This window comes from Tyto alba, unplaced genomic scaffold, assembly GCF_018691265.1.
Source record: "Tyto alba isolate M040663 unplaced genomic scaffold, T.alba_DEE_v4.0 Super-Scaffold_17, whole genome shotgun sequence".
Taxonomy (NCBI): Eukaryota; Metazoa; Chordata; class Aves; order Strigiformes; family Tytonidae; genus Tyto; species Tyto alba.
Genome location: NW_024881279.1, coordinates 4,685,056 through 4,819,278, shown reverse-complemented (window position 1 = coordinate 4,819,278; position 134,223 = coordinate 4,685,056). Strand labels below are relative to the sequence as shown.

Sequence of the window (134,223 nt, the reverse complement as noted above, 5' to 3'; positions counted from 1 at the left end):
CTCTAGTCCTGCCATCTGCTATTACTGCTTCTGTAATATCCTTTTGTTTCCCAATCTGTAATTTGAATTGCCTCCTAAATTTGAAAAACAATATGCCTTTTTTTTCCCCCCAGGCTGTTTTGGGGAGAGCTTCTCTTCAACAGTTTGATGTTCAAAAGCCTGGGGAAGATACTTGTAAGGGGACCCTGTATCAAAGAAGAAATTCTGCTTGTATTTTCAGAGCCATTGTCAGACAGAAAGCAAGAGAGAATCAGTAAAAGATTTACATGTGTTGTTTGCTGTTGCTATGTTGGGAGAAACAAGGAAAAATGAAAAAGTTACAGTCATCATGGTTAACTGAAGTCCACAGAGCTTCTGCAAGTCTGACTGCATCAAAGAATGTGTAACAGATCCTCACACATGTGACTGTGGGATGGAGTCTATTTATGTCTCCGTAAACATGAAATTATGAAATACATGCCACGGAGATGGCGCTGGTGAAGTCCTTGTCTGACCTGGTCAGCAATCATGTGGACTTGCACCTCTCCAGGAGTACAAAGTGAATTTGAACTTATTGCAGAACATCATGGTGCTGGAAGATGTTTATTGAAAGGGAATTTGGTCAAACAGTAAAGCAAGAAACCACCGCTCTATGGTACCAGGTAAGAGGGAAGGCACTGTGAGTCTCTAATAATCTCACATACCTTGTGGACATAAGAGCACTTCACACAGTGTCTAGAAAAAAAAAAAATCACACAAAAAAGTTTTCTTTTATACAGTCCAGATTTGAAATAAGTTCTCGTTAAAAAAGATGCACAGCTGAGACTTGGATCCTTTCTGCAAAATGAAAAAAAAAAAAAGTGTCTCAAGATCGCAAAAGGGAAAAAATATGTGGGAGAAATGGTCCGTTCATGCTTTGCTTTGACACTTGCTAGGTGGTATGTGCATGGTACGAGGCTGCTGTGGGGAAGGAGCTGGAACCTGCCGTTCCCTGCACGCTGCGGCTGCGGCTCCTCTCCTGGAGCCGTGTCCCACCTGGGGCCATCCCTGCCCCTCCTCTGCATCCGCTCCACCGGCATCCCAGGTGCGAAGCTCAGTGATGTCCCACCCCCCTCCAGGTGCTTAAATCCTCCCCCCAGTACTCAAGGGTTGTTCTAGGTCTGCTCTCGCATAGCATCTCCTCATCCAGCACCCACATTCGGGGTGGCTCGCTGTGGTGGGGAGGCTCAGGTAGCCTCCTTGGGAACCAGAGCCCATCGCCGGAGGGGGATGAGCAGGCGGGTACTGGGCTGGGTGCTGGATTGCACTGGGCAGGAGCTCGTCGGGACAAGCAGAAGCCTGCCTGTGCAGGCAGATGAGTGCTGGTAAGTGGGAGGAAAACCAGAGCCTGTCCTGGGGACTGGGTGCAAAAGTCATGAGAGGAGAGAGAACAAAAACACAGAGAAAAAAAAAAAAAGATAAAAATAGTTGGGTTCTGGATTTGCTTAATCCTGGTCCTCTTATGAAGAGGCAATCAAACTCCTGCCTCAGTGCAGCAAGTGTCTGAGCAGGCAGTCCTTTCAAAAACAGAGGGTAGCCCTCCACTCACACGCAACATCCCCAAACCTCCCGGAGCAGCGTCCGCCTCCGTCTCTGCTGTGTAATGTAGCCCATAAGGCATAAATTGCAACCCTGTGCCTGCTCCCTTTAGCCTATATTCCTGTATCTTCCTAGGGATTAATCTGCTCTCAGTGCCAGTCTTTGGGAAGTTTGTGGGGTTTTGTACTAAAACTAAAAAATTAGTTGTAGCGGAAGGAACAGCATCCCCCCAGAAAGCCTTCTGTCGTACAGGAGAGGTTGGTGGTGAAAAGCTGTGCCAGATGAGGAGGTTTCAATCAGGAGCCCCAGGCTGGCATGTCGCTGCTGCTCAAGATCCAAACTCCAAGCCCCAAATTCAGCTCATTTCCCCCGTGAAAATACGTTTATACCCTGTACTGTGTGGGCAGCTCTGCCAGCAGTGAAGTGTTGGTGACTGCTGCGGAAATTTTGGCTAGAGATTACTTTCAAATGGCTTTCCTATTAGCCTTCTAAAAGTGAAAAATGGAGAGCATAGAAGAGTAGGAAGGCAAGAAAAACTAAACTGTGTCAAAATTTTGCGTCAGTAGGCTACTTGCTGTTAGAAAAAAACCAGGAATTTATGCCCCAGGTTAAGCTCATCATGGTGTGCAACCCGCTTTTGGGGTACTTAACAGAAATCATCATAGTTGCAGGTATGGACATTCTTTTTATTCTTCCCACTGGTTTTCGAACGGTGTTCTTGCATTTTACCTTGCCTCAGACATGATTGTTAGCATTAAGGCTGCTCTGTGCCTTGTGCAATCCTCCTGCCCTTGAGATGAATCTCAACCCAACTGAACCACGGGCAAGAGTTCGCTGGAGCCGCGCGCTGCCTGAGCTTGCAGCTGGCTCTCCGCAAGCACAGCCCCCTCTGACTCCAGTCAGCACTACGGCTGCAGGAGACTGGAGCTGTGATTTATGTCCCACAAGAAAGTGCAGCATCATATATTTAGAGTAAGGTGCTGAGTATCATTCAGTTTCAACAGCTGTGGGATTTAGAAGAAATAATGCATCCAAACTCCTTATTTTCTTTTATTTTATTGATACTCATTCAGTACAAGTACACGAGGACAATTACTGAGGTCTAGGTGCATAAGAAAAGCAGGATCTTCCATTTTGTACCTTTAAAGGCTCATGCAGAATTCACTCATCCCTCACATGCTACTGCTGGCGCCGCATTTGCCGGGCAGGGAATCTGGCTCCAAAAGAGCTCCTTTTGATGTAGATTTCAAAAAGATACAGTTATGATCTGTGTAAGAGCTTCAATGAAGTGGATAATTTGGATGGTGACCTTCTTTCCCTCATGAATTCTAGTATATAAGGTACATCTCAGTAACGAACAGTTGTGTTTTCTGCCTCGTAGCAGCCTGGTTTCTGGAAACTTGGTATTTCCAGGTATTTCAGCACTAGCATTTAGCAACTCATCTCTCTCTACAAGTTTTTGTATTTGTATTTAAACAGCAGGCAGACTGTCAGTAAGATGTGGTTCGTGGGAACGCTCTCCGTAAAAGACGATTTACAAAAGCAGATGGAATGATCACTCCAGGTTCACAGTTGGGAAGTAGGAATAAAATGAGGCTTAAAGAGCAATGAGTCAACGCAGCGATGAAGTGCCTATTTATTGGTAAATAAAGGCTGGCTGCCATTGCCTGCTTCGAAGCCCGCGTGCCCCCGAGGGGTTTGGAAAGTGGTGATGCAAACTGATGAGTCACAGTTTAGAACAATAGATTCTTCATGTGAAATGACTCAGGATAAAAGAAAAACAGGTTTTTCAAGAAGCTGAAGCCCATGAAATTGCAAAAAGGGAATAAAATGATAGGACATCTTTAACCCTGTGTTGAAAGTATTAGATTTTTTTCTATAGAGTAAGACAGTGGTTTTGGTGGTTGCCTGAGACCATGCCTGCTTTCAGTTAGCTTTCCACTTTCAGAGCTTGCATGCAGATAACCAGAGCAAAAAAAGATGAATACCATGTGTAGAGCATTAAATATATAAGAGTCTCATATAGCACTGAATTATGGTTATTTGTCTGCATCACGCTCCCTGCCCTCTCCTCTTTGTCCAGTTTAAGGTGAAGCCTGGTCCCACTGAGGGAGGTCTGGCTCGCAGGCAGGATGCTCTCAGGGTGGGACGTGTCCAAGGAGCCTCTCCCATGAACTAGAAGCTCAGCTACATATGATGCTATACAAACAACATGTCATCTTTATTATAGATAACCCTGTTTCCTCCAGTAAGGGTGGAATATGCCACTCCATGGTTTCTCTGGCCCCGCAAATGTCCATTTTAGGTATTCCGTAGAGTTTTATTGCAGAAATTATCACCTTAGCAATCCGAATGCAAATATGTACAATTTTTAAAAGGATTTAATTACATCAGAACAATTAGGTAAAAGGGAGGGCGAGCTATGGTCTGTCAATAAAAACGTTGTAATCAGATTAATCCATCAAGCCAAAAAAAAATAGTTTATTTCCTTTCTTGTACTACATGTATCCACATGATGAGTAGCGAATTTCCCAATACCCTCCCTCAGCCCTCTGTGCCCACCACCTTGCTGAGTTTGTCCAAAGAAGGAGAAAGCTCAGGTCTTGCCCAGGGCTGCAGGCATGTCCCCACTACCAATGGCTTTTATTCAGAGTTCAAATCTTCCTTTCAGCCAGCCGTGCCCCCCCCGGTGGCTTCCTGCTATCACAGTTTTCCATCCATAGGTGGCAGCAGGCTTTAAAATCTTTAACCTCTCAACACTGATGTTTTTTCAGGAGCTCAGGGAGTTGTGCAATGATGTCCAGAACTTTGGTGAACGGAGCTGGCATAAGAGGAATGTGTTCTTTTCAAGGAACACAACATCCTTTACGGCTGTTCACTGAATTGTTATATGAAGACAAAGAGCAGAAATTCAAACTCGGAGGTAAGAAAGGGCAGATGAGCGCCTATTTTGGGCCAACACACCCTAGCAAAGAGCAGCAATTTTGTCTGATAAGTTGCCCAGGAAAATTAATGTGGGTAACAGCTTTCCCCCATAGAAGGACATGGATGGAAAAAGTTGCATTTGTGATGCTGATTTAAGCCATGTTGCTCAAATTTGCTTTTGCATTTTCTACATATCTCTGCCTGCATTAGGGGCTCTCTCTTCTCTCCCCCGTGGCGATGCTGGGCTGCTGTCTGGGTCAGCCTCAGGTGGCATCACTGAGCAAGCAGGCTCAGCACAGTGGGGACATGGGGACAAACCCGTTGGCTGCTCATGTTCCAGCAGCACGAGGGATATGATCTAGATCTGCTCCGTGGTGATGACCACCCCACCTGAGAGGGATGCTCAGGATCTCTGGTACTCTGTATCTCCATCCCAGTGCCTCCACCTCCAGCAGCATCACACCACGGCTGCCCTGGGCCTGGAAGTGCCATGAGCCAGCTCTCCTCCAGCTTCCCCATCCCAAATCCCCTTCTGAGGACGAAGCAGATAAAGGATGAAGGTCAGCATCGAGCTGTCTCTACTCACAGGACATTTAAGTTGCCTCCTCTGCTTGTGGGTCCCCACTAGCAATGCTTGGCACATCCATATTCTGAGCCTGCCGTGGTGACTTTCTCTCCAGTTAGCCTTTTATTCTCGTGCGTGCTGTCCTGAGCTCAGCCAAACAGATCAGACCATGTTGACAAGGACCAGCCAAAAGCTGAGAGGTCATCAGGCTCCTTGTGAGGCAGGGTGAGGAAGGCACTTGTCTGGAGGAGGCAATGCGTCACAGCCGCCTCCCCGGGGTGATTAATCAGGAATTTGTTAAAGCATGGCTGTGCCATGGATGAGAAAGAAAAGCTCGGATGGCGGGTGCATGCTGCTGTGCAGGAGCAGCACGGGCCAAGAGTGAGGGAAACCCTCTGTATAAGTCATTATACTTCTGCAAAAATTAATCATGGCTTTAACTGAATGAGATATTCTTCTCCACCTGCCCGTTAGCCTATGGGGTGTTGCTGGAGCAATGGAAATAACTCGCTCGAAAACCACAAAGGTGGCAGGAATTTTGACAGACAGCAGAGCAATCCTAAATGAAACCTTGCAAGCTATACAAGGTGCTTGTGAAAATTAAATAATAGTGATGTGGGTATGCATGGAGAGCTCTGTGACTTGGCTTGGAGGTGGGGCAGCCAAAGGGGAAGGAGAAAGCCTGGGTTTCTGTGTAGATGTCCTGATGCTGTTGGCAATCCTGAGAGAGGGGGACAATAGAGCGTGTTTGGTTCAGCCGCAGAAGATGCAGCGTGGGGAGCAGGATCAGGCCTGGTGAGCAGAGGAGCTGGGATGGGACGTGGTCTCACTCTCCACACGTGCCCGAGTGGGTGCAGTGCTCGGCTGCACCTCAAGGTATTTTATATTCTGGGTGAACACTAAATGAAGCCACGTTTCCATCCTCCGCCTTCATTTTCTGGTCCTGTAGGGAAAAGTACTTGCCAATTTGTATTAACTTTTCCTAATAACATGCTTAAATACATATGTTTTACACAGCTTGCTCACACAAGGCAAGGAGGTGATTTCACTTGACGGGGGTGCGATGCCGGGGCCACCGCTGGGATGTGGGGACCCCATGCTGGGAACTGGGGCTGCCACGCTCCCTGCGCTGCCGTGGGGCATTATCCCACGCTTCTGGTGAGTGGGACCTCTCCATCCCCACGGCCCCTGCTCCGAAGTGAAGCACGATCGCTTGTTTACAGCCGTTAGCTGGCATTGCAGGCAAAATTACCCCTATTTTGACACCTCTCAGAAGCTAGCAGCAATGAGTGACGGCTCTTGCAGAGGAGCAGCAGCTCTGCTCAGACTGCCGTTGACAGTTGCAGATGACAGGAATATGAGGGCTTAATTATTATACAATTAAGTTGAAGTGATCATCTTATATCTGTTTAGTGTCTAACATAAAATGAGCTAGTGATTCCAGCCTAGTTTGCAGTGGCCTTTGGTTAGAAACCACTAGTGTGCGGCATGTGAGTGGGTGCTGGCATCCCAGGGAGAAAAGGGGCTCGGGGTCCTGCCTGGGTGGTGGAGGCTGCGTGGGAGACTGGGTTTCTGCCATGTTCTGCCTGGATTTGAGTGGCTTCTTCCCTCCCCCACTCCAAGAAACTCCCAAGGAATAATGGCAGAAGGCTGCAAAAACAGTGGTTCCTCATGCGTTGTAGCATGAAATGCAGATCTGTGCAGGACACAGGGGTGTTGCTGTGCAGGCAGTGGTGGTCCTTGGAGCTGGGCTTGCTGCGGTCCTGCGGGGCCCCAGGTGAGGAAACTCTCAGCCTCCATCACCCTCACTGGTCCCAAGTACCTGGCAGGAAGGCTCCCAGGTCCCAGGAATACCAGTAAAAAGCAAAAATATTTGCAAAAAGCCACTATTCAAACCACCGATGTATACCCCAGGTTCCTTATAGCCCTCCAAAATCCTATTTCCTTGGAAGTAGAGTTCAGAGGGTGGCCCCTGTCCAGGAAGAGCCTGTTACAGGGGTGCAGGGACCCCGCCACGCTGTGAGCACCCCAAGGCTGAGCCTTGGCAATGGCTGATGCCACGTGTTGTGACTGTAAAGGACACGAGTCAAGGCCTCTCTCTTTTCCCATGTGGAATTGGACTTTTCAAACTTAAATTCTATGAATATAGTTTTTCCTATAAGATATACAATATATGGCTAAAAGCCTTTTAATTTTGGGTAAATGAGGATGCTGGCACTGGTGGGATGCTCAGCCATAATGCCTGAAAAGCTTCTGTGCCCACAGGTGGGAGCTGCATAAGGAGATGCTCTTTAATCTGGCAGCTTCACCACAGTTTTGCTTTTTGGTGGTTGTTGCTGCCATCCGGCCTTGTTTTACTGTTTTTCTCTCAGCAAGAGCAGCGTAGGAAACGTTAGAACAGGTGTAAGGCCATGTTTGTGTTTTAAAGGCATTTCCCATTGCGGTTCACATCTGTGCTGGGAAAACCAAAGAGAGAGGTATTGCAGGTTATTGTGGGAAATTTACAGTTTAAGCATCGCACTTAATAGAAACCCCTTCTGCTCAGGCTTGGGCTATTACTGTATTATTCCCAGCCTCCATCTGTGCCTGCTGCTCCAATGCGCTGTGTGCCTGCAATTACTTCCAGAAGAAGTTCAGACTCTGTTTGAAAGCACCCATTTCCCCCTGGTTCGAGCTGTCCACGGCTTTCATCCAAAAAAGATTTCAAAAGTGCTTTTTGAGCTGCATGTCTCTGAGCAGGGGGATGTGGCACCTCCCAGCTGCCGGGCAGCTGAAATGTGTTTTTTTCTCCCATCAGGCAGGTTATGCTCAGTCCCTACAGCAAGTGCTTCTTTATTTGAGAGATTTCTTTGGGTAAGGAACTGCCATACAGCTAAACAGCACTTGTGCCTAACGAGTCTGCAAATTTCAGCCGCTCCCCACCCTTCCCCTGCGGTTTGCTGAAATAATGGTTAATGTGGTGCTCAATAAAAATGCCAAAGCTGGGGGCTGCCCCTCCACGTGCACCGCAGCGGCGGGGGGATGGTTCTTTCCTCTGCTCCTCGGCTATCCCAGGGGAATGAAGCTGCTCTGCAGGCGCTCGGTGTGATCCCCACGGCAGCTTCAAACCAGCCCAGTGGCACTGCACTTCCCAAAAATGCTTTCCCTGGCGCTGAGATGTCTGCCTGGAGGTGGCAGTGCCCAATTTGGAGCCTGCACAAGTGGAAACTTTTGCCAGTGACCTTGCTGGGGCCCTGTATTCCTGCAGAAAAGAGCAATTCCCATATGCTGCTACCACGAAAGCTGCTTTTTTTGCCCAGCCCTGCATCTCTCTGGGTCACTCCAGCTCCCATCCATCCCAGGAGTGGCTGGGCTGGGCGAGCTGGAGTGGACTGGGGCAAAATCTACCTGCAGCAGGCTGAGGGTTGCTTTTTCTGGGAGTTTTATTTATCTATTAATTTATTTTGCCAGGTCCAGCCTAGGTCCCACCCACCAGCTTGCCGGGTGGTGAGCCACCAGGATGGACGCATGGGGACAACCCAGTGTCATCTGGAGGAGCAATGATGGCACCGGCCTGCTCTGCAGCACGATTGCCTGCCTGCAGGGCTGGAGTGCTCCTTTGCCATCAAATTAGACTTGAGAAATTGTAAAATTATTGTGGTATCATCTTCACACTGTTTCCATCATTAAGCAAAGAGCGCTGCACGCGCAGAGCATGAGGAAGCTGATGGTCCTCAGGCTGCAGTGATGCTGAGCATCCTGGTGTGCCTCAGGGGTCCTTGTCCCCATCCCTGCCCTTGTCCCCATCCCAGTCCCTGCTGCTGGGGTGGGAAGGTGCTCAGCGGGTCTGTGCTGCCAGCGCAGAGCATGTGTGCAGCGGCAAGGGGAAGCTCTCTTGGAGCAAAGCCCCTCTCCACCACATCAGACCCGACACAAAATGCTTGGAGAGAGGTGTGTAACTCAGGGAGGGGGGAGATAAACCCTGGTTTTTCTTTCTGAAGCCAGCTGGCCTATATTGACCACAAAAAAAAAAAAAAAAACAAACAAAAACAACCAAACAAAAAAAACCCAAAACAGCCTTCTGAAAAACAGCATCCTTTCAAGCAGAGCTGGTGGCTGTTCAAAGTGGTGGCGGGGGAAGGAAGGAAGGAGGGGGCCGGGCGCTGCCGGGAAGCCAAACACGCTCATTTTGGCTGGCTCCCTTCAGCAGCGTGTGGGCAGAGCGCTGGGATCCTGCGTCTCGGGCTGACACCGGCTGCGCCTTGCGGAGATGACTCATGCATTTCGTGGGGAAGATGATGCTCTCGGTGCCGCCAAGCAATGGCTTCCCCTTCCTCTCCTTCCCCAGGTGAAGGTGTCAAAACTGAGCCAAGGGGAGACAACGGCGCTGGGAGAGAGCAAAGCAGGGGCTGAGCCCTGACTGCGACAGGCATCACCGCAGGCTCCTCATCTCGGTAAAGGAGATGTTATGTTCCCTGCCTTGATAATTTGGGGTCATAATTGCACATGTTAGAGAGGGAGCTGGGCATTCCCCTGTGCTGCTGAGCTGCACTGAGCTGTGGCAGGGCTCAGCTGTGCAGAGCAAAGCCAGCGAGCGGGCTGGGGGAATTTGCATCAGTCATTAGAGGAGCAGAGCCGGGGCTGGGTTGGCCACAGCCATTATTTCAGTCTGGGCTTTTCCTTTAGGTTTACATCTGATGGTGTCACAGGATGAAAAACAAATTTCTCCATGGAGGAGCTGAGCCTGTCAGTCCTCTCGCTCAGATCAGGTCCAAGAGCACCCTAAAAAGGGGCTGCAGCACCCACGGGAGGCCAGGCTTGGGAGCAGAGGGACTGACTGTCGGGTGTCACCGGTGAGCCGGTGTCAGCCCTCCGCAGCCTCCCCACTGCCTCCTGCTCCCGGGCGCTGTGGGCGCAAGCCACCACCGGGTTTTGTTGTTTCAGGTCCCTTCCCCCCGCCCCCCTCCCCCCATGAGTTTCATTCTGACTTTCAGGTTGGGATGAGTCAAAATCTCAGAACAAAATGTAGACGAAACTACTGCCTGCGGCAGGGTTTCCATTTGTACCAGCTCAAGGGAGCATCCTCGGGGGGGGGGACAGCCCTGCACCCAGTGCCATGTCCCACAGCAGGACATGGCCCTGGCCCCACACACTTTCCTGGGAAAGGCAAAGAGGCACAAAGTGAGGTGAAGGGGCTGGAGATATTTTGTCAGTGAGACATCTCCTACCTCCAGTGAGCTGCAGAAGCTCAGTCAAGCTGAGTTTAGTCAATGGAGGAGTCTGGGAGATGTTTCAGCTGCTGCTGGGAACTGAGTCCTGGTTCATTCAGTAATGAGCTAATTCCTTGCTTATTTACCCCAGCAGTACAGCCCTTCAGATCCGTGCACGCCCCAGTCAGCAAACCTTTCCCCGTGCCATTGATACATACAGAAACCAAAAACCCAAAATGAGTTTGTAAATGCATGATGATTTCACTGCTGCCAGCCCCTGGCATCCCATCTCTTTTTCAACAGCCATCAAACATTACCTTCAGACTGGGAAATTAGTCAAAATGGGATTTTTCCGAGGGTCCAAGCGCGTTTCCTTCTGGCTAGCAGGCAGCGCTGCCCTGGGGCTCGCTCGGCCACACGTTCGTTAGTGTAAGGTAATTCTGTTTGCTCAAGCAGGTGGTGTTATTGTCTTAATTGTAAAGAGATGGAAATCCTTAGCTGTGCCAAAGATTTCATGAAAGTGTAAAAAAACCTCAGTCAGCAGCCTCATAAACTGGTAAATGGCATCCTGTGTCTCCCCCATTAGAAAGCAGAAAGTTACACCAAGGTTAATATTTCATTCAGGAAATAAATCTACTCTTAGTCTTTGCAGTCCATAAAAACAGCCAGGGCCAAGGTACTCCTTGCAGATGAGCAGTCCCCAGGTGCCAGGAGTTTGGAAAAAAACAGAGTGCCCACTGCACCCCTCGCGTGTGCACGGTCCCGGAGGAGCCGGGCTCGGCTGAGGGTGCGGATGGGGCTGTTGGTTGGTGATGAGTTACCCCGAAAGTGACATGTTCTCCCGTTGGGTGCGTTGGCCCCTTCCTTCCCCACCCAGCAGGGAAAGCAGAGCTGCTGGCAGAAACCGGCCTCATCGGTGCTGGAAAAAAAATCAGAGAGGAAAGAAAGGGAAAAAAAATATTATTGATTCATCCAGGCCATTTCCGCTGAAATGAAGGAACAAACATTTTTCAGCATCTTGTCCAGACTCCGGGTTAGTTTTGCTGACTATCAGGGCATGAGACGTTTCTGCCAGGAGCTGCAAATGCACCCACCCTGAGTTTCCCTACCGCTGCACACCCTGTTCCAGTCCAAAACAATCCTCTGGGTGAAGTTTACAGCCTTCAGAAGTACATTTAATTTTGCTCTTAAGGCACCTTAGCCAAAATTTGCCTTCTCTTTGAAGAAGTTCAGAGAAAACCACCATGAAAGCTGAGCAGCTTACCATTACTCTCCTGTTATTTACCACGAAACCCAAATGCAACCTTGCAAGCAGAGCTGCCAAAGGGACATTTCGACACAGACTTTGCTGGGTTTCCTGGTGGTTTGGTCTATTGTATCCTGCATTTAACAGGCTCTTCCCCAGCTTTCCTGCTGGGACACTGCTGAGACCCAGAGGGGGGGTGGGCAGAGAGGGTTAGAGCAATAAAAACACCTGGAGCCAACCTTTTTTTTCTCCTTGCAACTGCTGTACTCGTAACATGGGAAACAATCCATTATCTTTTCTCTCCATGTAGAACAACCCTGAATACTCAGTGCGTATTTGCCTTGTCCCATATGCATGTTGACGTTTTTCATCCTTCTGTTATTACAGATGCTGCAAAGGCAATAACCCTGAAATATCACAGCTGCAGATTTGTATCACACAGATAAGATGGTGTGGTTAAATAAGGAATCACTTGACATCTAAATATTAGGTGAAAGACAACAAGATCTGCAAGAACAAGAACACAGTGCACGGTACCTGCGGGGTTCACATCCCCACTCAACCTGGGAAACTGAATGACGTGAGCTAGATAAACTAATTTAACTGTTTTTGAAAGCACTGGGAAGTATGTAGAGCTCAGCTCGCCCAGGCTTGGAGAGGCAAGCACCCCTCCGAGGTTTAGAGCTGATCTCTGCTCCTTGCTTTGCTCCCAGCAGTGTTTGACAAGCTGTTTAGCAGAGGAGGTTTGTAAGGGACAGGCTGAACAAATGACTTTATGGGAAAGTTATTTGTCAGCCGTTTGCCATCCCTGTTGAGGTCAGGTTAGCAGAGTAGCTGGGCTTTGCAGGGGATGCTGGGCACCGTGCCGGGCAGTCGGTGCCACGCAGCACCCAGGCAGCTCTGCTGCGCCTGACCCAGCCTGGTTACTGCCGCCTGTGCTGCTCGGGGGCTCTTCCCCAACACCCTCCTGAAGCATCTCCCTCCTCTTCCTCCGGAGAAGGTGACAGCCCGAGCAGCCACCTCCCACTCGGCTTTTGCTACGCACCACAAAAACACTTCATGCTCCAAAGAGATTTTTGGTTTACCTGCAGCCACTCACCAATGCTGAGAATAACCTGTGTCAGCACTGCAGTTAAGTCTTTTCCCAGCTTGAGGGTGTCTTCAAGTGATAATTATATTTAGTTACTGCTGGAACACGTGCTGGTGGCTGATTGCTCCCAAACCAGCTGCGCCCCTGCTCCCTGCCATCCACTTTTGCCTTTGCGGGATGGAAGGGAGCTGGATGGAAATACCTTTGCAGTGTATTTTCCACCACAGCTGCTCCTCCTTGTAGGACTGGGAGGACCAAAACTGCCAAGTTTCAAAGTTCAGGTCATGTTTTCCAGATGTAGAAAAGAGCTGTGAGCCGGAGGTGGCAGTGACATCTCCTTCGGTGTCAGGTGGGGCAGTTACTTCATCATCACCAACTGTTCTCTAATGGCTTGGGATGGAAAATACTGCACACGCCTGGCAGGTGGGCTGGTGGGATGTTGAGAGGTGGCTGTGGTTGCTGTTGGCGCGGGGGAGGCACGGCTGCTCTCGGCTCCGGTCGTGCCGGTGTTTCACCGTGCCCACGCCACTCCCAGCCCGTGCTCCCAGAGCTCGGTTATTTATAGTGCTTCTTCCTCCTGGTGTATTTATATGAGCCAGTTTTATAGCTGTTGTCTAGCACACGCCGAGGACTGGGGAGATGCTTGCTGGCTTCAGATCAGAGGAGTGACCGAAGTCCTCGTGGCTCGCCAAACATCTGACTCTTGCCATGCTGATAAACGGCCGCACTGACTGTGCCTCAGCAGCCTCAAAAGAAAAAAAAAAAAAAAAAAAAGGCTCAAAAACCAGCCGTGGGTGCCTTTTGCTGCTAGAGAAGAGCTGGTGCCACGGAGGTGATGCTTGGGGCACAGGGGATGCATGTCCCTGACCTGCCTCTGGCCACGCAGCGACGCTGCTTGGCTCTGTGCTGCTCCGGAGGGTGATCTCTGTATAGTGGATTTAAAAAGCTCATTGGAACCAGCTCAATCCCCACGGGTCTCCAGAAGCAGCCCTTCAGGGGGGCTGGCCCACCCCAGCTCTGCGTGCTGGTGTCTGGGTGTCAGGGACCCCTGTGTCCCCCAGGATGGCCCCTGGCTCAAGCTGTCTTTGGGAATGTGTAGCACAAGGGCTGGCATCCTTGATGCTATGCTTTATCCCCCAAACTTAGTTATTTTAAAGCTGGAACTGTGAAAATTGCTAATTTCCCCCTTTTAGAAATGTTTTATTGATCCTGCTTGCTTATTAAGGGCAGGAATTTATTCTCCGCTTGCTGGTCCCTCCACGCAACATGAATGTGATTTGTGGTATCCCATACAACAAACACCTATTTTTAGCTGAGCCTTCTTGGAAGGGGTTGCGGTACCTTGTTTTCTGCAGGTTTTCTCTTGCTTGCAGGGTACCTGGAGCTGCTCATAGCACTCCAGCCTGTGCAGGGGGATGCTTGGATGATGGCAGAGTACGTGGCAGGTCCAGACCTGCGTGGATGGCTGCTGTCCCGCTCTGATGTCAGCAACATCCTAAACAAACACAGCATTTCCCTCCTGAGAATAATTTTCCCGGGAGTTATGGCTGCAGATGTGTTATTTTGCTCTTTGACCTGCCTTCCTCTCAGGAAAAACTCCATTTCATTGATCAAACCATTTCAAGCTCATTGTAGGGCTGCTAATGACCAAGCCATAACAGCAATATTTTAACCTCTGCATTTTCTCCTAGTGTTCAGTGTCAGCATTATAAAGTACCACTTAAAATACAAGCACGGGCAGTCAATTATTTTAATCTTTATTACATCTGAATGTACAGCAGCTACTACTGAACAAAAACACTGCATCTGATACTCAGCGGAGTGGGTTTGTCTGGGAAATGCCATCCCACCTCTTCAGGAAATGCCATCCCACCGCTTTGGGAAACTCCGTCCCACCACTGCCCACATCAGCAGAGCCCACGGACACCCCAGGGCTCATTTCTCAGGGCAGCCACAGCATGAACAACTCCTGACTTTGGAAGGGGGTTACAGCCTATATAAAAGAAGGAGGTTATGTATTCTACCTCCTTCTAATTGCCCTATAAATTGGTTGCCATGATTTACACCCCTGTGCAGGCAAGGTCCATGATCAGCACCAGCAGCAGCCTCTCATGGCTGAGGAAAAGGTGTGGGCAGAGCCATGGGCTCACCCTATGCCCCCCAAAACCTCTTGGCTGGGGGCTGAGCACCCCACCACGACTCCATGGATGTTCCCCGGCGTACGGGGCCACCACAGGAGCAGAAAGAGCTGCCCACAAACAAAGCCAGCCCCATCTCATCACTCCTACTTCCCTGTGCTAATCCTCCACAAAAAAAAAAATGTGCCTGGTTAAACCCTCCACGTCACACACAAGAGTCTATTTTTAACTTGTGAATTAAATGAACAGGGAATGAGTTTGTCAAGTGAGTTTGGGACAGGCAAGATGTCAAGGCAGAGGCAGAGCTTGTGAAACCTAGCTGGTTCAGCCAGGGTCAGCGTTGGCTGGAGCAGGATTTTTCCCTTGTTTTGTGGGTTAGTCATAGGTTTCTTTATTTTTTAGGTTTTTTTTCTCTCTTATTCATCTGTTGCAATCACAGCAAATACATCATTTCACAGCCCTACATGGAAATCCAAGACCAAGGAACTATTTTTAGCACACAAAATGTCTCCTCCAAATGTATTAACTTTGGAAGAGTAAATATTAAATACAGTCTCATCGCATTAGAGGCATTTATGCAGAATTACAACACCAGTGTTTTTAATGGTTGGGGGAAATTATGTTATACCACTAGCACTTAATCAAACACAATAAACCAAGATCTTACTTCAACTCTTTCAGGGTAAGTTGAAGGGAAATGAATTCAGTTTCACATCCATTGCCGATTTACTGACATGGAGGCATATTTGCCCAATTAGTATTTATGGTGGCACTTACAATCCTTATGCAAAACATATAGGGGATAGCCTAACATTTATTTTGCAATTAAACTGAAATGATTCTTTGCCTGCTTGCTCCAGACCAAGGCATTCAGCACCATCTGTGATGAGGCTTCTATAGGCAAACCCCGAGCAAGCAACACAGTGAAACCCTATGTGCTAGAAGTGCCTATAAATATGTAGTTTTTAATAAGAATGGATTTTGGTGACTTTATTGGGGAATTATTTCTCAGGCTGGGCTGTAGGAGGAGGACAATCTGATGGTGCTGCCCCAGGGCTGACTGTCCCCACTCTGTTGGGTGCCTGGAAAACCAGCAGCCACCCTTGTGGGACCGGTGCTGGTGGCTCTCGCCTGGTGATGGTGATGGGCAGCGGGGGTTTGGGTACCCAGGGTTTGGGGCATGTCCTCGCAGAGCTCCCCGCTGCACCTCACTCCTGTAAGAGCCAGCTGGTGGTTTAGAAGGTGTTTGCCTAAACAGAAGGATGCCAGAAATAAGGAGCTGAGCTATTCTTGGTGGGTTCGTTTTGTTGTCACCTCAGTTACTGTCTCTCCTGGGAAATGGGATCTCTGGGCAAGGAGGGGATGTACAGAGGTGACGTAGTCCTTTTAGCTGTCCCAAATTGTCTTCTTTCTTCCTTTACTTCCAGGAGTTTGGGTTCCATTTCTCATGCCCTTTCCCATGATACATCTAGCCAGACCATCCCAGACATCTCTGGTTTCACACAGGTGCCAGAGGCAGAGATGAATCTTCCCAAGAATTTAACTAGGTCTCTCTTCCACGAGGCTCAGATATTTTGGAGACAAAATCCATGCCAGTTTGTAAGGACTTTGCCCTATGTTCCCCAGCATCAGACCTCCAAAACTTGGCTGGGCTCTGAATCATCCCCCCTTGGATGTTTCGGGAGTATCCCAGGGCCAGGGGCATCACCAGGGCTTGAGGGGTAAATCAGGAGAGTCAAACCAAAGGGGTTTTCTCCAACCGGGAGTACAGCGGACTGGCCTCGCTCCCTGCTTCATGAACTCAAACTCTCTCACATCTTCCTGACTGGAACAGGTGAAAAACTTATTACAGAAAATGACTCTTAAACTGGCTTTGGACAGCTGGGTTCATGCATAATGCTGTGGGCATCGTGCCTGCACCATGGGGGTCTGTGGACTGGCCAGGAGTTCAAGTTCATCACTGGGGTGCCTTGAGATCTGTAAACAACAACACAGCCCAGTAATAAAATCCTTAGTTTGCAATAAACTGATGCTTTACCTTTCCATTTAAGAGTGAAATACAAGGCCAGGGTAGTTTAAAGGTGGATTTCCTTCTCTTCTTCCCCCCATTCCCCAGAAGACTGATCTCAGATTGATGGTTTTAGCACTTTTACCATGCACTATGACTTCGCCCATTAATCACTTTTTGTTAATAAATTGAACAAATATGTCTATTAAACATCTCATTTTCCTTCAGCAGTTTGGGCATTTGTTCCAATTTTACAGGAAATGCCAACAAGGTAAGAGAAAAGAGCCGCTGGCCAGCCATTCCTTGATGACTATCTGCCCCCCACCCAATGAAGTGTCCACGTGTTAATGTCCCCCCACCGCCCAGCTTGAGTATTCTCTAAAACAAGGCAACACCCTTGCCCGTGGCCTCCAAGCCAGCCCTGCACACACAGGGAGACACGGATGCCATCGAAGCAGCAGTTTTTAAGGCTCCCTGGGTGAGCCCTGCCTCTCCCACCGTCCTCGGCACGTGGCGGTGCGACGGAGGGTCAGCCCCGGCCCCCGCAACCCCAGGAAGACAAGCAGCAGCTTACAAACTTTACCGTAGTATTTTGGATTTCACAGCTTGCTTTCACTCTAGTGAATAGCAAATAGTGTGTTTCCTCGCCTGGTGCAAGAGGAAAGCCTCGCAGCAGAGCTTCCCCTGTGTGTTTTGCTCCCAGTCTGCAAAACAAGATTTAAATCTCTATGAGGAAGGTGGTTACCCTGAATTACAGAAACTTTCAGGCACTGGGGACTTTGTGAGCAGCCTCTTGCTTGGGGTCTCCCCTCCAGCACTCAGTCTCCAGCCAAGCTCCCCAAGGGCTTGCTGAGGTCTGGCAATGGAAATGGAAATGCAATGAAAATTCAGAAATTTCCTATTCACGGGCAGCGAGTGGCTCCATCAGCAGGGCCACATCCCCACTCACAGAGCTGTAACCCCCCCCAGGATGCTCCGACAGTCCCTCTGGTCCCTGGGTGACTTTGCTCTGTGTGACCTTGCTCACCACACCGACACAGAGGTACACAGAAAACACTGCTTTATTGACTGCATTTGCCAACACATTGAGGAATGCAAAGGGTTTTTTTCATAAGCAATGGGCCATGGTCCCAATGTGTATTAAAGCATACACTGTATCTAAACAGGATGAAAATAATGGCAGACAGAGCTATTCCAAGGCAACACAAATAGCATGCATAATACAGTCTCACACAGAACGAGTTTGATAACATTATATTGCTTTAAGGATTAACTAACATGGAAAATGTACAAAAAGGAGAAATAGGTTTTTGCATTAATGAAAAATACATTTTTTCTCTACAAAGGAATTTCTAATACAAGAAAATAAATATTGCAACATAAGCCAAAAATAATTTAAAATTGCTCTTTTCAATATATTTTCAATATTTCTCTTTTATATTAACAAATGGCACATCACGTTCTTTGAAACAAAGAAAACAGAAGGGTTTCTCCTCCTGCGACATTCATATCGTTTCCTGTAACTGATGTGAAGTGGGTCTGTTTTGGATGTGGAATGGCGCAAACTGTGGGGGGATTCCCTTAAAGAACAACCAAACCTCACGCCCTGCCCTGCAGCAGCATCTTCCCACTGGCAGCTGCTCCCACACCCCGCTCTCACCCCCGGGCTCCGTTCTGCATCCCACCTTGGGCCGAGCTCCGTGGGCCAGCAGGCATCCAAACCCTGTAAAACCCTGTAAAACAGGCGCAAGTGGGAAAAAAAAAAAAAAAAAAAAGGTTTAAAAATGAGTGTGGGGAAAATGGGTGTGTGGAATCAGAGCTGTGCTCGGGAAACTCTGGCAGCCGTCGGGGCTGGGGTTGAGGTTGGGGCCGTGCTCCACGATCCGGGTATGATGCTATTTGCATCCTCATCTCAACGGCTGCTGCTTCTCCAAGGAAACGGGTGCTCTTACAGTGCAAATGTCAATTCCTGCAGTTTATACATCTTAAAAGACAACATTTCTCTACTAAAATAAACCCCCTTTTTTTTTTTTTTCCTATTAATTTCAAAATACATTAACATCAAAAATATTTCCCTTGTGCATTTTCTCTCCCCAACAGCAGGCTCCCCTGCCCTGAGGCGTTGGCGAGGATGCACTGGGCAGTGGATGCACCGGGGTGGCTGCAGCATCCTGCCGAGGTCCAGCCCTCGCTCAGCTCCTTGGCTCACGAGAGCCCCTTTTCTCCTCTCTATTCCCCCCACCCCCCTTCTTCTCCCTGGTTTTGATGTGCCCCACCAACCCTCTTTAGCTTTCCCCACCTAAATGCTGTCTCCTGATGGCAAAATACGATGCCTCATGTTTTGGGTGTGTTTCAGACTGTTTTATTGCCTGGTGCTGGTGGTGCCAGGTTGGTTGTTCTTTAAAGTCTCCCCCTTTTTGCTTTCCTGTACTGAGAAGACAAGTAGTGCAGAAGCTGATGAATGGAGCTGTGTACAGTGAAATTTGTGGATTGCTTTTTTTTTTTTAACCATAATTGAGTGAAGCACACGGAAGCAAGATTCATTAAAAGGCAGCATATTGATTATTGTTGACTCTTATACTAGGATACTGTAGCTAAAGCTAGCAAGCCTGATAAGATAAACTAAGTCCTATTTACTGTATTTAACATTATCTGAACATACTGAGCCTTAATTAATGAGCAGATTTTCATTTCCAACCTCAATGGATTATGCTAATTTATAACAAAGGTGGTTCCCATTTTGTTGATTTTCTGTTGTGGTTTTTTTTTTTTTAATTATTTTTTTTTCCTGCTAATAACTTGTGTAACATTTTTCCCATCTGAGGAAGATTCCTCCCCAGGCATGGTCAGTCTCAGCTGGGTTAGTGTTGGGCTTAGCCAGGGCTAGGTGCAGGCGCTCAGCATCCGACCCGAAGCCCCCGCCGCTCGCCATGCCTGGGATGAGCTAGGCTGTCATCGCTTATCTTTGCTGCAATTTTATCAATATTAAGGACTTTGGAAGGCTGATAAAGATGATCTACTCTAAAACATCAACTGATGGAGTCTCAGAGTTTCAAAAGAAAGCTCACAGTGAAATGAGCAAAAAGCATCAGAAATCAAAACGGCAGGATGCGGTCTCGGAGCAGCAGCATCCCTCGGAGCAAGCTTGGAACCTAACGCCGCAGCAGTGTGTTATGAGTGTGTCTTTAGTCCTTTGTTGCTAAATAACTTCCAATTTTTTTCATAATGACAAGTTTCCGGTTTCTGGCTGTGCTGCTTGACTGTCAAAATATTCTTTGGCATCCACAAAATTATTTGACTGATTGGTTTGACAATTGCAAGGTTTTTTTGTTTAGTGATGGGTTTAACCGGTTGCAGAAGTGTCCCAGGTTTGGTTTGTGTTTTTTTTTTTTTTTAGTTTTTTTTTTTAACATTTTTTATTTTTAAAAAACAACAACAACAAAAGTTTCAGTGAATTCCTTTTTTTTTTGTTCCCTGAGCTCACACTGGGGTCACTCCAATAAAACACGTAGCACGACTTAACTGTGACCTTTGAAGCCAAAACCGAAGTAATGGTGCAATTAAGTGCAAACATGGAAATTCGCCTGACTTGTAGGTAACATGGGCTTTTAAACAACATTTAAGGCTTATTGGGGACATTTTATGCATTAAATTATTGTAATATTTATAATGTCAGCTTCTGTGAATCACCCTCCCACGAGTCAACAGCTTGTAACCAGGATTTAAGGAATAAAAAAAAATAAAAAAAAAAAAAAAAAAAAAAAAAGGATGGGGAGGAATAAATTCACCATTTCCATTGTAGCGTTTAGTAGGAAAACAAAATGGTGAAGGCAAGGGTTTCCATTTCCCCTCGGTGACGGTACGTTTGGCCACGTGGCCAAGCATTTCGTTGTGCAAAGGGGATTTCAAACGTGCTGCCCCGGCACAGTGGGACCACGGCAGCCATCGGAGAGAAGCATGGGCAGAAAAACTTCGCTCAACCTTCCGGGTTAAACCAACTCCGACTCCCCACGGTGTTTTTGAAGGATGCTTTTCTCTTCCACCCTGCCCCCCATTTCCATTTTCCAGCTTGCTAACAGCTGCTCAATTCACCTGAGTAAATCACTTCGTTTTTTCTAACAACCTCAACAGGGTTGACCCATGGGGCAAGGATGGGGAGAAATTTTGCATCCTGGCGCCTGGATGGATCCCGACCAGATGGAAAGGTGAGGGGAAAAACAATGACCGAGGTGGTGAGTTTTTTTTTTTCTAAAAATAGAAACGTAACATTGCTCTCTTCCACCCCAAGCGCTTTCCTCCAACAAGCTTTTTGTGCTTTAGTCATTATTTATTTTAGTATCGCTTATTTTGGCTTCCTTGTATATATGCACACCAGCGGGTATTTCCCCTCCCGCAGCTGGCCGCTACCGTACCCTCCGCTTGCTCCCTGCTCCGGGGGCAACCGTCCCGGGCAGAAATCTGCCCCTCTTTAAATAATGCCCATTATTTAAACTGTCATCCCTGCAGAAAGCATGGGTACCGGCACCTTCCGCCCTCTCGGCACCCTCAGCATTGGTCCCGCTGGGCGCCAGCTTGCATTCCCGGGAAGTGGGGTCTGGCAGGGAGCCGGGGAGGGACCACTACTGTCACGGTCATCGATGTCGGTGAAGCTGAAGCTGTATCTCAGGCGTATAGAGAAGAGAAAGACAACAGTGTCGAATTTCCAACTATATACACATATTAAAAACCCCCCTTGCTATGATACCAGGCAGAAATTGGACATGGCAGTTGTAACTGGATTGAGGCCTCGTCGAGCCGGCGTGGTGGGGAGGAGTTAGGATGCCAGGATGCTCATCCTGACGATGTCCTCGCCAGCCGCATCCAGCTGGCCCCGCTGCGCCCTGCCGCCACGGGACTCCCCGTCCGAGTCGCTCATCTCTGCGTCGGAGAAGTAGCCGTCCGTCTCGGCGTCGAAACGACGCAAGGGAGCTCCGCCGGCGCCGTCGGGCTTGGGGGGCTGCGACCTCCGAGTCCCTCGGCTCTCCTTTGGTAATTTGAACCGCACGACGGTTTTGGGGCTACCTACGGAGTCAGGCACTTTGGCCGCGGGGCTGGGCTCCGGCTGAGCGCAGCGCGGCGTCTCCTCCTCCTCCTCTTCCTCCTCCTCCTTGCCGATGCAGCCCCTCGCCCCGGCAGGGGGGTGAGGCTCGCTGGCTTTCGGGACAGAGCCCTTCTTGGCCACCTTTTTTGCCTCGCCCGTCCCTTTGCGGTCGGTGGGAAGCTTCGCCGCCCCTTTCTCCGCCTTGCTCGCTCTGGAATCCGGAGCGAAGGGCTTGGCGGCATCATCCGACAAGTCGCTGGCGTTGTTAGTCCAGGGCTCCGAGCTCTCCGGGTGGCTCCCACCCCCAGCGGGGGGGCTGCTCCTGGGCAGCTTTTTCTTAGTGTTCGTTCTCGTTTTGCTTTTCACTTTCTTTGTGGCCTCGCTCTGCTTGAACGGGGACCTGAGGGAATGGTCCATCATGAAGCTCAGCAAGGTCTCCTCGTCCTGGAGGAGCTCCTCGGAGAGGCCGGGGGTGCTGTCCTCGTGGTGGGCGTTGTTGAGGGACCACTCGCTCATCGCCATGTTCTCGGCGGTGATCTGGACCGACTGTGCCAACCAGCTGTTGAAGAAGGTCCCGTCGATGGGGAAGGAGGTTGACAAGCCTGGAAAAAAACAAAAGTGGAAGATTGCCTCAGGAGCCAGGAACGGCCACGCTGCCCTCTGACACTGCCACCAACTTCAGCGGAACTCCCAGAAAAATGCTCAAAAGGTCAACCATAATGCACCACATCAGGACACAGAAGAGGGGTTACTCCAGCACTAATGCTGAATTTGAGGTTCACCGAGGCCGCAGCACAACAACCCAAGGGATCCCCCACATCCAACACTCCACTGTCCTCCCCGAATCTAAACTGAGCATCTTTCTGCAGTGAAGATGCCGAGTCCCAACCCACCCCAGCACAGGTGGAAAAGACATTCCCATGCAAAGGCAGCAGACAAAAAATCTGGGTGTAAGCCTAAAAATTTGGTGACTACTACCAGAGTGGAACCTGTGCCCTGGGGAGGGGTGACAGGTTCCCCAAGGAGCAGCTGCCACCGGGCCACCACATGCTGTCAAAAACCCAGAGACCACCCAAGCCAGGCGGTCAGTGGAGTGATGGGACTGGCGCTAAATCTGAGAGAAAAGGCAGGGAGGGCAGGTCTGAGAACATCTCTGAATACTCCAGAGGTGTGAAAACTGAAGAGGTGGAGCAGAGGTGACAGGCTGGAATGAAAAAAGATGGAAAACTTCCTAATATTTCTCTCTGAGAGCAAGAGCGAGCATTGTGGGCTGGGCTGGGTCTAATTAATTAGTGACTGGAAAGACGCGTACCTGCACAAGCATGCACAGTTTTAATACCTGTAACAACCTACAAGTTCGGAGCTGGTTTTATGGATGGAGGAAAAATTAGGTTTGATTTTTGATTTCAGGCAAGAGCTTTCCTTTTAACACAGTCAGTCTCGCAACAGAAGAGGGAAAGAGCAGTGGCACGGGCAGGGTGACTCCCGTCCGCAGTGTTTGACGGTCTCGGTGACAGCTTGGCATCACGTTCCCCGGGGAGCAGTGACACAGGACGTGACCCCGCGGACACCACCACCGCAGCGGGGACAAACAAAACACCCTGCGCAGTGCCAGGGCTGCTCAAGGGTGGCACTGGGGAAGGTCGCTCAGGTCAGATCCTCCCCGGCCCCCCCCCCCCCCCCCCTTGGAGGTGACACTGTCACGGTGGCAGCCCCACACCTCCTGGCAGGTCACCACGGTCCTTTTGGAGAAGACAGCCCCCCCCTGCCCTGGCACCACTGCAGTGCAGGGGGAGGAAGCAGGAGCAGGGATGAGCTTAGGGGATCGCATGGTACCTGGGTGCCAAAGAGCGCTGCCAAGCTCGCCTTCCCCCAGCCCTTCTCTGCTGACTGCAGCCCCAAGGGATGCTTCAAGCCCTTAACAAAATCCAGGAGCTGACAAGACCCTGGTGAAGCTTTGGCTCCACTGCCTGGTTTCCCAGGCTCGCAGCAATGCAGCTTTTCCCAGCGATGCCCCAGTTCTCCACCATTTGAAGGAATTTGCCCCAGAAAAAACAAAGTTTCTTTAGCAGAGAACAGCACAGAGACAGGATGAGCACAAAAGCCCCGCTTCCAAAGGGGCTCCTGCCTAAAACCCAACAGGCTTAGAGATGAACAGAAAGCAGTAGAGTTGGGGTGAGCAATGGGTAAAGCAGAGCAAGGCAGGGTGGCCCACAACCCCAGACCTCCCACAGAAAGTCTCTGTACCCCCAGGAGGGTTTTAGAGCACCCCCAGGCTGTCCGAGAGCCCCATGGGACTGCTGCACCCCCTGTGCACCCGTGGGGCAGCTGAGCACGCATGAACTCATCACCTCCTGCCCCGCAGGCTGGTGGAGGTGACAGCGCTGGAGGAAGACGAAAAAAAACCCCAATTCCATGTAAAAACCATAGACAGTTGTCAAGGATCTTGTCAAAAAAGACGTTTTTGTGCTGCTTTTTTTCACTTCCCTGCCCCTCCCGGCCCCGTTTGCTGCCGAGTAGCGGGAGGTTGTAGCTGATGGTGAAGACCAGAGGTGGGTGAAGCATCCGCAGAGCCAGCCTGCATCTCCTCACCCGCCGCAGTGAACTCAAGAGCCCGGCCACGCTTTGTGCCTGCCTCCTGGATGCTCCCGGACCGCCGGCACAACCAGCACAACCGCACGGTCCTGGACAGTCCATGCCATGAAAATGCCCAGCCCAGGCGCCGAATTCACCATCGGTGCACAGCACAGAAGATACTGGGGGGGTTAACCCTATACCACAGGATGGGTAAGTCTGATTTTATCACCAGAAGGCGAAATCGAGCTCCAGCAGCACGTTACAGGATTTGTAACACATTCTCCTCATCTATGCGCAAGCCCTGGGGCTGTGGGGAGGGTGGGGGGGAATTTTACGCCCCCCTGCCCCACTGGGGACCATGTCTCTGATGTGGTCTCTCCTGGAGGACCTCGGTGATTCAGGCTGATGGCCATGAGGGAGAGATGGAAGAGGCTCCCACAGCCACAGGTGTAACTCCACCATGTACGTGCAAGAGGGACCAGGGCCTGGGATTCTTAACCCTGCTCCCCAAAACCAGGAGCCTCCGGCGGCATGGGTCAACTCTGCACCCATAAAATCAGACTTACCCAGTTGTCCCAATACAGTTTCGTTGACTGATTTCCTTTTCTCTTTCTTCTCAGGACTATTTTTTCTACCATCTCTTCCTTTCCTTCTCGGGTCACTTTTCTTACCCTTTGTCTTCTTCCCAGTTTGTTCTGGCATTTTTTAGAAAAAAAGGAAAACTCCGTGTGAGACGTGGCATCACTTGCGGTGAGCAAGTTCCCCTGGGGCACACCCCTGTAGTGGAGACCTGGACCAGACCTGCAAACAACTCCAAGCCAAAGGGAGAAGAACAGCCACTTCTGGGCCAAGTGCAAGCTAAAGTCTCTCTAGATTAAGTAAATCTGAATCCCATAGGTTATATAAAAAAGAGGTTTGGGCCTCGGCCATGAACTTCAGAGGGCTGCAGGAGCAGTCCTGCTGACGGCAGGGGCCTTGCTGGAGACCCTATAGCCACCTGTGGGCCCTCCTGGACCAGGGCTTTGGGGTGAGGAGTGGTGGGAGCAGCAGAAGGGAGTAACCCCAAACCCTGCTCAGACATCTTCCAGGAGCCACGGGGACCTCCAAACCCGGCGGGGTGTCACCCATCACCGACAAGAGCATCTCCTGAGGGATTCAGCTGCAAAGCCCGTTTGACAGCAGTGGTACCGGCAGCGGTTTAAAGCAGACCTTGATTTGATTTGACCTTTAGGCAATAGTAACCCCTCACACTCATATTGTGCCAGGGTGAAAAACTTGCAGAGCTGCAAAACTCAAGCAGTGCACTGAACATTAGTAAATGAGGTAGGAAAGATGACCGGCATTGCCTATGGAAAGCCAGGGATACAACTCTTAGCTATGTAGACATTCAGCTAAAAACCTGTATTTCCTAAATGGCTTTGAACTTCTACTGGATTTATTCCTCTTGGGTAAACAGGACAAATACCCTATAAAAATACAACTTGTATTGCCAAGCAAAATGCTTCAGCAGTTTTTACTTACTCTGTTAGGTCATTCTCCTACATAAGCCCATGCTAAAACTTCTATTACTCTTCAGAGGGGGAAGGATAATACCCTTAAACCGAAACGTAGGGGACTGATGGAAGTAGAGGTGAGACATGCAGTTTTTCAGTGTCTGACCCATAGGTTGAACCTGCACAAGCTTTGCAGCTGTTAAGAGCAATGATTTTAAGAAACAAGTGTGTTTATTATGTCAGCCAGCAGCAGACCTGCAAACAGCCTCAGCAGAGAGGCCATGGACTGGATGGTTCAGAGGGAATAATTTCTGCTCTCCCCTTGCTGTGGCAGTGGAAATGTACCGGGTGAGCAGGGGAGGGAATTCGCATTGCACCTGCCTGAGTCTGGATTAACAGAGGATTTACAGTCCTGGGGTTACCAAGCCAGGAACCCCTCCTGACCCAAAGGACTCACTGAAAGAAAGAAAAGCAAAAGCAAAATTGGTATTTGCTACATTCCTGCCAAATAACTGAAGAAAGGCAGACACATTTTTCACTTCACTTACAAAATAAAAATCTAACTTTGTTTAGACAGCACAATGGGGCTAAAGAGAAACCCAAGCAGTACTTTTTGAAGAGGAACCTGTCAAAATAGTAGCTGTGCTTCAAAGCCAGACAGTGTGTACTTTCCACTGAATGCAAGAAAAATACAGGGGGGGAGAGGTGGGTTCATTTTACACGGGCAGTTCTCACTAATTTTATTAAAAATCTCCTGCTTAAATAATCATTTGTCAGCGGGGAAAAATAAACCCCTCCTGTTTTGAGTTTTATGTGGGAGCCATTCCAAAAAAAACTTTGTGCCAAAACCATCTTTGGAATGACCCCAACAGATTTCAGCCGATGACTACTGTAACAGCAGTTAAAAACTGGCCTCATCCAGGCAAAATAATGGAGACTTCGTCCTTTCTCCGAGAACCCCCAGGTGTGCAGAGCAGCCCGATGGGGAGCTGTGAGGAGCGTGTGCTACCAGAACCATCCCCCAATTTTCAACCCAGTCGGCACTCTGTAATGATGGCAAATGCAGCAGTGAGTTATCCATCACTTTGGTCCCACTGGGTGCCGAGTATCTTTAGCTCTGAGTATCATCAACTGGCACAGAGGAGGCTCAGCGAACACGTGGAGCATGTGGTAGGATCGGGGTGTAATGGTGTGTGTTTGGGATGGGACTGGCACGGGACAGTGGGGAGCCGAAGCAGAAAATAAGCATCAAACGGCTTTCTGTGGGACTGCTACGCTATGCCAGGCACGGGCACGGCGGTGTAGCTGCTGCAGGAAGGGTTCCCTGATCTCCTTTACACCCTCTGTGCCGGGCTGCGGCTGGCCCCAGCGCTTGCTCCCGCCGTCAGCGTGAGGACCACATGCTGCCCTGGGGAGCAGGGACGCACCGATGCCGTGCTCCTGCCTGCACTACGACTGTCACAGCTAACAGGGCCACCCTCTCGTCCCACATTTGGGATCACAACTTACGGCTTGATGCTACATCCTGGCAAGGGAACTCCTCCCAAGCTCTGGAGACCCTATGCACTGATGCCGAAAGGCACTCGGGTTCCTGATATCCCCCTGGCATGGGAAGGACCCAGGTGCCCAAACCATCTGGAGATCCCAGGACCAAATTCCCACAGCCAGGCCCTTTCCCTGGCAGCTGCAACTCACAGGAGACAGGTCCCAGAAGCAGCAGCCCCCCTGCTCAGGCTCAACCGAAAAGCTCATCCTAGGAGAGATGAGCAGCTCAGCTCTGTTTGTTCAGAGCAGAAAACAAATTGGCAAACATCAACCATTTGGGGCAGGAGAGAACGTTTGCATCAAAACGTATGAAGCAATGCCACAGCTTGCATGCCAGCCATTGCCAGTCACCCTCTCACCCCAGGTTTGTCTCTGATCACTCACCTTTAGGCAGAACAAACATCAATGGCAGTCGTGCTTTTACCCCCCACCTGGAGCACACCCGTAACATATTCAGGAAGGGCAATCGCATGGCGCTGGCACTTGGCAGTGCAAACAGCCCCAAAATGTGAGCAGCAGAGCCCCGACACAGCTCCCCCCTCGCTGGTTGGTACCCGCACCCCGCCGGGGAGGGTCCCAGCCCTTACTGGGAGGAGCTGCCAACTCCCACCCCATCACTGCATTAGAGAGAGGGTCGGACACACACCACAGGTCGGACTCCCCAAGGTATGTTGGGGGATGCAGGTCCCCAAGGGCATTTCCAGCCATCTAAACACCCCCTTGGCAAGGGAGGTGAGCTCAAAAAGCCTTCCTGTCAAACTGCTCTGCACCTGTCTCCTTCTGAGAGCTGCAAATGCTAAACTGGGTTCGTCCAGCTGAAGAGCATCACAAGGTCCTCTGCGATCCCCCCAAAACCCGCAGACCCAGCAGCAACAGCACATGGCATCTGCCTTCAAGACCTCAGTTTGTTGCTCTTGTCTTTTATCCACCCATTATTTCCGAGCTGGCCCTCCCGCCTGGCCATTGCAGCCAGCAGCATCCCTGTGGGGAGCATCACCTGCCACAAATCTCCAGGGTGCCAGGGAATGGCTCTCAGGATGTGGAATGCGGGGTCTCCGTTTGGTGGGAACAGCCAGGAACAACATTTTGTGTGTGCCCAGGCTGGCGAACTGTATTGCCGGTTCAGTGAGGACATCTGGAGCAACACACAGTGTCACTGATCTGTGCCACGGGGACTGAGATTTACAGGACCCACATCCCCCCAGAGCACACCTTGGGGTCCCAGCCATCCCTGCCCCACACTGCCACCCAGCTCTGGACATCGAGAGGAATTTGCACAGGCTCCAAGTCACAAACATCTCAACATACACATTTCTCAGCCTCCAAAACTTCAGTCAAAGGAAACTTTTGTCAAGCAAAGCTCAGTCCAGACGGTTCCTGAAGAAACCCCAACCATGTGATGGCTTCAAATGCAACTCCAAAGCCACAAACACAACAACCGTCGGAAAAGCCTGCCAAAGCACCAGATGCTGCTGCTGGAAAAACTGCAGCCATGGGGTTTGGTCTGTCCTGCCACTGAAAGGAAAGGAGGAGGCAGCAAGAGCTGTGGGCTCCAGCAAAAGGAAGAAAAAAAATATAGGACAGAAGGAAACCAACTTTTATTTCCTTAATAAAAGTTGCCAGAGCCTTTGCATGCAGTACTGTGATGTTCTCCACTAATAGGTATGTGGAGCAGAGAACTGCAGCTGAGCAGAGCTAAGGGAGCTGGTCTCTAGGAGCAACAGACATCCCACCAGCAGCTTAACCCTCAATTCTTGACAGAGCCAAAGGCATCTGTCAAGAGTCCAAAGCAAGGGCTGCTGACCTGTGCCAGGGAGCCAGCTGCTGTGGATCGGCCCCAGCATCAGCAGCCCCGTGCCCAGGATTCGCCATCTCGTCCCAAAGAGCTCCATCTCCACAGAAGTCACCAAAAACACTGCCTCAGCATCATCACCTAACCAAACGCTTGGTCCTTCTGTCTGATTGACATGAAGAGGAGAATTGAGAGGGATCTGTGAAAACAATTTGCTCCGACACTCCGGTCACCCAGGGTATGGCTTTATTGTGTGTTTCTGAACAAAACTGGAGACGGGCAAAGAGACAGCATATGGACTGTGCTTAAGTAACACTGCAGGTGAGGGGGCAGCTCTGGTTTTATTGGGGTGGGGGGCTGCGGCTTGGGCATCAGTCTTTGGCTTCAGAGGACGGCAGGGACAGGGTCTCCAAGAACAAGCTCTGGTAAGCGGTACTGACCTGGGTAAAGATCTTTCTCAATAAGCTTCATCTGGAGATGGAAGATCTGCTCCTGGAGTTTACAAATGGTGTGTTTCATTTTCTCCCGTCTCGTCACCATGTAACAGAGATTTCTAACCTACAGAAACACAAGAAACAGTGTCTGGTTTAGGCAGGGTCAAAGTGGGTCCCCTCAAGCGGTGTCGTTGCTTCTGCTGCTCAGGGAAATCCCTGTTCCCCAGGATTCACTCCTCTTCATCTCACCATCATCTGTGCTGCACCAAAACTCCTACCAGGGCTCTCTGAATGTGCCAGGACTAGAGGTGAACACTCTTGATCCAAACAGTGTAATATATATGGGAAAACCCATGCAGCAAATGATTCTGGTCTCTGTTCTGGCTCCGACAGCCAGGACCTCATGGTGGGGACGAGCAGGGCTGGTTGGCTTCTCCAGCATGGCACACAAAAGCCATAAGGCAGCACGGTTCTCTCCGGAGATACGGCTTTCCTTACCCCACCAGCATGTCTCTCCTGCAGCACCAAGTCTCCCTGCGGATCCCCGCCAACGTGCCTGGGGCACCCACCCCAAACCAGAGCAGCCACCTTGGAAAGCCCAGCCAGGGCTCCACCAGCCTCTGTCCCAGCACGAGGGACAGCTCGGCCACCACTGCTCCCAGTGCTTTGGCCAGCAGAGAGCTGGGACCATCCTGCCCGGGGCGAGGCTGGGGCAGCCCTGGGTCCACATGCCTCCCCAGGCAGGGGCCCACGTAGGATGCTGCATGTAGGGGGGAGTCTCTCTCTCCCTTCTCTTCTTTTGAACAAAAATAATACGCAAGTGAACCTTTAACTTCTCCCATCAAAGGCCTGAATTCACAGGCAGGGTTTGCCCTTTGGCATCAGTGCTTTCCAGGGCACAAATTCAGCCCGAATAACACAGCACGCAGGGATCCAAATGGGGCCAAGCACGCTGCTAATCTGCTCCAATTATTTGGGATTAATTTTCAGTACTTGTTGCAGCACATGATTTAACTCTGCTCTTGATATACATCAGCGCACAAAGTGACCAAGACCCACAAAATGGGAAGAGAGCCATGAGAAACAGGCAAATTATTTTGTGATCTTACCCAGGTACGGCAATGATGCAGACACACAGACTGTTTTAATCTCCTGTTAATTTTCACAGACCTATATGAAGAAGTTAATGTCTCTAAAGGATTTGGAAAGTCTTGGAAGGGAATATGCTGTAGAAGGAGCATTATAATATAGTTCTGCAAAATCCCAGCATACGCTCAGAGCCCCGAGTGTCCGAGCATCGCGCTGAGCCTCGGCCCAGCAGCTGCATCACGTACGTGCCCTGTTCACGCCTGACAGAAAGCTGCACCAAAAAATGCCAAATGTTAACAAGTACCTTGGTAGTTCCCATCCACAAATTGCTCCGTTCGCAGGGAGGGAGGGACCCTCTTCCCACAGGCAGTGCAGGGAAGGGGCACAGCTGGGATGGAGCTGCAAGTATGAGGCTACCAATCTGCTGAACATCGGAGCCGTACAAAACTGCCTGTTGCCCTAAAGCAAAAGCTGGGACAGAGCATAGAAAATACAGCAAAATATCCAGGTGATGCTGGCCCAGGTCAGCAGCCAGCACAGCCTCCCTCCCCCAAATCTGGCCCCTCTATACAGTTGCACACACTTGCTCCACATCTACCTCCAAATCACTGGTGCATTTTGTCCCAGTTCAAGCAATTTTATGAAAAAAGCAGGAAGCCCTAAATGCAAAAGGCAAAGCACAAGACAGAAATGCTCACGTGAGCCAGCGCAGCAGCGATTAAACCCTGCTTGTCACACGGGGTTGCTGATAAAACCCCCCCAAGCAGCCCCAGACGACAGAGCTACCGTGTGAAACCCGCTGGCATCTGCCTCGTGACGGATTCCAGCGCCACGCTTTTTGCCAGCCCCGCGTACGGGTGGCTGGAGAGCCGGGCTCTGTCACCATGGCTGCGGTGAGCATCACGGCTTTCGGAGGAAACGGAGGGTTTCGGCTGCGAAGCAGAAAATGCTAATGGCAGCTAACAGGATCTGACAGCAGTTACTCAGCTTCCTGATGCTTTGAAAGAGCAAAACTGCCTGTAATAAGGTAAGGAGGAGGTGGCCCGAATGAAGGCATGAGCAGTAACATGCGTGGCTATGTCCATACTCGGGTGTGACCCCGATGTCTCTAATTCCTCCCCCTCAAGCCCCTCTCTGCAGAGGAAGACTGGGGTATTTCCAGGCTTGGGGGACTGTCCCTACAGGGTTGGGAGCCTTGGTGCCTCTCCCAGTGACAGAGTAAGCCAGGATGTTGTCCCACTCGTACCTATTGTCTGCCACCAAAGGCTGGGAAGGCATCAGGACCATCGTGGCCATCCCCTAATGGCACTGGTCTTACCTAAGGACAATTTGGAAACACTCAGGAGTATCAGAGAAAAAGCTGCTTTTTTTTTTTTTTTTGTTGGTTGTTGTTGTTGTATCCCCTAGCTATAAATATAAAGCAGCAATCTATAAGCTGTATATTTTCCTATGTTCTCTTTTTTTTTTGTTCGGGATTGGAGAAAACATCAAACTAAAATTTCTTTATGAGGAAAACAACTGCCTCTGGCAAGCTGCATCTCAGAGTGTTTGGTGGTATCTCTTCTCTATGATTTGATATTCCTGGAAGAAAACATTACTCGTGCTCTGCTTAGAGACTGCTGGTATTTACACTTACACAGCTAAACACTATCCAGCGCTGCTTCCCCAAGCCAAGCTTAGGTGCTGGTATAAAAGCCTGGAAACTACAGCTTTATGTTAAAGCTAATTTAAACAACCAGTCTTTGGAAAAAGCTTTAAAAAAAAAATTACAGAGTGTTAAAAAAGGCTAATAAGAAGATGGGACGACTGTATTAGGATTCCCAGGCAATAGCTTTAATTTGCTGACACTGTGACGTGCAGAAATGACAGTGGTTAGGAGGTGGCAGAGGGAAATGTCATCACCCTGGCTGCCCCCGCTTCATCTGCCCCGCTGCTTCTGCCTCCCCAATTCCTGGATCCAGATACCATTATCAGCCCCCCTAATCACAACCGTTCCTGCCAGATTAATTGCTGAAAATACTAAAATTGAGAGTGATACCTCATGCACACCCTCTGAAAGCCACCCCTCCGGGCTGCTCTTCCCTGACCCCTATTTGATGTGATGCCTCACTATTTGCAAGTGAAACGGGGCTGCTGTGAGCGACGCTGACAGACAGGATCAGATACCTGGGATGCACTGGCAGCCATCGGATTTAAACCCATATCACCCATCTCAGCACTGGACTTTGATCCAGCCAGTGTTTATTGTTCCCCCTCTTGGAAGCAGAGCAAACAAACAGCTCTTCCAGGGCCAGGCAGTGAAACCTGGCAGGGAGCTGCTAAGCAGAGGCTCAACGCCAATGGGGAATGACCCCACGAAGCCTGAAGGCAACTCTGGAAAATGAGAAATCTGGTCAAACATGGTAGTTTTGACATGAAGAAATCAAAGAGAAGCTGCTGTGCCGCATCTTTGAGTTAGGCAGTTCCTGGAGCAAAGCGCTGTACCCAGAGATGAGCAGTGGTTCACTGCAGCTGGGAAAGTCAAGCTGGGAGTAAGTGGAAGCAGAGGGAGGTAGAATAGCCTGGTTTAGATTTACAATATAGAGAAGTAGATGAGGGAAAAAAGTCAGTTGAACTTGTCACCTTCAGATCTGGCAGCAGCAGCCTGTTGCCTACAGCGTGGTGCTGGAGACCCATTAATGGTGGCACCAGCCCAGACCAACACAGAGATGGAAACATGATGCAGTAAAGGCAGGAGCAAAGGAGGGACAGACTGGCAGAGCGATGGCAATGATGTACGCAGGGCTGAAGGCAGATAGGGCCACAGAAGAGAGACCAATAGCTTGAAATCCAGTTGCTTTTACGCAGGAGAAGGCTCTCAGGCTCTGAGACCCACCCAGGGAGGTGGGTGCAGCAAGGGATCAGGGTGGGCTGGTCCAGAGCTGAAACCCCACCTGGGCATGAACACCGTGCTCACCCACACTGCCTTTCTCCCAGTGGGTTAAATTATGCTGCAGACCCACAGCAGCTTGGAGAGAGGGTTCAGGGATATGCAGGGGCAGCATCAACCTGCTCATCATCACCCTAGGAGCAGCATGGCCCCTGCAGCACCCCTGCCCTCTTCCTCAGGGAACATCCTCCACCAGGTCAAAGCAATGCTATTTCCCTGCTTTCCTCCTTCCTCGCCTCCTCCCAGCGATGCCCTGAGCCCTCCCATGGCTTTGCACCCCGGGTGGGCTGTGACCCAAGCAAGGGCCATGGACTCACCCCTCTGGCAGGAGCAGGAGGGGGTGGAACCAGGGAGGACTCAGGTTTTAAGCACGGGAGGAACAGCAGCTTGGCCCTTGCCCGCCAGACTTGGCAGCCCTGCCTTGCCTGTCCCCAGCCCACTGCTCCCCCCCTCCATGCTGTGCCCATGCCCACCCCCAGCCGTGGCACTACCGCAGCCATCCCCTCCCCCCCCGGCCCCTCTCTGCCATCTTACTCCAGTTGCTGTGCTTCCTCCCCTGTGCTTCCCCCCCCTCGCTGCTCCTCGCCTTCGTCGCCCCTCCTCCTCTCCAGCCTGCCTCTGCCCCATCCCTTCTCCTTCCCTCTGCGCAGCCATGACAGCCAAACCCGTGGGCAGGCAGCGCGCACAACCCCGGGGGGGGGCTCCGGCACCGCTTCGGTCCTGCTGCTCCACCGACGCTTGTTCTCCCCCAAAAAACCCACTGTGGAGGCGGCTGGTCCCTCCCCTGCGCAGGGACACCCCGCACCGCGGGGAGACGCGGGCACCTGCACCCTCTGGCACAGCTCTGCCTCCGCCGGCAGCTCCCCGAGGAGCCGACCCAGTTTCGGCTGCGGCAGAGCCGGGACTGCCCAGCCCCGCTGGCCCTGCTGCTCGCTCCTGCCGCTCACCCGTCTTTGATGTTTAATGTAAGTAAATAATGAAGTGTTCCCATGCCTTGCCGCTGGAAAGCATCTGAGGGGCAGCACAGGAATTCTGTGGCTGGAGACTATTAAGATATACTTGAGATAAGCTGCAGCATCATCTGCCTCCCATCCACCCAGCCTCACCGAGGCACCTCTCCTCTTTTGAACCCCCAGCTGAGACCACTACTAACTTATTTCATCAGTGTCGGTGCTTTGGCAGTGATGATACACGCATGCTGAGCACCGTAATTCTTCTGAATAACGCTCTAGATGAAGGGACACAACTGTTAGGGGAGTCGAAGTCAAGGGGGAACAGGGCTTGTGCTGTCTATAGGTGCCAGCACACATGTAAGCGGCCCTGATGGAGCATATGGATACATCACTGAAGGAAAAGCTGTACTCACCCTCTCCAGGTCTTGCCTGAGGTGCATGAAGAGCTTTAAGCGTCGGTAGAGAACATCCTGTTCTTGCTGGGCCAAGTTGTCCACCTCATCCGTTTTTGGTGTCAGCAGCGGTTTGTTGGAATTTGCTTTCCTCTTCAGCTTCCAGTACTGGTAGACAAAATCCACCAGCGACTCACTTAAGTCAAGGTTCTCCGCCACCTCCGAAGGCTTCACGAGTTCATAGAAGTCCTCCTCCAGCTGCTGGAGCTTCTGCTTCCGCAGCGTGACCTTCTCCAAGTCCAGCTGGGCTTGGTCGGGCTCTGTCCGTGCCTCCTCAGGCAACTTGGTGGCACCGGTGCTGTGCTCAAGGCAGAAGGACTTGAACTTCACTTCGTCGTTGTCCGCTAGAATAGTCCGCATGTCGAGGTTGTGGTCGAAGGCGCAGGTGACGTGGAACGCGGTGACGCAGGCGGGCATGGAGCACTGCGGGAGAAGGACACGGCTGACGGCCAGGGCAAAGCATCATCGAGGGCGAGGGGATGCTTACCAACACAACGGGACCACGAGTGCTTACTACAAACCCAGGGACACCCACGTGAGCGACACAACACCTACCATCAAGTGATGGATGCTCCACCCCAGGCACTCCTTATGGAGAAACACCTGTATTGCCCAAATCTTACACACCCATGAGCCGGACACCAGAAACCCAAGCAGAAGAAACCCAGGGTTTGCTAGATATCAGCAAGCACCTTCTCACCTTACCTGCTTTAATCCTTCTCTGTGACAGGCCCTGCTCATCTTTCACCTACCATAAACAGGGGCTTCCAATGTTTTTTCCAACAAGACATGTCAACAGCCATAGACAACAGCGCGGGCCAACAGGATGCTCAAAGACTGTCAATGAATTTCTCCTGATGGAGAAATTTTAATCTGCATTTCACCCTTAAACTACTCCACTCTGTTACCACATCAAAAGCTAACATGCACTTTTTATTAAAAGCACACAGAACGTGTCGAAGTTTATGAGTGAATGTGGTATCTCAGAAGTAGCCACCGCGCCCGAAGCATTATGCCCTTCTCCTCTAGAAATTACACAGCCTCTAATTAGCTCCATTAAAAAAGAAGCTTTTGGTAAAAAAGGCAATGCAAAATATACAAAATAAAACATCATGAAATCAACTTTTTGGAACTAGTACAGTGGCTAGACTGTTGTCAAAATTGTATCAGATTAATTTTTTAACAATTTCCCTAACTTACCTCATGCTTAAATTGCTTTGGACCCCACCAGCAACAAACCTCAGCCTGGTTTCCCACAGAGGAACGCCCCCCAGCAGTGCTGCATCCGTGTCCACATCAGCACCTTCTCCCCCTCTACTCATTAACTGGTTTTTAATGGCTCAGAGCGTGAAGTAATTATTTCAACCATAATCCATAAGAAATCAGCCGATTCCAGCTGCTAATGACCAGTTAAACTGCAATAATGAGACATTTTAAATGGGCTGCTACCGTAGGCACCATATTTTAGTGTTTATAGGAGGATTGTTCTTGCGGGGGATGAAGTTGTGGCCTGAAGGACCTAGTGGAGGCATGTGAAACGTCCTGGATGTTGATGACAAACCATTCTGGATGCTGTAGAGTTTTACTAGGGTTTTGCTGCACTTTAATTCTCAACAACAAAAAAAATAAAAATAAAAAATTCTGGTAGTAGTTGAGGAACAGAAATTTTATGGCTTTTTATCTTCATCCCACCAGCCTGCAATTCCTGCTCAGTCACCCGGTGCGTGAACTTTTGACACTGTTGCTTTTAGATCTTTTCCCTTGACTCTGTTTACGAATCTGCTGGCGCTTATGAAAACGAGAGACTCGCGTGGCTGCCAGGGCCAAGAAAAGCGCAGGCAAGCGGTGTCCAAGCCCGCCACTTCCAGGACTCTCCAGGTCCTGCTCCAAAGCCTCCGAAAGCAGCGGGAAGAGCTGGATGCAGCCCCGCCGTGGCCGAGCCCCGAGCCGTACCAGCACTGCTCTGGGCAGCGATGCCGGGCACCAACTCCCGCAGGCACCAAATGCAAGCAGATGATGAACTCCTACCCCCCGCTTACCCTGTTTAAATACGGCCATTTGGTCCTAATTTCAGCCTGAAATTGCTCGTGAAAATAGCTGGTAGCTTGCAAGAGTCAGCTCCCTCTGCTACACTTGCATGGAGCCTGGCGTCACGCGGGATGTGCCAGCCCAGTGCACCCACGGCCGCGGCGGGCAGCGGGTGCCAGCCCTGCCCATCCCACGGGACAAGCCTCCCACGCAGCTGAAGCACCAGCTCCATTCTCAAGTATTTATTTATGGTAACGAATGAGGGACAGAGGGAGCCCAGCCTGACTTGCAGCTTCCAGATTTATTCGGTGCCGTCAGGGTGTCACACACTGGCTTGTAAAGCTCCCGCAGCCACGGAGCGAGCACTGAGACAAGAAGGAGATGCGATGCTGCTTGACGGAGTCCCCCCTTCCTCGCTGCAACGGCACTTTCAGGTTGGAGGCCTTTGCCAGCTGGAAGTTCCTGTGATTGAGCTTTCTTCTCTCATAGCCAAGATGGTAACAGTAATGCACGGAGCTATGGAGCTCCTGACATACTCCTGACGTAGTCCCGACGTACTCACAATATACTCTATCTTGGATGTTTTGGCATAACAGCTGAGAGTACTTCAAACTACAGCATCCTCTTGTGCACATAAATATCCACGTTAGAGAAAGTGGGACACTGAGAATTCGCCGCCGTCGGTGAACTATGTGAGCTAAGGAAAGCCACGCAGCGATGTCCCCTCCCTCCTGTTTCTGCCACCAGTGCTAATAACAATATTAGCAACGCGGCTGTGGCTTCTGCCAGGACAACATCCTGCTAACAGGAACAACCATCACTCCACCTTAGGAATAAAGCAAATGGAATGACAGCCGTCCTGGATCTCTCCTCTGACAGATGGCAAGCAGCACTTGTCAGAAACTGTGCCCAAAATGCAAATAGAAAATAATTAGGCAGCTCAGCTGACAGGGCAACAAAGAAAGGTACCTGGTCGGCCACAGCTACCCAAGGACCTTGCATAAACTGACAATAAAAACATATTGATCCATCCCAGAATGGCGCTGGAATGAAGCCGCTCTTTCTGGGAGGGAGGGATCTGCCACACAGAGTAAACCAGGCTCAAAAGACTGGTGCAGTCCCTAAGTCTGCTTCGTTATCGATCACGCTTCGCTACCTTACAGCACCTCTCATTCACGGATCTCAGCATACTTTGCTTATCCAGGCAAATCTACTCCCAACCACAATTCCGAGAGAGAGGGTGAAAATTGCACCACAGATTAACACGAGCTGTTAATTAGTCCTCAAACCACTCTTACTGGGAAGAAATAGAGGGACAATTTTATTTGCCAAGGAAATTCAGGCAGAAATTTACCAGCTTACAGTGGTGCTCTGCTGCAGTTTGGGGCCGGAGGGGGAGGAAGCGGCTCCTCCAACAGACCTGCGAGAGGGACTCAGGAAGGAAAAATTAATTACCGGTGCTGAACTCCAGCCAAGCCATCAGCCATGACACTTCTGCATCCTTAAAAAAACTACCATGTGATTTTTAATGACCACAGATGGTCTGGATCCCAGCAGCGTTTCTCATCCGAAATAGGCAATTTCAGCAGCGCAGACATCCTTGGAGGATGCAGGGCTGAGGCAGAGGGTGGCGTGGGGGCTGCACGGTGCCCTGCTCATCCCCTGATGTCAAGCTGTATGTTTTCAGGGCTACAGGCACAATCAGATGACAGCTCCGGGAACCACCACACCAGTTATCCCAGTGGATGGGGACCAGTGGCACAAGCAGCTCAAGGGGAGCGGGCAGCTGCGGGGCAGAGGAGCAACAATGAACGAGTGAGTGGTGGAAGACACTTGCGAGGGCTTTCTCCAAAAAACAACAACAGAAAGCAAGCTGGAAGATGATGACAGCAAAAGATTGTGCCCTTTGGAGAAGCCTGTCAGCAACTAACAGAGACCTGGCATTTTGTGCTGTGTTGAAAGGCCTTGGTGAGCTCTTCCAGTAGCTCTGACAAGCAAGGAGGGAGCTGGTGAGGGGGCAGCTGGGTCCCAAGCAAGCATTGTCGGGACTCAGGCTGCACCAAAGCCCAACTCCTGGAAGTTTCTTTTCCACCTCAGCAATGCAAATGAGAAAATTCCAGCTGGATACTGAGCTCTCTTTGGCATCTCCTGATGTCTGACCACAAGAACCACCATGAAGTCATGATTTCCCCTTAACAGGAGCTGGGGAAAGGGTGCCTCCAGGGCTGCATCCCTGCCCAGCATCCAGGAGCTGTGGGTCAACTACGGCCATGCCGAGTGACACAGGGTTCACCGCTCTGGATCAGAAAGCAAGGGAAGTCGTTATGTGCAAGCAGCAAGGTCAGAGGCATGGAGAGCAGTGGGGGGCCCTTTCTCAGGCTTCCCTGGGTTTGCTTCCCTTTTGGTGGTCAAATTTGGATGGGGAAAAATACCTCCATGCACAGAGGTGCCTATGCAAAAGCATCTCACATTGGTCTCTGCAAATGTGGTGGTCGAGGTGGGAGTTTTTTAAAGCTGCGGAGATGCCTCTGAGCACCCTCATGTCCCTCTGGGATGACAGTCTTCTGCTCCTCCAGCTTGCCTTCCAGATTTTGCCTCCCTTTTTGGTAAAGACCAGTTTCAACCGGCCACTTGGAAAAGCCCCTCCTGGAAGCAAGACCCCTCCTTCCCCCAACCTGCCCCACCTGCAGCACCTGATTCCCACTGCCAAGAATAAAATTTCAGTGCTTTAACAGAAAACAATCTCCTCCTTTCAGAGCTGGGTCATAAACCTGAAATGCTGACAAAGGTAGTTAGATTACACCTGTATAAACAGGCACTAATCAAAAATATGCTCCATAAACATAAGCTTTCAAAACAGAGCTGATGAGTACGGAACATGTTTATTTATCTACTGGTGAACTTGTTGATTTACCCCATAAATCCTTAAATAAAGGCACTGCCTGCTTTTTTTTACCCTCTTCCCCTTTTCCTTGAAGCAAAACCATCCCAAGTGTGCAAGGGTGGCCTCAGCAAATGCTCTGGTGACAATCTTGTGGAGACTTATAAATCATGAGCTACCAGCACATGAGACAATAAAGCTCCTGTTCCATCTCAGGTGACCTTTAATGCAAATCCATTCAGTCCCCGGGATCTCACAGCTCCCATGCCATGTCGGCGCTAAGAGGATGAAGCCTCAGTGAAGCTGAAGTCTTTTTGATGCTGCCAAGCCTGTTTGCCTCCTTCCCTGCCCTTCCGTTCTTTGAAAGCAGTTGCTGTTATGACACACTATCTCCATCTGGCAGGGTGAATAAGCAGATCCACCCAGAGCCATCAAAAAAGAAGTGAGTCAACGCTAGAGATTTAAAGAAGTATTGTGAGATTTCATTTCAAGCTAAGGGGATTGCTTTTAAATAGCTCCCTTTAAAGTATTAAACCCAAAGCGATGGCACAAACGCAGCAGTCTGTAGAACTCCTAGTCTTACTGCCCTTCTGTAACCAGCCAGCTATTCTGGTCCCCAGTAGCTGCTGCTGCTGCATGCACTGACCTCCCACATGCAGGTCCTGTTGCTGTGCAGGAGCTGATCAGTCAAGATTGGTACACATCCCAAACAATCCCCCAATGTTTCAAAGCTCAATGGCTGCTCCATCCCTCCCTTCATGCTAAAACTGCTTCCACACCTGGTCTGCCAAAGAAAGCAACAGGCACCAGCACTGCAGAGCAGCAGATCCCCCGGCCCATCCCCAGGGGCCACTGGGGACATTGCACTGGCCGAGCAGGGGGAGGCAATGGGAATCCCTGGATGCAGCAAGGCTCCCCAAATGCTCTCACACCAAGTGTGCTGCATTTTGGATGGGAGCCTCTGCTCTTTGCTCCCCAAGAGGAGAGATCACAGCCCAGGAGGCTCCGTCCCACTTTTGGAATAGGAAAGCCCAGAGCACCCTGCTTTTGGTCTGAAATGAGAACATCTCACCCCCTCTTCAGCACACTGCTGCTGTGGGGAGAGTAGGCAATCAGCATCTGCAGTGGTTTGCTTAGGTGTAGCAAAACATGGGAAAATGTGGGAATGCAATACATGGTAAATATTCTGCAAACTGGCAGGCTAGTGAGGACTATCTAATCCTGGGGTTACCCAGTATCTCCCCAACAGAAAGACTTCTCAGCTGACCCTCACTGGTTTGTGAAATCCTTAGGCTATGTACCTCATGAGTACTCCATTTTTCTGGCAGCCTTGCCGAGCCTTTCTGCTGGAGGTTCCTGATTTCAAACCAAGGTCATTTGCAGTCCCGGTAATTAGTGTCACTACAGCAACATCACTGTGTTACACAAAGAAAGTTAATCTAGATTCCTAGCACTCAATATATTAATTGATTGCAAACAACATCTGATGATATCTGAGGGGTGTTCGTGCTCCCTGTCATTAGGTTTACTCAGAGGAGGAATAAGCCTCAGCCAGATCATGTCCACCAACATCCTGAGAATCTCTGGTGGCTATTACAGGCACAACCCCAGAGGTCTGAGTTTCTTCGGTGCCGAGTTTCATACCTGAATACACGTCCCAGTGCACTCCTTGCAGAGGCTGCAGGACAAAGCCCATCTGCTTGCTGGGATATGTGAGATCTTCGTAATGGGTTCCATTTTTTCAGGACATCCAATGCTAACCTGGCCACAAAATAGAAGACAAGTTGTAAATACTGGCTACCATCCCAAATCTCCTACAGGGGGATGCCTATGGCAGTCTGAATGAGGGATGAATTTTTTATTTATTTGCTGGTGTCATTTGTAATTTGGGGAAAAAAGCCAAACCCCCAAAACCAGAAACAAATCAGGATGAAATGGAAGGAGGAATTTATGTCAGTGTTTCCTCTGAGCTAACTCCTCATCCAGATGTTGCTGTGTATCTCATATGGGCACATGAAATCAGGTTTAACCTGCCTAGAGGTCCTGTGAATGGCCCTCTACCTCCGAGTCCTCCCTTGACAGGGTGTCCCCTGGCTGCTAATTAAACACACAGCCCAATGACCGACCAGCATCGCGGCTCTGACCTTGGCACGGCTTGACGAGCCAAACTGGGCTTGCTATTTAGACCATTAATGAACATCCCGGGCCAAGCCTTGAAACCAGGTCTGTGCCCACCCGCCTGTCAAAAGGAGGTTGGAAAACATCTTACTTCAGGTATCCATAAGGCACAGCTAACGTGGACCCATTTTGTCCCGCTCCGGGTGGGCTTCAGCGCTCCCCCTCTCTTCGGGCACAGTAGACACTTGGGCTGAACGCCGAGGGCGCAGGTCCGGCACAGCCAGCTCCCGATGGGGACCTTCAGGATGCCGTAGCACGCCTGAGCAGACACGAGGGAGGAAGGTTAGTCCCAGCAGCCCAGGAAGAGCATCCTCCCAGATCATCTTCTTCACTACCGCTGGCTTAGCGCCACCACATCTGGGCATCCTAATAAACAGCAGACCTAAAGCAACTCTGCAGTCACAGACAGCGAGGTTAAGTTCTTCCTTTCTTGCTACCTTTCCTGTTTTCGCATGGATACTCACGATGGATCAGTATGTCCTGGGTTTTAATTAAAAGCAGAGTATAAAAACATGCTGTGTATCACACCAAGCATCCGCCCGGCTTCAGGTCAGGGGTGGGCAACGAGGCTGCTCCATCAGAGCCCCCACCACCAGCAGCTCTGCGGTGCGTGACATCTGCCCGCTCATCTCCTGCCTGTTTCCAAACAGCGACCAGATCCATGATGGCTCAGGAGAAGAAAGAAATGACGTGCAGAGAAAACCTCTGAGGTAGCTGAGGGCTGAAAAGCCACAACCCCATGATTGAGAAAGACAGCCACACTGGTTAGACACCCAACACAGCCTAAAGGGGAAGTGAAAATAACTACAGAAAGGTAAAAGGGGGAAGCCAATAGTCATGAATAGACATCAGAAGAGAGGAACCATAAAGGATGATAAATCTAAAGGACGATAAATCTAAAGGAGGCAAGGACAAGTTTACGGCCAAAAGAGTGAGAACTAAAGGACTCAGGTCGCCCATGGAGCTCCCTGACCTGCTGCGATAGCACAGGACACAGAGAAGCCAAAGGGTTTCATAAATATTTCTCTTCCATACTTGAGGAAGAGCCAAATTATAAGCTGTATCACATAATGATGATAAAATACTTTCCAATTTGGCCGTAACTTATGACTGTATTAAACAGCTACTACTAAAACTAGACAGTTTTTAACCAGCAGGTCCTGATAACTTGCACTTAAAGGGTTTTCAGAGAGTGGCAGACAACTGCCTTGGGCGCTAACACGGGGCTGTGTCACTATTTTAAACGAGGTGATGTAATTAAATCTAGAACTGGCTGCTCTGACGTCCCTGCAGAAGGCAAGCAGGCAGTGCCGATAAGGACCCCTGGCACTGTCGGCTGTAAATCGAGCCCAGGCACTTATCAACTCCACTTCTTGAAGTTTACCCCAAAGAAGAACAGCTTTTCATCTTGCTGCTGCAGGTCACTGTCACCACGAGTGACAGTGCTGCAGGCAGGGACAGGGGCAGAGGGTGCACACAGAGATGTGCCCGTGTGGGAAAAGTGTATCTCAGTCTTTACTGGCCAAGAACAAACTTTATAGCATGACTTTAGGTTGCCCCAAAGCACAAATTGACTCTGATAGTGATTTCCAAGGGGAATAAGCCACTTCGTGAACAGATTATTGGGATAATAAGGAATTAAGGGAGGTAATATTATTGCTGTGAGTTTAAACGGTTCAGATGGATTTAACTGTGTGTTTCACAGCGCCTCCAAATCTGACAGATAAATAATTTCTGTAACAGAGTTTATAAAACATGTGATTTAGCACCAGACAAAAACCAGCCTGGTATGCACTACCAGGAGAATAAACTGGCAGACTGATCTCAAAATCCAGGGGAAAACAGGACTTATGACCAGGTGTGCATTGCTACCAGAGTCTTAGCTCTCAGTTACTTATTCCTAGAGGTTTAAGGGCAGCTGAAGGTGCAATTCTACTCCTAGGAGCAAATAACTACAGGGCCTCTGTCCCGGATGAGGTGGGTTACCAGCTAACTGTGCTCTCCCAGTCCAGCACCAGGCAGAACGTGCTCTGGGAACATGGAGCCAGGGCAATGCTGGGCAGGAGCAGAGCAGCTATTTTTATCGCTGAGCTTGTGATGGGTGTAACATCACTGAGAAGGGGATGCCAAAAATCCAAGAAGGATGCTGAGCCACAGAAAATCTTGGCATGGTCCAGGGAACAGAGGGAGGGCTCGGCCATGTCCCCACGCCAGGGAATGGGAATTCGGGAGTGACAGGACCACGGCATGGTGGCTGGAGATGGATCATTCCCGTGCTAAAGAGAAGTGCAACGTTGCCACCACGAGAGCAATGAACCGCAATGATTTAGCAGCACAAGGGGAGAAGACTCCTCCTGGCTGAAAATTTAAAAAGAAGATTGCATGTGTTTTCTAAAAGCTGCGCTTCACGGGAATTAATTAATAGCAAGCCTCATGGCTTGTGTTATACAGATGAGATGATTACAACGATCCCTTCTGGCACCATAACCCACCAACGTGTGTCTGAGCACAACCTTGCCTCTGCCCCTGCCCGCTGGGATGCAGGAGGACGAGGTATGGCTGCAGCCATATCCCATGGGACCCCAGCTCCCCTCCACCACTGCCTGATTACATGAAGCCCCTGGCACAGGCACCCGGATGCCCACAGGAAAGCATCATGCCCAGCAGGTTTTGGCCGTGGGGCTGGCAAAGGCACGGGGCAAGTCAAACAAGTAACATGATGCCACGTAACACCCCACATTGTGGCTCTGGGCTTTGTGGCTTAGGGTGTAAATTGGGGCAGAGATTAAATCACAGGCAGTTTACGGGCTGGCATTGGGCTTAGGGCTGGACTCTGCTCCCTAAAAACAGTGGAAAAATTTCCCTTTTCTTTCAACAGACTTGAAATCCAGCCCACCGTGTCCCCTTCTGCAGCACCGCTTTGCTCCCAGCACCGGGGCCGCAAAAAGCGGAGCCCACGGGGTGTCACGGCCCGTGGTGGGCACAGTGGGGTCACTACGTCCCCACAGCAGCCCTGCGCACACTGACCGCCTTCCCCCAGCACATGTCAGCTCTTGGCCTGGTATTGCCACCTGGGCTTGTTAAAAAAAAAACAAAAAAACAAAAAACAAAAAAACTACCAACAAAAACACCCAAACTAACCCTGATTTGTCCTGGTATTTTGTGGAATCTGATTCACTGATGGAAACCATTCAAAACACCCACCTCCCACAACTATAGATATCTCCAGCGCTCTCCCACCTCCAGGAAGAGCTGATGGAAAAGCTGCCTAAAGATGAGCAAATGGCTCTATTTAGAAGAAAAAAATCAAAACCCCTTCACACGAAGGGTGAAGCCCAGGAGCTGCTGCTGCCATCCCAGCACCGCACGGCACTTTCCCTCAAACCACAACCAGTAAAACCTTCCTGGACCCACGTGGGACCCAGGAGACCCTCACACGGCTGCTTTCTCCTTGTCAAGGTTTTCCCAAGTGCAGGAGACCACAGACACACCCCCCACCCCCCGCCCAGCAAGGGCTTGAAGCATTTGCATTCAAGTCTAAAAATAAAATCATTTTCCTCCAGGCAGCAAAAGAAAATGAAATCCTACACTCCTACAGTAGGGAAGCTGGGACAGAAACCCTGTGATGTGATACAGCGCTAGGGGAGCTGGAAGGTCTTACTACCCCTAATATAATGCTGTGGAGGAGGGTGGAGGTCTGTGCAAGCTCACTCCTCCAGTGAATACAGGGCTGAGCATCCACATCCCTCCCGGTCCACCGGCAGACCTGCACACAGTGCTGGTCACCCCTGGGTGCTAAAAATCCCACTGCAGTTTAATGAAGAAAGATGGGGTCAAGAAAGAAGAATAATCACATTAATGGACAAGGAGGAATAAAAGAAAATATCACAGAGAGTAAGGAGGAGGGGGCAAAGCAAGCTCACAGGAAGCAGTTTTGAACCTCTGGTTGCGTATTTCTCTGGGCACTTATGAAGGGTTGGGGCTAAGAAAGTAAGAAAAAAACCAGCTTGCTGCCAGCTATCCAAGACCCCATCTGCTGTCCTCACTCCACTGGAGATGCGCTGGGAATCCATCAGAAACACTTAACAGGGGTCTAGGGCATCTGAGGGAAGGGGGGACGGTGGGAGGGACCCCTGAGGAGGGTAGGGGAGCGTGCCGTGCAGCCAGCCAAAACCTGCCGCTCTCCCCCCGCGGCGGGGGCTCACCTGGTGCACACAGACGTTGCACTTGTCGCAGAACACCATCTCGTTGCCGTCCTCCCCCTCCGGCGAGCGGCAGACGTCGCACACCACGTCCTCGTCGTACTCGATGCCCAAGCCCTCCTCCGTCTCGATGGCGATGTTCATGTTCTCGTAGCACATGGTCTCCAGCTCCTCCAGCACTCGCTCCAGGGTGATCTCGTCCAGCTCGGGCTTTTCTGCAAGGCAGAAGGCAGAGGAGGACACTGATTCGGCTTCAGAGCCCACTCGCCTTCGGGGAGCGTTTTGCAAAGGGCTGAGCATCTTAGATTGCAACTCAAGAGGCAAATCCACAGCGACGGGAAGAGCGGCGATTCAGAAAACGGCTGCTTCTAACTCAGGACGCAGTTTATGTTTCATAGACAGTAACAAAATATTGCTGCTGGCTGAGAGGAAAGAAACCCATTCAGCTGAAGCAATGCGGATAATTAGGTCTGACAGTTTAAATGTTCAAGGAGACAAGTTTTGCAAAGATGCTTTCTGCAGCAAGGGCTCAGACAAGCTTTGGCAACACAAAGTCAATGCTTTAATTGTTAAGACTGAAAACTGACCCTTTTAAGGCCAATTAAATGCAACTGTAAAACTGAAGCCAAAGGCTGAAATTGAGGACAAATAAAGTTTTTTTTTCCTGGTTGGGTTTAGTTGAACCAGAAGGTCAGACTTGGGTGGGGGTGGGCTCAGATGTGCTGTGTTGTCTTTTATTCCCCTTGTACCAGGATCTTAGTGGAAAGAAGCGACAGAGGTGCTTTACTAGAGCTTTCTCCAGAGTGACAACCAGGAATATGAGGCCAATATCCAGGAGAGGCTTTTTCAGAGCAGCAACCTCCAGCAGCGGGGTACCCAGCCACATTACAGGGGATGCTGCTGCCAGGAGCCCAGCAGCACCGAAACAGTGCCACGCTGAACGCTGCTCCCAAAAAGGGCTGCCTCACAAAGATCCCAGTGCCACAAATGCAACGTGAGGTCACCCCAGGTAAGGAAAAAAAGAAGGGAAAAAGATCTGTCAGCAGAAAGAGTGAGGTTGTCTGTGAGGGGCAAGAGGCAGAGTTAAGCCCTCACAGCACCCTGTCTCCCATTGAGCACTATTTCATCACTGGGGAAGGCACAGAGATGGGGACGGAGATACGAGCAGGATGCAATAAAAAAATTTAATCTTTGCATTTCATTTGCGTATATGATGAATAGGGCTGGGATGCTCTAGAAAGCACCAGACAGCAGAGGAGCCTGACCCATGCTGCTGTCCACCTTTCTTGTTGGAAGGCAGCAGGAGAAAATATCTCATTCACGAGCAGAGGAGAAAAAAAGGCTTGAAGAAATACTAATATGAAGCAATTATTAATTAAATGTTCAGTGAAAAATTTGCCATCCTGGGCATCCCTTGAGCCACAGTGTGACATCCCTGTCCCAGGCCAAGTTCTGGGACCCTGAAAGGTCCCCAGGGCTGGGGAGCGATGAGGCTGTGGGGGTCCTGGGCAGCAATGCCAGCACCCCTGGCTGGCAGGGGCTGCACCTTTCCCCGATGGCCACAGACTGACTGAAAAAACTCTGTCAAGGGGGAAAGCAACCCGTAGGCGAGCTCGGCAAGCAAACACACCATTGTCTGCCTTTTTTGAGCTCTTCCCCAATGTTTCGCATTGGCACGGTTTCCCTTGGCTTGACAAGTCTCTGCAAACATCTAGCCTGGCATTTTACATGTCTGTGTCGAGTCTGAGATACCATCTAAGACAGACAACACTGTTCCCTATCACAGCCCTTTCAAGCGCTCGGGCTGCTGTGCCGCAACACGCTGAGGAACCTGACAATACCTGTTTCATTACAGAGCATCCCTGGCGATGGGCGCGGGATCCCCGCAGAGCCCCCAGCTGGCACAGCCTGCCTGGGGGGGCTGGAGCTCAGCAATGTGGAGCCTCCCACGCTGGCACAGCGAGCCCCGCACGCTGGAGCCGGGATGGAGCTGCTGGTTCGCTCTTGGCATTGTGCCGCTCGGATGTGACCGGGAGCGGGTGACAGACAAAGCCAGAGCATTGGTTTTGCCTTAGCAGTGTCCCTTTATAAACACACCACCCGAGTTGCACTTGCTCCATGGAGAGCTGCAAGCCAGGACTTTATCCGAGCATTAAACAAGGCCAGTAAGAATACACTCCTCTTGGTCAGTGCTTCAAGTCCTCATCTGTGACTGTGATCCTAGGCACTGGGGTGTCAGCCTGGAGTTACTCCTTTACTCCCAACATTTGAGGCTCTGCTCTCTCTGCTCTTCTGGAAAGTAAAATGATCATTAAAGTGTTCCCAGTGCTTTTCCCCACACATTTTTTGAGCCGTCCAGGCTCAGGGGAGAGGGCAGGCAGAGAGAGGGCAGCTGCAGGCAGTGGGAGGAAAGAAAGAGAGAGGGGTTTGCACAGGAATCACGGCCCTAACCTGCCCGCAGGGTTGGGATCACGCTGGCATGGCACTGGCATCACCACCATTCCCATTTCACCCCCAGTGGAAGGAACTGGCTCCCCAGCTCCTGCGTTGTCCATCCACAGCAACACCTCAGCATCACCAGCTTCACCCTGGGGAGAAAATCCCCGCCGATCCCAAAACTCTCATGCCAGAGCACGATCAGCACCCCAGCGGGGTTTCCTTATCAGCCCACGTGCAATGTAGCTGTTACACCACTTCATCAAAAAATACAGATCTCTTCCTCCCATGCACACAGGCACGCGCGCTCTCACACTCCATTTAGATGTAATTACATTAGGAATTCGTTTGCCAAGCGCCATTCAGAGTACCTCGGAGCTTATTGAATTGACATTTGCACTTGATGGGGATGAAGCGATTAATCGTTTATGAAACACTAAACAATGGGGCCTGGGGGTGAAGTGCTTTTTCCATTTGTGCTCCATTTATCTCCTTCTCCATCATATAAAGTTTGTGCTATTAAACACCATTCATAAAATTGTCATCTTTTTGGCTGCAAAAATGCTATCTGTATTGATTGTGGCCAGCTAAACAACAAACCCCAAAAAAATACTCCACCAAAACACTCCCTGTGTACATGTACAAGTGACACTGCTATTGTCCCCAGGGAAGGAAAAGCAAAGACCCAGATACTGATCTTGGCTACAATCAATAAATTCAGCCACTTCCAGCGGGGTGAAGTCACATTTAAGACCATCACCAGGACCGTGGGCTCTACCTGCTGACCAAGAAAAACGTATTTTTACCTGGTTAAGGTATGCCAGGTTCTTGTGTGAAAGGTGGGGAGAAAACAAAGCTCTGCAGAGAAGGGCAGTGTAGCTACAAACTCAGTTTCTGTCCAGAGGGACATAGGCAGAAGTGAGAATTTGATCTTGCACCAATACAATCACCAGTGATTTGGAGCCACGTTCAAAACACTAACGTGGGAGTAAAAAGCACCATGTCCCATCACTCGTTACCAGGAGGCCACCCGTATCCTTGCCCCATTAATACTGAGCTGGTAAACGATGGCTGGTTTTGGTGGGACACCCCTGACATTGGGCAGTCACCCAGGGAGTGCTGCCTCCCACGGCATCCCGGCCAGAGGAAGGCTATCCTCTCTCGGCCCAGAGCAGGATGCTGGCAGCAGCACGTACCCACCCAAAGGAGGCATCCTCAAAAAAATAAAGGGGGACTTTGCTTTGGAAGTGGAGGAGGAGGAGAGGCACCAGATGATGATGCGTGACAGGAGGTCTCCAGATTTGATTCAGGAAGGGAAAACGCGTAGGAACCCGGCCTTTCATTTGAACTTTGTTTCCAGCAGAAAACTTCCCTGTATCTCTGCTGCCGGGGTCTGCCACGATCCCTGCAGCTCTGCAGCCGCCCAGCAACCCTGTTCTCCCCGTGGGGCTCCCGAGAGGTCCAGTCCTGACCCCTCGCTCCCCAGCTCCCCTAGGTATGGCACCTGAAACACAGAATTTAAATGTTTTACCCCAAAGGAGCTGGGATTGCTGGACTGGCACCGAAGCCACAGTGCCAGGTCTGGGAGAATCACCAGGCACATTCCTTTACACAACGCCGCTCTCCGCTATAATTATTTCTGTAGTATTGTAATTTATGTGGCATGAAGGAGCAATATTCTTCTGCTAAATGAATTCTCAGCTACTCCTTATCGTGGTGTGAGACAACTCACTGTGTGGGGAGAAAAAAAGTAGCTGGAGAGACACCTTTCACAAAACAGACCTATTTCTAAACTGTGCTCCACTGAAATCAATTTACTGAAACAATAAATCCTTTTACCCTGTGGAGGATACCTGGAGATAAAACAGCTCATGAACAAACAGTCATCAGGACTGCAGGCTGTGCCATTAGCTGATTCACAAGCTATAAACCTTAGACTTTACTTTTCAGTAAAAATACATATAAACAAGCAAGATTACCTTTTTTTAAAAAATAAAAAAAAAAAAAAGGGGAAGTACTTATGATATGATGTAGGCTTATCTCTCAGTATCTTTGAAAAACTGAGAGTGAAAGGATGCCAGCTCCCTGATGGGATAGGGGTGTTCACACATGGCACGGGGAGCACGGGCTCCTGAGATCTCCATCCAGCTTGCCCCGGGCCAGTCACTTCAAATCTGCCTGCTTCGGCTTCTGACTCTGCAAAGCTGTGCTCAGGATTCTTCCCCGCTCAGAGGCCAGGAGAATGAAAGCAATCTGAAGATAAAAAGCACTGGCTAGATGCTAAAACTGAGTTTAGGCACCGCTGTGCAGAAGGACACTTTGGGAGAAGCACACTTTGGCTCTGAATAAGGCTGGGAGCTGAGCACCCATGAATTCAAAGCACCAGCGGGGACACCAGCCACCCCTGCTCCCCTGGGCACCCCGGGTCCTCTCCTAAGCATCCTTTGCAAAGGTCAGGGGGATGATGGACAACCACCCAAACACCACACCAGAACACCTGAGACTCTGCAGCCACCTCTAACCCATCACCTGCAGGCGCACAATGCTTGGGAGATGCAGCAATTACACATTAATCTTGTACCAATGTTATTTATAAACAGACCCTTAACGTAAAGCGTGACCAACAAAACAAACAGTGACACGCAACCTGTGAGAGCCGACCAGCCACAGTGAAAATTCTAGATATTTTGTTACAAACGCAGCCTGCTAATGCACTTAAAAGATTTACAGGAACCAATTATCACCCTTTCTGCCACCCACCGACATCAATTATTGCTCAAATTTAAGATGATGACAAAATGTTTTAGAAGCCACTTTATAAGCTGCTGTTTCTCTCCAGCAACGCTCGGCACTGACAGAGCTGTCCTGGAGCACTTCTGATGAAAGCCTCCTCATTCCATCCAGCAGCAAAACTCTGAATATTGCTGGAAACTACTGCAATTACTAAGAGGAATTTATGGAAATTGCAAAACGACGACTTGACATAAAAACTGATTGTGCTGAAAAATGTGGAGGTAAAATGTCTAAAGCTTCTCCCGCTGATTTTCAACCCTGCTAATCTATACATTAACACGGCTTTCCTGCAATATCTCTTTCTGTAAGGAGTTAAATAAGCTTAGCTTTCCAGAGGCTCACGGTGTTTTCACATCTGTCAACAACTTAAGGAACTGCCACCTGAATATATTTCTAGATTTCCTTGCTTAAAGATAATCTTAAAGGCCAAGGCTACTTGCACACAAAATTACCCTGGATTATTTAAACCTAAATTATTATTCTTCCTCCCCTCCTTTCCCTTCAGCCACTCCATGCTGCAGCGCCCCAGCAAACGGCCGGATCTCCCCCGTTCTCTGGCACCACGGCTCCCGCTGCTTCGGGAGCACCCTGGTCGGCGTCAGTAGAGGTGGTTGTGGGTCAGGGGGACGATGCTCTTCACCCAGGAGAAGTGCAGAAGCCCCGGGGAGCCTCCTCCAGCTCTCCAAGACCCCCGTCGTGCTGCTCAGCAACTCCCCAGGGGCCAGCCGTAGCAGGCTCTCGCCATCATTTCTGATTGCCATCATTTCTCTGCCTCTGGGCTCACTGACTTGCCTGCTTACAAGGTGAGTTCTGCCCTCGCATTAAATTGGGGTATGGACCCCTACATTGGCACCTACCTACAGGCAGCTCAGGCAAGTCCTCCGCCCATCGATACCAAAGAGCGTTAATCCAGATAAACGGCGATGTAAGTGAGAACGGCTTTCAGCCCTGAATCTGTTTCCATGATACTTCTATGCTGTACATTGGTACCTCTGTGAAACACATCTCTTGCTTGTAACCTACCACCAAGTAGCGGAGGATGTGCTGGTTCGTCTATCCACGCACCAAACCGGTCTGCTGCTGAAACGATTATTTGCGCTTACAGAGAACAAAGATTTCAGGCTACGCGCGGATGTTTGTTGTGGGCTGCAGCACAGACATGTTATAAAACAGCTCCAAACTGGCAGGATTTCTTCAAAGCAACAACAACGACAAAATCCAAACAAACAGACCCTGAATTATTGATGGGCTAAGGTTTCTCAAGCGATGAGCGGCAAGCAGGGCAAGCCTGGGTGTGGGGTCATGGTGGGGAAGGTGGTGGCAGGTCCCCTATGGCTTCAGGCTGAGTGGGTGACACTTGAAAGGGGGAAACTGGGCTTGTGGTTAAAGGAAAGGGATCCCACCACCAAAAGGACAGACTCTGTACATTGTCCTGCCAGCTGGGGAGCATCCCTGGGGGGGGATGGCAGCCCCTGGACCCCCGGCATTGGTGGGCAGTGGTCCCCATCTGGGGCTCTCTTTGTCCAGCTGCACCGGTGAGGAATGGGGGTGCCACCACAGCACGGTGGGGAATGGTACCCCAAGTCGTTAAAATAATCAAGAGCCTCAAATGACAGGTACTGGGGGGGGGGGCCCTGCACAGCGGGTGGAGCCTGGCTATGGTGATGGGCACCCACGGGGGCGGGGGGGTGGAAGCTGTGCGGGGACAGGCTCTGCCTGGGGTGTGCCAACTTGCTGCCTCGAGGGGAAAACGGGGCTCCCCGAATCCCGAAAGGACGCAGTGGGGTGGGGGTAGCCTCGGACAGGGCCTCCCAGCGCTGCCAGAGGGGCGAGCAGCCGCTCTCCGAGGCGCACATTTAATGGCTGCCTCTGCTCCACTGAGCTCATCTTCCCCGGGGTTACTCCACCGACTTCGGGTTATTCCACGTCGACTTGACCAATCTCACCTCTGCCGAGGGAGGTATCATCTCATTAGTACACAGACATATCTCAAGTATGCAGTGATGAATTCCCCCCGGAGCTTCAAAAGCAATACATGTGACCTTTGCATGTTCCTGCCATAAAATACCAGGAACACCTCCAGCTCCCAAGATAGAAGCTGTGGTGGGCATATGTGAGCAGCATACACCATATGGATTAAGTCAAGGGAATACTTAGAAACTTCGACTCTGCCTTCAGCAAAATTGATTCTGGCAACGTTTTTAGCGATTTCTTGCGGATTTTCCGTGTGTTTATGAAGTGCCAATCACTGCAAAGAGATCTTTCAGCCTCGGTCTTTGAAGTCTCTCTCGCCTTCCTCTTACAATAGCTTTGGACTTAGTGAAGATCACAAAATACAGCATCAAATGTTAATATAAAAACGAAGACTTTCGGCACAGCTCCTCTCTAAAAGGAAAGGCCTGTGCTGCCTGGAGTGGCATGTACATAAATCTGGTTCAGGGTTTCATTCAGACTCCTTCAGACCCACTTTTTTTACTATCTCATATTGCAGCAGCAACAAATAAAACATTTAGGCATGCTTAAATATTGATTCCATCTCTAGCGCACAGAAGTTCTTCAAACGGTACATTTCTACCGAGTACAGTAACAGCTACTGAGGCATCTTACGGGGGGTTTAAAACTATTTAAAGCTGTTTTACGTGTAAAACTTTGCTTTTCGGAGCAATTCCACCTAACTGGGAGAGGAGCCAACAGAGTGCAGAGAGCTGGAGCTATCTGGAGGTTTATCTGATCTCGGTGATAAAATTCCATCCCTGGAGTGACCTAAAAAGGACTGGAAAAGGCATGTGCTATGTGCTACGTGAATCAACGCAGCGCTAACAGCAAAGCGAGATGGATGATCTCATAGGTGTTTTCCAGATCTCCTCCCCGCGGCTCCTCGGGAGCCAGTCAGAGATCAGGCTCCTTCTTTGTCATTAAATATTTTGGGAATGACACATTGTGCCCTTGGACTGCCCAGTGACAACAGTTCAGCTAAACACCCAGGAGGAATTTAAACTTCTGCATGTTTCTTGATAACTCCTGACTTCTCTGAATAGGAGAGGCTGCAATTCTCCAGTTAAATCACATTAATGATCTCAGAGATTAGCAAAGCTGGTTTGGTAATCTCAGTATGTCATTAATGTCGAGTGCTTCCGGGAGAAAGCACTATTTATGGACTCCCTTCAGACCAACCTAGGCAGGTGGCAATCTTCTGTGTTGGGTGGTGAAGGGCACCCAAATTCCACCAACCCCCTCCACTGCACTGCTTCTCCCATATGGGAAGCAGAGGGAGCAGAGCCTCTGCTCCAGCACAGCCCAGGAGGTGAGCAGCGATAGCACTGCTGCAACAGCTTGCCCCTACGAGCACCCAAACCCCATCACGTCCACGGGCAGGAAAATGCATTCCCCCCACTCCAAGAAGCCCACGGCCTGGTCCAGCCCCCCACGCAGCCCACGGGGGTGATGCAACCGTGGTCCCGCAGCCGGAGCACCAGCACCCATCCCGCTCCCTATCTGCCAGACCCCAGCTCCCCGTGGGACTGTGGATGGGTTATTAACCAATGCCATATGTTTTCCCTTTCAAGTCACTGGAATAAATGCACTAGCCCTCACACCGCTAGAGAAGTTGGGAGGGATGGGGGATGGGGTGAGATACCAGAATCCTTCGGGCTGAAGCCGTATCTGCAGTGGATTTCACATGCCAAACGTTGGTTTTCAAAGTTACTCTCTCCCCAGCATATTTAAGGCTCAGCCTGCAATTACAGTGCTCTTTCAGCAACAGAAATGGGATGGAGACTCAGTTGATGGACAGTGAGGCTCTTTGCATTACCACTGCTGAAATCCCCTGGGTTCGTTATTACCATCTATCGTTGGTTACGACAGGAGGGCTCAGGGGCTTGGTCAGAGACCGCGGCCCCATCCAGCCCGGTACCGTACAAACAACTCCTAAGGACCGTCCCCGAAAAAGCCGGCTGGCTGATAAATGACAAGGAGCTGGAGGAAGAAGAATCCAACTTGCTCAAAATTGCACAGAGGGTCAGCGGCAAAGCATCGCCTGCGCCCTGCCGTCGGGTTCAGGGTGCGCTCGTCGGGATGCTGCGACCCCAGCCTACCCAGCGCGCCCGCAAGGTGCGGGGCTACCAGGGGTGTATGGCTGTGACGATGCTCAAGCTCCCCTCCTAAATCCAACATGCTCCCAAGGCAGTGTCGCTGGTGAAGCCACCTCTTTCCCCCCAAAAAACACTCCGGTTTGGCACACGCCAGCCCGAAGGTGACGTGCTGCTCGCAGCTGGGGGGGACAGCCAGCTCCAGTCTGGCCTGGAGCAGGGACACCCCTGCCCCTACTGCGCCCATCCCGTCTCAACCTTCCAGCTACCCACCAGCACGGGAGCTCCACATCTGAAAACCATTTACGACATTGCACTTGTAACCTAATACTTTGAAGAAATAACAAAGCGAGCCAAATTTGACACAGCTGAGCCAGAGAAGACAAATCTCTGCCCGCTGCCTTTCTAGAGACTTATGAAATACGTGCAAGGGGAAGTGGAAATAGACAACACTTCTCTGGAGCCCAGGGACACCTCTGATGGCCACCCAGCTGTGGAGACAGCAAGGGAAATGCAGCAGGAGATACAGTGAAAGCACAGTGGAGTCAGAAGGATGTCCGAGGTGGTACAAGCTGGATTCTTGATGCACTATCGATGTCTGTGCCGTGTTGGGAGGGGTGGATCCTCTGCAACGTACCTGAGCATGACCAAACCACTCAGCTTCGCCCAAGAACACCCTCTGCTCTGCTCAAGGACTTGACTGTAGCTGCCAGTATCAAAAAACCTGGGTGTGCTAATAACAGAGCTGTGGATGCTAATACAGCAGCAGCTAATGAGGGCAAAGCTGGCTGCGATTTGCTAGTGATATTACAGGCTCCTCAACAGCAACATTACAGGAAATCCAATATACAGGATACATATAATAGATAATTAGCCAAACTCTAAAAGCAGCCTCTACAACTTTCTCAAGGTCCTGGAGATAGTGGTAACAAAATTTGGTTGTAAATCGTTGAGTACAAAACAACAGAGATCTTCTGCAACCAAGATCAGCCAATGTGGTGGCCAACTTCTGAGTTTGTGCTCCATGCAAGCTTACTAAACTAAATCTTACTGCAGTCTTACTGACCCTTGCTGCAGCTCTTAGCCAGCAGGCTGAGACTCGGCACAACCTTCCTGTTCAGCAGGGCACAATCCCGTCTGCTCAAGCACTCGGTAGCCTTTGTCCCACCTTTGAAAGACCTTTGCAACCGGGAGTAATGCTTCATGCAGGCATGCTTCAGCTTTCACTGACCTCACAAGGTGAATGTTTTATTGTGTTGTTATTCTTACCTGCATAGCAGCAGCCACAACACAGCAACCCTTACCTAACAAGGACTGGAAAATCCCTCCACAGTCTGGCAAGACTACACACCCATGTGCCTGTGCCAACAAATCTGCCCAGTAGACCATGCTAAGCACTAGTGCCAATGGTCAAATTCCAAGTCCAGGTACTTGCACTCAACCGAAATGCACTAATGGATTTTAGGAATGTGCAGAGATACAACAGCAATGATGCAGGCAACGTTATGCTGTGATATTTAGAGACACCTGAGAAAGGAGAGACAACCCAGGACCAGCATTTCTGAGAATTACACATTTTGACTAGGAAATCCTCTTTCCTCTGACTCCGTATGTCCAGTTGGCTATGGCTGGAGAAACATTGGAGAAATGCTTTCAGATGTGGCCAAAGAAAGAGGAGTCAAGCTCAACACACCCATCCTGACCAACACCTCCTCCTGCAGGGATCACTGCGGGGGATGGTGATGGTCAGGCCATCACAACGTCATCATGAATGATCTGGATCTAGTGGGTCTTCTGCAAATCAGATCCCCACTTCATAGGGCACGCTGCACTGTTCCTACCATCATCTGGTTTGCCCTGTTCTTCTTGAACCACGTCCCAAAACCCCTGCGTGAGTGAGAAGCAGTGAGATACACTCAAGATCCCGTGCTGCAGCAATCGACATGATCTCTTCTGGAGAGCCTTAACGAAGATTTCTTGTTCAAGGCCTTTTGTTCCACATGGTTACTTAAGTAAGTAAATTACTTAAGTAAGTAAAGCCTGAATGCCCAAGCAAGGAGAAAAACAACAGCAATACTCACCCATCTCCTTAAGCTCCATATTAACAAGTTCCAACCAGCAAGCATCGAGCTCGTCCAGGTCATAGCGGCTCACTCCTTGCAAGTAAGTCCTTGTAGCTTCCGAAATCTCGGAGCCAGGCAGGCTACTGGGTGAAACTTGTGAAGGAGAATTCTCCAGCTGGGGTATGATCCTGGAAGAAAAGAAGGAGAGGTTGAGAAAGACCTACCACTCGCAGAAGTATTCCATTTCTTGTCATGGAGGGTGCAACCATGCCATGTAGAAACCTGACTCTAAGAAAGCAAGCAAGCCCAGCAAAATCAAAGGGGTTCTGTGCACTTGGTGCTGTCTCCTGTGCCTTGGATGCTCTGAGGACCACAACATGGACATGAGTACTTTCCTAGAGACTGCTGGTCTGGGCACCTTATGGGATGTTTTGCATTGGGACGCATCAAAACAAGCCGATTTTCAGAAAACGCTGAGCACAGCCTGGCTGCCAGCTCCCCTTCCTGGGACCTCAAACCTGGAATTTGTGTTTTTCCCAGTGTCCCAGAGAAAAGCAGCATGGGGAAGCGGCAGCGCAGTGGCATGGCTCCGGCATGGCACCCATTGCCGAGGGTCAGCCCACACCCTGCCAGCTCCCACGGGGCTGGCTTCCTACGTGGTGCCGTGGCCACCTACCTTGGGCTGCCATCAGAGGAATGAGTGGTCTGGGAATCAGGAATTTGGTTTTTGGCCTGTGCCTCCATCTGCCTCAGTGTATTCTTCCCTGCAGATTGGTCACCAGTGTAACACCAATCCCTTCAGAAATAAAACCAGTACCAGTGCTGCATGCAAGCTTTACCACTGCACCTCATTTTTCCTTAAAACCCACTGATGCTTTTCGGTACGAACCAGCCCTTGCCCCGCACAGCTCCACACTGCAGAGCAGCCCCAGGGAAGCACCGAGCAGGCGGCTCTGAGCCAGGCTCTCCGCAGGAACATGCCTGCTCTTCAGTCATACCATGACAAATTAAGCCATTTTTCCACTTTGCGTGGTTCCTTTCTTCCTCCCTACCTTGCACTGCCACCAGCATGGTGGCAGCAGCCTCCTCCACGTTTGGATTCCTGTGTCAAATAACTCGACCTACGGCTACAGCTGCTGACATCAACCTCATATTGCTCCCCCTGACATTAGAGGGTTGTTTCTCCCACTGGGGGCTCACAGTGAGGCTCATGCAGGAATACCACACCAGAGCAAAAATTTGGGAGAAATAACACTGCCCTGCCTGTGAAACCGTGAAGTCGGATGTGGAAAGCACACTCAAGTACAGGGTTGGGTCTGATATAAACAGCGATGCTCTCGCCCGGAGCCAGTGGTCTTGTTGGTGAGAGGGAATTGTGGCACTGACCCGTCCCTGCTCCACAGCCGCAACGGGGCATCACGCACCCCTCCAAAAGCAGGATGCACCCACGAGATGGGATAAACACGGGGACAGGGCTAAGGCAAGAGCTTCTGCTCACCACGCTGCCGTCTCAGTCACGCTGCCAACCCAGCTCCTTCCACCCACCGGGCAGGAGGACGGCACGCAGGCTGCTGGGTCTGGCACTGCCATGTGCTCTGCGACCAGTGAATACGAGACTCTTTGCCCAGTGGATGAATTTAAGTGCAAAGCTCTGTCCTAGTTACGTTTGGAAACATGAGCTCAGCCAGCGCCTTCTCCACACTGCGCCCTGCCCGAAGAGCTTGGCGGGAGCAGAAGCAGCTGTCGAGTCTCTCTGGAAGTCTCTGCAGGCTGAAGGAAGCCCCAGCTCTGCCAGTGCTTCTCCTCTCGCCTGGACCTGACAGCACGAAAAATGAGCTACAGTTTGGCAGCCAAAAGTCACCCAGCCCTGCTTGCTGCCCTCTCCCCGATGATGCACGACTCTCCACTTCCAGCCCCGCTGCATCAAAGTCAACTGATGGGCTTGCGCTGAGTGATGCTCCCAGCATGGGTCCGTGGCAACTTTACCTTCAGCAACAGTTTTCCCATTCATCTATGGAAAGTAAGTCTTTACGTGAGAAAAATTAGGTCCAATTGAAACTGTGGTCCAAATACTGATAGCAACAGTGACTCCTCCAGACATTAACTCCTCAGAAGCAATTACTGCTGATTTATTGGGGCACAACAGAGCTCCCAGCCTGGTCCTGGGCTGCTCAGACAAGACACCAGACCCACTCGCTGGAGGGATCCACTCCCCAAAACACCCTTCGCAAGGCAGAGCGACCCTGATTTAAATCATCCTCCAGCCAAGCCCCTGCCACCAAGCCCCATGTTGCAGGCAGGCTGCGGGATGCCTCCGGCGTGCCACAGCCTTTGGTGCCACGTTCACACCGCGCCGGGCAGCGCTTCGGCAGGCTCGGCAACGGAGAATATCCCACCGTGGTCTGCAAGATTTGTTCTGAGAACTCTCTAGGCACAATCACAGGGGACGGGGAGAGGAGCTGCCTCATCTGCTGCAAACTCCCCGCACAGAAAGCGAACAGGCGCTCGCTGTCAGCTCTTCTGCCTTTTCTTGGCAACTCCGCGGCAACATGCATGACACTTGCCATGCACACGTCAACAGTGTCGCGCGTAATGACATGCAAGCAGAGGACGAGCTGGAAATGAAAAGCAGCCTGTGGTGCCAGCTGACAGATCTCTGAGAAGCTGGGAGCTGGAGCTCGCTGCAGTATTTGCACAGCTCACGTTTCCTCCCCGAAATACCACCTCCCTGCACAAATGTCAACACAGGAAGACACTGTAAAGACACAAACAAGCAAACAGCAACCTGCTGCAGCACGTCATCCCTTTCCAAGCAGTTTCTCTGCCGTGCAAAGCCTGAGCATCCAGCCTTCTTGCACCAGCACCAGCTGGGATGCCCGTTGGCCCCTGCAAGACTTTTATCTCCCTTCTGTCCCGATATGTAAGTTAATGTCAGAGCACCGAGTGCCTTGTGCTCTGTGATGTGTCTGGGGCAAAGCCATCGTGTCCATCACGTAACCAGCCAAATCTTGGTACCAGATGCTCCAAGGTCTGTGAGCACCAAAGGGAAGAAATTTGTACACAGCTGCCCTCTGGAACAGGACCCTTACCTGCCCTGCCCAAGGTTGGGAATGAAATCCGTGGCAGGGCAGGAAAATGAACCTCAAGTTTCTCCAGATCCAGACAAGTCACAACCATTGGCAGTCACCATTGGAGGCACTTCCAGAGCCACCAGCGGGAGAAGCAGCAATTTCATCGCTTGGAGAGGGAAAACTCAAGAAATGGGTTCTTTTTGCTTCTTTTGCTTTATTTTCCCCACCAATAAATTGAAAATAAAGATGTGCCCCAATGCCCTGAGGACATCTCCAAATTTCAATTCAGGATCTGAAAATAACCCACGAAAAAACAGCGCTCAGTCCCCAGATTTTAAAACGAGCTCACTGTAATCTAGGACAGGGCTTAGGGATTCAGTAACGTCTGTATTTAATGCAGACAGCAGTAATAACACCGAAACTAGGCATGCTCCAGTCAGGCTTCAGGACTGTTATCTAAGGAGCTCCTAAGCCCCTAAAATATACAGGAGTTAGCTGGTGCAATGTGTTGGTTCAAAAAGGACCAAACTTCTCCTTCCCACGAGCCAGCTCAGCTTTGCAAAGCGCCAGGCCCTTGGGTGGGTCAGCCAGCAGGCTGGGCACGGTGGTCTTACAGGAGAAAGCTCGGAGCTGCTGAGAAAAAATAAAAAGAGAAAGCCTCTGAATGATGCGATGAACTTTCCTGTTGGAAAGAGCTGCTTGAGCAGGCATGGAGACGGTGCTGTGAGCCTTCATTAAGCCGAGTTCCACAAGCTGCTGTCCCAACAGCCAGCTGCAACAGGCGACGGTGTGACACAGGGCCAGCCGGGATGCTCGGGGCCGCGGGAGAAAGGAGCTGCTATTTTTAGCCTGGCATAAAAGTGCAAAGATGAATATTCTGTATACGTATCAAAGTGCAAAGATTAATGCTTTGTGTACGTATCAAAGGAGAGGCCCGAACAGGTCATTTGCTGTATTGACAGCCACTGAAATGCGCTTAGTCTGATAAGGATGCTGACAGTACCTGGAGAAATCTCTCTGGGTTATCTATAGTGCTGTACACATGATACCGCCCGGCGGGAGCCCGGGCCAGTCAGCCCCGGCGTGTGTGCACAGCCTCTGCCGCCTTATCGCAGGTATCTCGTGCAAAAGCACTTTTGCTGAACCTGATGCTCAGAGACAGGAGGCGAGTGACTCTCCCCAGCTGTGCAGCCGCCGGCCAAACGCTACCAAACACACCCCCCCCCAAAACCTGGATGTGTGTTTAGAGTCTCAGGTCCTGGCTTTGCACACACCCTGGTGATGCAGATACTGCGGGGAGCTCCACAGGGGTCACTGATGATAACAGCACCGCCGGCACAAAACCTCGATGTTCAGCCCTTCCTAACTGAGTTTGCTTTGGTTTAACGGGAACTGGGATTTACAGCACGACTCTTTGCTTCTCACCACGTCACTGATGATGAAGATCACGTTAATTAAGACACAAAGATCTAACGGCGTGCTCCACATGCTCGCTGGCGCTCAGTTAAAAGGTTTGAAACGTGCCAAGGCAGCGATGGCAGGTGCCTCCCCCCAGTCTGGGAACACACAAACCCGGGAGGGTTGATAAAGTGCTGCAGCCCTCGGCTACCACAGCACCGTGCTGCCTGCACAGCTCCGATCTCACTGCAGTTTGTTTCCATTGCTAATTATTAGTCCTATAAGGAATAAGCATTAATGTGAAATGGATCTTCTTAAGAGAACCACTAAACTTTATTTTTGGGGTTTCCTCTTCATGGGCAGGACCCCGTGCCCCTGTGCCCATCCAGCAGCACAGGCTGGCATCCCGCGGAATTAATTCAGACTTGGGGATGCTGGGACACGTTTGTGCCTTATTCTCACCAAGTATCAGCAAACGGAGGAGGTCAGAAATGAAGAAACCACACAAAGAACTCACCTAGCAGAAAAATTCTAACCACAAGCCTGTTGTCCATAATCAAGGAAAAAGTTGAAAAAGGAAAGACATCCCAAATGGTCTGCAGCCCACCAAGCCCCTTGGCACAAATCCTGTGAGGCCAAGGCAGCCATGGAGGAGGGAAGTGCATCAGCTGGAGCCTCCCCGGGCGATGCCCACGGTGGGGGACACGGTGACCCTCAGTCTCAGGAGAACAAACGCTGCCATCAAGACCTTACCCGCAGATTACACACACCCAGCGATGGCCAGACCCAGTGAGGCTGAAACCTGATGTCAGGGACCTTATCAGAAAGCAAAGCCAGCAGGTTCAGGATCTGGCTCCTCTTACTCTCATTTTCTACTGACATTAATTTTATGACTCTAGCGTAGTTAAGCCTGATTTGCACCGGTGGGAGATGAGACTCTCCAGCACCAGGTCTGCACCTCTGTGGGGATGGTGGTACCTCTCGTCAGGACACTCTGCCCTGCCAGGTGGCTTCGAGCTGTGACTCCAGCAGTGCTGATACACACTGCCCGATGGCACCTCGGAAATAACTGCAAAATTATTTTTTTATACAGGGAGCAGCTTGTAGGACCGTACAAAGATGCGCTGGAAGCCTGGTCCAGATCAACCCCCTGACTCATCCGCAGCACTTACTTAAACACAAGGTTTTTATGGCTCACAAACAATTCAGCAAACTGCATGAGAAGCTGTGCCTGCTCCTGCAAGTGTCCCTCCAGCCCCGAGGGGAGCAGGAGGCTGACAGATGCTGGGGCTCACAAGGGACACCCCGAACCTCTGGGAAGATCAAACAGGACGTGACGCCCGGAGGTGCACAGCTTCTTGTATCGAGGCAAATCCCATCAGTTCCTGGATTTGCTTTAGTGGGTAAAATCATGTTCCTGAAAAGCAACCCATTCCTCCTTGACACATGCTAACACACCTGCAAAGAGCTTCTCTGTGTTCAGATATAAAGATCAATGACTGCAGAGACAGCTGCCTTGGGCTAGGAGAAACAGTGGAGGGAAGAGATCCTACAATTTAATACAAGAGAGCAATCCTTTGGAAAAACCCATGCCCTGATTTACAACAGTACAGAAAACAGACCATGCTATGCACCCCTTCTCATCTACAGTAACATTGAGAAAATTGGAGCCCAGAAAGGTTCGTGCTGCCCAGACACACTGCAGTGGAGACATGGCTAGAAAAGGGAAGAAACTACTGAGGCCGCTCCTGGCAGCATCTCCTGCCCATCTCCCACCGGGCTCCGAGAGCTGGGGCTGGCAGGGATGTCACTAGAGCTTTGCTTTCACACAGGAACGGGGCTTAACCCCTTTGGAAGCATCTATGTTTCCAAACAGCTGCTCAGCAAAAAATGAAAAACCCAGGCTGGGTGATGAGGCTGTCTGCACACCTGCCACCAACTCACACAAATCCGTGGTGAATTCTGCATTATGTACCAATATTCTTCACATCTCAAGTTCAGGCATCGGTGATGCCATGGGAATCAACCCTTATTTCTTATTTCTAGTTTTGTTTTCTAGTTTTCCTCTCCTATTCCAGCCTCGGGGGTGGTGGGGGAGATAGAGGATTTCCTACCTGCTTCAGAATGGCAAGACACTACCCGTGGTGCGGGACGTGGGTGAGAAGGGATGCCCACCATCATTGCCGGGGCTGTGGCAAGGCAGTAGGTGCCCAGAGGAGTCTGGCAATAGCAGGTACATGCTCGAGGAGATGGTTTTCTAAAGATCAGTGAAAATACGTGTTCCTCAGCCTCAGTGAGAGCCAGCAGCACGGCTGTGCTGTGCCCTAGCATCTGCCTCGGCTTGGGAGAGCGCCCGCACCTTTCCTGCTGATGGCACCAAGGCAGCTGCCCAGAGGCTTCACTGATTTTTCCCTTCTCGGAGAGAAAGCAAGAGTCACACTTATATTTACCTCAATTACCAGTTTTCCCATTTCCCTTTATCCGTATCGAAGCGCTTCTGTTGGCTTCTTTAGAAAATGTCCTTTTTAAAAAAAGCAAAAGTAGTCAGGTAAACAGCAAAAGCAGTGCTAGGAAATTCATTACCGGGGCATTTGTGAGGCTGAGATCTCATCAACCCAGCTCGTTGGCACTGATCTGCCATCCCCAGCAGGGCCAACTCCTGCATGAACAGATCTCCATAGCACAAGAGGAATTTTATGCATCTTTGTGGGTTTTTCCCATCCTCCTGGAGTTTTGATGCTTTATTCAGCCCTAGACTCGGTTCAAAGAGGTGAGACATGCTCAGCCCTAGCCCGTATCAGCCCTGGCATGTTCCAAATAAATGATGACGGTGACACATGAGCATCCCACTGCAGCTACCAGTACTGGCCTTTACTGGGGAGGTGCCATCAAGGAGACGCTGCAGCTCTCCCTGCACCAGCACAAAGGCAAAGCCTCCGACAAATGCCAAACCATTTGCAGAAGCTCAAGTAAGCTGAAGGAGCATTTACTCCTTTATTCATCCAGCCAGCCAGAGACACAGCATTTAAAAAAAAATATCTGTATCAATCAAGGGCTCATTTAAACGAAGGGCTGAAAATTGGGATCAGCCTGAAAAAGCACAACAAACCTGAGGCCATTAGTCTGAAAGTGGGTCTCAAGGGCACTTGAGGAAAAGGAGTAAGTGGACCCCAACACTCTTGAGGATCACATCTATCCCTGGAGAAGATTACACGGTAATAAAATATACTCAGCAAATTCCCATGGTTAATCATCTCTGTAAACTGAATGCTTCACTTGGCTGAAGGGAGAAGGCATTTTTTTCTATGCTTCCTTTTAATATACTAGATAGAAATAATTAATCCTGCGTAGTGTCTCTCTTCTGAAAATACTTAACTTTATTACAATGAAGGCTTTAGTCAGTCATCTTTTCTTTACATATGTTCCAGCAAAAATTAGTCTTGTCCAGTGTCCATAAATAAATCAGTTTAGAAAAGTCAGTGGAAAGATAACTCTGCTAGCAACCTTCAGAGGATGCTGATACTATTCTTACCTCCAACTCCTCTCATGGGGGGAATTCTCCTGTGGCACACAACAACTTTAAGAAGGCAATTTAAAGGGATGATTTTCATTTTCTGTTTATTAAAATGGTATCTAGCAGGCCATTCGGACCAGATGCCCAATCTTCTTATGAATTTAAGCTAATAGATTTTATAGATGCTATTGCTTCTTGATAGTGGAGAAGAATTTAAGATATTAGAAAAAGAGCCTGGTGACATAAGGCGAGGGACGGGGTTGTAGATTGTGGTGGACGGTCACAGCAATGAGCTGCAAACCACACACAAGATTTTGTGACCCTCAGCATACCCCAGGCCTAGATTTACTGACCATGTCATGCCTACTTACTCCACTTTTATGGCTTCTAGCAAAGTCTGTAAAACCATGAGTCAAAAACTATACTCCCAAAGCTGGGTTCAAAGAAGAAAGGGAAAGCCAAGAAGATATTAAATGGGTTAGGTTTTAAATTAACTGGCCTGATGTTTAGACCTGCATGCAAGCTGGCTGGACGAGCCTAAAAGCATCTTTAGGATGCAGGTCTTGGTGCTAACAGGTGCCTGTGCACTTCACCACTCCTCTCCTCGACTGCAGATGCTCCAGGTAACATCGGGAGCACCCCGGTCACCAGCACAGGGTGCTCGAGAGCTCAGAGCCCCGTGGGCACCCTGCTGTCACCCCTGGCACAGGCCAGTGGCAGGAGACCTGAAACCAGAGACCCGGGACCCCGCGGGAGGGACCACTGGTACCCGGAGTCTGCAAAAGCATCCTCCTGCGTGATGGGTCAGAGAAAAGGCTGGAGGCAGCTGGTCCCAGGGAGAAGGGTGGTGACACAGTGCATCTCAACAGGCCACCGTCACTAAACCCTTTTATTTTAAAACAAGAACCTCAACAGAATTAAAGCTGGCACTGCTGAGACCATGTTGTGCAGAAAAGTAAGAATGTCCAGTATATCCTTATTGGCTGTTGGAGCCAAAACCCCTCCAGATTTGGCAGCAGCCTCTGCAAATCTACAAAAATTCATACGTACATAGCAGAGCGGTCACGGGCGCAGGGTTCAACCCGGGGGTCAAAGGAGGGTCCGGGAAGGGGAACCTGCGGCGGCTGTCCAGTCTGGTGGCCCAGTCTGCCACCCTGCTTTGTGCCATTCACAGGCTACCCTCATGTCAGGGGCTGTCACAAGCACATTGCTAGCAAAAAAAAAGTTGATGGAGGTAACATAACCTCCACCCCTCCTGTGCACATCCGCACCTGAGCAAACAGCCCGGTGCAACCGCAGAGTTTGTCACCACCGCTGCTGATGTGGGCGACGGATGGCTGGGCTGGCAGCACTCTCTGGTATAACCTAAACCTTCAGTAAACTGCTTGTCCCAAAAACCTACACAGGCAGTAAACACTTGGTTCAGCTCTGAAGCTCTCGTTTGGCTTCTTGCTGCTGGTTTGGGAGAACAAAGCAGCTGGGTTTCGCCCTGGGAGGATCCACCAAGCTCCTGTAACAGGAGCACCCATGCCCAAAAGGCACCCTGACTGTGTAGACATCGGTGCCCAAGGCTCAGCCCTATGAAGATCCCTTTGTGTTACCCAAGTTTGTACTCGGGATGCTCAGGAAGGGGTTAATGCTGCCTGCAGCAGTGTCCTGCCCTCCGGGTACCAGCAGCCAGTGAGTGTGGCTCTAGGTGACGTAATGGGTGGCTTCGAAAGCTGCACACCCCATCCCTCCTGCTCTGAGATGCATCAGGGACCCGGGGATGCATCAGGGATCCTCTGCCAAGCAGGGACCAGCCCAGGACAGAGCAGCTCAGCTACATCCCTTTAGCTGTTGTTTTTCCCAGCTGAACCCCGGACACTCAGCGCTATTCAGTGGATATTAGCAATGATCACAATCAGCTTTTAAACCATCCCCCGCAATCGGGAGCATAGAGCGACCAGCGCAGCCGGCACCGTGCACGCAGCTCAGCTGGGAAACTCCTTTTGGCCCTGGGACCATCCCGGGTCTTGCTGTTTGGGTTTGGAAATCCCCCTGTGACAATGCCATTTCTGTGCGAAACATTAAGGACAGGGTTGGGTGGCCCCTCACATGCTGCTGGCAGTTGAGGATTTATACAGGCAGGTTGCAGAAGTTTTACAGAAATGCAGCTGAAGGTCCAAATTGCAATTAACAGGTGCAATGAGAAAAAACGCTCCATTTTCCCATCTAAAAACCTTCTCCAGTAACAGCTTGCAACCAGAATGGGTCCTTCCAGGCCCCTGGAATAATGTAATCCTCTAAGGAGAAAGTGATTCACTCTTCTTTGATGTGATAAAAAGAGGAAAACAAGTGAACAGGAGGCACTAAACAGCCATCTTGTTAAACCCAGACAGCTTTTCCAATTTTGTTTCTGAGCTGTTTATCACCATATAAAAAGCCTGATACTCAGCAGACTAGATAAAGACCAGAGTGTTGATGTCCCTGTCTTTTTCACGTTTACATTCCAGCCTAAATCTCACCGAGATTTAGCTCAACAAATGAATTATTTAAGTCTCAACTCTGATTCAGTGCCCAGAAAATCATTTCAATGTAGACTGGAGAAGGGACCTGGTAAAGAAGCGTTCAGGTGCAGCGATGGGAAGTTGCAGAGCAACGTCTGCCTTCGCGAGGTGGAGGAGAGGACGGGCACCATTTCACAACGGGGTTCATCTGCACAACTTCTGTGCAGAAGAAAACCACGGCTGCACGGACAGACAGCGATGGCCAGGCAGTGGTTTGCTGGTGGGCTGGCTAGAACAACAAAACGCAGATGTTTTTCTGGTTGACTAGACAAAAGCAGCGTCTGGGCTGAGAGCAAAATACACACATAATTTTTGATGCTGTGCAAGGATCATCTTTATGTTTCTTTTCTCCTTTTCCCTGTGTGCTATTCAGCCTTAACAGTGGCATGGAAGGCAGCAGGAGGGGGCTCAGAGGAGGCACAGCCTGTGCTGCTCTTCTGGCTCCTAAACCCAAAAAACACAGCAGCCCCCAACCCCAGGGGAGCTGCAGAGGATGCTCAGGCAGCATCTCCTCCCCATGGGTGAGCAAGGCAGAGCCAGCACCAGCACCCATGGGTGCTGCTCTCCTCCTTCTCCCAGAGCACCACTGTCCTACCTGGTGGCACTTCAGGGACCCATGCTGTATGCCAACTTTCTCCAAACCCAGCCAGCAGACTGCTGGTGTTCTGCTCATTTCCATTTAAGCAATATCTATCTTGGAATTGCTACCAGGGAAGCCAGGGACACTTGAGTGTATGTTCTATGGACATAAAAAGACAAAAAACGTTGCTTCTTCATGTAACTTAAGCCAAGCTACTAACGTTAAAGCATCTGGAATTAATTATCTCGGTCTGATAATGTTTCCACTATTATTTCAGTAATGCAAACAGCTCCACTTGTATTTGTATCCACCTACTAACGGGGAGCAGGGACAGGGGCTGCGAGTGGTGGTGGCAGCGGGGTCTGAGCAGGGGCTGCAAGCAGGAGCCACAGCAAAGCAGGAATCAGCTAAATCCCCCCGCCCCTGCTGCTAACGGAGCTGAGCATCAGAAAGCTCCAAATACAGACGAGGGCACAGACAACTATTCCTGTGATCAGCACGGTGCCACCGCACGGGACTCCTTACAGAAAACCAGCCCAACGAAAGCAAAGCTTTGAGGAATTTGAAAAGGCAGCGTCCAGCCTTTCCTTAAGGTATTCTGAATCACTGCACTAACGCTGAACCCTGAAACACATGAGAACTGTTCTGACGCTGAGTCACTTGAAGCAGCGCACAGCCCATCCCACAAAACCAGGAGGGATCCGTCTGCCTCTTGAACCCTCCACGTACCACTACAGAGCTACGCTTGTCTTGGTGCGTTTTCCAGATCTTCTTCAAGTGCACCAGAAAAAAAAAAAAAAAATCTACCAACTCCACCTCACCCAAGTCCTGAGAACATGGTAAAGCTCACTTCCCAGCAATGCAGGCTTCACCCAAATTCAACAGGATTATCCACAGCAGCGCCAAAACTGAGCAGCTATTCCCACTGCTGGGCTGTCTGGGTCTTCCCATCACTCTGAAAAGCACTTAAGAGTAATAGTTTCTTGTATTGTTCAATGGGGACACAAGGTGCACTAAATCACTAAGAGGTGATTTAATTACTGCTGCGGTTGCAAGCAGCAGCAATCAGATCTGCTAGGGTTTGCCTGGCTAGACACTAAATTCATGGCTGCGGATGGAGAGTGGAGGTGATGGAGCACGATGCGGAGGCTCCCGAGGCTGTACCAAACCAAAGGGTGTCCCAAGAGCCATAAACCTTGTTACGGAGCAGCGGGAAATCAAGCCTGCTCGCTCCATACATTTACTGCTGAAATACACTTGACTTTCTGTGTGCCTGATCCAGTATAAACCACAGGCATCCACTGGGAGGATTAGCAAACATTCAAAATAAAAGTCCGAGTGGCTCAGTACTAGGTAGGAACAGGCTGGATTAACACGTTTACTGTAGCAAACTAATAAAGGTGAGGACTTGCTGAAAGCCCACACGAGAACTTGTCAAGCAGATTGTAAAACAGAAATGATTACAAGTAACAGAGTAAATCAGGCTTATTCCTTTGCAAAGCACTCACAGGCACTGGGCATGAACTAACAACCCTCTACAGCGCCGATACCAGCTCTTGCCTTGCCCAGACCCTCTGAACCACCAAACCACTGCTGCCGCAGAGGCAATTCACCCCATCCTAAATCAGGAATCTAAAAGACCAGCAGGACAGACCACCCTGCAAACAGACAAAAAGCGGAGCCCATCCCTGCTGGCTGCAGGGACACGGGCTGCCTGAGCAGATCCAGCTGGAAACCTCCCTTTCCCAGTTGCAGAGGGAACTCACTGATGTTCCATCACTGGGTTTGGGTTTTTTTTTTTTGCTGTCCTGGATCAGTGCCACTGGGCAGCCCGTCCTTGCCGCGGCCAGGCGTCACCGCAGGGGTCCCCGGGAGCGCGCCGAGCATGCAGGCAGCGAGCTTTCCTCTCCCCGCACTCCCATGTCCCACAGCTTGTGATCTAAACATTTAGGCCTAGGGCAGTTGGGATTTTTATTTCTTTTGATCAGAGCAGAGTCTCAGATCTTGAAAGGGAAGCATACATGTATTTCTGAAGTGTACTGGAATCCAAGCATACTTAAGTGCAGGCAGCCACAGAATGGGGGTAACTGACCCAAGAAATAGCCCTTTGTAAAATCGCCAGAGTGCCATCTGCAAGCCCCAAACTCACAGGTTTTTCATGATGAGCTGGAGGGAAGGAGGGGAAAAAAAAAAAAAAAAAAAAAAAACAAGGGGGAAAAAAAAAAAAGATCATGTTAAAAAGAAAAAAAAGCTCTGCTCCAAAAGATACACAAACTGCTGCAAAATCCTTCCTGCCCCTTCTGCAGCAAAGCCCAAGGGAAGCTGCTGATGAGTCAACAGCCAGCCTGCGTCGCCGACCGAGGAAAGGAAGTCCAATCTCAACACTCGAGAACAAAGTGTGCTGGTTCATCCAGTACATGCTGAGAACGAAGCCTCGGAAAGCCCTCCCCAGGCTGGGAGCCACGCTGCCGCACGGATACCGCCTGGCCGCTGCCCAGGGCTCCCGCTGCACGCCGGGGACGGGGGAGAGGTGAAGTCCAGGCATTGCTGGGACGTTTGCATCGTGCCAGCCCGCTGCCGGGCCAGCCTGGCCGCAGCTCCTCGGCGCTGCCACGCTCCGCACCGCGCCAGAGACCGCTCCCGGCGGTGTTTGCTCCCTTCGCTGGAACGGCTCCCACCCTGTGCTGGGTGTTCTGGAGGCAGCAGCCAGCCCCGCCGGGATGAGCTGAGGTGTCCACTCACCAGGAGGAGAAGGGAAGAAGGGCAGGGATGTGCCCCATCCTAAACCCATCACTGGTGCACCAGTTAATTCTTCTCGCTGCCCCAGTACGCTCATCTCCAACACTGCAGACCCCCTCTGCACGCCTCCTCGTGCTCCTTTTTGCAACGATGCTGGTATTGCAAAACCCCAGCGTGAACATCCCTGCCAACAACTCCACACCCCCCCCAGAGAACTGCTGGGCCTCCTGGAGATACTGGGGCAACTCCTTACGGGACTGGAGTCCACTAAAGAGCAACACAGCTCAAAGGAGATGAACACCAGGCAGCTCCACATCACCAGCCGGGCACGGCCAGCCCCGCACCTGCACCAGCTCAATGCACGCCCAGCAGCACAGCGAGGAGCTGCTTTACCTCCGTGTGTGGCCGTTGGAGGAGAAGGGCCAGAGGGGACCCGAGGGAGGACAGTACAGTGACACAAACACCACGCCGATGTGGCAGACGGCGCTTGCGCTGGTGCCGCTGCCATCACCGAGTTGGTACTCGCAGAGGTTGTGCCTTCTTGTTGCCACAGCACTTTCTGTTTTCTGTTAAAACAGGGCCACAGCAACGATGCAAGTATAGATCTGCAACGCCAAGAATATCTGGGAAGCCTGCCAGCAAGAAGCAGCCTTCCTGCTCGTCCTCCCGCTGTGTGCAAATTCGCAGGAAACAGAATCTACAGCACATACTAATGTGGCTTAACGCGAGATCCAAGAGCCACCTCTAGATCCTGCCTGCATCCCTGTCAGACTGGTGAAGGAGCCGCATGCCAAAAATGTTAAATCATTAAATAAAGGAGGAATTAAAACCTGTGCAGGTGCATAAAATCCCACGTAGGTGCTGCTGCTTTATAGAGTGATGCTCTCTGCTGAGTGAGATCAACAAGCCACCCTGCATGGCACCAGCATCACTGCCACCGGGTAGGGACATGCCCAGGCCAAGTCCCTGCACACTCGCTTGGCAAAAAGGGCTTCACAGCCTCCTACGAGCACCCACAGCAAACCAGCAAGGCCCACTTTCCTCCTGGGTATATCATGGTGTGACTCTGGGAAGACAAAGCTCATCTAAATCTTCTCCTTCCCATTTACAACAGGAGTGGTACCTGCAACCCCGAGTTGCAGTAACTCTTCCTGCTACTTTACCTCGCGTAATCCTTCAACTCAAGCCGTGCTGAGATGCTCTGACATTGCAACCAGCACCCAACTGTGCCCCCACACCAGGCTGGGATCTCATATCTGGCTCCCCCACCGATTCACGGTAGAAATCTCCGTGCCTCAGTTTACCTATCTGTAAAATTACTGCAGAGGTCACACGGGAGCTGTAAAGGCTCATCTCTGGCTCTGGAAAGCCTGTGGAGATCTTTTGGCTACGGGCTCTAGCAACGGGGTGGGATGTCCTGTAACACTGGGATGTGGTGTCATCTCCACCCTCATCCCAGGGTGGGTGACCTGGCAGAGGATGCCAACCTGCTGCTCCCTGCCCCTCGGAAAGAAAACTCGCCTTGACTCCTCATTCCCCGACTCTCACCCAACTGCAAGCGGCTTTCCTCACCACGCTGGAGTCCTTCAAGCTTTGGGCAATTCTCAGGCATGTTACTGTACAAAATAAAACCCTTTTCAGTAGCGATGAGCCAGAAATGATTGTGGAGAGGAAACAGCTGATCTCCTGCGCTGCCTGATAACCCTGGCATACGGGTGGCCATCGGCAGCATCCGTGCCTCCCGGGACACCGAGCCAAGAGATGCTGCACCTCTTCCCCCACCGCTTTCCTCGCAACTGCGCTGCGATTTGTGATAACCTAGAAAGGACCCCCGAGTTTAAGGTGGCTCTTAGCAGAGGCATTTTGAGACAGCTGCTTCCTGGGGAAAGCATTCCTTAAATTACAGCTCTTTCCTTCTGTCTCACCCCCAGCTTTTGACATTTTAGAGCTCCAGAAAAATAAAATGTTTCGAAAAATCTAATTTTCAGCTTTGGAAGCACAAAACCTAGAGGCAGGGCGCGGGTAGGAAGAGCTGGTTTCCAAGCGCCCAGGCGGGAGATGAAAAGAGCAGCAGCGGCTGCGTACAAGGCACCTTTCGGAGAGCGAGATCCATCTCTGGAGTGGGAAGCGACTCTCGCACCCTCTGCGGCAAAATCTGCTCGCTGACGATCGCTCAGCCCAGGGACCAGACCCCTGAGGTCACAGGATGATGGGCTGAGTATTATTTTGCAGGCAATGCTTGCCTGCTCTTCAGCTCCCAGGGCTCTAGTGGCTTCTCCCCCCCTTCCTCCCTCTAGGATTTCACATGGAAATGGCTGTCAGGAGTGACAACATCAGGACTGGATTACCACCAGCATCCCTCCTCTGCTGCCGCAAACCTAAGGGCAGGATGCTCCGTCACACCCTTGCATTACACCTTTGAAATGGGGGGGGAAAAGCAAAACACTGCCCCGACAACGAGGAAAAGCAGCAACTGCTGGGCTCCAAATTTCCCAGTTTACATAAAAATCAGCACTGGGATTTCTGTCAGCAGAGAAGGATATATGGAATGCCCCTACCTGACACAGGGAGGATCCACTGGGTTTATGTGGAAGTTTTTGTTTGAGTAGGGAAAAAGGAAAGTTTGGAAGCAAAGGGGAAAACTGGTGCAGAGCCCATGGGGCAGCAGCAGCAAGGTGGTGGCAAAAGCAGCAGCTCGGGTGGGACCATTGAGGTACCACTCGCTGCTACCAGGATGGAGATGGGGCAAATTAAAGCAATTAAACTAGGGAGGTAAATGGAGTTCTAAGGCCTTTTTAGGCTGCTCTCTTTAGGCAGATGAAATATAGTCATCTCTTGTGAAAAAATACTTGACATTTCTCCAAAGGAGGGCAAGAGGGAGTTGTCTAGCACTGGAGATGCGAAAGGGACTGCAATCTTCATCTGTCCTTGGCAGTCCGAACGCTGCTCTCTCCATCTCCAACTCACATCCGTGACCCAAGTGGGAAAACATCCGAGGGCAGGGACGTTATCGGGGGGAGAACTGCTCGGGAGGAGCACACCCGCCTTGGCTGTGCCTTCTGGTGTGCAGGCAGAGAGATGCTGTCCTGATTGAAAAAAATCTGGCAGCATCACCGCTTGTCCCCCTGAGATGTGCATCACGGCCACAAACCAGGTGCAACCATTAATGCTGCTGTAAAATGAGCTCTTCATTCCACTCACATCGCACTAGCAAAGGCAAAATATCCTGAACAGGCTTCAGTCTGAGGACAAAGCCCTCTGGGCCAGGCTTGCTGTCTTGCCAGTGAAGAGAGATGGTTCAGGCAGATGAGACAGACGCAGGACAGACAGATGGAGCAACAGGAAAGAAAAGACCTCCAAGGAAGCTAAGGCTGTAGGTAAGCAGTACAATCCCATAGCAGCCCAGGAGGAACAGCATGGGATAAGTGGGGCAGGTTGCAACCCAGAGAGGCTACAAAAATCCACCTGGGATTAGCTGAGAGTGATGGAGCCGCTAAGGAGAATCTTGAAGAGGTTACAGACAATGGGTCAGATTTCAGAAGACGACACACGTGATCTGCCTTTAAACATAAAACTCAGGGAAAACCACTGGAACACACAAATAAGTAATCTATATGAATGCACGCAGAAAATAACACAGGGTAAGAACCATCTGACATGGGTTGGGACCTCTGTGGTGGGTGGAGAGGAGCAGATTTGGCTTAGCAAGGCTCCAATGCTACCTATCAGGAGATGCTCGCTGGTGTCCGTGGCTGTGCCGAGACCTCTGTGGGGCCACGCTTCCTCACACAGGCACTAACTCCAACAAACGGGAAGTCACAAACTCTTTGGAGAACAAGGCTTGAAGTCCAAATGGTGTTGAGGAACTGAAGAAAGAGGCAGAACTTTTGCAAGAGGCAATTCATCAGGGATTATGGAATAGTGCCAAGCTTGAGAATAATTAAATGAGCAAAATAACCCCAAGAATAAGGAAATTCTTCAGAGGAGAATCTGATGGTGGAACTGAAACCCAAGCTCAGGGTGAGTGGGCAGCATCAGGCTGTGGTGGGGTGTCTGATGTCCCCTCTGAAGCCTGTGGGCATGTCCCTGCGGTGACATGGGCAAAACCAGGGGAAGCCTGGAAGACAGGGTCAAAAACGTTCACAAGCCCAGAAAACATGACCTTTGATGGAAACTTAAAATGGACCAGTTCAGTATAGAGGAAAGAAGACTGAGGAGACACGACAGCGGTCCAAAAAAATGTGAAATATGACAGGAAAGGGCTGGTGCCGCAGCAGGACAGGTTGGGATGGGGACCAGGGCGAGGACAACCCACACCAGGCACCCTGGGGACCCCAAAAAGCAAGGACTTAGGGAAAAACAGAAGGGCACGTCTGCAGCCTGCCCTGCACCCTGGCAGCTCCCAGCTTGAAGGTCTGGGATGCAAAACCCAACCGGCAGAAGGCCGGGAAGCAGCACCCGCGGGCAGCCCACTGTTCAGGCTGGCTTTCCACGGGCACCGCCAGCCCCGAGCTATCACTTTTCAGCTGGAAATAGAACCACCGTGAGCCCTCAGCTGGGGAGCAGAGAGCTTGCGAGCCCAGACTGCGGTTAGCTATCAAAGACAACTAAAAAAAGATATTCCACACATAGGGTTTTTTTCTCCCTCCTTTTTTTTTTTTTTTTTTTTTTTCCCAAGGATTAAATCAACTCAACAGCCCCCTTTACAACTTCCCTTTTGATGTGTTCAGACTCATTAAAGTTTCATTTCTTTCTCTGTTTTCCCCGGGGGAGGAAGGGGAGCGTACACAAAAGTTTACTTCAGAAGCGGGGTCGGCAGCTGCAGCAGCAGCTGCTGCCGCTGTGGGACAAGCGAAGCCTCCGCCGGCCTCCCCGGCTTTGCCCAAATCCCTCGGCAAAACACGTCCTCCCGCAGCCGCCCCGCTCCCCTGCCCGGCCCCAGCACCATCCTCTTGCAGGATGGGTGCCCAGGGCCACACACCACCAAGGCAGCAGGGGAGAGCTGCGAAGCTTCTGCAAACCCTGCGAGTTTTCAGGTCCCACCTTGCGAGTTTTGGGGTCTGACCCCACGAGTTTGGGGGTCCCTTCCCCGCCTGCCTGGTTCACCCCACCGGCAGCACCAGCCTTTCCCCCACAGCTTCAGCCGTCACCCTGGGATAATCCCCGGTGCACAGCAAACGGGTAGCAGCTCCCCCATGTTTCTTTTCTGCCCGGGCAGCTGTTGAAGTGTCTATTTTAAAACTCAGTTCCCTATTTTAAGATAGCTAATGAGACACCGATCTAGGCCGATAGACGTCGTCCCTACAAGGTCTGGGAGATGCTTGTCTATTCGCTGGGCTCCTTTTCCCAAACTCCGAATCTCGGCATGCCTGTCACGTTTCCAACACGCACAAACAGCTTACATGGTAAAGAGGGAAGCTTTTAATTTAAGGGCCAACTCCTGCACCCCTGCCATGAAATACCAGCGGTACAGCCACGTGTTTCTAGACAGAGATGCATCAACCAGCCAGGCAGAGGCTGACGTCTGGGTGGTTTTCTGTTGGTATTTTTTTACCCTCCCTTTGATTTTATCAGGTCTTTTTAAAATTCCCTGACCAGGAGCAAACGAAGAGCTGGCCTGCCTGGAACAGCTCCTCGCTGCCGCCCAAGAAAAGCCGGGCACACACGAGAGGGATTTTCAGAAAGCCCATGGCAGGGTGGGGTGGGAGGTCCCCGTGCATCCCCTTTACACGCTCTCCAAGACGGTGCTGCACCCCACCAAAGCAGAGGGGACCCCACTGGGGGGACCAGGCATAGGGGATCCCACAGAGGGGACCCCACGGAGGGGCACCCCGCTCGCTTACCTGACCACGGGCTCAGGGATGGCCTCAGCACTCGCCGGCACCTGGACACCCTTCTCCCACTCCTGCCTCCAGGGATCGGCCAGGACGTAGTACTCGTCGGGGCTCAGCTGGAAGGAGTCGGGGATCTTCATGGCTGTTATCAGGTCTGTACGGAAAACCTGTACCGGGAAAAAAAAAAAAAAGAAAAAAACAAAAGCATCCAGCAGGCAGGGTGAAGGGGTCTGGGAGAGGCTGGGTGCATGCACGGCTGGGGAGGGAGGGTGCCCTGGGGAAACGGTCCCCAAGGGACAGCACGGCCGGTCCTTGCGTCCCCAACAGCATGGCTTCGGGGTGTCACTTTATGTCACCTCCAGGGTGAGGTTCAAGCAGGATTTGGGGAGAACAAGGTGCACGGGCAAGGACTCCCCTGCTTGGCCAGGCAGCGCCGAGAGCCCAGGCCCCCGCAGCTGCAACCCCTCTGAGGTCCCCCAGCCCAGGCAGATGTGAAATCCAGCCACAGGGTGCAACCTCAGCTGAGACACCGACCGAAAATTAGTAATAAACTAAAGAGATAACAAACTGCTTTCTCTTAGGGGACCAACGTTTTAACACAGCCACACAAATATCTACTCCAAATGCCAAGGGATGTACACCAACTGGGCTCCCCCATGTTCAGCCTTTCTGGGGGAAATTACATTCTTGACAAGAATGAAGCTGTGGGAAACACAGAGCCACCTCATCACCACGAGCACCTTCGTGTTCCCATCATATCACCTCACTGCCCTGAGCGGGGACAGCCAAAAGCTGAAGGTACCCATCGGGGCTTGATTGCTCCAGTGGTGACTGCACACCAAGGAGCAAAAGGCAAAATAAAGCCAGGCTGGGTTATGCTAGAGCTGGAAAATACCCGACTAAATGTGATCTAGGGGCCTGCTTACACATCCACAGCCAAACACACAGAGATCTTTCCTGAGCCAATAAACCCCCTGTGAGATCGACACTGGACCCCTCCTCTACAAAAATCCTCCAGCGCCTCGGACAGTGAATGGGCTCATTCTCCATCTCAATTCTGGCCCTGCAGAGTCCTCCCCCAATACACTGTGATGAAAAACTCATTCCAAAAAAATCCCTCACGGCAAGTAAGGTTTTCCTTCCAGAGGGTTGCCTGACAGCAATGACTCGAGCAATCCTGCCTCTTGCAGCATAAAAATAAATTGTAAATGAAAATGGATGATTTCTCCTCTCTACCATCTGTTATTAGCTGAAATAATAACCGGCGGTGCCAGCAGTCATGCCTGGACACCATCTCACTGTATCCACTCCATCCCTCCTACTTTTGAGCTATCTTCTGCGGGGCTGGGATGGATCAGGTGTTTTCTTCAGACGCTGTTTAATCTGCTCGCAGAGTCTATTCTCCAAATGAGTATTGCTTTGTCAGAACCACAATAAATGATACTGTGCAGTTTTTCACTTTCGATACAAAGATAACACGCTTTGGAGAGTATTTGGGAAACTAAATCGGCTGAGATGCAGGAAACTAGACATTAACTAAGACTACTGAGACTAGTATTTAGGTCAGTTTGTTTAATCCTCAGAGTCTCAGCTGCTAACCCAATTAGAGTTAAATACAATACATAAACAACCTTTTCTATGTTGGGACCTCTTGTGAATTTTACTGGTACCTTCCTCCCGATGCATCTGCTTGGAAACGTTTTTGCCTACGTCCATATAAACCTGATTTGAGTTGGCCAGACACAATCTCAGCTCATCCTTCAACAAAAGTAATTAACAGCCTACATATTACAGTCAGAATTAGGCTCAGTTTGAGAAAGGTCAGGTTCCTGTAAGTCTCCATGTGCTACAAATGCACGGTTACGGATGGCACAGTAAACTTTTACTGTGTTGCCAGTGTGAGAAATTTAAAAAAAAAAAAAACAAAAAAAAAAGAAAAAATTAAGATAAATGTTAATCAAACATGAGAAGGGATATGTGAGATGTCATAGTCCTTCCAGTGCCGCATGTCTGCATATCAAAACATGCAAAGTAACCCCACTGTAGGTTGTTTTCTAAAGTACAGTGTACAAATACACCCCGTTCTTCACACCCCTGCATTGCCAGGGTCACAACTCAGGCAAACGGCATCTCTGACACCGGGTTTTGGCGCCCACCTCTGACAAGGACAATGCAAACCCAAGCGAGCCTCCTCACCCAGACCCGCTCTGCTTTGGTGGATGAGATGCTCCCCCGTGCCCGGACCACGCCAGGACAGCATCTGGGGCCGGTGCCACCTCCAGTTGCAAAACTGTTAAAGAGTTTTGGAGACACTCGCCCTCGGGGTTGGTGGGCAAAACCAGGTAGGAATGGTTTCCAAAGGTGCTGGGCACCCAACAGGTTTTCAAAACTCCCTGGGCTGGACCCTGCTGACACCTGAGTGCCCCCCGCCTTCCCTCGCTGCCAACTCGGTCGCCTCCTGAGGACAATCCCTTCAATGCTGCAGGGTGCAGGAGTGTTGCATCGCTCTTCCAGCGCACGCAGATATACACAGCTCCTCCACGAAGGTGCTGGCAGGGCCCCATGGGCAGCAGCCACAACAGTGCTCCCACCACAGGGCACACAACCAATGCAGGAGCAGCGATGGGGGACACAAGACTGTCCTTTCCAGCCCATCGGGAGGGTCCAGCCATGTCATTAACCCACCCTGAGAGGTCTCCCCCTGCTTCCCGGGACACTGGCACCCACTGCAGCAACAGCATTTCCAGAGCCTTACACCAAACAAGGACCCCCACTTTCTTTTGCAAAGTCAGCACCAAGAGACAGCTTGAGAGATGACGGGTCCCGTCGCTTCAAGGTTAACACCAGGGATGGGCAAGCAGGGTGGATTTATGTCAACACCTGGCCCATCACCTTCCTCCTACTGATGGAGATGGAGGAGCCTGCACTGACATGCCCCGTGTCGTGCAACCAGCCCGGGGAGTAGACAGCAGTGCTGCTGGGGAGCCCTGGTCCCCCCGCCCAGCGCTGCCATCCACGGGCAAGAAATAAAACAGCTCCATCCAATCCTCATGTCAGAAACTAAACACAATTTGCTTTGCTTATAGCTAGTACTTCCGATAATTTCTTTAGTGGTCTTGGCTGCTTGCTGGGGTCGTGGCTTCGGCGGTCCAAGCGTCCCAGCAGCATCCCACGGGCAGCCGGCCGTGCATCCCACGCCGCTCGCCGCTGCCCTGAGCCAGCAGGACCAGCCCCACCAACGCTTCGCAACATCCTCAGGAGATGCAAAAGCCTCCGGCAAACCGCCACGTGGAACGCGCAGCCTCCGCGTTGCAAAACGCAGAAACGGGATCAGCCCTTGGTATCACTTCTTCCCCTCTGCATGGTGTGGATCCCAGGCTTGTGTTTTCCTGCATTAAGTCTTCCCCAAATTCATCCCTTCTGGGTTTTCAGCTCGCATCTGCATAGAAGCTTAGTTTTAATTTTAAGCCAAATAAGCACGATTGTATCTATTTCCCTGAAGATGATAAGGCACATCGCAGGCTGGATTTGCAATCTCACTACTTCATTTATTTAGTTCTTCTTGGAAAACAGATAAGCTCGCCCATCCAAAAGCAGCATGCACGCCCGCACTTTATCACAGCAATGCCTCTGTCTTTTCATGAAGAACTGGAAATGCTCAAATTATTAACTATCAAAGCAGAACACTTTAGAAATGATAGAACGGCACAGAAATTGTAAAGGAAAGCAGATCAGTTGTCTGGAAATCTCCCAACAGCTAATACGCTCAAATTGTAATCTAAATGTCTTTTTGTTTTCAATTGTCTGGGATTAGGGTTGGGAAAAGACTCAATTATTCTACTCAAACTCTTCTGAATTATTTATGAAAACCAAATAAAGGATAAATTGGGCACTGATGAACCAAGGACCTGGCGGTGAAGAGAAAGTTGGGTACCAGAAAACAAGCAATTTTCCCTGAATAGGAGTGTTTACTGTTTCTCCCCGTCCACAGGAGCTGACAAATTGTCTCCGAGGCTCGGCTGCCCTGCTCCCCGCTCCCCTGGCCAGGCTCCGTCCTCCCCTTCCAGCCTGGCAGCGGAATCCAGTTTATTGCCTATCGATCTGCCAGCAACGGGGAAAGCCAAACCGAGACGTTCACTTTATTACCTCTGCTTGCTCGGGAACCTCAGGCAGGTTTCAGTGATGCTCGGAGATGCATCGCACTGATGCCCAGGGGCCAGCCTCGCCCTTTCCAAGCGTCAGCTTTAAAGATGGGGAAAAAGAACAAGAAATTGCAAAATCCCGAGGTATTTTTTGCCTTCGTACTTCCAAGCGAGAGCGACCAGGAGTTGGGGTCAGTGTGCTCGTGCAGCCCTGGGCACCCACGGCAGGACCTCGCCACAGGTCCCACACTGCCCGCTGAGCAAGACTGTAACATGCAAAACGCAGGTGTCTGTGGGTATCACAGCTCTGGATAATGATTAAGAATCGATAAAAGTACTCATGAAGACAGTATTCCTCAGCTCAAGTGTACCCAACGAGGCAGTAGCAGCAAACCACCAAGTACTGTAGGGATGCAGCAGCTTCGATCACCCTGCCACTGCCATTCCCACAGCAGCCCCTCGGCCTCACGTCTCGGTTTCCCAGCCAGCTTTACCCTTCTCGCATCCACGTCGCTCACACACGAGGCAGCAGGTTAATTCCCAGTGGGATCACACCCACCTCACGTCACGGACCAGGCTCTACCAGAGCAGCCCAAGGAGGACACCAACACCCAGGTCACCAACGCAGAGGTCCTGCTGCTCCAGCTGTCCCACCAGCCACGTGGAGAAGCCGTCTGATCACGCACACGGTCACATCCAGGTCTTTTTGTGTAGGAAACAACTTCTAGGCAATTATTGCTCCCTGAACCAAAGAACTACTGGGTAGTCACAGACACGAGCTCACCCCTCCTGTCCCAACTCCACCACTGCCAGCCACAGACTGGTCCTGCAGACCCAACCAGCCTGGTCCAGCTCCATTTCCAAGGTCTGCAAGCCTCTAAGTTACCCTTGGCACTCACTTCTCGCAGGCAGAACAAGCTCATATTACCAATCTCTACTACCTCCTCATCCTTTCAGCCCAGTTTGTGGTGTTGGACTGACTGCCTCCCCTGGACAGCTGGCCCAGGAACATTAAAAGTCACTGGGACACCAAAGCCATCGCATATTCCCAACGATACATCGTTATTTTTTGGTATCTCTGTAATTTGCTGTTGTGAAGCAAAAGCTGTATGCATTTTCTCTCTAAAAAAAAAAAATTTAAAATCCCCCTGAGCTAACTGATTATAACACATCTTCCAATTTTCACATCCTGATGCTTTACTTGGATCCAGCCTGGCATGGCAAGGATGCTCCTGTGGTTATGGAAGGGACCTGCAAAGCAGGGGGTTGGATTCAGCTCCTCCCTGAGCCACACGTGCCTCGTGCATCGGCCACTCCACCTCTACTGCTTCCCCTGCCAGACGTGGCCATTCCCTGCACCCCGAGATGGCTGCAAGGCACCCCCAGAAGCTCTCATATGGACCACCACCAATTTGTCCAACACTTGGACAACCTCAGAGAGAAACACCTACCCTTGGGAGGAGACGCCCTGGCACGTGGGATGAGAAGAGTGATGGGCACACCCCGAGGCACCAGAAACACTGCGCTCCCACCCCTCCCTTAGCAAAGGGCTCCCAGGCTGCGCCACTTTGCAGCACCATTCCTCCTCCCCCCCGCAGCCAACCAGCCCGTCTCCGAGCTTCTCCACCACCTTTTTGTGCAACCCTCGTATCCATTTCCAGGTTCTCTGACTCGCTCACAAACCCCTCTAATAAAGCGGCCCAGCAATCTCACCGCCACTCAGCTCCCACTTTGCGTGTCCTGTCACGGACTCGGCTTTTCAAGTGACTGCACTGTAGGTCTGAGCCTGCCAATCGTCCGCTTAGCCCCAAACACCAACCCAAAAAACATCAAATTCAGATCTCATGGTAAGGGCTTTCCGCTCGTACGAAACCAGCTCCTGGGTGAGAGCCAACAAGCCGTATGTTTTGGGCTTTAAATCGAAACGAAAAGAAGCGCTCGTCTAGCGCTGGTTTTAATCAGCTTTTAAGACGGCAGCCAGCCCAGGGACTGCCGTGCAGGATCCGGCGCAGACGATCGCACCCGGCGAGGCGGCACGGCCTCGGCATCACCCGACACGGGGACTCAGCTGGGGCCGCCGGCTCCAGGCGCCTGCTGCAAACCAGCCCGGGGGAAAACCGGCTCCGAAGGGACCAGGCGGCTCAGCCAAACACAGATGGGTTCCAGCAGGCCGGATCCCCGTGCACGAGGTTTCCCGAGCCAGCAGGAATTGTGTTACCCATCTTCTCCTGCATCCACAACCCGGCTGACCTTGGAGCTTGCAGACCTTGCTCTTGGGGCAGAGGGACAAGCTCCATCCCTCCTCCCAGTCCTCGGATGGGATGCAATTTTGCTTATATGCAAAAAAACACCCAAAAAGTTCGAGCAGAATTTAAAAACCCTTCCAGAGCACTGGTACAAAACAAAGAGGAACGAAACCAATCGTTCAAAATCAAGTGCGTGCTGGGAAGTGCAACATGCTCTCTAGGGACAGGGTGAACAGGATAGGTGGGAAGGGACTGGCCACAGCCTGCATCCGAAATCTCACATTTGAATCTGTTCCCTCCTATAACCCAAGGTATCTACAACTCTCCTGCTCCAGCCTCGTAGCCGCCGCAGCAATGCGGGATCTCTCCCATGACCTCTCCATAGCGAGCGCAGGTTTTTGACTCCAAGGTAACAGGTTTTCTTTAGGTTTTGGTTCAACGCTCTTTTTTTTTCTCCTTTGACTGCAGTCCTGGCAGCCATGCCCCGCATACCCCCACCCCCCGGCCATAACCCCCTTCCTCCATCCACACCAGGACACGGGGAGTCTCCTGCTCCCTCGTTTGCAGGGCCCCCTCCTCGTTTCCAGCCAGCACTATTAGCCCTTCACTCTCTCAAGCATAAAATTGTTTGTTGTAGCTCATGAGTCACAAGGATTTTTTGAGAAAGAGAAAACAACGGGAACAATAGGAACCCTGGGAATAGTTTTTGGTTGTACAAACTGTCTTCGTATCAGCTTGAGCCGGCACCTCCACGGGTGCAGCCCTCGGCTGCCCAGTCCTGCTCCCCTCCCACCCCCCAGCCCTATTTCCCTGCCATTAAATCACATTTTTCCAGCCCTTTCCAAAATGAGACAAGCAGCGATATTCGGTAGCGAGGCTCCAAAACACGGCACTGCCTGGTGTGTGTAAGCAGTGATATTATCTGCCTGTGGGGAAAAAAATACTTACTCTCATGTTCATTTGGGAGCCAGCCTGCTATCTCTTTATCTAGTCTTGTTCCTCTCGAAATGCTGAATGTTAAAGATTCAATGAACAACAGAATTTAAAATAGGAACAAGAAGCATTTTTGTCTGGACTTTCTGAGCATTCAGAAGACAATGGTATCAATCTGTTATCCCCACTCTGGCTTGGGAAAAGTGACAAAGCCACTGCAGTCAAACCTTTCAACAGAGACGGATTTTCTCCTCATCTAGCCCAGTAAAAGCACGTCCAATCTTGCTTGGCCGTACTCATAAAAACCCTTCTTCAAGTGTGGAGAGTGCAGGGACTAAATTCACATTACACGGGGCCACTATATACCTATCGCAGGGCAAAACCCAAGATCTAATGGACTAAGAATTACTTGAATTACTTTTTAGAAGGATGAGGATGTTTGTTAAAAGGGTTAAATCCTTCTCAATAGATATAAAAAGATATCTTTCAAAACATGGAAGTAATATCTAAACAAGGCAAGTAGAAAATAACGTAAACTGTATAAATTTGCGGTTTCCCCTTCATCTTGAACCCTGTCTGCAGCTGCGGTCCCCTCATCTTCAGAAGGTCTGGACCAAAGGAGAAGCGTGATAAGGATGTCCGGTGAGATGAGCAGCACCCGCAAAGGCGAGTTGAGACCACACAGGGCTCCTCAGCTTAGGAAAGGGACTGCTAGAGGGGTGTCAGACAGGTGGTTTACACAAAAAAGCGGGTTGTTTGTTTTTTTTTTTTCCCCTACAATATATTCCAGCAGTGCAACTCACTGCAGGGTAGTCTTTTGGATCCCAAATAGTTCAGGAGCTAATGACTAAAACGCCGGCTAAGGTAGTGACTCAGAGGCAGCATCCAAGGGAGTCCCCAGGCCACTGATGGCCGGGAGCTGGCAGGTAGAACCAGCGACTATCATTACACACTTGCCTTATTCCTATATTCTCTCCTTAGACACTGACAACTGTTCCCTGTCAGAAAAGAGGAGAGAGGGCTTGATGACTGCAGTCTAACCAGCGAGGCTTGCGCTCATATCCCCAGCAGCCCTATAGCCGGGGGCAGGATTGCACTAATGTGCCACTAAAAGAAGCAGAAATCTGTACTTTGGGCACATCTTAATCCCCAGCGCAGGTTCAGCATCCAAGACAGGGAGGACTTGAGCGAGCATCCCCTCTCCCTCCAGCTCCTGGGACAGGGAGCACAACCAGCATCGCCTCGCAGGGCTCTTCAGCTGGCAGAGCCAGGGGATGGCTATTGGTCACCACGCTCCTTTTGAGGCCAGGTTCAGAGACAAACGAGCTCTAGTAAGATTGATTAAAATGACCAGATTGGTAGAATGCTATGGTTGCAGATGCAAGAAGCCGCTGGCAGCAGCCCACGTCCATCCCCTGCCTAGAGGCAAAGGCAGGGCAGGAGAGTCATGCCCATGCCCAGGGCACCATCCAGGCTCTGCCCCCAGGTCTCTGCTGCTCAGGCGTGGAGCAGGGGAGGACAAATGTCACCTCTGCAAGGGAGGCAGCCGAGACAGAGGCCTGGTGCCTGGGACACGTCAGGAAAGAGCCCGGGCAGAGCCCCGTGACAGGCACAGATAAATATAATCACCCTCCCTGGCAATGGCCCCCTTCGCGGATGTTTACAAACAGCTCAGTACTTTTCCATGTTAAGCAGCTTGTTTTTCCAGATGCCTTGTATCGGGTGGTTTTTAATGTGTATAGTTAATCCCTTCTCACAGAGTCTTTCATAATAAACATCACCCCCTGACCTGGCTAATAACTATGTAACACTAATGCTTTTAATTTTTTTATCTCCTGCTCTGGTTGTCAGGGGGAATGCAGACGGCAGCTCGCAGAGAAATGGGGACACAACTTTGAGAGGGGAGCTCAGCAGCTCCCCCCACACACAAAGCCCCCACTCTCCCAGTCCGTCCTCTGGCACTGCCGCCCCTCGGGATGTCCCCGGACCCTCTGCACCTCAACAACAGTTCAAGTCTTGATAAAGCTACAAGCCATGTGTAAACCCGGAGTTTGAGTTACACTTTGAAAAAGCTTGTCCAGCCCCAAGACATCTGGAGCAGACTGCTCATGGAGGGTTCAACATCTGATAATACATATGTCACGCTCTCCCTGTCACCCTCCCGTGGTTTCCATCCTTGGTGGGATAGCAAAGAGAAAGGTACTTCACTATTTCACGTGAAGTAGTTTGGCAGTGGTATGGTTTATGTTTTACACTTCTCAGTACTTGCTCCAGCAGGACACGATGCCCATCCTAGCCTGTGCCTGAAATCCTCCAGAGCTCCTGCAAGAAATCCCCCAGGACGTGCCAAACCCTGCAGTGTTTTACAGACGACAGGCAGTGGATCCCACACGTGGACCAGACGGCTTCAGGGGTGCTCACCCTCAGAGCAGAAGTTGGGTCACTCATGGAAAAGTTTGCAAGATGCTGTCGTAGAGGAAATCCGTAACACGGCGCTCACTGGAGTGACCCCCAAACCACTACCACGCACCATTACAGATCTCGTCCTGCGGCGCGGGGTGATCCTATGTCTACCCCCAGGGACACATTCTCCTGACTCCCGGGTTTCACCTGGAGCTGGACTCAAGCAGACACCGATGCCAGCGGCCGCGGGGAGAGGATGTAGGGTATGGGGAGTAAAGCTGAGATCTGGACCGCTCCCATCTGCTCAGGTTCCCACCACGCTTTTGTAAAGGATGGTTTGTCAGCTTGAGCATCCTGGCCAAACTCCAGCTTAATTATTACACATCGCCTCTCCAAATTCCCCTGGAGTTTCAGATCAGATATGTCACCGGGGTTCACTTTCTGGCCCAACTGTTGCTAAGCTGGGCACTGTTAAGCTTTTGCTCCACTTTATTTGTTCCAGAGCTACATTTCACTGAGAACCATCCTCTGAGCATAACAGAGCGTGAAGCAGAGGGACGAGCCTGGCCTCCACAGACCCCACATCTGACATCTCTCCAGGTGCCATGGACTAAGATCTAGTTTTCACTCCAGCTGTTGTAGAGCAGCAAAACTTGGATCTGGGTCTGACCATCCTCCATAAAGCGCAGAAGCATTTTCACTAGGAGTCTTGGACTTATATTCAGTATCCTAGCTAGCTGATAAAGCTAATTCATATTAAAGACAGAAGCGTGTCTGTACCAGTGATGCAGAAAGAGATCTCCCAGTGCAGGCTCTTTTGGGGGAGGATTTTACTGGGCAGCAGCAGGGTGGCACACATGGCACTGTTGGTGACACGAGTCACATCCTCACACATCTAACCAGGTCTAACGCCGGGGATCTCTGAGGGACTCCTGAAGGCACCGACACAGCTCATCTGATGCCTTCACAGACACATCGGGCACAGGGATGGACTGTTATTTCAGAGGGAGGGTAATGGTGTCCCAGGAGGAGGAGATGCCTTAAATGCTTCAGTTTTTTAATGGGGAATTCAGCTCACAGACTCCGCCCCCCCTCACACACTTCCAGAGACACATCTATGACCAAAAAATGACATTACCAGCCCCAACACGCAACTTTCCGACAGCAGCCAGTGACATCTGCACCTCTTGGTTCTTTGCTCTCTGGCATGTTTCCAATTACCTCAGCTGGTAATAACAGCTTTTCAGACCCTCTCTTCACCTAAGGCACAAACAACTTGGATTTCTGAAGTCTCTGTCCACCGCCAACACGCTAGATATATCAATGTAAATCTGTCAGAGTGGTAAGAACTAAGTGCAGCTGTAATTCAGGCAGTGACCACAGGAAAACCTCAAAATCTCTACTCAGCTTGTTGCAAAGCAAAGATGTTCAAGAGGTTTGTGCTTACTGGGCCACAGCCTCAGCAGAAGCATAACGTGGGGGCTTGGGAAGGAGTTTACAGCCTGCGAGCAGGTGTTGGCCATGCCAGCTTCACCTGCTTCTAAGCTGAGCTCTGTCTGACTCTGAACTCTGGTCCAGAGGAAAGGGAATGTGAGAACAATGTCCTTCTGGCTTTGTTCACGCTGCTCTTGAAACAAAGATGACCACGGCTAAACATTGCAGTTGCTACAACAGCAGCTCATGCCTAGTATAGTTTCCACATCTAGTGGAAATGTATCCGAGGCACACGAGGGAAAACAGGGCACAGCACCGTCCCTTCCAGCACGGTCCTCGGGAAGCACAGCTCCTCCTGAGCCAGTCCCAGACCCCGCACTGCAGATCTGGCAGGGACAACCTGGGCGATGCCCTCTGGGGTGGGTAGCACTGCCCGTACCAGCGAGGAGTGAGGAGAAACCCTGCAGCAAGGTCAGGCACCAAGGGCCTCAGTTTAACGCCCTTGAGCCCCGTGACAGGAGGAAACCAACACAACATAATCAGCAACTCAGCTGTGCCGGCTCTCATTTCACAGCCCTCTGTACCTCCCACTCATTCACAGGGAGGAGCCTCCATGCCACCCAGCCACCCTCCCCTGGCATCAGTGCTATGACCTGGGCCATTAATGAAGGGGCATCTGCGTGGGCACCCAAACCAGGCAACCTCAGCATGCAGCCACCCCTATACTGCAGAACCTCCCAATCCCACCAAACGCAACCTCTCTCCATTTGCATCAACGGGGATGGAGTGGGCACAAAGACCCCAATGGAGTGGGCACAAAGAACCCCCCCACCCTTCATCAGAGATGCCCGCCGGGTACCTTCGCCTGCTCCCTCCCAGAACTGAGCACGAGGCTGCGGCCGGCGCCGCTGGCCGGACCTGCAGCTCTGCAGCGTGGGCTCCGGCTTCTTGGAGGATGCCCCGTCCTGGCACCCACCGCCAGCCACGGGCGCGCCAGCTGCCACCACATCTGGGCAAGCACAGCCCCAGGGGAAAACTCTCCTTTGGCAAAAGCCTGAAAGCCCACGTACCTCAGAGGGCTTCTTCTCCTTCTGCCGTGACCAGGTGGATTTGGTATTTGGAATTTTGGAGCATCTGGAGGCAGATGTGGTGTGACCTGCAACGAGGCAACAGAGACAGCTTACCCGGAGAAGAGACAAAGTTTTTTCCCTATCTTTGTCAGCACCCCCACGGTCAGTACTACAGCCTCGACCAGTGCTTTGGGTCAACACTAACAGGCAATAATACATGACATGACATTAGTTTTGAGCACATCCCAGGGTACTTCACCAAAATAGATTAACATCACTTTTATGTTGCTATAGACGATGAAACAGAGGCCTCTGAAATTTAAAAACACTGCTGTCATATGCAAACATTAGAAATAAGAAACCCAAAGTCATGAGTAAGAACAGCGTCTAAGTGGGAATAAGCCAGGACTGATTTCTGGAATCAGGAATTAAGAAGATGAGACTAAAACTTTCTAACAAGGATGGATGAAGACAAGCATCCGAACTGCTTGAGGATTTCAGATCCCATCGTCAAAAATATTGACCAAATTGAGTAAAACTCCTCTGCCCATGCCAGGACTAATAATTTCCACACCTGTGTGCAGTTCGGCATCTAGTGGGAACGATGCAACGGGACAAACCAAGAGAATGTGCTTTATACTTTTCAGTTGTAAGAGAGTGTTTGCTTTGGGATTACTTTACTCTGGGAGGATTATGAATGGACTCTCATTTTCCTGACTGAAGCACTATCATCACCACCGCTACCATCTCCACGAGGCAAGGGCAGCTTTAAATGTGCTGGGGCCATTACACTGTTCATCTTTATTTCCAACCCATATGTGTTACTACCAATTACACAAAAAAGCTCTATTTATTTGATAATAATAAATAATAAACTAATTATTGGAATCTTTTTAGAACCATGATGACAGTTGGGTCTTCTGCATAGCGGGACCTCTCCAGATTCCACTACATAAAAATGTTTCTGTGTGGGGATGCAACGAATTAGCTATCGATAGTCCTATTTATTTAACACCGATTTTATCCTTGGATGGCTGAACAGGAAGAAACACCACCGTCCACATAAGGAGCTCCCAAACACGATGGAGCCACGCACGTAAGGACTTCAGGAGCGGTTCTGGCCAGGAGCTGAGCTGGCACCGAGGGACCAGAGCTGTCCTGGGTGTCATGCCACCGTGGTGGGAAACGTCCCTCCCGCTGCCAGCTCAGGCGATTGAGTCCCTCATGAGCCCAGATAAATCTCACATGCCTATTTTTGCTGCCAGGGGAAGAGGCACTAGTTCACCTTGCACTCTTTACTTGATAAACCCACTTTCTTGTACTTCATAAAACGAAGACCAGATCTGATGGCATCAGTCACCCCTGAAGGACGGCTGTTTTTCTGACTGCAGCATCAGGCTAGATGTCATTAAAGTGGGCTCCACATAAATGCATTTATTTTAACCATTTCAGCATGTAACGGGACTGTGTAAGCAAAGCCCACGGTAGAAGTCCCTATGCTGCAGCCACTGGGAAATGCTGCTTCACTCAGCGAGCTGCTCAAAGCATTACAGCAGCAGATCCACAGTTTATACTGAGAGATCGAGTCACTAATTTCCACCTTTCCCCCTCTTCTCAAGCTACAATGTGGTGCTACAAGTATGTAGACTCAGATAACATGCCACTACCATGCTTTCCCGGTGGAGGCATAAAAATTCCTCACAATTGTTTACCATTATCTTGCAGGAGAGCATTTGTCAACAGCTTAGATATCACCTGCAGCATAAATATCCAAGCCCAACAGAGATAAGGCTATGTTGTTTAATACTGTGATTAAAGATGCCTTACCCTGAAAGGCAGAGAAGCCAGTGAGTGCGGCTCGGCTTGGTAAGCCTCTGAGCATCTGGGGATTAGGAGACGGGAAGTTTGGAGCACGGCTTCCAAAACAAACCCCTTTCTGAGATAGAGATGTTTTATTTTGCAAAAAGCTAGCAGTATTGACAGAGCCTGAAACACTTTCTGTAGGCACGGCTCACCCCCCTGAGGGCTCCAGCAGGATGGGGGTCCCGCCAGCAGCCAAACAGCAGGTTCCCATCGACAGTAGTGGTGTAAACTCCGCTCACACTGACAATGTTTTTGGCTAAAGCTGTGGGAACAGCAGCCAAACCCAGCGAGATCAGCCTTTCCATAACCCCCTGTAATCTCCCCATCATCCTGTTAGGAGAAGGCCCAGAAGTTTAGTGTCTTCAGCAAAGTCCCTTTCGTTCTCGGATATCCAGCAGCCAGATCCTGTAAAGTGTGGAGAGCAAATTCCCAGCACGACCCAGATGAAATTACTGTGACATTTGTAAGAAACCAAGAGCAACTAGTAGGAAACTCCGGAGCCCAGACAAGGGATTAGACTAGTGCCTCGAGGGTACTGAACACTAAGGCACTGTGGTATGTCTGCAGTGGGTGAAACCCTGGAGTAAGTGGGAGAGGAAAGCATTCTATTTATAGCCAAAATTCAGCACATTTGCACATGTTTATTGTTCAGCACATGCTGCTGTGCTTCCCTGAATGAGGATGAAGCGAGGTCGATGTTGAAAAGCAAGCATGGGCTTGCAAGCTTTGCTGGCTTGAGCCTTATCCCTTTTCCCACATCGCTCTTCAGCTCACAAGAAGGGAACAAGGCAGCTCTGGTTTTACCCTGACTCCAGTAAAAACTTCCCTTTCCCCCAGAACAACTCAATCAAGAGCTAACTAGTCTCAGGCTGCAGCTCACAGGAAAGGGCAACTTGTCTACAAAGGGTGTTTGCTTCGTTAGCAGATTTGCAATCAGCAGCTCTGCCTCGCCCAGACTCCTCACACTAGGGAGACACTCTCATCAGTTAAGAGGAGCCACAGTCGGGTGTTTAAATTGATATCAGTTTGTTGCTGCATTTCTGACAAACCCAGCCCAGCACACAATTCACTGTGCAGAGACTTCCCAGTAAATGCAGTTGCCTCCACTCTTTACAAAGTAATTATTCAAGCGTTTTCCCTGCTGGAGGTGAATCTCGTTCAAAGCCTTGAATTAAAGGTCTTACTGTCAGTGGTGTCTGAGTTATCACTGCTGATCGAGTACTTGCGTCGTTTTTCTTCCATCTGTAACAAAAGAAATTGAACATTAGACTTAACGCCCAGGAAACTCATCTCAGCACCAAATCACTGTAATCTCTGAATACCTGAACACCAGGTTATCCCAGCACCATCCAGTACTTACCCTCAGGACAAACAACTACCCAGGGGCTTAAAAAAAGGAAGAAAACAATCCTCATGGGGCTTTTTTTTTTTTTTTTTTCAAACTTCAAGGGTGTCAGTGTTTCTCTACCAGCTTTCCCTGTTCCTAGGAGGTACAGCGAGTACACTTTGACTGCTCAGCACTGCGTGGCAATCTGACTACGTGGGATTTGCAAGCAAACAGCTCTCCTTCTGCAAGAGCATCCGAGCCACCCGAGGATGCCCCACCAGGAACAGCACTGCTGGACGGGACAAAAAGCGTCTGGGCTGCAAATCTGAGAAGCGTGCAGATAGAATGGAAACTATGCACACTCTCAGTATGTCTGCAGGGGAAGTCCGAGCATCCCGGAGCTGAACAGGACCCCTGTGTACAATAAACCTGGGGTTTTACCATCTGACTCATCTTCCCACTCAGGCGGTATCTACTTCTTTTAAGACTTCTGGTGTATCTGTCACACAGCCAGTACACGCTAGCCAAGCCTGAAGCACGCTTCCCAGCACCCAGAGCTGCTCTGCCTACTCCGGCACAGCCGTGCAGGCCCCCAGGGGGTCAGCAAGTGGCTTCTGCACAGCTGCTGTGACTTCTCCATCCTCTCAGAGACAAAACCACGGCAGCGGGTACCACCACACTGGTCAGGAGGACAGGAAACCCATTTCAAGCTCAGCTGCTGATTTTCTTCGTGACTTCAAACAAGCCACAGAACCGCTCAAAATCAGCAGTTTCTCCTGAACTCACCCCTCAGGAACAGAGCACTCAGAGCTTGGAGTCAAGTACCTGTACCAACAGGTGCTTTAAAAAAAAAAAAAAAAATATATATTTTAACTTTCAAAGACCTCAGTTTACTAATGTGACTGGTGACTGATCATTGTGGCCCTCAATACAAGCTCTGGATGGAAAGGGCTACCCATGGACCAGACAACTGTCCAAAAGGCTGTGAGTTAAATTACACCCACAAAAAACAGCGTTAATCTTGTGGAAATTTTCCTAGCACTTTCTGAGATATTTTGTAAGAATCCAGGGCTGTTAACTTGGCATACACACTACTGCTTCCGCAAATGGTAAGTGGGAATGATAATAAAACTCTGGTTTTGTGTGGTTAGGTCACAGCAGGTACTAGCAGCACACAGTCTGGATAGCAGGCTAGAGCATGCCATTTCCCCCCAAACAACAGGCAAAGTTCCACATAAGCATATAAAACCCTTGCAATGCCTGTATTTTACAATATATGTGCTATGTTTTATCACACTATTATAAGGGATAATACTACAAAGTATCATAAACATTTTAACTGTCAGTGTTGCGGTAGGGCATTGCCCTGTCAAAACACGATTTAAAACGTTCCTGGAGAATATGGCAATATCAATACTTTCCCCCAGTGATTCAAGGGGAAACAGATGTTATTAAACCAGCCTTGTTCCAAGTAGCCATTAGATTTTGCTTGGGGAAAATGATATTGAAGACAGCTCTAACTGCAGTTTACTTACTTTTACTGGAAATCCTACCTGAAACTTTTAAACTGGTTCCTACTGGTTTGAAGTGGCAAATGGACTTTTGAATCACAAAGCTGAAGCTATGAGTTTATTGATTCCGCAGCTCCTAGCCACAGAGATTATATACACCAAAGTCAATGAGGAAAAGAAACACCTGAGCTGAAGCAAAGGAATGCCACTGATACCCAGTGGGATTTCCAATGTTTCCTATCTCTGCCTTTACAGCAAGATGGTACCATTGACATCACTTGCCTTCCAAATGAGGGAAAAACCTGTATGATATGACACAGCACAGGTGTTGGGATGCTGGGACTGGTTTTGGCTCTGATATAAATGGGAGAAGATGCACTAATCACCCCTTTAATTGAACTTGGTCCCTGCAACCTACACAACATGCTTTAATGCGCTCACTATATAACAGTATGAATTTATATCCACATAGAGAAATGGTTCACAATGCAGGTAAAACAGTGGCCCTACTTCAATAAATCATTTTACCTCTGTTTGGCAGGATCCAAGACAGCATCCTCTGAACCAAACTGCATTAAATTGCTCCGAATGAAATTCTGGCTTGAGCAAAGTACAGACATCTCTGAACACAGCAGCACTGAAAGGCAACCACCGCCTGGGTAGGGGATGGCACACAGCAGCCCACAGGGTACTGTGTGCCTGAAAGGAGCAAAATTTGGGGCCAAATCCACAGGACTCAACCAGCCCCTTTCAGAAAATAGTTAACTTCCAGGCAGTGCTGAGAAGATGCTGTTTTCTGAGGGACTCATCTTCTTGAGCAGCCAAACAGTAGTAAACCCCATGGTACTAAACTGAGGAATTTACTGTAGAAGAAGGGTAATTGGGCCATTTCCCACCTGGAGCACAGGGTTATAAAGCCTTGAAGGTGGTGGCATCCAGCCCTGGGGACCCATTGCCCACATCCCTAGAACTCCCAGGGCCAGAGCTCTGGCCTCAGCAAGCCTCACACGGAGCAAGCTCTCAGGAGCAGTTCAGTTGGTGTACCACTAAGCAACTGAAAGTCTCCACAAAATATGATCTCTGCTCCAAAATTCATTTTTTGTTTACATTAGAAGCTAATTTCACCTTTAACTGACCCATTCCCCGCATGGCATCATTATTAAAGTCATAAACAAATACCAAAAAAATTTGTAATACTTTGAAAAGGTCACTGTTAGGTCAAACTTGGCCCAAAATCTAGCTTTTACAGAGCCAGAAACCAAGAGAAAAGTTTCTATGTATGCTTGCTTTAAAAATTCAAACAGAAACAGATGTGGGTTTCTTTTATAAACAAATGAACATCCCCCTGAAGTGTCTGCAACTGAAATCCACAGGCATAGCCCTGTGCTAATGCCTGGAAACCCAAAAGCGGAATTGCTTGCAAACTTAACACATGTTCAGCATTGCCTTTGTTCACACTGAGAAAGGCAGATAAATGCTAAACCAAGGAAGATGATGACCCTCCATCAGCCTAAACAAATGTAAATCGCCAAGGCCTTGGACAAATTAGCCGCAGGACTGGCAGTAAAATTGAGATGATGGCCTCAGGCTGCCTGGTCCTGCCTCACAGCAGGGGAGGGTTGAAGAGGAGCTTTTGGAGATGCAATTTTGCCCAGCCCACGCAACCTGGGAGAAGTGAAGGCAGCAGTACCTGAGCCCCCATCCCTGCTGGGTGCTCCTGGGGGCAGCCCCACATTCCCACGAACACGAAACCAAAACACCACCTTCAGCCAGCAACCAGCTCCACACCCTCCGTGGACCCCTCCACAATCCCCACGCTCTGGGGAATCCACTGGTGTTTCCCAGCTCCCTGCAAGCTCTTCTGTGCATCAAGTCCACGTGGGATTTGGAGTTTCTAGTGGTGTCACAGTACCCTGGGCAGGGGCTGTCTGCAAGAATGAACCAGCCTGGACTGTGGCAAGCAAACTAGAGAAATTCATACATCCCTGTGCTCACTGCTTCCACAGGGAACAGGCACAGAAACCTGCGTAAGTTGCAGTAAAAAAAAAAAAAAAAACAAAACCAAAAAAAAACGTATTTGGTTGTCACCTCTTCCCAGCGCTCATCGGCACGTTAAGGGATGCGCCGCGTTTGGTCCCCTGCGCCGTCACCTCTGACGCTGTGACAGTTGAGCAACACCAGCTGAATTATGTGTTCTGTTTGTGAGCTGCAATGAGACTGCAGAAAAACCACTTCCCTGTTTGTTCTTCCAGCACAGAAATAGGAACACAAACAGAAACTAGTGCCCCCAGCGGCATCCACACCGCTCCGGCCAGCCCAGACCCCCGCTCCCATCACCTCTGCCCGGGTGGGTGATGATGGAGTAGAGGGGCTGCTCTCCATGCTTCCCCCCTCTGTGTTAACTATTCCTTCGCTCTGTCTAGGAATACCAGCCAGTTGTTAGAAAGTATAATATGAAGGATGGAGGGCTGGAAGGTCCCAGACTTTATACGGTAGGAAGGATGTCCTCACGGGACTGCCTTTTCTCGTTAACAATTCTGGAGCCAAGTGCTGCTATAGGAGGCTCTGAGAGAGCAGCTATAGGAGGCTCTGAGAGAGCAGCTATAGGAGGCTCTGAGAGAGCAGCTATAGGAGGCTCTGAGAGAGCAGCTATAGGAGGCTCTGAGAGAGCAGCTATAGGAGGCTCTGAGAGAGCAGCTATAGGAGGCTCTGAGAGAGCAGCTATAGGAGGCTCTGAGAGAGCAGCTATAGGAGGCTCTGAGAGAGCAGCTATAGGAGGCTCTGAGAGAGCAGCTATAGGAGGCTCTGACAGAGCAGCAGCATCCCCCAACGCAGGCACAGCCCCAATTTTACAATAACAGAACGACAAACTTTTTCGACCAAGGGATGCACATCAACTGTGCCAACAACCGCTCCGCAAACCTTGGTGCACAGCCCTTACAGCCCAGGAGAAGACACGCCGCTCTTTTCTTCACCTCCCTGGTAACCCTGCAAAGTGTAAATCCAGAAGGGCACGATCCTGGTACCCGGCAACACTCATGTTCTGGGCAGCGGAGCCTGACGGGGCTCGCCTGCTCCTCCACAGGCTGCTGTCACCTCCATCATCTTCAGCAACAACTCAACTGCCCAGGTGAAGAGAGAGCCGTTCCTCCTCTCCTCCACAGCAACTCTGCTTGCTATCTTGGCTCCCTGGGGCAAAATTTAATCTCATTTAAATTTAAAACAAAACAAGCCCTCCTTTACTTCCTGTGCTTTGCCTTTTTCCACAGCTACAAGGGGATTTTTTTTTTTTCTTTACTACTCACAACTTTGCTTGCCTCTTCTGACTTGTTACCCTCTAATTATCTGGTTTTTCTTCAGCAAGCCCAGACAGAGCCCAGGTAATCAGAAAGGTTACAGCGGGCACTCGGGGCCACCCCTGCCTTCGGGCAGGGACACAGGGCACAGCTCCTCACCCACAGCTGGCTGCCCCATCCTGTCTCTGAGCTTCCACAACTCACAAGGAAAATCAACAGGAGCTATGGGCACTCCGGATCTTTGTACCAGATACCCAGAGAAAGGCAAAGTCCAGAACTTATTTAAAATTCCTTAGTTTGCAGACCACCTAGCCACCAACTTTCAGAACTGGGCGTCAGACACTATCAGCAGTCACAAACGCTTTAAATGAATTGTATCTCCCCGACTATGAACTTAACATGTACCCTCCCATCCTTTGCTCCAAGCCTTCAGTTTTGGACATCAGCCTCAATTTTCCTAGGAAAAACAAATTTAACCTTTGATTTAACCTTTCTGCAAGCTATTTTTACTTCTATCTCAAGCTTATTTTAACCTCAGTAGCCAATAAATGCTTAAAGGTCAAGCACCATTCCTAAGAGCTGGGCTCCTTACCCCTGGGAGAAAGGCTCAGATCACTGATTTTTTTTCCCCAAGCCAAATCCCCTCTTAGAAATGTCCCAGTGGTAGGAGGGTCTGAGCTCAAACCCATAAATAAACAATTTTCACCGCGGGTGCTGAGAGAAGGAGCTGGGAATTTTCCCTGTGGATGCCATCCCTTCCCATTCAAAAAGTGCTCAGGATGTACAGGTACGGAGATAGCTATTCATTATTTTTTTTCCCCCCCTCTAATTGCATTCGAGGTTGACAATTCAGCATCCCCCCCCCCCCTCCTCTTTGCAGAGCTTCCCAACTTCCAGCTCGCTGCCTCCATCCCCGGGACACACACACACACACAGAGCAGGGTCAGGGTGGCAGGTGAGGTTCTCCCAGCCCCCTCCATCCTAAAAGCAAAGGGAAGGGGCGGTGCGGGAGCCGCTGGCTCCCCCCGGGTGGGAGGAGGGAGCCCGGGGAAGGGGCAGGTGGCCGGCCCGGGGCGGGGGGGGGGGGGGGCGGCTGGGGGGGGTTCCTCCCCGCGGGACCCCCCCCGTCAGGGCCAGAGCGTGGGGGACAGATGGGGGGGATGTTTTCGAGTGATGCGGGGAAAAAGAGGGGGGGGGGGGGGTGGCGGCCGTCGTCTCCCCCCACTGCGGGCCCAGCAGCCACGGGGAGCCGGCGGCGGGGGAAGGCGGCGGGGAAAGCCCCGAGGCGCGGCGGCCGGGAGCGGTGGGGAGGGGGGAGAGGAGGAGGAGGAGGAGGAGGAGGAGGAGGAGGAGGAGGAGGAGGGAGGGCAGGCGGGAGCCGGCAGCCGCCACGCCCCCGGGCACCGCCATCCCGGCCCCGCGCAGCGCTCCGCGCCCGCGGGCCCGCCGCTCCCCCGGCCCCAAAGGCGGCCCCGCGGCCGCGCAGCTCCGCAGCTCCCCCCCCGGTACCGCACATCGCCCCGAGGAGCCGCCGTGCGCGGCCCCCCCCCCCCCCCCCCCCCCCCGCCTCCCCCCGGCGGGCAGGGCGCTCGGCAGCCTCTGCCGCAGTCATTAATTTGGAAAAATAAAAAAGGCTGAAGCTGCGAGCCCGACCCTTTAAAAGTTCTTGTTTACATTCCCGCTGTCCTCCCCCTCGTACACTTTAAAACAAGAGTGACCAACATGCGCAATCCACCCCTGGAAATGCTGCACATCCCCCGCCTCGCAGCCGGGGGGGAGGGAAGGGGGAGGAAAAAAAAAAAAATTTAAAATAATAATTAATAATAAAATAACAAACGCAAGCGTAGCAGGGGGAGCTGCAAAATAACCATCCGCTGCAAAATAAGCCCATTCCCGGCGCCAGCCCCGCCGAGCCTTTACCTTTGCCAGGAGAGTGTCCTCCAAGAGTTGAGGCTGTCTCTCGGGTTACGGGCGGGGAGGAGGCGGGGGGCGGGGGATGCTCCCGCAGTCCCCGGCCGGGAGAGCCCCCTCGCCGGCTCAATCCGGTGTCATTGCCGGGGCCGCGCCGGCCGGGCCCTGCTCAGGACCGCCCGCCCGGGACCTCCATGGATGCGGCCCCGCTCCCAGCCGAGATGGCCGCTCCGCGGCGGCCGGGCGAGCCCTGCCCGCCTGTTTCTCTTTCTTTTTTACCCCGCACTTCCTCAGGCTCTCCTCGCCCCGCCGCCCGCCCCGGCTCCGGCAGGGAGGCGGGGAAGCGACTTTCGGAGCGGGGACGGATAATGGTGGCGGCGCTTACACACACACACACACACACACACCCCCTAACCACCAACCACCACCACCACCACCCGCTTCGGCCGCCCCAAATCTTCAATTTCTTGCCCTCCTGCGCCGTTTCCCCCGCCCGGGCGCAGCGGCAGGGCCGGGGGCGGGCAGCGCGGGTCCCATCCCGGGCCGTGCCGCCCCGCTCCTCACCCCCCCGCCGCCCGCCGGGGCCCCATGGCGCTGCCCGGAGCCCCAGCGCACCCCCGGCCCTGCACACTCACACTCGCTCGCACACTCACACTTTCCCTCCTCTTCCTCCCTCCTCCCCGCTCCCCCTCGCCGCGCTGCGCACAGGCGTACACGGAGCCGCTTCTGCAACCTTAAAAAAAAAAAAAAAAAAAAAAAAAAAAAAAAAGCTTATACTTAAAAAAAAAAAAAACCTTTTGGCGCCATATTAATGACGTACTTAAAATTTGCCATTTCTCCTGCGTCAAAAAGACGGTTCTTGCCCATCGCGGAGCGGGCGGGGGCCGCGGTGTGGAGCCGCTTTCCCCCCCCCCCCCCCACCCCCACCGCGTAGCAAACTTCCGCGGCCGCGGGGCGGGCCGCGCCGCCGGCGTGGGAATTGCCGCGGATGGGCCGCAGTGCCTCCGCGCTGCTGCGCGGGCCGCGCTGGCACACGCGGAGGGGCGAGTAGCGGCTGGGCTGGGGATGCGGCTGCAGCGGCAAAGCTCCGCGGAGATGGGGAGGTGGGGGGCATCGTTCCCCCCCCCCCAACTTCACAGAGTTTCCGCGGAGCAGCGTGGCTCCCGCCAGCCCCGGGGTGACCCCGCTGTGTGCTCCCCAAATCCATCGTTGGGGCTCCGGGCTGGCTGTGGCCGCTGTTTCCCCTGGATTAAAACCAGCAACAGCACAGCTGTCGAGATAGAAACGCTTTCTTAAATTAAAATAATAATAATAATTGGATGCAGCACTCAATACAGCGTACATCTTCCCAAACTCCCAGCGGCCCTTACAGTCAAACAAATTGCAGAAGTTGCCTTGTGCTCTTTTAAACCATTACTGCAGAAGATTAAAATTCAGGTTAAAGATGTTCTTTCAATCACAATCTGCCATCATTTCTTAAATTCATTAAACTGGCCAGATGTAAAACCGTGAGTTACAGTCTGTTAAAAACCATTGGGACCACAGCTAGAACCACCACAGCTACAGCAGTCAAATGTTCCCCACTGCACGTCCCTGCTATGGCTTCTTATAATTTGACAAACTTGAATCAATTAGCTGCAACTTTCTGCCTTGGCAACCTGTGCTGGACATTTGCCCAATGTTCCAAGTCCTTTGGCTCTTCCAACAATGAAAGCAGAGGAGAAGAGGAGCATTGCTTTGGTCATTATTGAGCTGGTTGAGGTTTTATAGGGTCTTGAAATTTGGCGTGAGGCAGCTTTTTATGGCCTTTTAGATAAACCCACCCAAATTAGTCATGTTATTGGGCTTTGAAGAAGAACAGCTCATAACACAGGGCAAAAATGATGCCTGATTCTGGCTGCTGAAATCTCTCGGGATGCTGCTCCCAGGGGCATCTGCAGCCCCAGTGCTCTGAGCCCCCTCAGCAGCCCTCTGGGCATGGGGAAACTTCAGCCCTTAGTCAAAAAAGCCTTGCCTGGTAGCACAAGAGCGGCGAGACTCGCGAGCACGGCCTTTTTCCATCAGTCTCAGCCAGCCCCGGGTGGGCTCTGGCCCCCCTGCTCCTGCACCCAGCAGCATTCACTGCCAGGACTTCACCTACAGATCCCACCCCATCCACATGCACGGGATATTTTGAAGGTCGCTGTGTTACCCGGTCAGAACATCAGAAACCTCCAAAGTGAGGCATTCCGTACCGATTTACAGGGAGTTCCTTGTGCATGCATATTCTAATGCAGTTCTTAATTACATTGTCACAATCTGTTTTCCATATGACACCTGCATGCCACGGACCTGCTCCATAAGTCAAAAAGGAAACAAATTTTGGCCAGATCCTCATCTTACCTGCAGAACCAAAAACTGCCCATGGAACAAAGCAAGGGCTGCAAGACATGGCCACAGTCTGACAGTGAGGACAGGATTAAACTCTCCCCAAGAAGAGGATTCTCTCCTTGCCCTTGCCCAAGGCTTTGTAACTCTAACAAAGTCATTAAACCAAACTTTTGGGTTGTACTGCCCACATTGCGGGTGTGTAGCTTGAAACCTTTAGCCTGAATTGCTGACATCCATCTTAGTACAGCTGGAAGCAGTGGGTGCTGTGCTTGCATGTATGAAGTGCTGTATCATGTTAAATGCTCTGAAAAAGCAGACATTACGCTTCTCAGATGGAGTACCCTGAATTAGTCAAAACTGACCTTAATCCATCCATGTGTCACCCTGACCCGTCTTCATAACGGGTGTTTGGGGAGGATTAATGAAGGTGCTGAAGCACTGATGCAGTGTAGTGGAAAGTACCGTAGGAAAAGCCGTGAGGAAATTAATAATTCTGTCTTCAGAGGAACCTGCCAACATCCCTGCTCCTGTCCTGTACAGCACACTACAGCCTTGCGACCCTCCTGGCCATTTCTCTAGGATTTTTGGACAACACCTCTAAAGGAGGTCACAGCATGTCAAAATCCAGGTATACAGCTCAGTTCCTCAGGTGCAGATAGGTCATGCACAGCAGGTCCGCAGCATCCCTGGGCACAACCTCAATGCCTATTTGCTATCCAGAAGATAAGCACCTTGTTCGGCTTTGAAAACAGCACACATGAATATCAGAGCTGTATTTTCTATTGCTGCGAAATCCAAAAGTGGTCAGACATGTGAATAATGTGCTGAGCTAAGGCCTAGGATCATGTGCTGAACAATAGGAACGAGCCAGCATTGCTGAGCCCCTCGCTGACCATCTCATGCACTGCACGCCAGGGCGACGCAGAAGAAAAACAGTATCTGAGCATGCAATTAAAATCTTGTTCTGCTTCAACAAAAAGCTGTAGATTAAGTTGCATGGACAAGAAGACTTCGGACATTTCTGCATTTTGAGTACTTTCCTGGCCAGGAGTGAATGCATGCTTAACAGATTTTTGGCTACCATATATGCACACTTCAACAAAACTTGTACACAAATGCATGTATGTAACACATACATATAAAATACACAGAGATAACACCTGATGGATGGTTCTACAGAAAGGTCATGTATATGATACATAGGATACTCAGTTTACATAGTATGACATTTATATATCACATGCTCTGACAGGGTGTTGTCAGTTGGGATTTGCTAAGAGAAGAAATAAATGTAATAATAAAAACAAAAAAAGCATTTTGGAAGAAATAATACTGCACAAATCCTCTAAAAGGACAGAATTGTCTACACAACAAAGGCTCGGCTGACTGATGCTAAAATAAGCAGTTATGCAACAAGTAAGAAATACGATCTCCAGGGAAGGAACCAGGAACATTTTCCTTTCATCTTCATTCACCAATGCTTATTTTTGTAAACCTAAAAGAAAAATATAGGCAACCTTTCGATGATGAGCACGTAAGTAGAATTAGCAGATGTTTTGAAGTGAAGGACAGAGTCTTTATGAGTTTTGTATGAGTTCTGCAGAGTTAAATCCCCTCCCCAAAGTGCTGCAGAGCTGTTGCTCCCACTGCTCTTGTTCCAGGGCTGCTACCAGGCTCTGGGAGAGGTGGCCTGACTAGGTGTGAATACGTTGGGTTTAGGGATGAATTGGCTCACCCTAGAGCTATGATTACAAAATGCTTGAAGCAACTTCAGGAGAAGGAGCGTACAAAATAGTTCATCTCCCAACACTTGGGGTTAATTAAACTTCTCAACAGGACTTGAGACCAGTGAAAATCTCAAAATCTCAGTGTAGACAGATCTCACTCGAGAGGAAGAAGAAAACCCAGTTTCCTTGTTGGCATCAACTTTGATTATTGCAGTACGTTGGCACCAAACATACGGATAGGACGGATCCAAGGGAGCGCGAGTAGTCTGCAAATATAATGAAAATCCAATGTAATTTTGAAGACCTTTAGAAGCAATCTATTTACTAATGTTAGTGAGAAACCACGAGAAAAACTCTGCTCTCTCAGCCTGTTCCTGCTGCCCAACGCAGGGCAGGGAGATGCTCTGATGACAGAAAGCTCGCTAAGATCCTCAGAAGCACCACAGAACCTGAAAACAGAACAGGAGACATGTGGCTGCTAGTTTACTGCCTTAGCTACCCTCTTCTGAGGCCTCTGGTAGCCAGAAGTCATCAAAATAGCTGCATGGCTACTTTAATTTCTACCAAGGACCAGAGCAGTACACAGCCATTCCAGGAGGGCAACACAAAGGTGATGAAAACCTTTCTGCAGACATATCCCAGGTGGTGTCATCCAATATCCCAGCTATAATCTGGCTATTTAGTTTTTTATTAAAATATGTGTTAATTTGGAGAGTAGTAAGCAGATGCAGCAGAAGGAAAAAGAAAAAGCTCTGTTCTAAATTGCAGTAATAATCACTCCCATTTTCGAGAATGAACTACTACAGAAAGATCAAGGGAGAGATGGCTGCTATGGCCATCATATAAACTAATCCCTTTTCTTTCTCATTCATTCTTCATAATTCTTTTCCTCTCTGAAGCCAAGAAAAAATACTATACTTACAGGAGAAGAAAATTTGATTTGGCAGATCAGTGGATAGTGAGATTTTGTTTGCAATCTCAATTACCTTCAGTAGCTAGAAATTTGGTATCAAAATAAACTGTAAACAAACAAAAAAGATATAGCATTACAAATGTCCATCCCTTGATGCATAGCTCAAAAATTCTCTACGTTCTAGCAACAGCTGCTTTAATATCTTTCAAAGAAATGGCAGCCTCTGTCTGTCTGAAGGGATTATCTTTAAGGAATGCATCCGTAAGTGGTTTTGTGCAAAGATGCTCACGTTCTTGCGGGTTTTGTGCACTGAATTTTTTCTGCCAAATTTCAAGATTCCTTTTTTTTTTTTTTGGAGTAGTTGTTGGTTTCTCTGTTTTCTGTAAGTTCATTTCTATTACAAAGCATATCTAATGCAGCACGTTTCACCTGGTCCCCAGACTGCAAGAAGTGGGGCTTTCAAAGTGCCCTTGATGGCAGATTTGGGGAAATAAAGACCATCAGTGGTCAGCTGAACAGCTTCAGTGCTGCTCCTGTGACAGGAGACCTGTTGTAGCTCCTCCTGCTTTGGGTGGATCCTCCGGCATCACGGCAGCCTCCCCTGCAACACACTTCCCCTCTTTCGACCCTTTGCTCCCTTTTTGTTGGCATTTCAAACTTTCCACATTAGATGCGGTGATGGATTAACACAGCTCCTCGAACCGCTCGGAGCTTCATGTGAAGATGTTTGACTGCTGCAGGCAAACTCTTTAATTCTGGGTGATGGACGATGAAAACAAAAGTAGATTTAGAATAGTTCAGTCGGAAGGAACCTACAAGGATCATCTAGACCTAAGTACCTCTTCTCTCTTTCACGAAAGGCGCTCCCAAAGGCAGGACAGGCCATCGCAAACCCTTGTCCTGCCCATTCTCACCTCACAACCCAGGGAAAGATCCACCTAGGTGTAAAATCTGTTGTGTTTTACTCCCCTGAGCAGGCCAACAGTTTTCTTCCTTCCACAGCTGCCGTGCCTTGGGAGGAAGGTTAACAGCCAGGGGCCAGTGGGTGTCTTCCTACCTGCAGATCCCATCACAGAACATGCAATTACTCTCCCAATTAAAAAAAAAAAAAAAAAAGACATTAAGGATCTGAGTCACAATTCAATGCGCCATTTGAGTGAATGGTACATATGCTAAACAATACATGCATCAGGACTGCATTAATCCACATTTTATATGGATTCCCTCTAGACGTTCAGTTTATAACCAAGTTGGCTATTTCCCTGTATTTCTCTGAAGTTGGAGGGTGTGAAAAAGACATTTCCATTTCATTGACTAAGTTCCCAAGGGGAGAGTTTATGAAAGTGCAAGTGCATAATTTACTGCCTGACAGGATAAAGATGGTATCTGGTTATAAAAAAATAGTGTACCCTGAAAAACAAAATTGCTAGAACAGACATTTGTTTTCTGTAAGTACCATATTTTAGAAGCATTTAATTTAGCTTAGAAGCACTGTTAAAAATATATGCATTGTAAATTGCAGCTGTATAACATGATATTTATCAGATAATGTCACTGAATAGTCTCCTGTTGCAATATAAATGCCAAGGCATTTATAGAAAATAAATGTTGAAGTAGAGAGCTTTCTTTTCAAAGTGGAAAACCATTATCTCATCCAAAAGTCATAAATAAAATGATGAGGGTTTGCTTACGGGGTTGGTTTTAACCATAGGGGGGCTGACATGGACACTCCATCGCCTGAGTAATATCGTCAAGCAGCAAACTTAGCCTGGATGTGGGCAGAGAGGGAGGCACGTGAGATGGGCAATGGCAGTTCAGAAAGACCTAAGAGTAGCCAGAAGGAGAAAATCAGCCTCTAATTAATTTGAGGAAAAGAGATGAAGATAGAAAGTGAGGGATTTCTTGAGATTTACAACTTCACACAACATTTATTACAAGAAAATTCATCAGGTCTGAACATAGCCAGGACTCAGTACAATATACCACAATACCAGCTTTTGAAAAGGGTGCCTGAAAGTTGGCTCTGAAAGCCACATTTAGTCATATAAATGCATAATTTGATTTTCAGAGGATGGAGCACCTGGCAGTTCCTATTGATTTCTTCAGGGTTTGGATCAGGTTGTGCATGTGCAGCACTATTCATTAGCATAACATGCAAAGGGCTATGAGAAAGGGATGGTAAATAAGATTTTGGATCCAAGATCTCCACCTTCTGCTCCTCTGAAATTTGAAGACGTTGATCTAGTCTTTTTGTCTCCTGTTAGAATGGGACTAAAATGAGGCTCATGCTGCCATTCATGCAGATCGACGAAGTGCTTTGCTGAGCAAGCTGCTTGCCACGTAGGCAGCTGGGTCCCAGCTTGTGCTTTTTGCACCACGGGTCCATTTGTTGGCATTGTCAAGACTGGAAAACACTGCTCCGACACGAGCAGGACCCACCACGTGAGCTGCCTCCCCACTGCTGCCAAAGCAGGATCGCTGGAGGTGCGAGGCTCATCACAACATGGGAGGAGCAGACAAAGAGCACCCATGGCACCAACTGCCTCTGGAGTAATCCTGCTAATTTCATTTCAGTTATTCTGGGTTTGACATAGCCAGATAATCCACATTTTTATGGGATTTATACTTTTCAAATCATTTTTAGGCTGCGTAGTTAGGAGCAGAGTCTGCCTGTAAATTCAAGAAAGCTGCACCCATAATATTTATTTTGTTGTGTCTGGAAAGCCAGAACAGCCACCTTACAGTCCATAGGCATGCAGTCATCAGCATCAGGGTGGGAAAACAAGGGCATTTGAATATTGGTCACAAATCAGACACTTTTCTAGTTAACAGTGGAAGCCAGAGTGGGTTTACCACCCTCAAATGCCTTCAAGAGCAGCCACTGAATCTGCCTTAGCTGAAAGCTTGAGCACTGTTCTTCTAAAAGAAGGAATGGAGTTCCTGCAGCCCTCTCCTGGCTCCAAGAATTTATCCTTTGTGGTTCTGCTCTTTTAGCTACTTCTTGTATGGTTGTGTGGTATATCGTCTGCTTCTTCCTCCCTCTGTTTTCTCTTTCTGCTACCCATCACATTTTTCTTTGGGCAATCCAGTCCACTGATCCTCTTCAATGACTGTATTCATATAAAATTGCTGGTTATCCACTTTTCCACGCACAGTCATCTCTCTCCATTGCAGAGCACACTTCAATCTGCCCTGTAACATCACACCCCAGGCAATACAATCAAATCTGAGACTGGATGTGCTGAGCTGAATCCCTTGTTCTCACCCAACTTCATCCACTCCCTTGATCAGAGGAGCAACACACGCCTGGCACATTCATCATATACTCATTATACACAATGAATGCTGGAAATGTGTGTCTAAAATAACTTTTACATACAAGAAGTGGCTGGCTGGATGAATGGATGGACATCACCAGCGGTGGAGGGGATGTATAACACACTAACAGGACAGGTTTCTGGGCCACGTTTGGAAGAAAATACTTCAGTCCTGGCAGCAACTTGCAGAGGGAATCCCACACTGACCATTGCCCTCCCACAAGCATAGATGACCTCAAGGTTGTGCACCATGTTTGTAAAATATCACAGCAACAAGGGCCTGAAGACTTGTGAAATCACCACGTCCATTGTCTCCTGGGTCAGGATTACAGGCCCTCTGCAGAGGACATAGCAGCTATTGATATGAATTTACCTTTGCCCTTTGAAAACAGGCTACCCTTAGCTAGTACTGTCAGGCTGCTGAGCAGCCCCACATCCATCTGAGCCCTTTTCTGGTGAGCTCCACGGATGACAGACAACCATCAAAGCAACAATTCCTGCATGCCAGGACTTTAACACATTGTATATGCAACGCATACCCCCTTTATAGTGGTTATAATCTTCAAATCAATTGTACCTGGCAGCGGAAGTTTAACATTAATGACTTTCTTATTATGGATGGAAAAACCTTTCAGAGCTAATGAGCAGAAACAAGACCGCTTAGCTCCTACCTGAGGAGGTGACTCCACGGTCATGACCAACACTTGGAGCAGAGCTGTAGCGATGCTTGCTTTAGCACAGCAAATCCGGAAGAGTCGGTCTGGCAGGCTACACTGCCTCTGCCTTTGGAGCCGAGACCTGAGTTCAGAAAAGGCTTTAAGAATCTCAACTCGTGCCCACCTAACAGCAGGGAGGAGACAGTCACCCATCACACAGCCATCAACCCAGACGCATCACCCTACCCTGCGATACCAGCTGGGACTGGAGCCCCAGGGGAAGCCACGCTCTCCCCAGCCAAGGTGTGAAAGGAGGGATCAGTTTAATTTTACCTTGACAGCTAGAAGAAAATAGGACCCAGAGAGTTACACATTTAATTTCCAAGCTGGTCCCACAGGGCAGAAGGAATGGGTGAGCTGGGGAGGGTGTGTGCTCTGGCCCAAACGTGCGGGGCATCGTGTGGTGCCTGGGGTGGTGGCATCTGCCCTGGCATACCTCGGGGAGCAGCACGCCGCCCAGCCGCAGGCCTGGCTGCTGGAGGAAAAATAAACAAATACAGTGAGTCACAAAGGCAAGCGGCATATGACAGGGGACAGGTACTTATGCAAATAGACTGTTAACACCCAGCCAGACAGAGCTGATAAGCCTCCTAGGCCAGCTGGAGGCTTCTTCATCCTGCTGGGGGGAGGAGGAGGAGGACAGCTTTAGGATAACAATAGGAAAACCGAAAAGCAAGAGCAAGGCAGCTCTGGGAAGGTTGCACAGGGCTGCCTGGGACCAATCTGTTGCACCCTGCCATGCCAGCCTGCCGCTGCTCTGCTTCCCGCAGCATCCTCCTGTGCCGAGGAGGGTTAGTGTGTGCCATGGTGCCCATCACTGACACCTCCCGGGGGTGGTGGGTGCCTGCCATCGCACATCTCCCCGCACGCCCACGGCAGCAAGGTAATCAATCACACAGCAAAAGTTTCCCAAATTTGTGAGGCTGCAGCACAGAGGGAGCTGCCTTCCCCCACTCTTGTACTGTCCCCATAACTCTCCCCCAACCATCTCTGCTGACCAACCCCCTCCAGGAGCATAAATGAGAGGCAAATTATCCTTCTGCAATGCTGCTGGGGATCCCCCAGGAAGCTTCATATCTGGCCTGGCTGGGCTGCTGATAATCAGATAGAGGGGGTTTAAAATAATCAAGTCTAAGCAGCTGCAATCCAAACTGGAATAGGTAATGGGGTCAGAAAACAAACGCTGCAGCCAGGGCACAGCCAGAGGGTCTGCAGGGCCCAAGGGACAGGCTGAGCCAGGAGCTGTGATGCTTCTTCAGGATGCTGCCCAAAAACCAGTGTCTCCCAGGTTCCAAGCTTCTCTGGCACTGGGAAACATGCATGAGAGATCCCACGTGTTTCACATGGAGCCCTGAGAGTCAGGTGGCTCCTTCCCCCCCTCCTCATTGCATCCATCAACACAAGCCTGAGTTGTAGAAGAAAGGATTTTGCTGTCCCAGAGCTCCATTAGCCTCCAGGACTCCAGTCCCAGCAGTGCTGGAAGCTCAGGGGGTGCAGGACACCCCCTGCTCCTGTAGCATCACCACACAGGCTCCTAGACCACATCCCACGCTGGCTCTGCTGATACCTTCACCTGCCTTACCCAGGGGCAGGGAAAGAGGGGATTGCTAAATTTAGGGAATATTTGTTTCACCCACCACTCAGATTTCCAGCTCATATTAATGACGTAATGCTCCAATAGCGAGAAGCCGAAGTTTGCCCTTCCTGTGGTATTCCCTTGGGAAAAAAATATTACTGCAATGTAAAAGTGAAAATTGAAACAGGCTGGTGATTCACCAGAGAAAATGCCTCTCCCTTTTCCCTATTCAGTGAGGCAGAGATGAATGTTGTGAGGTTTGAAAGAAAAACTGAAAAAGCCTTTAATTAATCCCTGGAGGCTAAACTGTGCCAGATATGGACAGGATTTCTCCTCTGCCTCCTTTCTGGAGCAAGAACATACTGCTGTCTTCCTGCTGCAGCTCCTTCCGGGGGATTCTCCGGTCCCCAGAGGAAGATCCAAAGCATTTTCCAAAGCTTTTTTTGGGGAGATGGCAGCTGCCAGGGAAGCCTCGCTGCTGTCCCAGGGCAGTGAGGAGACCAGGAGCCCCCGCCAGCATTTCCCAGATCAGCACAGACTTTTGGAAGGTCCTACCTGCTGGGAGGAAACTTTCCAAGTTCAAGGTCAGGTTTGTTTGTCTTCCATTCTGACAGACACAAACTGTTATGCAATATTCAGGAAGTCACTTTTATCAGACTCGATTCAATTTATACGATTAAGAGCATGGAAAAACAAATACTAGTTCTGGATGGAAAGTGCTGTCACTAACCAGGCTAACACTTTGTTTGGACAAGGATTGTTAATAGGGTATCTCTTATTTCCACAAGTCAGTAGGGGCAGGATACAAAATGTACTGCTTTTTATAGGGGGCTGGTGATAACGAGAAAAAATTAACCCTTGCTTAGAGAGAACAGAAACTGCAGTAAAGTTGGGGGTTTTTTTTGAGAGCAACTTCTGTGGTTGCTAATGCAGCTCCTGCAGAAACAGCTCCAGCTTGGGAATATCCCGTGGTGTAGAGGCAGGGCTTGACCCCCGGCAGAAGGCAGAGGACTGCAAGCTGCATTGCTAGCTCTACCTGTGCTGGCTGGATTTGCTTGGATATAGCTACCTTAGTGCCAGGCAGGAGCGTGGCTGCAATACGGGTGAAGGATTTGCTCACTGAAAACCCAACTTGCAAAGGAATGAGTAAAAAAAATAGAGCATGTGCAGTTTTCACAGGGATTGACAACAATTGGCACAGCCAGATGACCTTGTTCAGAAAATGCACTGGAAAAACATACTGGAGAAAAGAAATCTTAACCTGCAGAGGGAAAACAGTACCATGTAAGACCCAGGCTGGTCCTATGTCTGATCTGCAAGTCCTGAAAACTTTAAAGGAGAAAACAAAGAAAAGCATCAGGAGCTGCAAAAGAGGGACACTGATCATTCATCCCACAGAGTGGAGGCCCATGCCAGAGGTCACATCAGCCACAGCCCAAAACACCTCAGCCTTCTTGACACTTTTTCCGATCGAGGCCCTTACAAAGTTTCAATAATTATCTCTATTGAGACTAGTTCAGACCACTGCTTTCTGTTGATACAGGAAAAAAAATGGAAATTTCATTTCCAGCACTGTGAACTCCCTTACTTCAGTGCCATGCATATGTACGTAGATATTATACTCAGAGAAAGTTAAAATGTAGTAATAAGGAGCTATAGAGTTTGATAATAGCTAAGGGAGAACCTGAGGTTTGAAAGAAAGCTATTAGCAATAGCAGATTTGCAAGTTCAGCTATGAGAAGGACCACAAAATCCAAGCACATGCTATATATCTTCCTTTTATTGACTGCTTTGTGGGGAGCTGCATTTCTTGTTGAAGTTGGGAGCTGCAGACTGCACTCTGTGTTGATTCTGATTATAGAGTGGTGGTAATTAAACCTCTGGAGCATTAAGTTACCATTTTAACCAAATGCCTGCATTTTATCTTGATGGGAAATTGAGAGCAAGATTCAGATTTTCATAGTAAATAAAAACTGTTGGCTGTTTCACAGATAATCCATTTCCTCAGCTTATATATGAGAAAATCCTCCTGTACGGTTTCTCCTTTCCTTTTGCAAATGCATACACTCCTTAAGGAACCTCAGCAGCAGCAGTGCCAGCTTCTGCACACTGTTCAGCCTGTAAAATAATAATTATAATCATAATGCGACTCCCTAATAACACTTTTAAATCCAGGGACCAGTATCCTTATCTCCCTGTAAAAAAACAGAAGCACGCAAAATTTTGCTCCAGTGATTTAAGTGGCCAAGGACAAAGTCAGGAATAACCCAGCACCCAGGTTCATACTCTGTCCATCAGCTCTCTCCACCGCCTAGCTCTGAAGCGATGATCTGATCTACAAACAGAGGTAGCAAATCTAGTTTCTTCTTAGACTCAGTTCTGTGATGACAGCCACAGGTCTGCATCCCTGCACACCTGTAGCTTAGGAATTGGACAAATACAGCCATTTCAGGTCACAGATACAGGCTAGCATCTAATGGTGGTTATTTTAATCGTGTACCACCCTGCTCCCACTTGAACAAGCAGCTTAAACCAGCGAATCCCTTAAATCCACTTTTATATTGAATTAACAGCAATATATTACTAGAGTAAGATTGAGATATTCGGCAGCACTAGCAAAAGGCTGCAAGGCTGCTGTGTGCACTGGCTCCGTTTTGTGCAGGCAGTGGTGTTAAGTGCTTTGGGAGATCAGTTATTCTGATAATAAAACAGTTGCTTGTGCAGCTGATTGGGCTCAGTCGCTTTCAAAGTGCAGCCGTTGCCACAGAGGCTTTCATCCTTTGCTTTCAGAGTAAAGTGCATCCTCCCTGCCCAGAGCAGCAACAGGTTTACCACAAAATACTTGCAGCATTTGATGTCTGCAGAGGCAGGTATTACTCACCCAAGTTGCTGCTTATGCAAATGCACTACCAGGGCTGGGATAGCAGGGTGAGGAGCCTGAATTGAGGGCTGCTGGAGATGCCCATCCTTGTGTGTCATCCGAGTCCAAAGTAGAGACCAGCCCCAGGGCTTGTTTGGGGCCAGTTTGTCAGCAGATGCTTCCTAGCCAGCAGCTAGCATCAGTGGCTGGTGGGTACCAGAGTCTGAGGCTGCATCACTTCACCTTCATCATCATCACCCCACCTCCAGCCATCTGTTAAGTGGAAATAACAGCTGTCGCAGCACATACGTGTATGTACACGGAGGTTTCTGCAATGCTTGGGAGAGCTCCTGGCTGCAGGGCTGCTTGGGAGAGAGCTGTCAGGAGGAAACACCTCAAGCACACGGAACTCCTCCCTCCCCAGCAGGCATCAGCTGGGCCACACCAGCCCAGACACCATCCCATCCCGAGTGTCACCTCCGGGAGATCCTCCCCAGCAGCGTGGCACTAGCAGCACTGCTGCTCACCGTCCCACCCCGTCCACACTTAGGGAATTCCTCGTGGAAACCCAAGGGAACTCAGAGCCAAAGTTGCAATGACGGTTTCTCTGGATAGAAATGGTGTTGTTGCTGGTGTAGTTGAGAACTAAAATAGAGTAAGGTGGTTTCCAATTTGAAAAGGATCACAAAGCAGTCTCTTATTTTGGAGGAATCAGTGTTTGCTCTTGGAAGGGTATGGATTATTCTATTATTCATATCTAATAAAGGAAATTAAAACGAAAGGAAGTATTGCTACTGATGTCTCCAGATCCAGGATTTCACTCCTTCTTTCCATCATACCATGCTGGGATATGAGGCTCTCCAAGTCTAACTGATGTAAATCCCCCACTCATATCCAATGGTCCTATATCCTGTTTTTATACTCCAACATGAGCAAACAAACAAAAAACAAAACCAGATTTTTTTCCAACCAAGCAAATTAAGGAAAGAAAACAAATCTACATCTTAACCTTTCTAAATGTAAATATTTGGGGTAGGAGAAAGTAGCTGATTATCTTCTGCATTTGACAGGACAAATGTAAAAGTATCTTCTTTGAAAGACTCATCTAGGCATTATCCTGCATTCCAACATTAAGAGAAAATTTACTTGATTGCGTCTTTTCTCAGGAATGGGTAAACTGGTCTGGTGGTTTGGAAAAATATAAGCAAGCATCTATTTTTCAATAATTTTTCTTTTTTCTACACACAACTGCCATTTTTTATTTGAGTGATGGCCAGAGTTAGAAGGGATAAACCACCACAAGACAAAATTTTCTCAGAGTATTTTTCTGCTATGAACTTCTGGAAATAGCAAAAGAAACCTTGTTTGTGTGAAGCTGGCATCAGATGATGAAGAATCAGGCTGACTGAATAGCCAGGATACCACCTGCAGCCACCTACACTTTGTAACACTGGGTAAGTTACCAGAATCAGCGATGATATAAAAATAAGGATCCATTAATCAAAGAATAAACTGGAAAAATACTCAGATAACTCAAAAAGACTGCAACAGCTCTACAGACCTGCTCAGATCTCTGCTTGCCACCCCTCCTGGTAAGCCAGGTGTAGGCAGTTTGCAGCCATCCTCCCTCCTTTCCCCCTTTACCTCTCCCCCAGGTGATATCCCCATCCTCCCACTCACTTAGGCCCACAGTCTCATCCACCACATGCACAGACTGGATTTCTTTGGAATCCTGTCTCAAGCTTGCTCTTTTTATCATCTCTAAAAACATTTTCTTAAAAAAAATAAATTCTCCAAGACTCCTTCCTCTCTTGCATCAGTTATTGCAATCTTCAGTTTTAGCAGCTGCCCTCAAGACCACATCAATTCACTCCACAATCATACTGGTCCTTTGTTTACATAATTTACAAGCTTCTTGCCTTCTCCTCTTTATTCCTGTTACCTTTCCACATCTCCTCTTACCTGGCTGAACCAATAACCTACCTACCATACGGCCAGCCCATAACCTTTGCCCCGCCAGCCTCCATAATCCATCTGTCAGCTTCTTCCCTCAGCACAGACTCCTTTTCTCCCCAGCTTTCTTTTAAGCCTGGGAAAACCTTCCCGATAAAATCTGAACAGCCACACCTTTCTCCTCCTTCAAAACTATCCTTACAACTTGCTTCTGCCAAAAAACCTACCAAAGGCAACCTTGGCTATGGCTGGGCAGCTGATGAACTAAGATTTTTTATCTCCTTTCCTTGCTCTCAGCTAAACATTAGCCAAACTAAATTACACTACCAGAGAAGGGTCCTTGCCTTATATATAATTTTGTGTGTGTGCTGTATGCCCATGGTTATTAATGCCTGTAGAACATAAAACCCTCAGGGCAGGGATTGTCTTTTTCTTTTTTTCCCCCCTAGGTGTTTTTGCAAAGCACCTAGCACAGCCAAGGCTCAATTCCCTGTACGTGGTCCCAAAATATAAACAGGTACTGATAACAATGCGTTCCCGCGAGGAGGCAGAGCTGGGAACCACCAGTGAACAGCAGTTGTCACTGGCACGGAACAGGAGGGCAAAGAGGGGCTAACTGGGCAAAAGTAAGAGAGCCCAGAGCACTGAAACTGGTGAGGTCAGGTGTGGGAGCAAGTGACCACCGGCACCTCCACAAGCTCCCGTGTTTGTGCTCCAGCCCACCACAAAGCTTTCAGACAGAAGCGTCCCCATTTCCCTATACTTAAGCAAACTTTGTTTCCAGCAAAACCCAGTGCTTTCGGCCTTCACCTCTAAACCAAACCCATACTATGATAGCTAAAATGTCAGAGCTAATTAAGAAGGGGAAGCTGTGCGTAAACCAGCCAAGACGTGCATCTGCCACCGAGGACAGTGCCCATTTTCTACAACCCTCGCCAGGAGCCGGCGTGCACAGCAAGTCCTCCCCTAGAAGCAGATAGCTAGCTGGCAATTTGGTCAACCCTGAATTATATGCTGGAGTGCTAACTTCCCTTGTGGTTGCAAAAAAAGAAAGGCTTCAAAAACATGATTTTAAATGATGCCCAGGGGTATATTTAAAGAATAGCTAGCCAAATTCCACCCTGCCTGCTGGAACACTGTTGGGCGCTCCAGAGGGGTTGCAAAGCAGATAAGAGAGCACGGTGTTTGGCCAATTAGTTTTAACCATCATTATATAATATTGATGTCATATTGACTACACATATATATTCTGGCATAGCAACTGAAGTTACATTGATTTATTAAGCTGATAGTGTGCACCCGTGCCAAGCTACCAGGTAATCGATCAGCTGCCTGGGCTGAACTTCAACATGTAATTTCCAGCACAATTTGACTGATCAGCAATACCATAATTGGTTGCAAATGTCCTTCCTTCTATTTGTTTTGTTAAGTGGCTTTTTCATTAACACAGCAGAGCCAAGTAAATAAATATGACTTTACTATTGGACTGAAGGCAGAGAATAGTTGAAAAATGGATACAGACTAGGACAGGACTGTGCGATATTGTCAAGCCAGCACTTTTTTAATACATTCTCCATTTTGCTACATTTAGAGCTCTGGTTGCTTCAGAAGACACCTCCTTTTAACAAAAGGGATTTGGCCAGTACTGTGCTGTAAAACACGAATTTATTGAATTTATGCCCCCAAATGCCCTAAATCAATGAGTTTATTATTAGGCCAAGCCATGATGTCTCTATTTAGAATGTGGTCCTCAGAAGGTCCTGCTAAGAATGGAAACCAAGTTGAGTCTCTGGGAAGGGACTCTCTGCTCTGGAGGGCAGCACTTGGGCGTCTGAATGAGCTGGCAAACTCAGAACTGGGTACAGAGGCTTTACAGGAGGTGGCACCTCCCTCCTCCTGCCCAATCTAACCCCAAAACTTCCAATGAACCAGGTGGCGGGTCCCACCTCCAGAGCCTCATCCCAGCTCCCAGCCCTGTGCTTTTACAGGACCTCATGGACTGAGCCTGGCTCTTCTTAAGACCAAGAAGCATCAGGTACAGTCTGAGGCTAAGTAAGGTGCAAAGTTCCTGAAAATATTGACTTGAGCATTATATCTGTGAGCAAGTGCAATTATTTGAGCAGAAGGGTAGAAGTGTGCTGCTGTGGCACCAGCTATCCCATAAAAACAGCCCTGTACATCACCAGCTTACCACATGACATTTCTGATTTCCCATAAATATATAAAGCATCATTTTCTGGGTGTATAATTCCTCAATACATGCTTTTTAATGCTCTCTCCATCTCTTATTTTACTCTATTCTATCAATGTCAGCCCATTTTTGGCTATATCTTGAACATTTATAACCATGTTAAACCACAGGATGAATAGGGTTATCTGGTGACTTCAGAGCAATGAAACTTTATTACAGACCTTTCACACTGAGTCACCACAACACATTATAGGAGCAAAGGCAATAAAAAAAAATAATGTCAAAAAGAATAAAGGCATTGAGTCAGGAGAGAAGAACTAATCCGTTATTTTCAACTATTTTCAGCAGTTTAGTACTTTATAACTTTGATACTTTTCATCCAGTGGACTCTGCCAAATAGAACCACTGTTTTTCTCCTGTTAGCTCCCCAAAAATATCTGACAATGGCTTACTTCAGGATGAATAAAACGAAGGACTAAGCTACTTAACCGATGTGTGTTCTTTGAACTATCCCATTTAAATCTCCAGGACACCAACATGTTGCAAAAAGGCACACTTCATTAGCTGATTCTTAAACCTGTACACAAGAGAAATTGGAAGTGTTCAATACCTTTTCTTTTTTAAAGCTTTTTCTGTTGCAGGGTTTGAAGGGCTCTGGACTGCTGCTACAGAGCCCTCGGGGCTGCTGGGAGCACGATCCCTGCAGCAGCAGCGCTGGGAATAACGCAGCTTGACTGAAGAGGTGGTGGACAAGGCATCACTCCTCACCCATTCAGGGCATATGTGACACAGGGCTGAGGTTTGTGATTTTGTATACGCTTTATAAAGAGCTTAGCATAGTCATTACTCAGCAAATAACCAAAAGAAACAGGTCTGTAATTGGTTTGCTCAGACACTTGTAAATTATTAGCATTTACTATGCCCTGGTGCATGTAAAACTCAGGAACACACACCCTTCTTGTAAGGGCCTGTCCTGCAACAATCTGCTCAGAGCACTTGCTCCTGTGAGTGGGGTCACAGAAACCATGACGATTATTAATATGATGAAGCAGCAGACATCCTCCCCCTGTATTTAATTTTGAAAGTGCTCTTCAGCCTGGACCATGCCAGGCCCTCACCTGCCTCCCATCCCGACCTGGCTGCACAGCAGCTCCTTCCCACATCGCTGACTACTTCTGTCCCTTGTAACTGCTTCTTCTGAAGCCTGAATCCCAACCTCAGAGAAACACAACCTCCCCAAAATCTAGGGCAGTGCTGCTGGCAACACGCACAGCAAACCAGAAGATTGCTTTTCACGCCACGCACAAAATAAATCTGCCCCAACTGATTGGAGGGGATGCATTAATCGAGCCGTGAATTTTTTCACCCCTAGCTCTTCATGGGGAAGGAGGTCAGGTCAGTTTGCAACATCTCCAGAAGTTAGACATGATTGGGAAACACGCACCAGCTTTCAATGATCTGTCAAGGGCAGCGGCTGCTTCTTGGCAGGAACCTCAGCTGAAACACCAGCGAGCATCTCTCCCACTCCCAGCACAGCACTAGTGCCAGTGACTAAGCAGTTTCTATAAATCAAGCTTCAGCAGAGTTCAGAAGCCTAATAATAATCTGAAGATGTAAAATAATAATAATAATATGGTGGTTTTAAAGTTAAGAAGGTCATAGATAAGTGTAATAGGCGTTCTGATGTTGAGACTTGTAGCTTGGTTTCGAATAATTTTAGCACTCTATTTGATGTCTAGTCTTAGAGCATTAGAAACTGGAATTAAACAATGCAATTAAAACACAGCAAAGCTGTAATCTGATCCTATTTTCTACTTCTAGCCTTGCTGCTTCACCTTTTCCTCTGAGCCCTCTGTCTCTCACATTAAAAGTACTTGCCGTCGCCTATTTGGGCTTTGGTACCCACCAAGATGTCAGCAGTGCTCCTGCTCCCCACCCGGCTCTGTTTAGCAGCCAAGGCCACCACAGCAGCTGGATGTTCATGGGGTGGCTGCAAACGTCCTCCCCAGAACCATAAATATCTAAGGCTTTTGCACAATGCATCCGAAATGCCTGACAGTGCCCTCTGCAGCTGGCACAGGACGAGCCCTGCTTATTCCATTTACTGTAACTGTCTCATTATTACTTTGTTTATATTGGTACAACTTAATCCAACTAATTACTGCCATGAACTGCAGCACAGTAAGGCCCTGGCTATAAAGGACTATTGTACTGCACTAAATCTAATCCTTCTTAAAATGTCCTGTGTTCGTACCTACCAATTTTTCAAGATTACATCTGTGTAACACATCGACACAGAAGGCTTTGCAGACCTTTGATGTGCATGTGCTGAAGGAAACGTCTCCAAAGCAGGCACAGCTTTGCACTGCCGGCTCTTTTGGGGCAGGAACAGTTTGTTACACGTATGTCCAGTACCAAGAAGTACCAGACACCGTGGCTGGAAGTAATACACATTCCCACTGCAAGATTAATGAAAACCTTACGAAACACCATCTCCATATTGCCATTGCTTTAGTTTTATCGGGAGAAGCCATTTTCCTGGCATTTCCAACCCAAACTGCAGTGCAGCACAGTTCAGGACAAGGCAAGCTTTCCTTCTCAACAAAGCTGAAGGATCAGCTCTTGATGTTTTTCAGGGAGGATGGGGACGAGAGGCAAACACGCTGCTGATCCAGCTCAGCCCACCTCTGCTCACATTAACCAAAGCTGCTCCCGATGGCAGAAAAGAGATGCCCAAGCTTGGCAATGGCCTGCTGCACAGAGGCAAAGGAAGGGCAATATCTCTGCATGCATAAAAACATCACACAGCAGCTTTGGCAGCTTCGAGAAGGACTCCTGTATCAACATCAGTCCTTTACTCAACTGTCACTGTCATCCTTTGCTGCTTGCATCTATCACACATCCCAGAGCTGTTCCATCATTAGGGAATAATAATAAAGAACTTAATCCACACATCACAGCACAACACCACGCTGATCAAGCATCCAAGCAGTCCAGCCCCTACAGCAAATAACACAGCACACTTCTATCACATAGTCAAAGGCCTGAAACTTGAACTGGTGTTACCGGGGAGGTCAGCAAGAGGATCATACCTTGGGACAAGACCACAGTAATAGCAAGCCATGATAAAAAGGGTTAAGTTTGAAAAGATGACTTAGTAAATCTGATGATACTACTGGGCTCTGTGGAGCCTGGGACCTTTGGCACCCAGAAGGAACCTTTTTCATCACACAGCCCCCTCAGATTTTACATAACTCAGGTTTAAATCAGCATTGTGTCCAGCAACAGCACAGTAACGTTCAGGTGCATGAAATAATTTCACTGGAAAATAATCCAGCTTTATTCCACTTTGGTGTGGTGATTAACTATTACCATGCATGATTTGTGGATGGGGAAACTGAGGCACGGGAGGAGAGCACTGCATTCGGTAGCTGGGAGATCCTGCAGCCTCATCAGGCCCGTGGGAAGGGCCTCACTGCTCCGTCGCACGATTCCGTGTGTGCCCACACAGCTCCCCGGGGAGCCCTGCACCCCACTTCTGCCCTGGCTCTTCTGCAGCTCAGCTGCTGATGGAGACCAAGAGTAGATGTAAGAATTAACCAAGCCCTCCACCTCCTTTTAATCCCCTGTTCTGCCAGAAAGTACAACACCATTATTTAAGCACCTAAAACCCAACCTAATTTGCAGAGATCCTGAATGTCTGCATTGAGTCCAGAGATATCTGAGGATCCTCAAAACTGCTGAAAATCAGGGCACTATTGAATCAATATTTGTCTCTTAATATGTAATTTTAAGCAAAGAGAATAGAAGTCCACAAGACACTACCCGAGCGATAAATTTATGAAGACAGTGTTATAGTCAAGGGATTGCAGTGGGTTATAGGAAATCCTGCAGAAAACCCTTAATTTCTGTGTGCTCTATTTCCACATCTGTGAAATGGGGATAACAAGACATCATGTTGCGAGGTGCTGAGCCACTAAGAGTTATTATGGGAGCTGCAGAAGTTGCTATAAATACCTGAAGAACGAGGGCATTCAGTGTTACACTAATAGAATACAAAAAGTCTATAGAAGCCTTTGCATTTTAGAGATGAAGGCTTCAGATAACGACAGGAAGCTGAAAAAAAATCCTCCCAGACCTTCGTCCACAGCCACTGATGTTCCCTGCAGACCAGGGCACGCTGATACAGTGGGAAGGCAGTACTTATTCTTTACAGAAATGGGGATCTTAGAGCCTTCAAGCTGGTGACTGGTTGAACTTAACTTTCACAACAAGAAGGTTATACTTTCAAAAGCAAGCAGCAGGGCTTTTGAGCTCCTTTTCTAGTTCAAATTAGGCCAGGTTTGGAGAGACTGCAGACCATGTTACCACTCTTGTCTTTCTCCTGAAGTCAGGCTACATCAAGCCCCTTTCACATCACCGAATGGTACAAAAAGGCTTTAGAAGAAACCTGCCCCAGGCTCCCCATGCCAGCTCTAGCTCTCTTTCTACACTAAGAAGGTGCTCAACCTCTGCATAGCTGTGACCTCCTACTCCTTGGACTTGGAGTCTCTCCTGCAAGATCCAGATAAAATAAATGCACGAATCTTAAGGAGAGGGGAGGAGAAAGACCTGCCCCTGCACAGGTGGTGCAGCAAAGCTTGTCTGGAATCATGAGCCACCCTTTAGGTTAAAGAATCTGTTTCTGTGGGCAGCGGCAGCTGGCAAGTCTCTGCAGCACAGCCCTAAGCCAGCGCAGCAAGAAAAAGCAGACCCAGAGAGCAGCAGAGCTCCACCTGGTTGTACCTCTGCTCCTGGAGGAGTGGTCTTCAGCCTCTCCAGCGTTGTGAACCCCCAATATTTCCCCCAAGGGGCTGCAGTAGGTTTGCTTTCCTCAGTTCCACTTCCCCGACCTTTGGAAGGAGCCCATGGACACCCCTCCACTTAGAAGTGAAAAATTTCTCTGGAGGAGTCTCAAGATTCCTGCAGAACTGAGGATCAAAAGGATTTTGAAGGGCTAAACCCCCTTCTCCTCCAGGGCAATCACCATCCCTGTGTAGGTTAATTTAGCAAAAAGGCAGCAAAAGGAACTTCATGTAGAGTTGTTTTTTTTTTTTTTTTTTTTCCCATGCTGTGCTGGTGGCTGTGATGAGAGGCAAGGAAGAAAGAAGTGGGGAAAGCTGTCAATAATCCCATCTCACTGCTATTACCATTATCTGTCCTGTATATTATGTTGGCAGCAAAAGGGAGGTGCCTTAGGCAGAAAAATACCATGAAAAGTATTTTGCTACCCCCGACCTTGTCAAACAATATTTGTTCCTGGTGAGATGTTTCATTTCCCCAGTTCAGCTGTTTTCTCAACAAATGGCTCTACGTCTTTCACTGGGTGCTTCTACAAGTTAAAAAATGACTGAACCCACTGATTGCATGAGTCCTCTGGATCTGTAGCAGCTTCATCAAAGCTGCGATCAAATGTATTTATTGACCCATATGCGTGAGAGAGATTAAGATGAATTGTAAATCTCTACCCATAAATTACGGAGTCTGCCTGACCATCCAGCATGGGCTTCTGCATGTGCCAGTCAGTGGGGCTGGAGAAATTAATATACTCAAATAGAGCAGCCATGGTTAACACGTGCCAGACAAGGTCAATTTGAAGCAGTAGCCTGGGGGAGCTGCTGCCCAGCTCCACCCACACAGGAGCTGTTCAAGAGAACGGAGTGAGAAGTCAGACCAGTGGGCAGAGCTGCTTTAAACTGGTGAAAATCAAGTGCCTCAAAGAATGAAAACAGTATATACCCCAGGGAAGCCTCTAAATTACAATTATCAACATTTAACTTCCAGTGAAAAAATTATTAATTTAATTACCCTCAGTAATATATTCACATATACACAACCAAGAAAATTTCTGGTCTCTAATACATTAGAGTCTGATTAAGCTACATGCTCCAGCAATAGCCTGTATAAGTGAGGCTCACAAGTTTGTTGTGATTATGCTTTTACAGGTTACAAAGTGAGGCATTTCACTTTGAGTGTCCCCTTATTCTGTTAAATTTTAAAATTTTGATTGGTCTTCTGTATTTCAGTTATTTACAGGCAGGAGAAATAAATACTAGTGTTGACTACATAGTTTGTACTTACTCAAAAAAAAAATTAGCTTATATTAACTATTCAGAAGGTTGGGGTTTTTAAAAGATACCTACCTGGACACTGAAGATAGCTTAGTAAGATGTTCATAAGTGCCTCTGCCTCTCCAGTCAAGTGACACACTCAGCTTCCCCACTTGTAATATTTTACACCTGATATTTTTACGCAGAACCACAGCAATACCCACTCTGATACATACTCTAAGCCTCTTATATGGCCATGGCCTCGGCCTCCTGGGAACATACCCTGCCCTTTTGTCCCAGAACATGACCACAGGAGAAGGGATGTTGAAGCAGTACAGACCCATCTTGTGCACAGTAACTTTGATTGTGTCATCACACCTATGCTGCATTTTTCAGAGGCATTGTGTGCTGGAGCCACTGGAAAAATACATTAAAGATTTCTATGTCATTCCTCTGAGCTTAATTCTTATTAATTTGAGTATATTACTATATAAAGGCTAATTTAACTGTAATATAGATTAATTAATGGTCAATTAGCGTTCGTTAAGATGAAGTGACAAATTCAAAACTGATAAAATGTGCTGTTAGATTTGCTAGAAGAGGTCGTGGATGCTCATAAATCAGCAACAGTCAAGGAAAGACCAGAGTCCTGTGTGGGTAAGTATATCTAGAGCCACAGCCTGGGCAAAGAATAAGATTTAAGGCAGTTCTGAAGTATTAGAATAACATCTTTGGGGTGGGGAAATCAAGGGAACAGACTTTGTGTGTGTGCCTGCCACCGCATCTCTTGCATCCTTTCCTGCAGTGTCTGGATCTGGCTGCTGCTGGAGCTGGGGTGAGGGAGCCAGCTGGACCACAGCGTTGTACAGGTTGAGACCTTATATACTTGACAAAAGCCAATCTCAATCACATGTCTATAGTTAGGAAAGAACCAGCTTTTAGAGAACTTGACTGCAGAGATATTTAGTTACATCAGAATTAAAAAATGATCTCAGTAAGAGTCCCAGCTTTACTCTGTCCTGCACTTGGGAAGAACTGAGAGCAGGGAGGATGCAAGGGACAGCCTCACACTCTGCAACGGAGCAAATGAAGAGTTTAGATCCAAAAGCCTCCAGACTCCATGGAAGTTCAAGTCCAAATCTGCGCTTTCCAACTTTACACTTCACCCTTGTTTGTGGTATCTCATTTCACTTGGCAGTCCTGTCATGTTTTTCAAGAAGCAGACGTGGAAACCTATTGGTTTGGGTTCTGTAACATTCTGGGAAATGGTTCAGAAACCTGGAATTTGACTGAGACTCACGCCTAAGCTTCACTGAACACTTCAAGCACCACTGCTAGCATCTCATTAGTAAAGTTTCATCCAGTTCTCATCTTAAAGACGTGGATCCAAACCTCACCCCTAACCAGTCGCTTATCACAATGTGGTACTGCACTCTCCTCCAGGTGCCTCTCCCCTAAAGAAATAGCCATTTCTACTCATTCACAGAAACTGCCAGCTCATTGTTACAAACCCAAAGCAGAATCAGCCACATCTGGCTACACTGCTGGTGTTCTGGTTAAAACACTTCTCAAAGCCTGTGTGGGGCTCAGGGAGGCTTCGAGGCCACCACAGCTCTTCCTGGCCAGCAGCAAGACACTGGCCCCAAATCATCCCATTTCCAACCCAACCCTTTGTCGTGTACCTTGAATAAGGCTCCAGCTATGCAAAATCCTACAGCAGTCTATTTAAGTGCATTTTAAAACTTCCAGCACATGCATGTTTCCTCTTATTTCATCAAAGACTTGAATTTCTTTTTGGTCACGTAATTTGTCAACACACGCAGTTTATAACAGAAAAAAGGTCGATCAAAGAATAGCAGGTAACTCTTATTTACTGAGTGATAGCAAGCTAAATTGCTGCTATAGCTTTGTATTAACAGCTCCACATTTAGTGCCTTTATCAGCATTTCAGCTGCAACACACTCTTCAACTTCAGATAGACAATTTAATAATGGGAAAAGAGGGGTTTTTCCCCCCCTCCCCCAACAGACAAAGCTCAGTGCCAATGTTATGATGCAGAAAGTGTTACTTACAGCTAGTGATTAACCCCAGATAAAGTATTGGATTTGCACCTGATGTGGGAAAACAGAGCAGTGCATGGCTGTCTAACCACGAAATAACGGTGAAGGGCTGCGGGTGCTTGCAGTGGGTTCCTCTCCTTGTTAAAGGAGCAAAGGCAGCAGAAATGGTTGAAAAATATAAAAGTAAGTAGTGGATGGCAATGGCTATGGAAATTTAGCTTCCAATTTCCAGTTTGTGGCAAACCCTCTGTTACTTGGATTAATCACTTTGATTACATTTGGGTTTCATTCTTGATCTGGATGCCAGTGGGTCAGACAGCATCTTCTACATTGATAACCTGGATATACAGCACCTATGTTTTTAACCATTCATATCACTTATGACTATTTCCCCGCCCCCCCCCCCCCCCCCGAGAATTCACAATTACTTCAGGAGTACAGAGCCCTGAAGTCACGTAGTGACCCTATGCCAGCTAGAATCTATGGGCTCACCTGAACCCCCCACATCTCACTTGAACAGCCCATTGTCCTCCCACACCTCAAAAAGCTGCATGTCACACACCATACAGCATTAGTAAATCTAATCTAACTACCCCCCCAAAAGTAGGTATTTAATTTGTCATCCAGAAGGCAGCCCTGGACAACCCCAGCACAAATCCCCAGTCCTGGGAAAGAGTCCCATTTTACTGAATTTTTGATTCCTGCCATGAGTCACCTTACCAAACTTAATTTAAAACAAATAGATTTAAGGTTTAAAAGCCTTTACAGGGACAGGGAGGCAGGAGCCCAGCCTGGTAACATGCCCAGCAAAGCCCTCAGTACCTGAGCAAGGAGAGCAGAGCAGACCCACAGACCACAGCCAGGTTCAGCCAAGAGCCCACATCATCAGGGAGGATCCTGGGGACAAGACAGGTTTGAGGACAAGCCACAGAACCAGCCCACAGGTCAAGGTCAGATCCAGTGAGGGTAACCCAGGTCAGACACCATCCAGTGATCCCCAGGCAGGTCCTCACAACATCAGAGCTCTCACCAAGGTGGAAAGTCCATGGGCTTGAGTCTGACCGAGGGGAACCCACAGCCAGTGCAGGCAAGGCTGGGGCTGAGCCGGAGCTCAGCACCTCTCTGACACAGCTCAGGGAAAGACTGAAGGTCCTGGGTTGAGCTTAGATGGGCTCCTGGGCAGAGGGTGTGGGTGAGTCCCCAGCTGAGGCTGCTCAGGGTCATTAATGCCTGTTAGTGCCCTCACCTGATTCTGGAGCCTATTGCAGTGAAGAGTCATGTTCCTTAACAGTAAAGTATATATCACAGTACTATACCACACTTCAGCTTACACAAAATCCGGCCTGGTCAGGATTAGCAATGTATTGGAAGACTCTGCTTCTCATTTTCTATATGAACTGTAAATAATGCCCAACAGTTAAGGTATCTGAGGGAAACACACCATGAGAGGAGGCCACCTCCTCGCTTATGGCTACATCAAAGGCAAAGCTGCTTCCTTCAAAGGCAGACAGAAGACTCTTTTTCTGGAGAAATCCACACCCCAATTCCTAAGCATATGTGAAAGGAAGGGTTTTTCAACTTGTGACTTGAGTGACTTGAAACAAATCGGATGTTGAACCATATGGATTTGGGGCTTTTTGAGGCAGTAAACTTTTTTCATTACAGATAAAGCTAATGATGACACAGCTGTGTGCTCCAGAGCTGCAGGCCAGGAGGTCTGAAGGTAGGCGGGTGGAGTCAGAGGGTGATGCTGTTAGAATATATAGGATGATAAAATTCCAAGAGGTGGTTATGTGTGGCTGTGTCTGGTGTGACAGCAGCTTCATGGACATCTCATAAGAGCTGAAGGGTCGTTTGCCCCACTGAGAGGGACGTTGCTGGCTGAGCAGCAGCCTGAGGGTAATACCTGAACCCTACAGGAGGCAACAAACTGATCTTGCTCTTGGCTTTAGTTCAGCTGAGCAGCACAGGCAGGTTAGAGGTCTCAGACCACACATTATACCTGGTACAAGTGCCCATTAGTCACTCTGCACAGCTCCAGAGGGCCTTATTTTGACTTAGAAGCTGTGTATTGGTCACCTCTCTCTCTGCTTACCTCTCAATTTTTCTACCATGCCCATCCTTGCTCCCCTATACTATTGCATCAAGCCTATTTCAAAAAGATGATGATTGTCCCTTCTCCTCAGTTCCATTCATTTGCCATTCCATATTTCCAGTAGTCTCGATGAGGCGTGTTTGTAACAGAGCAGTCAAGAACTACAGACTTACAAAAAAGAAGAAAAAAACATAGCTGTGTACCCTTACCTAAGCTCACAGCATTCAATGGAGTGGTAATATAACCCAAGGAAAAGTGAAAAAGGTTTGAAGGGAGGATGTTGCTTATCACAAACCAAACATTGATGCTCCAGTAGAATAAAACTATCAGCACCAAGAAACTTCTCAGAGACGGAGGGAGAACAAATTTTGTAGCCTTTGGTCTATCTAGAATAAAAGCAAAGAATCTTTCTGCACTGTAAATTAATGTTCATATTTTGAGCAGATACTACCTCTCTACTAATTGTAGAGAAATTTTATGATATCTAATCATCATAGAGCAGAATAAAAAGTGATTGCTGTAATTAAGCATGACCACAAGTTTGCTGTTAAGGAAAGAAATGTCCATGATGAGTGTTACAACACTGCTGACATGCATAAGTAATGAAGCTGGAGTGAGACTTTTCACAGCTTTCTGGGAAGTGTAAAGGGGTGTAATCCAACAGTTCAACATCTTAATTCTCATAAGCACAACTGCATTTACATCGTGCCCAAATACAAAGGTGATACATTCCATAAGATATTTTCTTCAAAATATTACACCTTTGCCTGCTTAAGGAGCAACAGAGGCAAATAAAAAATGATCTCTAAGTTGCAGTCTTCTGCTGTGTTGTGCATTTTTCATTAATTCCTTTGACTGCCTTTCCAGTGAGCGCAATGGAGATCTGCCTGTTAATCCCCATCAGCTCTACCGGCCTCACTGAGTTACAGTGAATGTCTCAATTGTGTGTCAACCTGAAACTACCACTCTAAGACATTCAACAAAAAAATTAGACATAAGAAAGGCTGTACTGTGAATATTTGAAGACATACAAGGTGAAAGTATAGTTAATGGCATACTTTGGTAATAGATCGTCCTATAGTCTACATTATTTTGGCAACAGAATAATGTTTCATAACTGAGACAAATAAACCTGACCCTTTTAAAAATAGGAAAGGTCCATATACTACAAACTGACTAGATTTAAAATCCAGTATCTGAATTGCCAAAATTTGGATAATTGCTCACAGCATCTTACAGAGAGAAGATATGAATGTGGCTCTGAATGCAGGGTTTTAACTTGAATGCATTATCAGCACCAATTAAAATTATGTTACCAGCCTTGCAAAGAAATTAACTCATTTTTAACATCCTGACCTAAGCTGAGCCAGAGAAGAATGTCTGGGCCAGCCGCCTCCTCTGACATATGCCTTATCTTCAGCCAAGCCAACTACCTTAAATCCTCAGTGATTGTCTCACCAGTAGAGATAACAGGAATTCCCAGATATTCGTTTAGGAGATTCATCTTCCCCACCTTCCCCTCTCCAGCTGCTCACCAGCCAACATCTGCTGGAGAAGAGAGCCCAGCCCAGCCATCGGAGACACCAAGCTTAAGAGGGAACGAACTGTCCCCTGGACGTGCCAACACCGGGCTCTCCATCACCACCCCCATCTCAGGTGAGATGACCTCCACCTGGGAATTCTTTGAGAGCGCTTGAAAATGAAAGGCTCCCGGGATGTCTTTCCTCCAACCAAAGAATTCCTCCATCTGTTTTGTAGCATGTCGTGAGTGAGCCGACTGCCACCCTGCACAGCGTGGCATCTCGGTGATGCTGTCCTTCCTGACCACACTGGGATGAAAATTGTCATACAACAGTGACATATTATTACAAATGTAACACAGTGTCTTAATTTCTTTCTGTTAGCTCCTTCCTCCCAAACAGATGAATGGTTCAACCCGAAGGTGGTGATCACTGAGGGTGGCCTCCTCGTCCGTTCTGCGGGAACATTTGTGCTCTCCTCTCCAGGAAAGTTTATTACATGCAAAGCATCTCATTCAACCCCGCTGGCAGGACTGAGCCCAGAGAGTCCGTCGGGGGAAAGGATGGAGCAGGAGCAGCTGCCTGAAACAAGGTCTTATCACCCAGGAGGCAAGACTGGGCAGGGAAGAGGTTACGGGGCCAGGCTGTCCTGGCAGGGAAATGTGCTGACTCAGCAGCGGCCAGCTGCCGATGAGACCGTGGCGATGCGGAGGCAAAGAGCAGCAGAAACCTTTGGGGAGGTTGCTCTGATCGTCGGTGTCTGGGTCAGTATTTCTACAAAGCTGAGTTGGACGGGAAAAGTGAGACCTTAACATTGCTCTTCCCCAGTGAGCCTGCAGTGGGAAGACATCTTATTCCTCACAGCCTTCCTCATCTTCACTGATGGCAAACACACAAACACCTCGTAACCTAAGAGGGGATGTAAACCTCCGTATTACTTCTTGAGAGGTATGAAGAAGCTTGCCCTTGCACCCTTCACAAATTCTAGTGTTTATCCTCTGTTATATACATTGTATTGGATTATTAAGTTTAAAAAGATCTTTTAAACTGGTTAATATTATATTTTAATTTTCCTCTAGATTATTTTTAAAACAAAAAAGAAAGGGAAATGCTACAAGGGACAAAAAGCAAAATATCATCAGTGTCAAAAGCCTTACTGAAGTCAATATATTTGACATCTACCATTTTTCTTCTATTCACATGGCCTGCTACTCTTTAAAATGAAATTAGAGTACTTTGACGTGACTTGTTCTTGGCAAATCTGTATTGGCTGTTGCTCATCTTCCCCTTATTTTACAAGTATGTGATTATTTGATCCAGCATTTTTCTGGATTTTGAGGGTAAACAGACTGTTGTACAGTTCTCCTGCTCTCTTTCCTCTCACCTCTCCCACTTTTTAAAGATAAGCAATACATCAGTCTTATGGTATCACCCCAGCCTGTCCACAAATTCAGAGATACCATTAATAGTTCTGAGATTACTAGAGCCAGTTCTTCAGGTACTGCAGGATTAAGTCAGCCCGAGCCAATTTAAAACCCTCTAACTTATCTAAGTATTCTTTAACCTGGCTTTCCCCTCATCTGTGCTGAAATATTTCTTTTTGTTAGTATTAAATGTGGTAAACACTTATTCACCATTTACTTTTTCCTGAATACTGGTGAAAAAAGGCATTAATTCTTCTTATTTTCATTGATCAGGAGCTTTTCCTCTCTACAAAGTAATGGAAAAATCCTTCATTTGCTCTTCCTCCTGTTATTAATGGCCTTAAGAATTATTTCTTGTTATCCCTGATGTCTCTTGCTAGCTGCATTTAGTTTTCTACCTTTTCCATTTTGACTTTTCCCTTACGTATTTGAACTATTCCTTTATGATCATCTTCAGTAATCTTACAAATTATAGTTATTTCCCCTGATGTTGATAAAGAATTTATGATTTAGTAAATCAACCGCATTTCCTATACTCTGCACTGGGATAGTGCATTTCTGCCTTTTCTCTCCAATGAAAATCTGTCAGTTCTCCGAGTTTAATGAAATCAGGCAGTTTGAAGGCCAATCTCCCTTTCCAAGGACGATGAATGCTATTGTTTCATTAGCAGTGCCACCAAGCTGTCTTCTATTTTCATTTTTCCAGCTCCTGAAAGGATAAGATGTCCAAGAGCCTCCCCTCTAATTCTTCTGCTCATCTTCCATATAAAAAAATTGTCTTAAAAGTCTCTGAGGAGGCTCTTAGAAGAGTTGGTGGCATCCTTTAAAACCATCCCTGATCATTGCTCTGTTCTTTGGACGATCCTTTTCTCGCTGACAAAAGACATCAACCATCTCACCTTCCTGACTCCGTAGCAGACTCAGAGTCTACTGTATTTGATGGGTGAGCAGCCCATTCTCCTTGTTACTTCACTTCATTATTAATAACCCTTTTCTCCCTAGTTTTTCCACCCTTCCTCAGGTTGCTGTGGGTCATCCGAATTGTAGTGTCCTTGATTAATTTTTTTTTTCTTCTGATGTTGGCAAGTCTGAATCTAAAGTTTGTTTTTGTTTTTATCGTTAGTTGGTTGGGTTTGTGCTTCATTCTGGTTTTTTTGTTTTTTGTTTTTTTTTTTTTTTTTTGTCCAGAAAACAGCTCATGGAACATACTTGGCCATGGGAGTTGGAACTCTCTTGGCAGTATCACCCAAACAGCCGTGCAGGTTTATGGCCGTGCTGTGGGGCTTACGAAGGTACAGAGACAAGCAGGAGTGGCCACGCAGCGCTTCGCACTGCTTTGCAGCTGTGGCTGCTAGAAGAGCCTATGGTGCAAGATAAGAGTTTCCAGACTGTGCTATCTGCCTGACTGGCTAAGACTTTTATAAAGTGTTCATGTTGCCAGAATTCAGTCTGAATTTGCAGCGCCCTGCCTATTCATCATTCTTTTCCAAGGGTCATGAAGAAGGTATCATTGAGCTGGCACTGCTGATCCTAGGATGCACCAGGGATTTCACGATACCAGGAACTCAGCTATAAGTCTGCTTTACACATCTGGAGCAATGGAAATAGCCTTAACTGAGGCTATAAACTAGCTCATGATGACATTTTCTGCCAGTTCTGTGTATCACAGAGGATACGCATGCACTGAAAAGCCTTAAATCATTTCTGAGCTAGAACATAAAATCAATCTATTTAAATACGTTGTTTAAGAGTACAAGGGTCACTGAAAACTGCCTTCTACTTTCAGGAGTAGAGACTCAATGGTGTGTATAGATATATCCTCCACAAAGTTTCTTCCCATAGGTTTTGTTTGAGATGCTTCTGTATCAAAGTTGAGACTGGCCAGTTCCCCTCACTGCATCATCTCCTAGAGGCTTATGTCAGCAGCAGGTTTCAGTCAGGCTAAAGATCAAAGGCTTTGATCTCCATTCATCTCAACTTAGCTAAAAGGAAGCCACATCTGGAGAATTTATCTAATTCTGCAAGCTATAAATATGTATGGTTTTGGTACTACGTAATTAATCAAAAGCCTGAAACAGAATACATGTGCTAACCTGCAAAGATGCTGGATTGCAAACTATAGGAACGGGTGAAATATCCTCTGATGCATAATTCTGTATGTCAGTAAACCACTCAGTGTTTTAGCACTTTATCTTTGTTTAAAGGGAACTCAGTACTGAGGACACAAGCTTTCAAGAGTCCTTAAGAATTAAGTCAGTTATTTCTAAGCGAATACAAGTTTCCTACAGGGGAACAACCCAGAGCCTTTCCTTGCAGGATTTTGAATCAGTCCGCTCTGAAGACAAGGGCCTCAGTATAAAACTTGGATCTAGGTCTGGGTTTGAGTCCTGATTTTTTCATTCTCAGAATCTGGATCAGTTTATGTGTCTGGATCCCATCTCTGATTTCTCCCATTTACTCAAAATCAGCCATAAACAGCACCAAGTTTAATCTAATCAGGCAGCACTTTTAAAATATGTAATCAGGCTCCAGTGGTGACTACCTACGTTAGCCTCCTAAATACAACTGATTTGTGCGCAGAAATGCCGAGACAATCGGAACTGCTGATTAGCTGAATACGCCACTTGTGTGGTTATTTTTAAGCTTGTGTACTTTTGCTGCAGGTTTTTCAAGAGTATGTAGTTGCTTTATTTGAAGGCTGTACCTAAAAGTTAGTGGCGTATCTACAGCTGTTGAAATGGCTGAAGCACGTGTTCACAGATTAATGGCCAAAGTCCATGCTGGGAAATGGATGGGTTGGCAGATACGGCATCCGATTGGGACCCAGTCCCAAAATTTCTGAAGACAGGATGGAAAAAATGAGTAATGAGGATCGCCTAAAGGCTACTCCCAAAACAAACAAGCAAACAAACACACGTGCTCTACACGCACCTGTGCTGCCGGCTGCTGTGGGGCACCCTTGCTAACAAATGTCCATGTGGCTTTCACCTCCCAGACACAACCACAAAAAAATAAAGCTCAGAAAGAGACTTTTCTTTGTAGTCATCGCTGTCAATGGATTCATTTATCTCTTTTAAAACTCCTCTTCCACAAGTAGGGGGGTAATAACTGTAATGAAAGGCAAATATTGAGGAGCAGACCAGGACAGCTCTGTTTCCAAGGAACACAGACACTCTGATCATGACTATTATGATTTCACCTTTTAACGAATCTCCTGTCTATAGCTAATTTTACATAATGGGCTTTATTAGTATTAATTAAATCTCACAACTCAGGTGTGATGTAGCTAAGACATAGTTTTGAGGCAAAAAAACAGAAAAATTACATGGTTGTGAAAAGCATGAAGACTGTAATGAAGTCAGAATAAGTACACCTCCCTCCTGATTCCCTTGTCTTTGGGACCAAACCTAACCCTGCCTCCTCCCCAGCAGCCAGGACAGCTGCTGCTGCTTGTGTTTTCCAAGGAACGTTTAAGGGTCTGTAGCCTCTCACAGTGTCCAGCACCCAGCACCCGTAACCACCCGAAGCTACGCTCCAAACCAAAAGAAACGGAGGAAACAGTATTGTGCCATAAATACTTTGAAGTCCCATCATACTTTTAAGCTTCTCTGTATTTTCCAGAGCAATTCGTGAGCAAGATTGACTAGGCTCACGTACAAAGCAAACCACTTTTCCTCCTCTCTTCAGAAGACACTTGAAAAAAGTTTGTTTCACTATTTTTGTTCCTGCCAAATATGTGCTACGAGTTGTGAACAGATCCCTTTCCTTTGGTGTATGGCCTGGCACACCCAGAAATAGAAGGTGTTTCTCAGAGGGAAAAAAAAAAAAAAAAAAGTAAAGGATTTAGAGTCATGCTTACT

The 134,223-nt window shown here is 49.2% G+C and overlaps 1 protein-coding gene and 1 long non-coding RNA gene across 5 annotated transcripts; both read right to left on the bottom strand.

The window, feature by feature from the left end:
• Positions 1-17,761: 17,761 nt before the first annotated feature.
• JADE2 (jade family PHD finger 2) lies at positions 17,762-100,443 on the bottom strand. Of its 4 annotated transcripts, XM_033006031.2 has the most exons (13): positions 99,562-100,297; positions 96,434-96,562; positions 92,692-92,749; positions 89,645-89,730; positions 77,426-77,583; positions 57,750-57,919; positions 46,355-46,566; positions 42,241-42,408; positions 41,616-41,732; positions 35,024-35,485; positions 29,646-29,763; positions 24,942-25,070; positions 17,762-22,400 (listed from the first exon to the last, which is right to left on the bottom strand). In XM_033006031.2, exons 3-13 carry the CDS (start codon positions 92,747-92,749, stop codon positions 21,532-21,534), a joined length of 2,547 nt encoding a protein of 848 aa, XP_032861922.2. In that variant the 5' UTR covers positions 96,434-96,562; positions 99,562-100,297; the 3' UTR covers positions 17,762-21,531. The 4 variants fall into 4 exon arrangements, with proteins under 4 accessions (XP_032861922.2, XP_042645887.1, XP_032861921.2 ...); XM_042789953.1 differs by lacking the exons at positions 96,434-96,562; positions 99,562-100,297 and adding an exon at positions 100,373-100,443; XM_033006030.2 differs by lacking the exon at positions 96,434-96,562.
• Positions 100,444-102,907: 2,464 nt separating this feature from the next.
• On the bottom strand, positions 102,908-106,170 carry LOC116964945. The gene is made up of 3 exons (XR_004409041.2): positions 105,477-106,170; positions 104,572-104,668; positions 102,908-103,915 (listed from the first exon to the last, which is right to left on the bottom strand). It is a non-coding gene; the product is annotated as an uncharacterized LOC116964945 (long non-coding RNA).
• Positions 106,171-134,223: the final 28,053 nt, after the last annotated feature.

What these genes read in the sequence shown, in the direction of transcription:
- JADE2 (XM_042789953.1), bottom strand. Translation starts at nt 92,749, where the DNA reads ATGGAAGAAAAACGACGCAAGTACTCGATCAGCAGTGATAACTCAGAC. An exon ending in TAACTCAGACACCACTGACA is followed by an intron (nt 89,731 to 92,691) that starts GTAAGACCTTTA and finishes GCCTCGTTGCAG; the next exon opens with GTCACACCACATCTGCCTCC. An exon ending in GCACTGGGACGTGTATTCAG is followed by an intron (nt 35,486 to 41,615) that starts GTATGAAACTCG and finishes CTTCTCCCGCAG; the next exon opens with TGCTCCATGCCCGCCTGCGT.